At 40.3% G+C, this 111,989-nt stretch overlaps 2 protein-coding genes across 7 annotated transcripts; one reads left to right on the top strand and one right to left on the bottom strand.

Moving 5' to 3' along the window:
* Positions 1 to 15,425: 15,425 nt before the first annotated feature.
* On the bottom strand, positions 15,426 to 85,465 carry LOC132405730 (transcription factor SOX-30-like). The gene is made up of 6 exons (XM_059990766.1): positions 84,977 to 85,465; positions 59,296 to 59,710; positions 47,137 to 47,376; positions 35,888 to 36,076; positions 22,772 to 23,273; positions 15,426 to 16,367 (listed from the first exon to the last, which is right to left on the bottom strand). The coding sequence occupies exons 1-6, from the start codon at positions 85,463 to 85,465 to the stop codon at positions 15,992 to 15,994; spliced, it is 2,211 nt and encodes a 736-aa protein (XP_059846749.1). The 3' UTR covers positions 15,426 to 15,991.
* thg1l (tRNA-histidine guanylyltransferase 1-like) lies at positions 84,946 to 109,667 on the top strand. 6 transcript variants are annotated; one of them, XM_059989991.1, is made up of 8 exons: positions 84,946 to 85,082; positions 85,189 to 85,372; positions 98,672 to 98,915; positions 101,121 to 101,297; positions 102,687 to 102,856; positions 105,264 to 105,352; positions 106,867 to 106,974; positions 109,121 to 109,667. In XM_059989991.1, exons 3-8 carry the CDS (start codon positions 98,680 to 98,682, stop codon positions 109,280 to 109,282), a joined length of 942 nt encoding a protein of 313 aa, XP_059845974.1. In that variant the 5' UTR covers positions 84,946 to 85,082; positions 85,189 to 85,372; positions 98,672 to 98,679; the 3' UTR covers positions 109,283 to 109,667. The 6 variants fall into 6 exon arrangements, with proteins under 6 accessions (XP_059845974.1, XP_059845972.1, XP_059845973.1 ...); XM_059989990.1 differs by lacking the exon at positions 85,189 to 85,372 and adding an exon at positions 92,076 to 92,159 and having other exon boundaries at positions 85,029 to 85,146; XM_059989989.1 differs by lacking the exon at positions 85,189 to 85,372 and having other exon boundaries at positions 85,003 to 85,146.
* Positions 109,668 to 111,989: the final 2,322 nt, after the last annotated feature.

Here is a 111,989-nt window from a genome sequence, read left to right as displayed (position 1 = left end):
TTGGAAGAAGGTTGATGATATAGAGATTGCCTGTATTGTTTCCCAACTCTAGTTGCATGGGTTAGAGTCATTCATGGGTAGTACAGTCCCCTGCTTGTCTCAGTTCTTTATCAAACTAGAAAACAGAAACAAAAACAGTAAGGTTCCAAGTATAAGTTACATTGACACCCCACCTCCTGAATATTCACAGAAAAATATTAAGAATATTAGTATTCAGTATTTGTGCAGAAGCTGATGCACAGAATGCACAGACTATCCAAAACACATAAAGCACAATGATTACTTAAGGTTGCAAGCAGTGCTGATCAAGTCGTTCAGTCAGTCAGTCTTTGTCATCAGGGCCCTTCTGGCTATCGGTTCCAAGATCTGGAGGTACCACCAGCTTAATGTGCAATGCATGAACTCCAATTGGCTTCTCATGAATCTTCAGAGCAGTATTTGTGGCTAGCAGTACTTGGAATGGGCCTTCCCACCAGGAATTCTTAAGAGTTGTGTCAGTGCTGCACAATACTGCAACATGCTTTCACTCAAGGATGACCATTTATTTACCCAAAGGGGAGGAGTGTCTGGCAAGCTGCTGAGTCCCATCAATTAATCTAGTTTAGGCAATTCACAACATAAACTCTCAGCTAATCAAAGCCTGCACTTTATTGTCTCTGTGCTGATATCAATGTAACTGTGTTGACCCCAAGCCAACAAGTTAAAGCATGAATTTTAACATTTCAAGTCAAGTCACTTTTATTGTCATTTTGACCATAACTGATGGTACAGTACATAGTAAAAATGAGACAACGTTTTTCAGGACCATGGGACACAGTACAAAAACTAGACTGAACTACATAAAAAACAACACAGAAAGAAAAAAACAACAACTACACTAGACTACAGACCTACCCAGGACTGCATAAAGTGTACAAAACAGTGCAGGCAATACAATAAATAATAAACAAGACAATAGGGCAGTAACGTGTCAGTCCAGGCTCTGAGTATTGAGGAGTCTGATAGCTTGGGGGAAGAAGCTGTTACATAGTCTAATTGTGAGAGCCCAAATGCTTCTGTATTTCCTTTGTACTAATACTCACTCTGACCACTTCTCCAATTTAAAAGATTGAAATAGAGGATTTTCTATTGGCCAAGAGCACTTGCAGCCCTGTAAGTCACCCAGCTTCCCTTGGCTTGTGCCTGTTCTTCTGGCAATGCTGACTGTAACACAGAAGTTAGACACAGAAGGGTTGACTTCCGCTCCTCTGTTTCATCTAAACAATAAGTTATCCTATGCTGTTGAGTGCACGGGAAAAGTTCTCAAGGATCGTCACTTTGGTATATTCACAGCTATCGTACTCAACTGGGCTCTGTCAAAAGGGGTAGAATATCGTGTCACTACTGGTCCCCCTGGCTGTGGTGGCTGCTGAACTTTCTCTGTTACTGTAATCAGGGGGCGTTGAAGGTTCCATTCCCGTTGGAAAAGTCCAGAGGGAGACCGGCCACTTCCCCAAACATCCTGACTATTATGATGTGTTGTCTGATAAGCAAAATCACCCCAGTCTACATCACCATCATCGTTAGTCTTCATTCCAAATGCACACGTCACTCGGCTCTGAGCTGAGAGTTAACTTTGCAGATTTTTGATCTTTTGTAAACACTTGTTTGATCGGTGCTGCCTTTTTCCCAGCTGCTGATTTCTGCATGACTTTCATAGCTGTCAGTAAACGCTGATACTAACTTTTCCATTTTCTCTACTTCTGTATTTGCTGTTTTACATTTCTGTTCACTTTTCTCTTGTCATATGTTCACACTAAGACTAAAACTGACTCATGAGGATCAAATTCACCTGACCCCGTTCCCTGAGAATTTCATTTTCTTTCCTCTCTCTCTCCAGTTCCTCTCTCCCTCTCTCTAACTCTTCACTACACTTACACAATTTCTCTGCCAGTTTCTGCTTTTCTCTCTTCACATCAATTATATTTTCCAGCATACAGTACATCCCATTAGACAGATTTTAATCGCTTGTAATTTCCTTGATTTCTTTTCAAATAACTTCTATCCACAATACATCCCCAAAGGTCCCTGACCCTCCACTCTCAAGCTTTCATATTTACTCCTCATAGTCAAGCCATTTTCATTATATATAACTATGAACATAATTTCTCCCATTCTCTGAACCCCCAGGTTCTTCTTGTCCTTCTTTCCTTTTACCATTTTAATATCCTGACCCAGTGAGTGGGTGGTTCAACTGAAAACTAGGTTCCCTGACCTCTATTTTCCTTTTTGAGCCCACTCAGGGATGCCAATATTAGTTGAGTACCATCAACTTAATCTAGGTTAGTAAACTCACTATACAACTCTTAATTAATCAAAGCTTGCACTTTATTGTTGCTACACAAATGCCAATGTAACTATGTTGACCTTAGGCCAACAACTTAAAACATGATTTCTGTGGTTCCCTTTGTACAAATACTCACTCAGACCACTTCTCCAACTTATAATACTGAAATAGGAGATCTCCCATTGACCAAACAATTGATCCTTCTTCTCCCAGCCCCTGGCCAGGGGGTCTTCCTTGTGATAGCTAATCTCTGGAGTTCTCGCTGCTCTGCATTCGAAGCCTTTCATTCTTATACACTCCTTAACAGTTCAAATGTTGTGTTTCAATCTCACTGACTCTCATCTATCTGGCTAGTGTGTATTAGCTTCCCACTGGCTTTGGTCCAAGCCAACATCATTTTGTTTCCTCACAAGTCACAACTTATAATTGATGTCTCTTTGTTCTAAATCAGAGCAGATCAGCCAGTTGCTAGGCTCAAGTTACTCAGGACAGACATAGACTCTCTTATTCATAAACCTGCATGTTCTATCACAACAAGGAACACCTCACAAATAACTTCTTATTTGTAAATTATCTCTAGTTCAGCAGATTATCAGGAGCATCTCTGTGTTCACATTAAAGCACTTTGATACAGTTATTCCTGATGCTAGAACTGCATGGCTTTTATTAACTCCTGTATCAAAAAGTCACAAGTGAGGACCATCATCACTTGAGTTCTTCTCAGGGATTCCAAACTTAGAAATAAATCTCACAACAAAAGAGAGAGTTGAGTGTTGAAGGAAATTTAATATATGGATGAAACTTCTTAAATTTGTTATGTTGCTGGGCCAAAAGCCAGCACCCAAAGCACAAATAATGAAATGAATTTTTATAAATATTTATGCAGTATTTTTATATGAGACCAATCTTATATAGATGAAAGGCCTAGAACTTGAAATAAGGAAGCAGAAGTGAGCCAGAGTACTTCTGGCCTCAGTTGCTCTTTCCTGTTTTATCTCTACATATCCCAATTCACTTTAAGCAAAACAAATTTAACCATCAGGCTCCTGAACCAGAGTGGATAACTGCAGTCACCCAAACACTGAACTGACTGACCAACCTATGGACTCACTTTCAAGGAATCTGCAACTCAAGTTTTCAATATTATTTATTATTATTATTATTTCTAGTTTTTTTGTATTTACACAGTTTGTCTTCTTTGCACACTGGTTGTTTCGTGTCTTTATGTGTAGTTTCTCATGACTATTATATTTTTATATCTACTGTGAATGCCTGCAAGAAACTGAATATCAGAGTAGTGTATGGTGACATATACATACTTTGATAATAAATTTCCTTTGGACTTAGATATTGTCAATCCCTGGCCTCATCTCGTTCAATGGCTGAGGGCCCACTTGCTCATGCAGCAGAGAATTCCAAGAATTTCAGCTTTCATTGAGTCATAGAGACAAAGATTTAAGCAGCACAGAAATCTGAAATCTCTTCCTATGTAAGTGCAGTGTGCCCTCACCCTGAGTTGGTAACCTCCAGTTCAGAGTACAATAGATCATTTATGATAGAAAAGGAAGCTCTTGAACTCAATCCCACAACTAATGAAGGCCAATACATCATACACCCTATTAACCACTTTTGAGAGATCTACTACCATGGACCCCAAGAAAGCCACGCTACTAAGAATCCTGCCATCAACCCTGTATTCTGCCTTCAAATTCAACCTTCCAAGGTGAATCACTTCACACTTCTCTGGATTGAACTCCACCTGCCAGCTCTGCATCCTAACAATGCCCTGTTGTAATCTATGACAGCAATTTACACTACCCACAATACCACCAATCTTCATGTTACCTGCAAACTTACTAATCCACCCTTCCACTTCATAGAACCATAGAACATTACAGCACAGAAACAGGCGTTCTGACTCTTCTTGGCTGTGCTGAACCATTTTCCTGCCTAGTTCCACTGACCTGCACCTGGACCATATCCCTCCATACACTGCTCATCCATGTACCTGTCCAGATTTTCTTAAATGTTAAAAGTGAGCCCACATTCACCACTTCATCTGGCAGCTGATTCCACACTCCCACCACTCTCTGTGTAAAGAAGCCCCCCCACCATGTTCCCTTTAAACTTTTCTCCCTTCACCCTAAACCCATGTCCTCTGTTTTTTCCCTCCCCCTAGCCTCAGTGGGAAAAGCCTGTATGCATTCACTTATCTGTACCCATCATAATTTTATACACCTCTGTCAAATCTTCCCATCAACCAAGTCATTTATAAAAAAAATCACACAAACCGAGAGCCTCAGAACAGCATAACACCACTGGTCACCAAACTTTCCATCAAGTACCACCCTCTGCCTTCTGCAGGCAAACCATTTCAGAATCCACACAGCCATGTGTCTCTGGAATCAGGTTTATTAACACTGACATATGTTGTGAAATTTGTTGTTTTGGAGTAGCAGTACAGTGAAATACATATATAAATATACTATAAAATTTAATAAGAAGTATATATAAAGAATAATTAAGTAGACCAAAGGAGAGCAAAAGTAGTGAGGTAATTTTCATGGGTTCATTGACTATCAGAAATTTGATTGCAGAAGGGACAAGGCTATTCCTAAAATATTGAGAGGGTCTCTTTGGGGTCCCATACCTTCTTCCCAATAGTAGCAATGAGAAGAGGGCATGTCCTGGGTGCTGGTGGTCCTTAATGATGATGCCACCTTTTGGAGGCATTGCCTTCTGATTGTGGGTACGCTAGTACCCGTGATGGAGCTCTGCAGCCCCCTACAGCTTTTCCTGATCCTGTGCAGTGGTCCCTTTCATACCAGACTGTGGTGCAACCAGTTAAAATGCTCTCCGTCAGTAGGAATTTGCAGGAATCCTTGGTGGCATAGTAAAAGTCCTCAACCCCCTAATAAAATATAGTGCCAGGGTCCCTCCTTTGTCATTGCATCAATATGTTGTGCCCAGGATATATCTTCAGAGCTGTTGACACCCACAAATCTGAATCTGCCCACCCTTTCCACTGCTGATCCCTTGTTGAGGACTGGTGTGTGTTCCCTCAAATTCCCTGAAGGTTAATTTGCAGGTTGCATCTGTGGTAAGGAAGGCAAATGCAATGTTGGCATTCATTTCAAGAGGACTGGAATATAAAAGCAAAGATGTAATGTTGAAGTTTTATAAAGCACTGGTGAGGCCTCACTTGGAGAATTGTGAGCAGTTTTGGTCCCCCTCTCTAAGAAAGGAGACATTGGAGAGGGTTCCAATGAGGTTCAGAAAATGATTCCAGGATTGAGAGGCTTATCATATGAGAAGTGTTTGACGGCTCAGGGCCTCTACTCATTGGAATTCAGAAAAATGAGGAGTGACCTCACTGAAACCTAGCAAATGTTGAAACACCTTGATAGAGTGGATGTAGAGACGATGTTTCCTATGGTGGGAGAGTCTAAGACCAGAGGACTTTGCCTCAGAATAGAGTGGTATCCTTTTAGAATGGAGATAAGAGGAATTTCTTTAGCCAGAGAATTGTAAACCTATGGTAAATCTGTGGAAATCTTTGCCAAAGGCAGCTGTGGAGGCCAAGTCATTGGGTACATTTAAGGCAGATTGATAGATTCTTGGTTAGTCAGGGAATGAAGCGATAGGGGGAGAAGGCAGAAGATTGGGGCTGAGGGAAAATGGATCGGTCATGATGAAATGGCAGAGAAGACTTGATGGGGTAAATTGCCTAATTCTGTTCCTATACTTTATGTTCTTTTAGTCTACGACTTCCCCTTCCTGAAGTCCACAATCTTTTCTTTGATCTTACTGATGTTAATTGTAAGGCTGTTATTGCATCACCACACAAATGGCCAATCTATCTCACTCCTGTACACCTGCTTGTCACCATCTGAGATTCTGCCAACAGTTTTGTCATTGGTGAATTTATACACGATGTTTGCGCTGTGCCTAACCTTACAGTCGTGTGTAGAGAGACTAGTGCAGTGGGCTAGGCACACAACCTTATCAGCAAGGGGGAAATGTTATTTCTGACCTGCATTGACAAGGTCTCCCGATGAAGTAGTCAAGGGTCCAATTGCACAGGCAGGTACAGAGGGCCAGGTTTCGAAGCTTCCCATACATCCTGAGATTTTGAATGAGCTTGCCATTGAAAACCTTGTCGATGTCTTACAAACCGCCCCTCTCAGAGCCACGCTGACTATCACTGATCAGGCGATGCTTCTCCAAATGCCCATAACTGCTCTCCCTAAGAATCCACTCCAATCATTTGCCCACCATTGATATATAATTCACTGGTCTATATCCCAGGATTATCCCCATTAACTTTCTTGAACAAAGAAACAGTATTTGCCACCCTCCTGTGTTCTGCTGCTGCTCCTGTAGCCCGTGAGGATGTCAGCAATCTCTTCCATTGCTTCCTGTAGTCATCTGGGGTTTATCCCATCTGGCCCCAAGAACTTATCTCTCCCAATGTTTTTCAAAAGTTCCAGCACATCCTCATTCTTAATGATGACAGGTTCCAGCATGTCAGACTGTTTTACATTGTCCTCCCATGGAAACAGAAGAGTGCCCCAAAGAATGAATGACAGTTAAATGTTAGAGTCCCAAATTCCGCCCCCCAGCTCCCCACCCTCCTGTGCGTAAGTGGCAGCAAGCAACAATCCCCCACCCCCCACCGGCAAAAAAAAGCATCAGCATGTGCCACCGAGTACTCGAGTGTGCAGCAAAAGCTGCAGCAAAGACACAGACTTGCAGTACACAAAGACCACACGTTCACCCGGTATTCGACATACACAGGTTCTCTCTGTCCCCAATAAGGGAGAAAGGGATGTGTCCATTTCACAGTGAGAGGGGAGACACAACAAACAACTTGCTGGTTTACAATTTTAGAAGTCCGTTCTGTCACTTTTTCAGAGCTCTCAGGTCTCTGGGCACCCAGCCTAAGATCTTCCAGCTCCCACAACACACCTGTCCGGGACACCGACCTTCGATCTGCCCGTCTCCAGAGCCCCACGATCCAGGTCTCCAAAAGTGAGCCGAATGGAGCCCTTGGCATGTTGGATAACGGCCAGTCATGATACCCAAGAGCGGGTCCCATTCTGGCAAAGAACTAAATTCATCATGTAACTCCAGGTCAGGGTCTTCAAAAGAACCCTGAAAGGAAAAACTAGAGATATCAAAGATGGAAATAGAACTTCTTCCAAAGATGCAAGTAGAGGAGTCACCAACTAAGCGCCATCTTGACTAAGTACACCCAATGACCAAGACATCCTCCCTTTCTGCAACTGTGATACTATCCCAGATTAACAATAACACACCCCAACCTCTTTTAGCTCCCACCCTCCCTTTTGGAATCATCAAAACACTGGAATATTCAGCAGCCATTCCATAGGAAGTACTCTCAATTACTTGGATACTGGTGATCACAGGAAGTAAAGGAGGTCACCTGATGTTTGCATGAACTTTAATCTCTATTGATGTAGTATTTCACAGGCAATTATCAGTCACCAACAGTTAATTTTATACTTCTAAGAGGGTTCTGGAGATTAAGACAGAAGGAATATTCAGTAAGTGTTTCTGTGGTACAGATATATACACCTCACTAGCAGTTGCCTTCACGACAGTGAGCACAGAAAGTGAAATAAAATTATGTTGGAAAGGTCTCATTGAGCTCCTCAAGGATGTGTGAGTGTCCCACTGCTCTACGGTCCCTGTGTGGCTAGGCACAGCTCAAACAGCATCAATAGCAGTTATGCCATGGACCAGTACCTGTAAGCAAGGGGTCATGGACACCAGGTTGGGAATCCTTTCCATAGATTCACTGATGACAGAGCTATTGCTGGCACAGTCTCAGATGGTGGTGAGGAGGCGTAAAGGAATGAGACAGATCAGCTGGCTGAGTGGCATCACAACAACAATCGACAATTGACTATGGACTTCAGAAAGGGGAGGGAGGGAGGACGCACACCAGTTCTTATTGAGGGGGCAGCAGTGGAAAAGGAGAGCAGCTTCAAGCTCCTGAGTGTCAACATCGTTGAAAACTTATCCAGGGCACAATGTATTGATGCAATTATGCATGCTAGAAGCTCTACTTCATTGGGACTTCGGGGTACATCACCAAAGATTCTAGCAAATTTCTATAGATATACCATAGAGAGAATTCTGACCAGTTACATCACTGTCTGGTATGGAGGATCAATAAAAGCTACGAAGGGTTGTAGAGTTAGCAGTACCCCCCCCCCCCCCATCAAAGGTATCTTTAAAGTGGGTGCCTCAAGAAGATGTTATGAATCATTAAGGACCCTCACCTCCAGGACATGCACTATTCTCATTACTATCATCGAGGAGGAGGTACTGGAGCCTGAAGGCACATACTCAACATTTTAGGAATAGCTTCCTGCCCTTAGTCAGATTTCTGAATGGTCCATACATCCACACATACAATCTCACGATTTTGCTCTCTTTTTGCACTCTTTCTTTTAGTAAATTATAGTAATATTTTATACATTGCACTGTACTGCATAAAACAAACAAATTTCATGACATACATCAGTGATAATAAACCTGATTCTGATTGAAATTTTGTTCCCTTGCTGCTGTACTGCTCCTTCCCGGCCTAAATGTACCAGTGACGTCTGCGAACCAGGGCCCTGGGGGAATGGGACCTCTGCTGTTAGTTCCTCCGTGGGGAACCACAAGGTAGCCTGAGGCATTTCAAACGGTGACGTATCTGTGGCAGAAGAGGTGTGAAGATTGTGAGACAGCTCGACTTCTTCCTTGTTGAGGGGTTAGAGGCAGCGAAGCATCGCAGAAAGCTCCACTTGCTGATTGGCTCTTTGTGACTGACATTGGTCTGTGGATGATAGCCAGAGGACAAACTCACGGAGATGCGGAGAAGGGAGCAGAAGGCTCACCAGAAGTGGGAGATGAATTGTGGGCTCTGGTCTCACACAAGGCCCTGAGGGAAACCATAGAGGTAAACTACATGTTGGAGAACTGCTGTCTCAACAGCCGATGAAACTTTGAGGAGGGCAATGAAGTGAGCCACCTTGGAGAACCAGTCCAACACTGTCATGATCACAATGGCCCCATCAGAGAGTGAAAAACCCGTGATGAAATCCATGACAGTGTGATACTGCAGGTGTTGAAGGATTGGCATTGTCCACAGGGGCACAGAGGGCCACTGGTTGGAGGAATTGGAATGGTCAGATTGAGGACAGACAGTGACAAACTGCGATCATGGTGGGCCACCAGAACTGGTGTTGCAGAAATTTCAGATTCTGTCATGCACCTGGATGGCCAGAGAGAGGTCTGGAGTGGGCTCACTAGAGTGCCTCAGAGCGCACGACCGCTGGCATGTACATGTGATGACACATGTGTTGGCTGGAGCAGTTTTGTACTGTAGGGCCTGATGAATCTGGTTCTCAAAGCCCCAGATATTTGGGCCAAAGATCTGAGAGGATGGAATGATGGGCTGAGGGTCAACTCCATTTCAGCCGGATTGAACTGTCAAATGCATCCGCAGATCAGTAGTAGATGGTGAAGTTGAATTGCTCGAAGAAGAGGCCCAGTGAGGCTGACATGAGTTGACTTGGAGGGTCTGTTGTAAGGATATGAGGTTCAGTCCAGATCTGGAAGGGCTCAATGTTTTGCATCAGCCAATGTCTCCACTCCACCAAGGCTCATTTAATGGCAGATAGCTCCCTGTCTCCTACTCCAAAATGGCACTGTGTAGAGGTGAACTCCATAATAGCACTCTGCAGAGTCAGAGTCACATCAGCACAGGAGTCCCATGAAGTTCAGGGAGCGAGCAATTTAAATAAAGGAGTTTTAATGGGAATTCAGCAGCAGTCAAACTGGCATGGAAGATCACACGCACTAGCAAAGGCAAATAAAAATATTACAGAGACCAACGGAGCGGCCATTGTGTGAGTTAGAGTGCAGAGGCTTTGACTCATACAGCTTGGGCAAAGTAAGTATCTGATAAGTTTCTTCTTTCTCATTCTTCATTCTTTGTCTGTTAGTACTTGGTATTAGCAATGAGAATGGTTCCAGGGGCCATGTGAGATACGGAACTTCTGGAAGATATGCAGCCTCCTGGATAGTCACATTTGCACCAGGGGCACCAAGCTGCAGCTCCTCAGAGAATGTGTAGAGGAACTGGAGAGGCAACTTGATGACCTTCCACTCAAATGGTAAATTAAGGAGATGATAAATAAGAGCTACAGGGAGGTAGTCACCCCTAATTTGTAGGAGGCAGGGAAATGGGTGACTGTCAGCAGAGTGAAGGGAAATTGTCAACCAGTGCAGAGGATACCTGTGGCCATTCTCTTCAATAATGAGTATACCATTTTGGATACTGTTGAGGAAAATGGCCACGGGGAAGGGGGAAAGAAGAGGACTGTAATAGTGATTGTGGACTCCATAGTTAGAGGAATAGACATAAGATTCTGTGGGTGCAATAGAGACACCCAGATGGTATGTTGCCTCCCAGATGCCAGGGTCAGGGATGCCCTGGATTGGATCCACAACATTTTAAGGGGGAGGATAAGCAGCCAGAAGTCTTAGCACATATTGGAATCAATGACATAGGTAGAAAAAGCAAGGAGGTCCTAAAGAGAGAATCTAGGGAGCTGGGTAAAAAGCTGAAAAACAGGACCTCCAAGGTAGCATTCTCTAGATTGCTGCCTGTTCCATGCACCTGGGAAGGGAAGATTTGGCAGATGAATTATGGCTGAGAAACTGGGGGCAGGGTTTCAGGTTTCTGGATCATTGAGATCTCTGTCCTGTACAAACCTGGTGGGTTACACCTGAACCCAAGGGGGATCAATGTTCCTGTGGGCAGCTTTGCTAGAGCTGCTGGGGAGGGGTTAGACTGAAATGACTAGGGGGTAGGAACCAGACTGATAAGGCTGAGGATGGGGCAATTGATTTACCACTAGATGCAATGGGTAGTGAGACTGTGAGGAAGGACAGGCAGGTGACAGGGCAAAATTGCAGTCAGTGGGATGGGTTAAAGTGTAACAGGGCTAAAATCAAAAAGGGTGATGAATGGACTGAGGATGTTATATTTGAATGTACAAAGAATACAGAATACAGTAGATAATTTGTAGTGTAGTTAGAGATTGGCTGGTATGATGTGGACATCACTGAGTCATGGTTGAAAGAAGATTATAGCTGGGAGCGTAACATCCAAGGATACACATTTTTTACAAGAATTCCGCACCCACTGGGGACAAGGATAGTTTAGTAAAGCTGTGCTCTAGTGCTTTGGCGATGTAGTCATTCATGGATTTCGCCTCAGGAGGGGGAGAGGGATAACAGACAACCTTGAGGGGGGTGGTGCCTGGGAGGAGGTTAATAGGGCAGTTGCGTTGTCTGTCAGGTGGCAGGGTGCTGGCTTTTCCCTTACTGAAGGCGATGGCAAGGTTGTGCTACTAAAGTGCGAGTCGAGGATTTCTTCCGTCTCCAATTGCAGGCAGGTGGTCCAACAAGAGGATGCCCAACTCAGCAGTGAAGCGGATGACCAGGTGAAGTGAGGAGCGTGAGTGGAGAGCTGGGGTAACCCAGGATGAGAGGAGAGTTGGGTGAGTTGAGCAGGAGGAATTGAGTGCACTTGAGGCACTCTCCAATGCTCATGTGCACAAGCAATGTGTTTGACCATCCCACACCCCAAGGGATGCCCCACACTAGCCATGGAGCAGAACAGGTGAGTGATAGGTTAGGCAGGGAGTCCAAGCTGCACATGCAGAGTCCGGGAAGTTGCTTGCTGTGCCAAAATCCACCAGAACCTCCTGTGCACCTAGAGCTGTCGAGCCTGGGGGAGGACAGGGAGAGTGAGTTGGGCTATGGTGCTGGAATGAGGGGCCAGTGGGAGATTAGATTAGACCACTCTGCAGTAAGCACACAGCTGCTTCTCCCCCAGTGCTCATTCTTGGGGAGGGTGTTAAAGGAGCATCCTCTAACTGCATGGGTTCTGGAAACATGGCTGTGGAAATTCCTGCAAGCTGAAATAGTTCTGGGAACAGAACTGAGGTTCTAGCTGATGATCTGTAGGGTTATTCCATCAGACACTTGTCAATACAGAGGGTCACAATGATGAAGCTTTCATCTTCTGGGTAGATTGTCTTTTAAGCACTCTCAGAGGCCGTGATGGTAATTAGTCAGTAGTGCTTCCACGTTCTAGCCTCGTTCTGCTGCGAGGGTCCTGAATTCCATGGTGTAATCCAGCACCAAGCATGAGCCTTGACACAGCTGAAGTATCTGATCCACTACCTCACTAAGTGGGTGAAAACGTGGTGCACCTCAGCAGTGAAATCCTCATTTCTATTGTAAATGGGAATTTGATTGTCACAGCAGTGGTCCAGGTCAGTGCTCAGCCAGTCAAGAGAGAGATGATGAAGGTAATCTTGGCTCAGTCTGTAACATACAGAGATGACAGGAGCTCAGAGTGCAAGACACACTGGGACAGGAAGTTGTGGCATTGGGTTTGTGATCCGTCAATATGCTCCGGCACTGGAATCCAGGGCTCCGAGGGCGAGATTGTCCTGCACGGAGTTACTGTATCAAAACAGAGAGGTGAGCAGATGGCCAATCTACTCTTACTGCTTCTGGAATGTGTGCTCATGTCTATGGACGAGTTGCTTTAGACAAGCTGTGTCAATCACAGGTTCACTCATGTCAGAAAATGTAGAGGACACTTGACCCAAAAGCAAAGCAGCAAGACAATTTAACAGTGAACAATAACTTTAATAATAAACTGCAAAATAATAAGCCATAAGGGGCCACAGAACAAGAGGGATCAGGTACTAAACACAACAGGCTACAAGGTAATTGAATGCTGGGAGCAACTGGTTGAGGCTGGCTGGTTCAATGAGTGAACAATAATTGTGGATGAGAGCTGGTTTAAATAGGCTGTTGGTGATGAGTTGCAAACATGGCAGATGACTCCTGTTAGCTGAGGGGAGACTGGGAGGTGTCAGGCTATGCAGTGCCGATAATCGCCTTGTGAAAATCCCACGCACCCTGCTCATGAATTGTTCGTCCCACTCGCATCAGGAGAACCTATTTAGCATCCATGCCAGGACCACCAGACTCAAAAAGTTACTTTCCCCAAGTAGTAACACCCCTACCCACTAACTCCACCAATACTTTATTACTTCCTGTCAGTCACCCTATGTGCAGTCTAGTGTCACTTTATGGACATACTGTACAATCAATCTAGGTACAGTATAAGCTATCTTATGTACAGTATTTATATTTACTGTTTAGAAAATATTATTGTGTTCTTTATCTTTTGTGTGTGTGTTTTATGCTGCACTAGATTATTTCATTCTCCCTTACACTTGTGTACAGGAAATGACATTAAACGATCTTGAGAAATTGAGAACCTGAGTAGGACAGACACAGATTTATGTCCCTGCCCATTAAAAATCAGAATATTGATTTTGGTTTTAACTTGTACAAAGCAGAACTGCGTTGATTTTCACCTCCTCACTGACTAGCGTGTGTTGTCCTTTCACAGATCGTGGCACAAACGGTGGCTAGGCCTACTTTGGAATATTGTGTGCAGCTTTGGTCACCTTCCTGCAGGAAAGACGTAAATAAAGAGTACAGAGAAAATTTACAAGGATGTTGCCGGGTCTGGAGGACCTCAGCTATAAGAAAAGATTGAATAGGTTAGGACTTTATTCCTTGGATCGTAGAAGATTGAGAGGGGACTTGATGGAGGTATACAAAATTATGAGGGGTATAGATAGGGTAAATGCAACCAGTCTTTTTCCACTGAGGTTGGGCGAGTCTACAACCAGAGATTATGGCTTAGGGGTGAAAGATGAAAAGTTTAATAAGAGGACTATGAGGGGAAACTTCACTCAGAGGATTGTGAGAGTGTGGAATGAGCCAGTGCAAGTGGTGCATGTAAATTTGATTTCAACATTTAAGAGAATTTCGGATAGGTACATGTATAGTAGGGGTATGGAGGGCTGTGGACCTGGTACAGATCAATGAGAATAGGCAGTTTAAATGGTTCAGCATGGACTAGATGGACCAAATTGTCTGTTTCTGAGCTGTACTTTTCTATGACTCACTAAATAGCAATACCATAATGTCAGAGTGGCTAAAAGTGAGGCTCCCTCAATGTGAGATGCATGCCTGAGGAACACACACAGGAAACATTCTACCCATTATTTGTTTCATGATTAGTTGCCCAGCTTTTGCCCAAGCTCCGAGATGATTAAGTACAACTCATAGGAGGACATTTAATTCTTCAGACTGTCAAATGAATTTTTCAAAAAGATTTAAGACAGTGAAAATGTTACTTTCAGAAATAAAGGCAGTGGCTGAAAAAAAGTTACTAAATGTATTAAGTTTGAAAACGGTGTGGCAGATACAAACACAAAGGGGAAGCTGTAAGTTAGGTAGGAAGTAAAAACTATAATTGCAGAATTGCATGGTAAATTGGACAACACCCAGAAAGAGAACAGTTTAATGGTGAAATACAGAGAAAGCTAGCCAACTGCTTAGAATCCCAAATCATCTTTATTGAAGCAATAAAAAGGACACCAGAAATGGACTGCAATAAATATAAATATTTATTATAACAACATATATGAATATGTAATAATGTTACAAGTTAGGGATGGCAAATTATTGCCTTCCCCTTAATTATTATCAATTCAGGAATGTTCTGAATTATCACTACTGTTTTAAAAAGATTAATTAAAACTAATTGATTCACTAAATTTCTATGCAATATGCTGAATTAAGAAAGCTAACTATAATTAAAAATATAGGAATTTGAAGGCTAAACAGTTCTTGATGGCTTATAATAAATCATGCAACATTGAGAATTGCTGGGACTAAATGAATATAGAGATTAAAATCCTCTTTTGGAAGATTTGTTACCTCTTTTGAGTTCGTCTGTCAGCAACCAGTCTCCAGGCCCAATGAATATGGGCTCATCTCAGTACATGGGCACTGCACCATGGGCAATTTGTTGCTTGTGTTTCAGGAGAGACTGGCTTCAGACCTCCCATCTCTGCTTCTGCCAGCACTGCCTTTGGTTTAAAACTGGCCACACATGGAAATTGTGGGTCACTATCCCATACAGTCAAATTATTTTGTGGTATTGACACAACAGTCTCCTAGGCTGTGTTTTCAAGGTATATTAATAATAGATTTTCAAAATAAGCCATAATGAACTGCAACTTTATCATATATGACTAGGGAGCAATTAACAAAAACAATTGTTTTAAAAAATATACTGTAGGTTTAGTGTTAGTTTATTAAAACACAACTCAGAAAGAAACTATAACAATATGAACAACACTTACAGAAGCTGATGGACAAAGACTAGTATCAAGAGCACTAACTAGTGGTTAGGTTAGAATTTTGAAACTAAATCAGGTGGTTACTAAAAGCATTTTAAAATGAGTCAATAACAGCAGGTTACACCAACATTTTTTTCCATTTTATATTTTTTGTGTGTGAAAGTTATATTTTTCACTACTGATATTTTCATGCATAGATGTTATAAATATCAAATGCTCCCATGTGGAGACAAAGCTGTGAATTCTCAGTTTGGTTTATTATAAATAAAAGAATTATTATTCCACAGAGATACTTTTTATGATGGTATTTTTTAAACAAAATTGAATAGACTTGCTACAGGCTTTTTAAAATTTTTCCTTCTTGTTCATCATCACTGTGGGCCATCTCCACTCTCTGAGGCTGTGAGGGAGCAGACATTGGAGTTGTGAACACATTCTCCAATGCGCCCACATCCAGCTCTGGCATGGAGCTCAGGTACTCTTCTCCTCCCAAGTTATTAGGGTGGGGCCCTTCCTCAATGCTGCTATTGCTCCTGGAGTCTGCACTGCGTTGACAGTCGTCTGGGTACTCCCTGAAAGGGTAGTCTCTATTCAGCGCTGAGAACATAGCTTCGTGCTTCTGGTATCGATCCTCATAGTAGCCTAAGCATTCCGATATGCTGTTTGCAAAGTCTCCATAACCATAGGGTGGTCTGCTATAAGGACAAGTACTGTTGTGAAATAAGAAACAGAATCAGTTCAGTGATTGCTAATAATTTGAGGAGACTGAGTATTAGATGACAGTCATTAAATAGAGTTCAAAGAGCAATGAAGTTTTGAGTACTTTACAGAATAACAAGGGGAAACTTAGTAGCATCAATACAGTTAGCCCTCCTTATCCGAGAATGATTGGTTCCGGAACCTCTCGCGGATGCTCAAGTCCCTTATTTAACCTGTTTCAGTGGCGCTGGGCTTTAGGACCCAGCGGAACCCCTGACCTTATTTAACCTGTTTCAGAGCAGTGGTCTTTAGGACCCAGCAGAGCTCTGAATCTGCAGTGTTTCTGTTCATGAAAATAATCACGATCACAATTGAAAATAAAGTGGAAATAATAAAGCGATCGGAAAGAGGTGAAACACCATCAGTCATTGGAAAACCGTTAGGCTATAGTTGGTTAATAATCGGAACAATTTTAAAGTATAAAGTGAGAAAGGCCCTGCCCCGATGAAAGCTACAATTATTACTAATCAACGCAGTGGTTTAATTATTGAATACATATGTCTCTTAAGTGTTTTATATGCATAGAAAGGTTAAATATATACTATTTTCTAAGACAAACTGATGCTAAATATACTGGATGTAGCTGTTCCGTCTTACTTAGTAAGAGAACTTCTGATTTTTTTCAATCCTGATCCACGATAACCTACGCACATCCTCCCGTATACTTTAAATCATCTCTAGATTACTTATAGTACCTAATACAATGTAAATGCTATGTAAATAGTTGTTTTACTGAATTGTTTAGGGAATAATGACAAGAAAAAAAGTCTGTACATGCTCAAACGAGTGCTGGGAGAGCACTTCCAGGTTTCCTTGATTCACAGTTGGTTGAATTCGTGCATGCGGAACTTGCGGATAAGCAGGGCCGACTGTACATTGAATCATCAATTTATTTAGGCTTAAAGGCCTTTGAGATCTTTCAGTACAGGTCATATGTCTACATGTTGCTCTGCTCTAATCTGCTCATGACCCAGCTTAATACTCCCTGGTTTCTGCCTGATATGACTCCTAAAGCAGAGCTGAAAGGGATGCAGCTGGCTTCACACAGTTCAATGAAGCCAGTGGGCCCTTGAGCTGCACACGATTCTTTAAATATATTTGAAGTATTTTTAAATGCCTCTGATTATCAGAATTATTTATAAATTGTTGAAAGGCTTTTGACGGGTGGTAACTGCAGTGAACTTTCCAGTGTGGGCTTCAGGATCTGCCACCTAGTCACCGTTTGTGACTTGTTCCATTTACTGGGATTGGCCATGACACCCAGATATTCAAGTCAATCAATCTTCAAAAATTACAAAGGGGAAGTGTGGCCGCAGGAGAGCATGAGGGCGACAGATTAAATAAGTCCTGGATTGTAATATTATAACGGAGATGAGGAAGGATTTCCTTAACCAGGGGAAGTGAATCTACAGAATTCACTGCTACCGATGATTGTGGAGGCCATCTTTGGGTATATTTAAAGCAGAGGTTGACAGGTTCTTGATTAGTTATAGGACGAAGGCAAGGGATTGGGGTTGAGAGAGATAATAGATCAACCCTGACTGAATGGTGGAGCAGACTCAATGGGCTAGATGACCTAATTCTATGCCTGCGTCCTATGGTCTAATGGTCTTAATCTGTCCATGCTGACCAGTGGACACCCTTCTGTGTTAATCCCATCCTAAGTGTTCATCCAGACACTTCAATGCTGTCAGTAATCCAGCTTCACTCTCTCATCGGTGTATTTCAGGTCCCAACTGACCTCTGGATGAAGAAAGTTCCTCTCAAATCTGTGAATCTCATTCTCTTTACCCTAAATCTATGTGCTCTTCTCTTATTGATCTATGATACAGAGAACAGTTTCTTCAGTCTACCCTATACCCTCATAATATTACGTACATTATGCATGGCCCTTTTTAACCTCCCTCACGCTTGGGAGAACAGACCTAAGCTTCTCCTTATAAGTGCCGCATCCTAGGCAACATCCTGATAAATCTCCTCTGTACACTCTCCAGTGCTGTCACAACCTTCCTATGATTGGCGATGAGGAATACATACAGTATTCCAGCTGATGTTTGACCAAGGTTTTATATAGTTGGAGCATAACCTCCCTACTCCTGCATTCAGCACCTTGACTAATGAAGACTTACCTGTATGCCTTCCAAACCACCTATTGACATGTGTTGCTACCTCCAAACATCCTCTGCTTCTTAACGTTCCCTAATATCACCCCATTCATGGTGCTCCCAAGATGCATCACCTCACATTCATCCAGATTAAGCTCCATCTGTCATTTTTCAGACCATTTCACCAAACCATGTGCAGCCCAAGTTGTATCTTTCTACTCTTCTAAATGAGTCTCAAGTTCTATCTTTCAACTGTACTTTCTATTCATCTAGATGAGTATGGTGCAAACAAGACAAAATAGCCCATGTGATTGCTATCCTACAAACCATCTTAAACATTCATCTTCCAGCACAAAGTGGCTGGAATATACATTTTCTATGAAATGTACTGCAGATATTTGCCCAGACTACTCAAACAGCACCTTTCAAACTTGCAATCTCACAGTACCACCAGGGACAAGGGCAGCTGGTGCACAGGAACACCATCATTGTTAGTTTCCCTTCTAGTTGCACACCATCTTGATCACCAGCACTTCGTATTCACTGGGTTTAAATCCGGAACTCCTCACCAGTGGCACAGTGGAAACATTTTCATCAGCTATTAAAGAAAGTAGATCACCAGCACCTTCTGAAGGACAATTAGAGATGAGTGAGAAACATGGTCTTGCCAGCAACATCTGGGCTCCAAAATGCATTTTTTTTTGTTTAAAATCTTCAAAGCAAGGTACAATAACAAAACGCAAATTGAGGACCCCATAGTGAGTACTGGTTACTATCTGCAGAACAGGAAGGCGGGAGCTGCTACTCTCTGCTTTTCCCAGAGAGTAGTGAATCTGCAGATTCTCTGCCCAGAGAAGCAGTCCAGGCTGCCTCATCCTATATACTTGAGACACAGTTAAATAGATTTTTGCATATCAGGGGAATTAAGGGTTATAGAGAAAATCCTGGGGTAGGTAGAGCCGAATCCATTGCCAGGTCAGTCATGACCCTTTTGAATAGTGGAGCAGACTCAACGGACTGCATGCCTGACTTCTGCTCCTATTTCTAATGTTCAATTTGGTGACCTCCATGATGGAAAGTCTATTTAATTTTACAGTGCTTACTATATTTAAGTTTTACAATATACCATTTCACTTTTTTATAAGGAAACAATGTGAAAGGGTGTATGGCTTCACTGAACAGCACTGCTATGTTATTACGATGCATACCTGTTCTAGAAGGCCTGTGGTGAAGCTGCAGCAAGTTTGTGTCCCAGTATTTTCCATCAATTTAAATTTACGTCTCTTTTTAAATTAGGAATGTAATCAGTGCCTTCTACAGATAGCAGAAGGATGAACTTTGAAACGACTAATCTTACTTACTAGAAGTCTTGGTAGTTAACGTGTTGTTTAAAAGTTATTCAACAGGGACTTAAGTTCCCTCTCCCCTATATCCACTGTAATATAACATTATTGAAAGGGATAAAAAGTTTTCAGGAAGACCTAAAAATATACTAGAATCATGAAGCAAGAATAACCCAATCATTGGTGTGTCCTCTGAGCTGATCAGTCTTCAACACATTGGCTAACAGTTATGCATAATGAAGAAAATGTGGAAAAAGCTGAGAGAACATAAGGTAGATGAATATCCAAAGTGTAAGTAGAATGATTAAGATAATATCTGCAGTAACATGAATAAAAACTTTTACAAGTTCACAGTAGCAAATGGATTCCCATTGCAATGACAGTTCACCAAAATATTCAAAAACTTTATCTAAAAATAATAATATGAACATAAATTGCTGCGCAGAAAAACTATGGAGAACCATTAAAGACTTGCCAACTTTTTATGTCAGTGTATAATTTAAGAATGGTTAGCTTCTAAAACTAATAATGAGAGACCAATCTGTGGGCTGCTGGGGGCAACTATTTGCAGTTAACAGTCTACTTATTGCACAGAAGGAGGCTGTCAGCAGAGTAAATTTCTGGTAGTGGCCCCCTTTGGCATCCAAGTACTGATATTTTTTCCTTCTATAGATGGGAGCTTTATTTGCCATCTCAAACATGTAAGTGACTACATTTACAAGTCAGGCTTTTAAAGTGCTTGTATTAACTTGTTTGCAACATTTACTTACTTATACAACAGTTCTCCCGTGGTGCTACCGATTGCAGAAGATTTTCCTGTAAATTTGATTTGATTCTCCATTCTGGGACTGAAATTATGAGTCCAATGTGGCTAACTGAAAAAAAAAATCTTCCTCTACTGTTCTCCTTAAAATGATTAGGGATGGACACCAACATTATAACGTATGTTTATAATTGCATGTGGCTTCTTACAGAACCATCTGTTTTGAAACGAATCAACTCTGCTTTTATCCATGACCATCAGGAACTATCCTGAACTTAATTCGTGGAAACTCAACAGTTATTTTCAATTCATGTTATAGCACAGCCTACTGTGTAACCCAGTTCTCTTACAGCTAGTTTTGTGCAATGGGTTGGTAATGTGCACAGAGTACTGGCTCTATTCATTCTGAAAACTTTTACAACTCCTTCGCATGAGCTAACAAAATTTAAATATTTGGAGAGTGTGGATAGTTAGTTCATCATGCACTGGGGGAGAACTAGGAATATGAGGTGGAATCATCAAGCAGTTGTTAAAAGGGCACTGTCTGTCTTTAAAAATCTTAAAGTTCAGCTCCTCAATCTTAATTGTGACCTAGTTCCATACCAAAAGCACTTCCAAAGACATAATCTCAAAATTCATCTATACAATACTGAAATAACTGCTATTATGAAACTAAAAATCAGTAAAGCTGTATTAACTAATTATACAATGATAATAGCTGGAGGTGCAAGACTTTTTAATATTCTTGTTTGTTCCCAGGTATGTTTTCTTGTGTCCAATCAGCAGTTGTGCAATACATAAAATTAGTCTCCAGTGAAACTTTTAGCCAGGTTGGCCTTGTTCACCCACAGAAGAATCAGTTAGTACCAATTCCAAAGACTCAAACTGAATATTCTCAAAAGAGCCAATCATACCAGAGCTGCATTCACGATCAGTTCTCTACACAGTCACAGCTTACCCGGAATACTGCTCACCCTTCCTAGAATTTCCGATTATGTTGCTGCAAAGTGGTCTACATTGCTCATTTGTTCCTGGATGACATGAAGGCACAAGCCACATCTCCAAGACACCCACTGAATCCAGCTCGTTCTCATCTCAGTGTCCTGGCCTCACAGCATTTCAGCTCACATCTGCTGATACAAACCATATCTCAGGGTTTGGTAAAATAGGGGTGGCCACTGGCATTCACCTTTACCAGAACAGACTTCACCTATTTTCCCTTCATCTTCCAGGAGCAGTTAGAGCATGTGCTTGTACTGTAAGCTTTACTAAATTTCAAGCAATCAGACATTGCTCGTATAGGCTTGAACTGAAAAATGGTCAGCCCCTCACTATTCACTGCCTCTCCATTCCCTAACTCTTCCTCCAGCATCATGGCAGTCAATGGAACAGAATCTTGAATAAATGACCCACTCCCTTCCAACCTTTACCCTTTGCCCTCTAACCCACTTGCACCTTAACAACTAACTGTGCACAGAAATATTGCCTCCTGCTGCTAGATTTTCATGGTTCAGAGTTTATAAAGCCTGCACCAGTGTGACAAATGTCAGAGGGCCTGGGACTTCAAACCTTGCAGTACATGTAAGCATGAGTACAGTAGGGTTCTACCGGCATACAGCACTGCTTTCTGGTTGAAGGTTTCCTTTGAAGCGCATGTTGGAAACAAGCAGTAAAATCTCAGGTACAACTTGACTCCAAGTGTACCTGGGAAATTGTGGAATCAGTGAACATTGTGAGAAAAACAGCTCAAATGCGTAAGATCCATCAGCACACTTAGAGTAAAAGATACATACCTATATCTTGGCAATAACAGAAAGCAATAAAAACAGCAGAAGATAGAAATCTTAAATAAAAACAGAAAATGCTGGCAATACTCAGCTGGTCAGGGAGCATCTGTTGAAAGAATAATGGGGTTGATATTTCAAGTTGAAAGTTAATTAACCTGAAACGTTAACACTGCTTCCTTCTCCACATATGTTGCATGACACGCTGAGTACTTCCAGCATTATGCATATTTATTTCAAACAATCTGGGACTGTGACACACTACATTATTGCTGACAACAAAATTAAGCAAATATTTCAGACTTCACAGTGCAAAAGGGCCGCAAGTACAAATAAAGCTTTAGCTCTGATCCTACGTACCTTGAAGGAAAGTAGGGCGGTCCAGGCAAAAAGTATGGGTGGTGGAAAGGAAACCGAGCTGCAGCTCCGAACAGATTGGCAGCGTGTCCCATTGGTGGGTGTTGGTAAGCATGCGGATGCGGGAGAGTTGCCGAAGGTAGTGCTGCTGGATTTCTGGGGCAGTTGTTCACAGCGGGTATCTCCTTTTGTGTTGGGACTTCAGGCATTGCATCTCTGTTGTGGGTATTATTCGTTTCACCGGAAGAATTTCGTTTGCCAACATTCACCAACATTGTAGATATCCTCTGCTCGGTACAATTAGATACTGCGCTTGGACTAGATACCTTGTGATGCACCTCACTCCTACTGTGTCCTGGAGGACAAGTGACTGGCACAGCAGGGTGGCTGGAAATGTTTTGTGCAGGCAGACCAACCTGGACAGGACTTGTTTGTGGATAAAGTATAATTGAACTGGGACGAGGACCTTGAGTAACAGGCACGCGCAGAGACTGGTTTTGACCTGCTGGAAAACCAGGATATCACTATTATAGGACAATGCATTAAGTTCTAAATAATATTAAGCAATACTCTTTTAATCAACAAGGATGTGAAATATTTTTAAACAATTTCTATAAATAATTCCTTGACTTGAATATTTTCACTTCTCTGTACCATTTCATTCATTCATTCCTTCATTCTGTGTGTGTCTGGTAAAAGGATTTTGAAGTTTTATTTTTGAGGGAATTTTTCTAAAGTCCAAGTTTATACTTAAAGGAAGTGAGTGGGTTAGCCAATCTGATCATAAAACATCTCAATATTACATTGGTATAGTCAAAAACAAAATGCAAAAGTCAGAGGTAACAGAAGAGCACTCATCAACATATCATGAACCTTAATGTAAAGCCAACACTTCATTATACTCTAGCAAAACATCCACAAAACCTTGCATTTAGCAGCTATGATTGAATGGCAGCGCAGACACAATGGGTCAACTGGCCTACTTCTGCTCCTATGTCTTATGGTCTTATTATGGTCTATTATACCCATATATGCATGTGCATAAAATTTACACCTATTTCACTGGTCCCCACCTGAACACCTACTTGCTGTTTTCATCCATTTCAAAGTTTCATTTACATATATACATAGTTCTCTTTCCTGTATTTTAAGGTCCATTGGCATGAATATCCAACAGAACTATAAATGTGTTGAAAGTAAATATTCCACCAAACTGCAGAATCAGTGGCAGGAAAACAGCTTCACAGTATTTGAAATTAGTTTGCAAATTTGAATACAATATAATGTGTTTGCTCAGTGAGAGGCTTCAATATTGCACTTAAATGGAGGATGGAAAATTAAATTTAATTTGGCTTTTCTCTTTAAGGTGCTAACCCAGTTATAGTAAAACCCAAACATTTTTTAAAAATATATTTCAAATTCTTATCATTTGTGACTTTTAATTTAATCACAGCAACTGATGTCTTGGAATTTCAAGCAGCCTTTAGAAAGGACAGTGCTTGCAAACTGTATTTGCCTTAAACCATGAACGGGTACGTACAGGAAATGTTCTAACGATAATTCTTGGTTTGAAAATTATTTTGTACCTTCTTCCACAGATGCTACCTGATCAACCGACAGTTTTCAGCATTTTATTTTATTTCTGATTTGCAGCATCTGCAGTTTTTTTAAAATCTTGATTTACTGCAGGAATTTTACTTTGACCATAGTCGGAGATGTATAATTAACACCAATTACATATGCTGGTGGTTCTGTTATACAATACCAATGCCCTGTATAAAAAAATCTACAGAACCATGCTCAAATGCCAAATTTAGAACTGCCAAAGTTAGATTCAGTGAGTAATTGGAATTTTTATAAAATGTCATTATAGTATCAATCACAAAACTACTGAACTAACACCAAAATAGACCAAGCTCACTAATACACCACAATGATGATGATGAAGTCGACTCAGGCCTGAGAGGCCGGCATCAGGCACTTCCATGCCTTACAAGGCGCAGAACGAAAGACTGTTTGGCGTGCCACAACTCACACAGACATGTCACAATATATTTCTTTATTTTACACTCAACACGCAACCCAGCATGGATGGAAAGCGTACTCAGGATGGTTTCGAACCCAGGAACCTCCGTTCTGGAGTCTGGCGCTGATATCACTGCGCCACCAGCCGGCAATGACCTATATATAACACTGGACTTATCATTTTGAATAACTCACAAATGACCAAGCAAGACCCTTGCTATTTTGAAACAGAGAAAGGATACAAGGGAGTCAATTTTGGCACTAAATTCAGGCAATGGCAAAGTTGCTCCTGTCCCAATTGACATTTCAAAGATGTCCTTGCAAATACTCAGGCTTGGTATCCAAGATTAAAAAGCTGGCATATAGGCAGTTCAAGCAATGCTCAGTCATAGTCATTAAATGACACCTTACTGGCAACATGCCAGGCTTTTCCATCATGGACTTTGTCTGCATACATTGTCTCCTGTGAACATTCTTTCAGTGGGAGCTATGCGCTGACATTATAGGAGGGAATAGCATTCAGTGTTGACTCCATGTCCATGAGGTTTCATGACATCAGGCTAAATATTGGCAGAGAAATCTCCTATTGACCACTGTCCTCCCTCAACAGATAAATTTTTGTTGAATAACATGTGGAAGAAGCACATAATGTTCTCTAGGTGCGGACTTCGATGCGTATCACTGAGGGCAGTTTGAAATAGCTGGCTGATTGTGTTTGTGACAGAGTGAGTTACACAACATAAAGAGTATAACTACTTGACTTTGTCCTCACCAGCTGACACACAGCATGAGTTCATGACAGTCAAGGCTGGTGAACACCACAGCACCCATGTGTGAATGAAGTCTTGTCTTCATGCCCATGGACACAATGCATTGTGTTTACGGCAATACAGCTGTGCTACATCAGAGATCAATCTGACAGCTCAAAACTGGACAACCATGAGGTACAATCAGCAGCAGCACATCGCTGATAACCTAAAGTAGCACTTCCAGTAGGTAATCGTTATATTGAATCCAGACGATGAACCTTGGTTTAAATAAGTCCACAGAGAGGCTTGGCAGGCAGCAAGACATAAACCCAGTGGAAATGCAGTACAGGACTGTATGATCATGAAACAGCAAAAACAGCATGCCATTGACCAAGCCAATTAATCTCACAACCAGTGCATTGGATCAATCCTCAGCTTTTGTGCTCCATCCATTCGTGAGCAAGGATATAGAACTAAAGGAAGGAGGAGACTCAAGAACTTCTCCATCCTGATCCTCAGTGGCAGAGGAGCCCAGTATGAGAGTCCATTCGTACCTTTGCTTAGCCAAAACAGCTGATTTGAAGTTGCTAGCCTTCAGCCAACTTGAGTTACTCCTTAAGATATGAAAAAAAAAGACTGTTTGTGCAGGATATGGCAAATGTGGGACCCATCAACATCCTGGCTGTGGCGCACAGAGCTGTGCTCCAAAACCAGCCACAGCTCTTAGCCAAGCTATTCCAGTTTAACTGCTGCACCAGTATCTACCAAACTGTGTGAAAAATGCTAGGTAGTCCCTATCACAAAAAGAAATACCAGAACAAATCCTATCCAGCTATTACCACCCAGTTAGTCTACTGACAAGCATTAACCAGGGAAAATATCAAGATGTCCATCAACATACTAATGCCAAACTTTGAAGAAATAATAAGATTAAACGTGAATCAAAGAGATGAGACTGACTGTCCGTGACAGTCTGATGGAGTGTGGGATAAAGGAGCTCTGACAAAACTGAGGTCAATAGATAAACATTTCATCAATGCTGTACTTCACCATGCGTGGTCCACCTCCCCAGGTACAGACGGTTACTGGAGTTCTCAGCTTCTTTGTGCATAGCCTTCCTTCTGCCATAAGGTCTGAAATGGGGATGTCTGATTGTCTTGGTACAACATACAACTCAACTAATGAAGCAGTCAATACATGCATGAAGCTTGGCCTGGACCGTATTCAGTTGTGGCATGGAATAACCATCTCTAATAACGGTGAGTCTCATACCTACACTTGACATTCAATAGCAATGTCAGTCACCCATTTTGACGGCTCCAACAGCACGTTCCAAGTTCTTATTCTCTACCACAGAGAAGGATGAGTGTTTCCTTTATTGTTAGTACTTCCAAATCCTGGAATTCCCTATCCAACTGAACTTTGGAACATCTTTCACACAGTTCAAGGGAAGTTAAGGATGTACAATAACTGCTGATCTTGCCTAGATTCCAAATACTAACAAAAGGAAAGCATCATGTACAGTACACGGGTGTGCATGTGTGTGCTGAAACTACCTAACGATTATTGAGAGCCTAGACTCCTATTGTTCCACAGTCTCAATCACATTTGTTTACTTCTGTGTGGATATTCTGTAATAGCTACAAAGGAGGTACTGACTTTATAATATGAACACAATTCTCATTGTTGAGACAGAATATTAATATATTTACACCAAGTTTCCATATGACAAAATATTCTTTGAAATATTGCAACTTGCTCCACAAAATTATATCTCTCATCAATAAACGTTTTGATGATATGAAGTGGCATCAGCATTAAGAGGTTACATGAGGCAAGACTGAACGTGCTGAGGAACTTCTCTTAAAGTGGACATTGGGATCCTGAAGATTGTGGAAGAGTTTGATGCGTTGATAAGAGCAAAGATAAATCTAGATGTGAGGAACCCTAAACTTAAAGCTAGTCACTTCCAAAATGGAATGCATGGAAAAATATGTATTATTCATAAGAATTATTTCAACAGTGCCTCTTAAAGCTGCAAGCTCAATGGCCTAGCAGCTCAAAGGCAGCACAGGAAACCTGCAGGTCCCCGACTTGGAAACGTTGTCATTGCTTCATCACTGCTGTGGCTACAGCCTGGAATTCTCTTCCCATATCAATGCAGACGTTTCACAAAATAACTCATCACCACCTTTTCAAGGGGCATACATGGATGAGCAATATCTGCTGGCCTGACCTGTGACTCCTTCATCTTGTAAAATAATTAACAAAAGCACAGAACAAAATATGACAAAATATAATTTAGGCAGCAGATAAGAAAAGTGGGCAAGAGGAGTTGCCAGGCTTTCTTCCCATCAACACAGAATGGCTACTTTTGCCTCAAGTTAAGAGATCGGTACAATAATGGTTTTGTAGGTCAGTGGTGATCTGCTGCACTGGAAATAAGAGAAAAAGAAAAGAATGAAAGGAGGGTTAGAGGGAATACTAGCAGGATATAGGTGAAGATTTGGGACAGGAGTGGTGAATTTTGATTCAGTGTCACAGTAACTTAGTGGCTTATTTATTGGTAATTCAAGATTCAAGATTGTTTAATGTCATTTCCTGCAAACAGGTGTAAGGAGAAATAATTTTTACTGCAGATCTGATGTAGCACCAAAAAAACTACAAAAGACCCAGGGGGACCAATATTCTGGCGGGGAGGTTTGCTAAGGCTACTGAGGCGAGTTGGAACTAGAATTGTTTTGGTGGGGGGGGGGGATGTCTGGGAACCAAACTGAAGAGACTGGGGAACAGGTTAGCTCACAAATAGAGAAAGCTTGTAGACCGTGCGAGAGGGAGGATCAGTGCTTGGAGATACAATGTGGTGGCCATTACAGAGACTTGAATGGCTCAGGGACAGGAATGGTTACTTCAAGTGCTGGGTTTTAGATGTTTCAGAAAGGACAGGGAAAGAGGCAAAAGAGGTGGGGGTGTGGCACTATTGATCAGAGATAGTGTCACGGCTGCAGAAAAAGTGGACACCATGGAGTGATTGTCTACGGAGTCCCTGTGGGTGGAGGTTAGGAACAGGAAGGGGCCAATAACTTTACTGGGTGTTTTTTATAGGCCGCCCAATAGTAACAGTGATATCGAGGAGCAGATAGGGATACAAATCCTGGAAAGGTGTAATAATAACAGAGTTGTGATGGGAGATTTTAATTTCCCAAATATCAATTGGCATCTCACTAGAGCGAGGGGTTTAGTTGGGGGTGGAGTTTGTTAGGTGTGTTCAGGAAGGTTTCTTGACACAGTATGTAGATAAGCCTACAAGAGGAGAGGCTGTACTTGATCTGGTATTGGGAAATGAACCTGGTCAGGTGTCAGATCTCTCAGTGTGGGAGCATTTTGGAGATAGTAATCATAATTCTATCTCCTTTACAATAGCATTGGACAGAGACAGGAACAGACGTTAGAAAAGCGTTTAATTGGAGTAAGGGAAATTATGAGGCTATCAGGCAGGAAGTTAGAGGCTTAAATTGGAAACAGATGTTGTCTGGGAAAAGTACAAAAGAAATGTGGCAAATATTCAGGGGATATTTGTGTGGAGTTCGTTATAGGTACGTTCCAATGAGACAGGGAAGTTATGGTAGGTTACAGGAACCGTGGTGTACAAAGGCTGTAATAAATCAAGTCAAGAAGAAAAGGAAAGCTTACAAAAGATTCAGAGAGCTAGGTAATGTTAGAGATCTAGAAGATTATAAGGCTAACAGGAAGGAGCTTAAGAAGGAAATTAGGAGAGCCAGAAGGGGCCATGAGAAGGTCTTGGCGTACAGAATTAAGGAAAACCCCAAGGCATTTTACAAGTATGTGAAGAGCAAGATAAGACGTGAAAGAGTAGGACCTATCAAGTGTGACAGTAGGAAAGTGTGTGTGGAACCAGAGGAAATAGCAGAGGTACTAAATGAACACTTTACTTTAGTATTCACTATGGAAAAGGATCTTGACGATTGTAGTGATGACTTGCAGCGAACTGAAAAGCTTGATCATGTAGATATTAAGAAAGAGGATGTGCTGGAGCTTTTGGAAAGTATAAAGTTGACTAAGTTCAAACAACACACTCAAAATGCTGGTGGAACACAGCAGGCCAGGCAGCATCTATAAGGAGAAGCACTGTTGACGTTTCGGGCCGAGACTCTTCGTCAGGACTAACTGAAAGGAAAGCTAGTAAGAGATTCGAAAGTATTGAGGGGAGGGGGAAATGTGAAATGATAGGAGAAGACCGGAGGGTTTGGGATGAAGCTAAGAGCTGGAAAGATGATTAGCCTCCAACCTGATGGCATGAATATTGACTTCTCTAACTTCCGTTAATGCCCCTCCTCCACTTCTTACCCCATCCCTGACATATTTAATTGTTTGCCTGTTCTCCATCTCTCTCTGGTGCTTCCCCCACCCCCCCACCTTCGTTCTCCCGAGGCCTCCCGTCCCATGATCCTTTCCCTTCTCCAGCTCTGTATCACTTTTGCCAATCACCTTTCCAGCACTTAGCTTCATCCCACCCCCTCCGGTTTTCTCCTATCATTTCGCATTTCCCCCTCCCCCCACTACTTTCAAATCTCTTACTGTCTTTCCTTTCAGTTAGTCCTGACGAAGGGTCTCGGCCCCAAATGTCGACAGTGCTTCTCCCTATAGATGCTGTCTGGCCTGCTGTGTTCCACCAGCATTTTGTGAGTGTTGTTTGAATTTCCAGCATCTGCAGATTTCCTCAAAGTTGGATAAGTTGCTGGGACTGGACGAAATGTACCTCAGGCTACTGCAGGAGGTGAAGGAAGAGATTGCTGAGCCTCTAGCAGTGATCTTTGCATCATCAATGGGGACGGGAGAGGTTCTGGAGGATTGGAGGGTTGCGGATGTTGTTTCTTTGTTCAAGAAAAGGAGTAGAGACAGCCCAGGAAATTATAGACCAGTGAGTCTTACCTCAGTGGTTGGTAAGTTGATGGAGACCATCCTGAGAGGCAGGATTAATGTACATTTGGAGAGGTATAATATGATTAGGAATAGTCAGCATGGCTTTGTCAAGGGCAGGTCATGCCTTACGAGCCTGGTTGAATTTTTTGAGGATGTGACTAAACACATTGATGAAGGAAGAACAGTAAATATAGTGTATATGGATTTCAGCAAGGCATTTGATAAGGTACCCCGTGCAAGGCTTATTGATAAAGTAAGGAGGCATGGGATCCAAGGGGACATTGCTTTGTGGATCCAGAACTGGCTTGCCCACAGAAGGCATAGAGTGGTTGTAGACAGGTCATATTCTGCATGAAGGTCGGTCACCAATGGTGTGCCTCAGGGATCTGTTCTGGGACCCTTACTCTTCGTGATTTTTATAAATGACCTGGATGAGGAAGTGGAGGAATCAGTTAATAAGTTTGCTGATGACACAAAGGTTGGAGGTGTTGTGGACAGTGTGGATGGCTGTTAGAGGTTACAGTGGGATAGGATACAAAACTGGGCTGAGAAGTGGCAGATGGAGTTCAACCCAGATAATTGTGAAGTGATTCATTTTGATAGGTCAAACATGATGGCAGAATATAGTATAAATGGTAAGACTCTTGGCAGAGTGGATCAGAGGGATCTTGGGGTCCGGGTCCATAGAATCCTCAAAGCAGCTGTGCAGGTTGACTCTGTGGTTAAGAAGGTGTACGGTGTATTGGCCTTCATCAGTTGTGGAATTGAATTTAGGAGCCAGGAGGTAATGTTGCAGCTATATAGGACCCTAGTCAGACCCACTTGGAGTACTGTGCTCAGTTCTGGTCGCCTCACTACAGGAAGGATGTGGAAGCCTTAGAAAGGGTGCAGAGGAAATTTACAAGGATATTGCCTGGATTGGGGAGAATGCCTTATGAGAATAGTTTGAGTGAACTCGGCCTTTTCTCCTGGGAGCAACAGAGGATGAGAGGTGACCTGATAGAGGTGTATAAGATGATGAGAGGCATTGATCGTGTGGATAGTCAGAGGCTTTTTCCCAGGGCTGAAATGGTTGCCACAAGAGAACACAGGTTTAAGGTGCTGGGGAGTAGGTACAGAGGAGATGTCAGGGGTAAGTTTTTTACTCAGAGCGGTGAGTGTGTGGAATGGGCTGCAGATGGCAGTGGTGGAGGCGGGTATGATCGGGTCTTTTAAAAGACTATTGGACAGGTACATGGAGCTTAGAAAAATACAGGGCTATGGGTAAGCCTAGTAATTTCTAAGATAGGGACATGTTTGGCACAGCTTTGTGGGCCAAAGGGCCTGTATTGGGCTGTAGGTTTTCTATATTTCTATAAAGAACACAGTAATAATAAGAATGCTTATATACATAGATCCTATGCCATAAAGTGGCACTAGGCTTTACATAAGGTGACTGACAGGAAATAATAAAGTGGTGGTGGAGTTAGTGGGTGGAGTTGTTGATCAGCATTACTACTAAGGGAAAGTAACTGTTTTTGAGTCTGATGTTCCTGGTGTAGATGCTACATAACCTCCTCCCGGATCGGAGTGAGACAAGCAGTCCATGTGCAGGGTGTATGGGATCCTTCAAGATGTTACTGGCTCTTTTCCAGCACCTTTCTGTATATGTATATATATGTATGTCTTTGACGATGGGTAGGCTGGTGCCAGTGACACTCTGGGCAGTTTTGACTGCCTGTCAGCTGCAGTGCCATTTCCATCCCAGCAGTGATGCAGCTCGTCAGGAAGCTCTCTACTGTACATCTGTAGAATGATGTGAGTATGGATGTGCAAAATCCAGCACTCTTCAGTCTCCTCAGAAAGTAGAGGCATTGGTGAGCTTTCTTGACTGTGTAGGATCTGTTCTGGGACCATGAGAGGTTGTGTGAGATGTGCACTCCCAGGAATTTGCAACTGCTTGCATTTTTCACTACTATGCCACTCACGTAAAGAAGGGAGTATGTGGTGGGAGTTCTCCTTAAGTCAATAACCACCTCCTTTGTCTTGTTGCCATTAATGTTAATTGCCTGACACCAGGCCTCGATCTCTTCCACTACCTCTCTGTAAACTGAGTGATGAGCCACTGGTGAGTGATGAGCCACTGTCCAGTGGCTGGTGATGAGCCACTGTCACGTCATTGTGAACTTGGCAGGTGCTGGGCTGTAAAGTAGCAAAGCATACAGCTCAGCACACAACCCGGGTGGGGGAGTTGTCACCCATGTTGAAGATGATGGGGAGGGTGGAGTGGCTGTGAATCCTCGATACCTGAATTCTGTTCGCTAGGAAGTCTAACACTCCATTGCACAGTGATGTATTTAGACGGAATTTGTTCATCAAGGTGTGTGGGACTATAGTGTTGAATGCTGATCTGAAATCCAGAAACAGCATTCTGACATAAGTGTCCTTGTTTCCTAGGTGTGTCTGGGCCAGGTGCATGACAGATCCTATGACATCTGTTGTAGAACGGTTCTGTGAGAGCCCAGGAGAAGAGATTCATTTTCTTTCTGTGCTTATCCTACCAATTAAATAGTATTCCTGTCCTGTTTAACACAAATATGGCTAATGTATCTATGTTTCCTCAACTGCGGCTTTACTGACGTCCTATACCATGTTTTGCAAGTCTCTTAGAGGATGCTTTGTAACATAAGGTGACTTAATTTGGCTGCATTGCATTTAGAATACCTTTTGCTGGTGTGGAACTAGTTAACAGAAACTAGGAAGTACTATTATATATTAGATCTGTTGAAGTATACTATTTAACACTCTATCATGAATTTTTTTATTAGTTTTTTATACATTTTCTACATAGCTACAGATAAAAAAAACCCAGACCAAAATGAAGAACATTGATACAGTGCAAAAACAAACATACAATAATAATATAATACAAAGAAGATAATTGAGAAAGCACCCAAATTGAAGACATGTAAAATTAGTATCCTCCCCAAGCCCCACAACAAAAAAACTCCAGACCAACCACAACACAATATAGAGAATATAAATCAGGACAATCAAACCCCCAAAACTGTAAATACACTTAGCAACAGAAGATATTAATGCCTACTACCAAAAAAAAAGGAGCTGAAAGCAAGGGACCAAAAAAAAACCTTAGTCAAGAGGAAGGTTATGAAAGTACTCAATAAAAGGTCCCCAGACCTTATGGAACTTTAAATCCGAATTAAGAACAGAATAATGAATTTTTTCAAGGTCTAAGCAGGCCATAATATCGTTAAGCCATTGAGCATGCGTGGGCGGGGCAACATCCCTCCATCTAAGGAGGATTAAACGTCTAGCCAGGAGAGAGGCAAAAGATAATATTCGACACTTAATCGAACTCAGACGTAAATCTGTCTCACCCCAGAAACCGAACAAAGCAATTAAAGGGTTAGGTTCTAGGTGGTGATTCAGAACATACGATAACGTTATGAAGACATCTTTCCAGAATTTCTCCGCTAGGACAAAACCAGTACATATGAATGAGAGAGGCCTTGCCCCCTTGCATTTATCACAAAGCGGACTAATGTTAGAGTAAAATAGAGATAATTTAGATTTAGACATGTGGGCTCTATGAACAATCTTAAACTGTAAAAGGCAATGGCGAGCACAAAGAGAGGTTGAATTAACCGATTTGAGAATCGAGTCCCAAGTCTCATCAGATAAGGAGGTATTTAAATCATGCTTCCATGCCATTTTAATTTTATCCACAGGGGCATGTCGTAAGGCTGCTAATTTATCACAAATAAATGATATTAAACCTTTACCTAGTGGATTAATAGAAAGAAATAAGTCCATAACATTTTTCTCAGGCATTTCAGGGAAGTTAGGAATTAAAGGTGTAATAAAGTGTCTAATTTGGAGATATCTAAAAAAATGAGTATTGGGCAGATTGAACTTAGCAGAGAGCTGTTGAAAAGAAGTGAAGCGATTATCAATAAAAAGATCTTCAAAGTGTCTAATGCCCTTCCTATACCAATAATGGAATGCTGAGTCATACGTAGTGATTATGTAAGATAGGGCTAGAAAAGGAAAAACCATGTAATCCCAAGATAAGTAAATTGATTATGAACTACTTCTAAAGGGAGATCACGAAATGTTAATTCTTGTGCTTCTTTATTAATTGGGAAAAGTTCGCTCTTATGTAAATTAAGTTGATATCCAGAGAACTGGCTAAACTTGTCAAGAAGTGAAAACATTGGAGGTAAGGATGTAGACGGATTTGAAAGAAAAAGTAATAAGTCATCAGCATAGAGAGAAACTTTATGCTCAACACCCCCTCTCCAAATCCCGGTCAATTCAGGACAATTTTGAAATGCTATCGCCAAAGGTTCCATAGCCAAGTCAAAGAGAAAGGGACTTAAAGGGCATCCCTGACAGGTGCCATGTTTGAGGTTAAATAACTGGGATTTCTGAAAATTAGTTAGAACAGAGGCAGTAGGACACAAATACAGCAATTTGATCCAAGAGATAAAACTTTGACCAAAGTCAAATTTTTCTAAAACTGCAAAAAGGTAGTTCCACTCTCTAGGATCAAATGCATTGAGGGAAATAACACATTCAGGAATCCCAGTTGGAGGTGAGTATAAAATGTTGAATAAACGCCGAATGTTAAAAAAAGGAAGACGGTTTTTAATAAAACCAGTTTGATCATCAGAAATAATAGAAGGAATAACAGTTTCTAATCTATAAGCCAAAACTTTGGCCAAGATTTTAACATCAACATTAAGCAAAGAAATCGGCCTATACGAGGAACACTCTGTTGGGTCTTTACCCTTTTTTAATAAAAGAATAATAGATGCCTCACTAAAAGAGGGTGGCAATTTGCCGTAATCAAACGAGTCAGATAATACTGAGAGTAACTGAGGAGAAAGAAGTGAAGAGAATGATTTATAAAATTCTACGGGGAACCCATCAGGTCCAGGAGATTTCCCTGAAGACAATGCAGAAATTGCAAAAGATATTTCTTCTGATGATATAGGCACATTAAGCTTGGCTTTAGAATCAGGTGAAAGCGAAGGAATATTCAGATTATTTAAAAAATGATCAACAGAGATATTGTCATTCAAAGATTCAGAGGAATAAAGTCGAGAATAGAAATTTTTAAATGTGTCATTGATTTCTAAATGATCCGATGTAAAGTCTCCATTCTCCTTCCGGATCTTTGTAATATGTTGTTTGACTTTGGAACGCCTCAGCTGATTGGCTAGAAATTTACCAGATTTGTCACCATGAATATAAAAGCGACTCTTACTTTCAAGAAGTTGGCGTTCGACAGGTTGAGTAGACAGAAGATTAAATTTAGTTTGGAGTTCTACACGCCTCTTGTATAGTTCAGGATTCTTAGTTTGAGCATACAGTTGATATCATGAATTTTAAAACTTACCAATAACTGATGGTCGATTAACATTTGCCTGTAAATTTGGAACTACTACTGAGTAGGTGGCTGGTCGATAAGGATAAATTGTTGCTGGAGCTGTAGAGACAATGCTTTGACCACTACCAGGAAAGGCATTTGAAGGAACACCCAATGCAAATCGTTTCTTTTTCCCTGGTCGTGGCTGGTACACCCAACCTATGGAACCAAATTAACATTGTTAAGTGACGATTCACTGTCAAACTTCCACTAATTTAAACCTTAAAAAAGTTGCTTCAGCACTGAAAGTAGGTAAAATTAAATGCCAACATAAGCAAGTAGCAGAAATGTATGGACTATTTGGCAAACTACCGCAAGGACCCTCACTCTTGCCAGAAATAAAGTTCTGCTCTGATTCCCGCAGACCAGGTGAGTTTCTCTTTTAATTTTCTTTTACACATTCTTGGTTTATTTAATACATTGGCAACACTTCTTTGACAAGTCCCATTAGAACACCAACTCAGTTTCAGAATTCAAATGGCCTGAGCTGCACTATACTGCCATCTAGTGGTTGCCCGTGGAACTACCACCAGGAGAAACATAATCGGCCCAGTAACATAAAAATTACATTAAAAGAAATTAAGCCAATGTGCAAAGCAATGCATCATTAATGAATCAGAGAGAGAGAGAGAGAGAGACACTTGTCTATACACTGCAACATGGAGCTTAGGAGTGAGCTGGGAACGACCTATGAATCCAAATGAAATGAAAAAGTAAATGCAGATAAATGGACTGGCTCCTTTAATTTTAATTAATTTACTTAATATAGATGTTTTAGATAAATTTATAACTTATTTTTTGTTTTAAAATTAATTTCAATCCTCATTAACATTACATAAAACAGTTCAAAAGCCTATGACAGCTGTGAACTATCAAAATGCTATAGTACATATTCAAGGTCACAGCAGTAAGGTCTCAAAGAAAATTGAATACACTGGGCTGCAAGTGGTAAGTGTGGCTACCAGAATAGGGTAAGAAACAAGCCAGGCAAGTGAATGGATCAAGCACGATGCGGTCCAATATAGTGAAATTGTTCCAACCTAGAACTTCTCATTTTGACACTTGAGAGTAATTGTCCATTTTGTATATTTGTCCAATTGTATATTTTTAATAGTTTTGGGAAAAGACTCACTTTAATAGCTTGTCTGAATGGCATCTGCAATATTAACAATTACTTATCCTTAATGCAGTAAGTGACGGAACCAGGCAGAACCTCGTGAACACTGAGCTGCAGACTTGGGGATGGATAATATACAAAAATCTTTCTTTTACTGGCAGCTTTAATGGAGACCATCTTCAATCTTGTTAATATTTGGCTGCGGAAATGTTTTTGACTGTATGTTGTTGTGTTTTGTAAGTCCAAAACATAAAACTTATTGCAAGGAAAAGACAGGAGGCCTGGAGAACGGTGTCAGCTTGCTCTTTAGTGAAATGTGACGTATCATACAGTAGCATCATGACATAAGCAATTCATGTAACCTGTAATGAACACTTAATCAAACAATATATCAAATATTTAAACTCTTAATCAAACAAGCAAACACAGTATACTATATAATACAATTATTATTCAGATACCACAGCACAGTAAATGTTAAGTTGTCCCGTTCTTGTCTAAAGATTTAATCGAGGTTTTCTTACTCTGTGGGATGATATTTTTCCTGACAAGTCAGATCACTCGGCCTGTCAGCTGAGATCTGTGGTTGTGAAACAATCTCAGGTTCTGGGATTTACTCCCTGGGGCTGTAGGAGTTGACTCTGAGACGGCAGAAAGTGGTTCTGACAGCAGCTGCCTTTCTTCTTTTTCCCCTGGCTGTTCTCTCTGGATCTCCTTCAATCCTTGTTTCTCTCCCTTTCAACTGCTTGCCCTTCCTTTTTCTTCCAGTTTCCCTGCATTCGTGAATTTATCAAGAAATTAGGTCTCATTTATCCTCTTCCATTTCCATAGCATTTAAGTTATCGTCCTCTTTCTTTTCCTTTTGCTCCTTTCTAATCTGTGCACCTTGATCTTGGGAAAGTGCATTTAGTTCACTGGAATATTCACTTATTAATCCTCCTATCGCTCTCTTTATAATCTGATTCCTCCTCTTGGTTTCCTCATCCACATAATCATCTGACGAATCCTCTGTTTTCGTATCTCCATTGACTCTCCTTTCGACCTTCCATTCATCCAGCTGGACTTTGGTCTTTGCATCTACTTTTACAAGCAGCTTTTTCTCTCCCAGTTGAAGTTCATGCAGTAACCCTAATGCACACAGAGTAGATTCTGGTTCTTTATACTCACACAAGCCGAATGCTTGCAACTTTCCTGAAGCTCCTTGAACTCTCTTCCAGCTTAAAGCCCAAGCCACATTTTGTTACTAACTGCCTGATTAACATGTTAGAAGCTTTCTCAGAAACTAGATCTGTTATTAGGGAATGAGATAGGGTTTGTGACAGAAGTTTGTGTAGGGAAACACTTTGTATCTAGTGATCACAATGCCATTAGCTTCAAAATAAATATGCAAAAGAACAGAAACACAAAATGTGTCTGGCCTGTTGAGTTCTACCAGCATTTTGTGTTTTTATTTATTTCCAGCATCTGCAGATTCACTCATGTTGCATGCAAAAGAATAGGTCTGGTCCATGGGTTAAGACTCGAAAGCAGAAAATGGCCAATTTTGATGGTATCAGAAGGATCTGGCACATGTGGATTGGGACAGGCAGTTTTCTGGCAAAGGTTGAGAGGCCTTCAACAGTGAAATTTTGAGAGTTCAAAGCTTGTATGTGCCTGTCAGAATAAAAGGTATAGATTACAAGTGTAAGGAACTTCGATTTTCTGGAGATATTGAGGCCCTGTTTAAGTGAAAAAAGAGGTGCGTAGCAGGTCAATGCTATGAGGTGCTTATGACGTATAAAAATAGACAATAGACGATAGACAATAGGTGCAGAAGTAGACCATTCGGCCCTTCGAGCCTGCACCACCATTTTGAGATCATGTCTGATCAACTACTATCAATGTAAGAGAGCACCTAAGAAAGATATCAGGAGGGCTTAAAGAAGGCATGATTTTGCTCTAGCAGAAAAGGTGAAGAAGAATCCTGAGGGATGCTACAGATATATTAAGAGCAAAGGGACAAAATCGGTCCCCTGGACAATCAGAATGGTCATCTGCGTATGGAGCCAAAAGAGATGGGGGGATCTGAAATAAATTTTTTGCATCTGTGTTTACTCAGAAAACGGCCACTGAGTCTTTAGAAGTGAGGCAAATGGACCCTATACAGATGACAGAGGAGGGCGGGTTTCCTGTCCTGAGGCTAATTAGAATGGATAAATCCCCAGGGCCTGACAAGGTGTTCCCTCAGACCCTGTGGGAGGCAAGTGCAGAAATTGCAGGCATCCTAGAAGAGATATTTAAATCATCCTCGGCGAAAGGTGAGGTACCAGAGGATTGGAAGATAATTAATATTGTTCTGCTGTTTAGGAAAGGCTGTACAAATAAACAAGGAAACTATAGGTTGCTGAGCCTGACATCAGTAGTGGGAAAGTTATTGGAAGGTACCCTAAGGGACAGATGATTTAAGTATTTGGATAAACATAAACTAATTAAGGATAGTCAGCATGGCTTTGTGCACAGTAGGTCATGACTAACAAATCTTAGAGTTTTTTGAAAATGTTACTAGAAAGGTGTTGAAGGCAAAGCAGTAGATGTTGTCTACATGGACTTCAGTAAGGCATTTGACAAGATCCCGCATGGGAGATTGGTCAAGAAAGCTTAGTCGGTCGGTATACAACATGAGGTAGTAAATTGCTTCAGACATTGGCTTTGTGAGAGAAGTTAAAGAATGGTAATAGATGGTTGCCTCTCTGACCAGAGGCTTGTAACTACCGAGGAGCTGCTGGGATTGATGCGGAGTCCATTGTTGTTTGTCCTCTATATCAATGATCTGGATGACAACGTGGTTAACTGGACCGGTAAATTTGAGGATGACACCAAGATTGGGGGACTAGTGGACAGTGAGGAAGGCTATCATGGCTTGCAGTGGGATCTGGACTAGCTGGAAAAATGAGCTGAACAATGGCATTTAATGCAGACAAGTATGAGGTGTTGCACCAACTGGGGTAGGTTTTAAACAGTGAATGTAGGCAATGAGGATTGTGGTACATCAAATGGTTCTGGGAATACAGGTCCTCAATTCAGTGAAAGTGGTGTCATAGGTAGATAAGGCTGTGAAGCAGGCTTTTGGCATATTAACCTTCATAAATCAAAATACTGCGTATAGGAGTTGGGATGTTATGAGGAAGTTGTATAAGATATTGGTGAGGCCTAATTTGGAGTATTGTGTGCAGTTTTGCTCACCTACCTATAGAAAAGATGCAAATAAAGTTGAAAGAGTACAGAGCAAATTTACAAGGATGTTGCCAGGACTGAAGGACTGAGTTTAAACAAAAGACTGAATAGGTTAGGACTTTATACCTTGGAACATACAAGATTGAGAGACTCCATAGAGGTATACAAAATTGAGAGCAATAGATAGAGGAAATGCAAGCTAAACTAGAGGTCACGGGATAGTGATAAAGGTGAAAAGTTTAAGGGGAAATGAAGGGAAACCATCACTCAGAGGGTCATGAGTGTGTGGAATGAGCTGCCAGCACAAGTGGTGCATGTGAGCTCGATTTCAACATTCAACAGTAATTTGGCTAGGTACATGGATGGTAGGGGTATGGAAGGCCATGGTGCTGGTGCAGACTGATGGCAGCAGGCGGTATTAAATAGACTAGATGGAATAAAGGGCTTATTTGTCGCCTTTTTGAGGGAAGTGGGAACTTCCGCCCATAGCAATGAGAGGTTGAAAATGACTTTGAATGCTCCTGCCAATTAGTGGCACATTTTTCAGAGCCTGCCAGGTACTCCACCGGGACCTTCCACCTCGAGAGGGTTCACTCTCTTTAAAGACAGTCTAACATTGTCATCAGGTGTAGCAAGGGATCTTCACAGCTGTAATCATATTCTCCCTTTCAAAGCGGGCATAGAAGGCGTTGAGTTCATCTGGTAGTGAAGCATCACTGCCGTTCATGCCATTGGATTTAGCTTTGTAGAAAGTAACGTCTTGCAGACCCTGCCAGAGTTCTTGAACATCCAATGTCACCTCCAACCTCGTTCTCTCGGGTTCGTTTAAAATTTTCCTGTCACCACTGTTGTGTTTTGTAACATCAAAACATAAAACTAATTGAAAAGGAAAGATGGGAGTCCGGGAGAGCATGTCTTAGTTTGTTCTTTACTTTAGTGAGCAATGCAGGTATGATGTGGTAACCTCATGACATATGTCATTCATGTATTTTCACAGATAACCTGTAACGATTCATTTAAATGCACAAGAATGCTTAATTAAATAATTTCAATATTACTCAAATATTACTGAAATATGTCAACCTAAGAAATAATAGAGAAGTCAAGCTAGTTAGTGCAAAATAGAGTCCATTCATGTGAAAACTGACAAAACTGTCTCAGATGGCTGAGTATGAATGTATGAATGAGATACTGGAAGAGCAAAGGAGAAATCTTGGGACTCACTGGAGGTAATGGTGTAAATAAGAGAAAAGAAGCCACTACATTTATTTTTTAAATAGTTATTGTTAGAGGTTATATTAAGTCAGATCGTAGAACATAAAACCATGTACAGAAATTTCCAAGTGGTTGTGACAGCTTGCAGATTGAAAGATTGAAATCCAACATGTTAACATGAGGAAATGCTGCGTTCCACCAGCATTTTGTGTGTGTGTGTGTTGCTTGAATTTCCAGCATCTGCAGATTTCCTTGTAAAATTACTCTCAATAATTTCTTTGGCTCCTCCTACTTCCTCCAAAACAAAGGTCTAGCCACGGGGATCCGTATGGGTCCCAGCTATGCCTGCCTTTCTGTTGGCTTTCTGTAACAGCCTGTGGCTACATTTCCTTCGCTACATCGACGACTGCAATGGCGCTGCCTCCTGCACGTATGCTGAGCTCGTTGACTTCATTAACTTTGCCTCCAACTTTCACCCTGCCCTCAAATTTACCTGATCCGTTTCCGACACCTCCCTCCCCTTTCTAGATCTTTCTGTCTCCATCTCTGGAGTCGGCTGATCTACGGATGTCGACTATAAACCTATATAACCATATAACCATATAACAATTACAGCATGGAAACAGGCCATCTTGGCGCTTCTAGTCCATGCCGAACGCTTACTCTCACCTAGTCCCACTGACCCATATAACCATATAACAATTACAGCACGGAAACAGGCCATCTCGGCCCTTCTAGTCCGTGCCGAACACTTACTCTCACCTAGTCCCACTGACCCACACTCAGCCCATAACCCTCCATTCCTTTCCTGTCCATATACCTATCCAATTTTACTTTAAATGACAATAACAAATCTGCCTCTACCACTTCTACTGGAAGCTCGTTCCATACAGCTACCACTCTCTGAGTAAAGAAATTCCCCCTCATGTTACCCCTAAACTTTTACCCCCTAACTTTTAACTCACGTCCTCTTGTTTGAATCTCCCCTACTCTCAATGGAAAAAGCCTATCCACGTCAACTCTATCTATCCCCCTCATAATTTTAAATACCTCCATCAAGTCCCCCCTCAACCTTCTACGCTCCAAAGAATAAAGATCTAAATTGTTCAATCTTTCCCTGTAACTTAGGTGCTGAAACCCAGGTAACATACTAGTAAATCTTCTCTGTACTCTCTTTATTTTGTTGACATCTTTCCTATAATTCGGTGACCAGAACTGTACACAATACTCCAAATTCGGCCTTACCAATGCCTTGTACAATTTTAACATTATATCCCAACTCCTATACTCAATGCTCTGATTTATAAAGGCCAGTATACCAAAAGCTTTCTTCACCACCCTATCCACATGAGATTCCACCTTCAGGGAACTATGCACTACTATTCCTCGATCACTCTGTTCTACTGCATTCTTCAATGCCCTAACATTTACCATGTATGTCCTATTTTGATTATTCCTACCAAAATATAGCACATCACACTTATCAGTATTAAACTCCATCTGCCATCTTTCAGCCCACTCTTCTAATTGGCCTAAATCTCTCTGCAAGCTTTGAAAACCTACTTCATTATCCACAACACCACCTACCTTAGTATCATCTGCATACTTACTAATCTAATTTACCAACCCATCATCCAGATCATTAATGTATATGACAAACAACATTGGACCCAGTACAGATCCCTGAGGCACACCACTAGTCACCGGCCTCCAACCTGACAAACAGTTATCCACCACTACTCTCTGGTATCTCCCATTCAGCCACTGTTGAATCCATTTTACTACTTCAATATTAATACCTAACGATTGGACCTTCCTAACTAACCTTCCATGCGGAACCTTGTCAAAAGCCTTACTGAAGTCCATATAGACAACATCCACTGCTTTTCCCTCGTCAACTTTACTCGTAACCTCTTCAAAACATTCAATAAGATTTGTCAAACATGACCTTCCACACACAAATCCATGTTGACTGTTCCTAATCAGACCCTGTCTATCCATATAATTATATATACCATCTCTAAGAATACTTTCCATTAATTTACCCACCACTGACACCAAACTGACTGGCCTATAATTGCTATGTTTACTCTTAGAACCCTTTTTAAACAATGGAACCACATGAGCAATATACCAATCTTCCGGCACCATCCCTGTTTCTAATGACACTTGAAATATTTCTGTCAGAGCCCCTGCTATTTCTACACTAACCTCCAAGGTCCTAGGGAATATTCTGTCAGGATCCGGAGATTTATCCACTTTTATATTCCTTAAAAGTGCCAGTACTTCCTCCTCTTTAATCGTCATAGTTTCCATAACTTCCCTACTTGTTTCCCTTACCTTACACAATTCAATATCCTTCTCCAAGAGCTGGAAAGGTGATTGGCGAAAGTGATACAGAGCTGGAGAAGGGAAAGGATCATGGGACAGGAGGCCTCAGGAGAAAGAAAGGAGGGGGAGGGAGCACCAGAGGAAGATGGAGAACAAGCAAACAACTAAATATGTCAGGGATGGGGTAAGAAGGGGAGAAGGGGCATTAACAGAAGTTAGAGAAGTCAATGTTCATGCCATCAGGTTGGAGGCTACCCAGCCGGCATACAAGGTGCCGTTCCTCCAACCTAAGTTTGGATTCATCTTGACAGTAGAGGAGGCCATGGATAGACACACCAGAATGGGAATGGGACGTGGAATTAAAATGTGTGGCCACTGGGAGATCCTGCTTTTTCTGGCAGACCAAGCATAGGTGTTCCACGAAATGGTCTCCCAGTCTGCGTCGGGTCTCACCAATATATAAAAGGCCACACCGGGAGCACAAGGAGTAGTATACCACACCAGCCAACTCACAGGTGAAGTGTCGCCTCACCTGGAAGGACTGTCTGGGGCCCTGAATGGTGATGAGGGAGGAAGTGTAAGGGCAGGTGTAGCACTTGTTCCGTTTACAAGGATAAGTGCCAGGAGGGAGATCGGTGGGAAGGGATGGGGGGATGAGTGGACAAAGGAGTCACGTAGGGAGCGATTCCTGTGAAAAGCAGAAAGGGGGGAGGGAAAAATGTGTTCGGTAGTGGGATCCCGTTGGAGGTGGCGTAAGTTACGGAGAATTATATGTTGGATTTATTTTCACCTTACTTGCCAACGCAACCTCGTATCTTCTTTTAGCTTTTCTAATTTCTTTCTTAAGGTTCTTCTTACATTCTTTATATTCCTCGAGCACCTCATTTACTCCATGCTGCCTATATTTATTGTAGATATCTCTCTTTTTCCTAACCAAGTTTCCAATATCCCTTGAAAACCATGGCTCTCTCAAACTTTTAACCTTTCCTTTCAACCTAACAGGAACATAAAGATTCTGTACCCTCAAAATTTCACCTTTAAGTGACCGCCATTTCTCTATTACATCCTTCCCATAAAACAAATTGTCCCAATCCACTCCTTCTAAATCCTTTCGCATCTCCTCAAAAATCTCAACCCTGTGTCCAGTCCTATCCTTCTCCATAATTATATTGAAACTAATGGCATTGTGATCACTGGACCCAAAGTGCTCCCCAACACATACCTCCGTCACCTGACCTACTTCATTCCCTAACAGAAGATCCAACACTGCCCCTTCTCTAGCTGGTACCTCTATGTATTGCTGCAAAAAACTACCCTGCACACATTTTACAAACTCCAACCCATCCATCCCTTTTACAGTATGGGCTTCCCAGTCTATGTGTGGAAAATTAAAATCTCCCACAATCACAACCCTGTGCTTACTACAAATATCTGCTATCTCCTTGCAAATTTGCTCCTCCAATTCTCGCTTCCCATTTGGTGGTCTATAATACACCCCTATAAGTGTTACTACACCTTTCCCATTCCTCAATTCCACCCAAATCGTCTCCCTGGACAAGCCCTCTAATCTATCCTGCCAGAGCACCGCTGTAATATTTTCTCTGACAAGCAACGCAACACCTCCCACTCTTGTCCCTCTGATTCTATCACAACTGAAGCATCGAAATCCAGGAATATTTAGTTGCCAATCACACTCCCCTGCAACCATGTTTCACGAATAGCTACAACATCATATTTCCATGTATCAATCCATGCTCTAAGCGCATCCACCTTTCTTACAATACTCCTAGAATTAAAATAAATGCATTTAAGAAATTCTTCACCCCTTCCTCTCTGTTTATCTCTAACAGTACAAAGAACTTTACTGTCTTCTTTTTCTTCCTTCTCCCATCCATCTGTTCCTACACTGTGAGCCTACTGACTCTCACAGCTACCTGGACTATTCCTCTTCCCATCCTGTCTCTTGCAAAATTGCCATCCCCTTCTCGCAATTCCTCTGTCGCCATCGCATCTGCTCTCAGGATGAGGCTTTTCATTCCAAGATGAAGGAGGTGTCTTCCTTTAAACAAAGGGGCTTCCCTTCCTCCACCATCAACTCTGCTCTCAAACGCATCTCTCCCATTTCCCGCACATCTGCCTTCACCCCATCTTGTCCTCGCCTACCACCCCACCAGCGTCCGGGTCCAGCATATAATTCTCTGTAACTTCTGTCACCTCCAACTGGATCCCACCACCAAGCACATCTTTCTCTCCCCCCACTTTCTGCTTTCCTCAGGGATCGTTCCCTATGTGACTCCCTTGTCCATTCATTCCCCCCCCCCCATCCCATCCCTTCCCACTGATCTCCCTCCAGGCACTTATCCTTGTAAGCGGAACAAGTGCCACACCTGCCCCTACACTTACTCCCTCACCACCATTCAGGGCCCCAGACAGTTCTTTCAGGTGAGGCGACACTTCACCTATGAGTCAGCTGGTGTGGTATACTGCGTCCGGTGCTCCCGGTGTGGCCTTTTATATATTGGTGAGACCCGACGCAGACTGGGAGACCGTTTCACTGAACGCCTATGCTCTGTCCGCCAGAGAAAGCAGGATCTCCCAGTGGCCACACATTTTAATTCCACATCCCATTCCCATTCTGATATGTCTATCCATGACCTCCTCTACTATCAAGATGAAGCCACACTCAGGTTGGAGGAACAACACCTTATATTCCGTCTGGGTAGCCTCCAACCTGACGGCATGAACATTGATTTCTCTAGCTTCCGTTAATGTCCCTCCTCCCCTTCTTAATGCTTCCCTAATTTATTATCCTCTCCCCGTCCTTTTTTTTCTCTCTTTTTTCTCACAATCACTCTTTGCCTGCTCTCCATCTCCCTCTGGTGCTCCCCTCCCCCTTTCTTTCTCCCTATGCCTCCCGTCCCATGATCCTCTCTCTCCCTTCTGCCAATCACCTTTCCAGCTCTTAGCTTTATCCCTCCCCCTCTTGTCTTCTCCTATCATTTCGCATTTCCTCCTCCCCCTCCCACTTTCAAATCTCTTACTATCTTTTCTTTCAGTTAGTCCTGAAGAAAGGTCTCGGCCCGAATGGTCGACTGTACTTCTTCCTATAAATGCTGCCTGGCCTGCTGCGCCCCACCAGCATTTTTTGTGTGTGTTGCTTGAGTCCAACATGTTGATTCTTTATTGAATAGAACTTCAGAAACTTAGCAAATGCATTCCAGTTGTATTTTATATAAATATTGGCAGAAGTTATTTTTACGATGAATACTTCTAGACTTCTACTTTAGGTTTTTGATATTAAGGAAAGCTAATTGACTGTCATCCTTAAAAGCATTTAACTTACCAGGAAATTCTTCCCTGTGCTTTTCTTTTATCTTTTGAGCCTCATCATAATAAGGTTTCTTCTGTTCTTCAGTTAACTTATTCCACTCCAGGCCAAGCTGGACACTAATTTCAGCATTATTAGCATTTGGGTTTGCCTTGGCTAACTGTGGTCTGTGAATCCGTGCCCAAACCATAAAAGCATTCATTGGGCGTTTTATGTGGCCACTTCTGTCTTTGGAAGGAGGCATATCATTGATTTCTAAAATCACAACAAAAGAACAAAATTGGGTGAATATGTAATGGTAAAGAAAATTGAATAAAATGGTAGCTTTAGAGTAATGCAATATATTGAAGAGCTATGAAAAGTTCTACAGATTGAAGATGTTAAATTGAGATAAATTTTAACTTTAGGTTTTGAAACCATTACATTGAAATAGAAGTGGAAATTATGAGCTAATATCCCAGCAGATCCATGGTATTGACATAAAATGTAATGCACAATATTAGAGAAGTCTTCCATTTTAAGTTATTGTAATGATTATAAATAGTTTATAATGAAATCTGTCTTTGCATCTCAGCCAAATGTGAATGGATAAATATAACCTTTGTGCGATATTGTGCTTTATAAACAATGTTTCTCTCCCAAATGTTCCCGTCTCCGTTTATCAAATTCCTGTAAGAATCCAGATGCACAGACCGGCTGCAATATCTTGCCCAAACATATCATCATCAAATAAAAATCTAATTGTTAAACAATGAACATTAATTTATTGTTGGAACAATGAACTCAACAAAGTCCAAAATAATGCTATATTCTTGCAATATCCAAAGAGATGGTGTAATTTCTAACGAGATACTGATGAAAAGTAGGGATTTGGGTATCTCTTTCCAAAACCTACTGTAACCAAATATGATCAACATTCTCATCAAAGGTGAGATGCATCAAATATGTTTGTTAGTTTTGGAAAGATTATGGTCTCTAAATGACTTCTTCAACAGGTTACAGGAATGTAAAATCAACTTATTTGATACAGGATAAAGAGAAGCGGAAAGAATATTATAAGCTTAGCTACTAAAACTTCCATTATGTGGAAACGTACAAACTCTACCTTGCCCTCAGCATTGTTGAAAGCCTCACACTCACACCTAGTAACCAACATAGGCTGCTGGCTATTCAGCCATGATCAACACATCATATCCAAAAAGACTGCATGATGTTTTTCTCTCTCTTGCAGGACAATCTAGAAGTAAGTGGTGCAAATGTAGTTTCTAATTCCTGGAGACATTGCTGACTGTCTGTTGGATGGGCTGCCCTAGAGAACTTGGCTTCCCCCTTCCCCTTTATATGTAACTCTTTAAAAGCTGCATAGGGCATAGGCATTTACTAGTTCCTCCTTGCACTACAACTTCAACCCATGTACCTTTATCATTTCAGATAAGCAAAAACTTTAACCTGATCACCAAATTGTGAGTATGCAGTAAGATAGTGAAGCTCTCACATTCACAAACTTCAGCTTTCTTACACCTACAGTCTTACTTCTGAGGGCAGCACAGGAGAAAACTGTATATATTGAGGTGTCTGGCAGAGCGGTCTTCACCCAGCAACGTGGGACACTAAGAGTAAATATACCATTTCATTAGAATGCAAAATAATACTTCATTAGTGCTGCAAACAAGTAAGATATTACAATGAGCTAAGCTACAGATAAAGGTCTGTACTGTACTTTCTTAAAAGGTTGGTGGATTGGGAAAGCTGGCAGAAGCCTCTGTGCAATAAGGGTGAAGGAGTCTCACGCTGACTTGGGAAAGAGGAAAGCCATTTGAGCCACTAAGTCTGCAGTAATTCCCGGTCTTTCATTCCCTGTGATCTCGCTTATCATCAACTCCATATGATTGTCTTGCCACCCACCTACCCTTAGGGTGCCAGGGCATATTAACCCAATTACCTCTGAATGGGAAAGAGAACAGAACACTCACAGGAAAATGATGTGTTCGCTGGAACAATGTAGAATTGAACTTTGATTGGTGGAGCTCTGTGACACCCTACACTAACTCCTGTACCACTTTGCTATTCATAAAAAATTAAACATAGAAAGTGCAGCATAGGAACAGGGATTTCAGACCACAACATTGTTCCTAGCTAACTAAATAGTAATGAAATACCTAAATAAACTAATCCTTTCTACCAACAGAACGTCCATCCTCTGCACATTCAAGTGCCTATCTACAAGCCTCTTAGTTACATCGTCATATCTGCAAAAAAAACCACCTCTGTCAGCACATTCCAGGCACCCACCACTCTGTGAGTAAAATCTTGCCATTCGCATCTCCTTTGAACTCACCCCTCTTACCTTAAATATATGAGCCCTGTATTAGATGCAGTGTTTTGGTTTATTACTATCATGCGTACCAAGGTACAATGAAAAATTAGTTTTTCAAGCCATCTAGACAGGTCACATCAAAACTCTGAGGTAGGACAAAGGGTAAAGGAATAACAGGTTGCAGAATATAGTGTTACAATTACCAAGAAAGAGCAATCAGACTATAATTACACAAGGTCCATGACAAATGGTAAAGGGTTAATCTAAAATGTCCCAGAGGTCCATTGAAGCATTGTAACAGTGGGATAGAGATGCCCCTTCAGTATGGTGGTGCAGATTTTTAGGTTCTGCATAAGTGAGAGAATACTGGGGGTGGGGTATCTGATTATGCTGACTGCTTTACTGATGGAGCAAGATGAGTAGATAGAGCCCATGGAGGTGAGACTAGTTTTCCTGATGGACTGAGCTGTGTCCACAACTCCCTGCAATTTCTTGCAGTCCTGATCACAGCAGCTGACATAGCCAGTTGTGAAGCATTCAGATAAGATGCTTTATAACCATATAACAATTACAGCATGGAAACAGGCCATCCCAGCCCTTTTAGTCCGTGCCAACGTTTACACTCACCTAGTTCCACTGGCCCGCACTCAGCCCATAACCCTCCATTCCTTTCCTGTCCATGTACCTATCCAATTTTACTTTAAATGACAATACCGAACCTGCCTCTACCACTTCTACTGGAAGCTCGTTCCACACAGCTACCACTCTCTGAGTAAAGAAATTCCCCCTCGTGTTACCCTTAAATTTTTGCCCCCTAACTCTCAAATCATGTCCTCTTCTTTGAATCTCCCCTACTCTCAATGGAAAAAGCCTATCCACGTCAACTCGATCTATCCCCCTCATTATTTTAAATACCTCCATCAAGTCCCCCCCCCCCCCCAACCTTCTACACTCCAAAGAATAAAGACCTAACTTGTTCAACCTCTTCCTGTAACGTGGGTGCTGAAACCCAGGTAACATTCTAGTAAATCTCCTCTGTACTCTCTCTATTTTGTTGACATCTTTCCTATAATTTGGTGACCAGAACTGTACACAATACTCCAAATTCAGCCTTACCAATGCCTTGAACAAGTTTAACATTACATTCCAACTCCTATACTCAATGCTCTGATTTATAAAGGCCAGCATACCAAAAGCTTTCTTTACCACCCTATCCACATGAGATTCCACCTTCAGGGAATCCCTTATTATTAGATTCTCAAAACTTTCATCCTGTGCACATGCCAAAGTCAGAAAAGTCTTCTTTGCTTGATGAATATTGCAAAGCTTGGTAACTACACATGTATTGGAAACCTTTTCCTATTATGAAATGCCAACAACATACCACAAAAATAGAATGTGGATGTTATTGTGTCCTCTTTCTTGGTGGGTTTATATATCTTAATGGATCAACATTATATTAAGTCTGTTGCACTTCCATGTCCATCTTGGTAATGACAATGTTGGTTCTTTTTCCAATGGAAGAGCGGAAAAGGCTAGCTGGAAGGTGTTAGCAGAAGCCAGGTGGGTGGGAAGGGTCAACGGCCGGAGAAGGAATATGATTGGAGAAAAGAGTAAACCATAGTAGAAAGGAAAGGAGGAAGTAACCTAGGGAAAAGTAAGGTGAGAAGAAGTAAAAGTTCAGAGTGGGGATTAAATGGGGGGGGGGGGGGATTTGTTTACTGGAAGGAGAAATCAATGGGAAGTAAATGCTCATTGACTTCCCTGCTGCTGCAATTAGATAATCATGAAATTCCAGAGTAAGTCAGCCATAAAAATTCAGTATGCAAATAATAACATTTATAATAGATCACTGGTATTATCAGTGCAGGAAATTATGTGCCTATATGTCAAAATGTTTTGTGACTTTAAGTTAATATATACTTAATATGTTATCTATAGATTCAGACAGAAGCTTCTCAGAAGATCAGGTCCTTGCAGATCCTTGTGAAGCAATTCCATTAATTCCCCTGAATTTTTCCACATAGTTCTGAAAACTATTTCTTTTCAAACGCTGACCCTTTTTTTTTTTTGGCTGTTGATTAATTTTGTTTCCAACCAATTCAAAGTCATTTATAGTTTGAGGAAAAATGGTTTTCCTCAACTTTATACCTTTTGCTCTGAATTATAAATATATGTTTATATTTAAAGCCACCTGTAGATTAGATTTACTTTATTTACCCTCTCCAAGCCATAACCTTGTATGGAGTGTATCTGTGAAATCTTCCATCAACATTCTTTGTTTGATGGAGAACATCATTAACTTTTCGTATCTAACTTTATAGCTGAAATCTCTCATCTCTGAAGTCATTCAATTGATTTTTTTTTGTGCAGTCTTTTTATGCAATACTCCAGTGTGTTGAACCACCTTTCATTCAGATTCAACAAAACTTCCTGCTATAGTTCTCAGTAGCTTTATTCCTAGAATCCCATATGCTTTACTAATCAATTTCTCAACATGCCCTGCCAGTTTGTTGAATTCTCTCATTGATCCACCTGCTCACTAAGTTGTAACCAAGTACAGCAAGGAAGATTGAGCATTGTAATGATTGTGTTGTGTTCAGTGGAAACCATAAGGTTATGGAAGGTCAGAGATAATGATTTCCCAGCTTTAAAAGAATCAGCAGAAAAATGAAAAATCCAGAGGCCACATGAAGCTAGTAAGAGATGTGACATGTCAGAACACGTGTGAAGGCAAAAAGATGGAAAACAGAAAAAAATTAAATTAGATATTTTCATTATTGGTCTGTGATATTTGGAAGCATTTTGAAACCAATGTATAATTGTAATTACTGTGTCGGCTAATGGCTGAATTAGTGGAGATTAAAATTGATGTTTAGAGATTCAAGTGACGTACCTATTGTCACATATTGTCCAAGTGAAATTTCAGCATGGTATCTGAGATTTGCTATAACTGAAGTCTATTGGAGATGTCATTCACTGCACTTATCAGTCATTACTGTGTTATCATGTTGATTTATTATTGTGTACTGTACTTGAGAGCATTAGAAAGTGAACAGATTTTTATTTCTATTATAGTTGATCGTGCATATACATTTGTTTGTATATTTTTATTCTACATGTAAATAATTGGCTGAAAGATTTAATAATAAACATTATACAGATTATTATTGTTACAGGTTTGTTTTTTAAGAGAAAATAATGTTAATATTGGGTGTATATTTATGTGCACAGTATGGCAATGGTATTGGTTTTGGTGTATTATTGTCACAAGTCCAAATACAGAGTGAAAAGTTTGTCTTGAATACTGTTCATACAGAACAAATCATTGCTCACTGCATTGCGGCACAACAATGTAAAACAATAACAATGTTAAATGAAGTTTTAAAGCTACAAAAAAGTTCTATGCAGTGAAATGATAAAGTGCAAAATCTTAAGGAGCTACACTCAATGGCCACTTTATTGGGTACCTGCCCCTAATAAAGTGACCACTGAGTGTACGTTCAAACTCTTCTGCTGCTGTAGCCCATTCAAGGTTAGAGTTGCTCTTCTGCAAACCACTGTTGTAACGTGTTCCTGTCAGCTTGAACCAGTCTGGCCATTCTCCTCTGACTTCTCTCATTAACAACGTGTTTACGCCCATAGAACTACTGGATTTGTTTTTGTGTTTTGAACCATTCTTTGTAGTCTAGAGACTGCTATGCATGAAAATGCCAGGAGGTCATTAGTTTCTGAGATGCTAAAACCACCCCTTCCACACAGTTAAAGTCACTTCCGTGACATTTCTTCCCCATTCTGGTGCCGGTCTGAACCACAACGGAACCTCTTGACCATGTTGGGATGTTTTTACGCATTGGATTGCTGCCATGTGATTGGCTGATTAGATAGTTGCATTAACAAGTAGGTGTACATGTAACAAGGTGGTCATTGAGGGTAGACTGTGAGTCCAAGAGTCCATTTTAACATACATTCAACAGTCCGTTAACAGTGGGATAGAAGCTGTCCTTGAGCCTGGTGGTACATGCTTTCCGGTCAGATTCAAGTTTGCTGTCGTTGGTCAAATCAAAGGTGGTGACGAATCGACATACAGGAGGGAGTTTGAAAATCCAGCTGAGTGGTGTCATAACAACAGCCTCTTGCTCAAGACCAAGAAGCTGTTTAGTGACTTCAGGAGGAGGAAAGCATAGATCCATGAGCCAGTTCTCATTGGGGTATCAGAGCTGGAGAGGGTCAGCAACTTTAAATTCATCAGTGTTTTCATTTCAAAGGGCCAGTCCTGGGCCCAGCACATAAATGCAATTACAATGAAAGCACGGCAGTAGCTCCACTTTCTTAGAAATATGTGATGATTCGACACAACATCTAAAATTTTCAAAAACCTCTTTAGACGTGTGGTGGAGAGTATGTTGACTGGCTGCATTATAGCCTGGTGTGGAAACACCAATGCCCTTCAGTGGAAAAGCCTACAAAAAGTAGATATGGCCTAGTCCATCACGGGTAAAGCCCTCCCTACCACTCACCACATCTACATGGAATGCTGTCCCAGAAAAGCAGCATCTATCATCAGGGCCCCTCTCCACTCAGATCATGCTCTCTTCTCATTGTTGCCATCAGGAAGAAGGTACAAGAGCCTCAGGACTTACACCACCAATTCAGAAGCAATTATTACCCCTCAACCAGCAGGCTCTTTAAACAGAGGGGATAACTTCACTGAACTGTTCCCACAACCTAACAACTCACTTTCAAACACTTTTCATCTTATGTTCTCAATATTTATTGCTCATTTATTTATTATTTCTTTCTATTCTTTCATTTTGTGTTTGCAGTTATTGATTTTTGCACCCTGGTTATCTGAGCTCTTGGTTCTGTCTTTCATTGATTCTGTTATGGTTATGGGATTTACTGAGGATGCCTGCATGAAAATTAATCTCAGGGTGTATACTGTTACATACAGTGTATGTATTTTGAAGATAAATTTATTTTGAACTTTGAAATTAACCCAAATGTAAGCCCATACTTGCAATGGAACAGAAGTGATGTATGTACTCATTGCATATCAATGCAAGAATCACAGGAAGTGAAAATGACGTAGCACTTAATTACCAAGATCATTGCTGTAGAGATGAGGGATTAAAGTGCTCAAAGCTTTTAGTGAAAAGCAACCTGATTTGCAAAATGCCTGTTATAGTGCTTTCCCATCCTGAGTAATGAGTTGGGTCTTTGTCCTACAAGTGAAGTAGAATTAAGTCATAACAATTGTTTAAAATTCCTAGGGAGAATGAATCACAAACAGAATCCATGGTGTGAGTCGAACCATTGAGCAAAATCTGGGATGTAGCAGGTTAACTTTGCAAAAAAGATATTCTTTAAAGGTGGTCTTCCTTTACATTATCTATAAACATTCTTCAAATACTGCTGAATTTAGAAGGATCCATAATAAAAATCTAGATGTGATATTAGTGGCAAAACTCACTTCCTAGCATCATTCAGCATGGACACAGGCACCTCAGCCCACCACATTCATGCTGATCATCAAGCACCCATTTATTCATTCTATGTTTATTCGCTTCAATTCCCCTCAGATTACTACACATCAGTAGTAATTTACAGGAAATGATTAATCAATCAATCGTCACAACTTTGGAATGGAAAATGAAGCACTTGGTAGACAGGGAGAACATACAAACACTGGAGGTTAAGATTGAGGCATAATTACTGGAGCTACGGAGAGCAGCTCGACTGGATCAGCCACTGGGTCCTCCACTTACTTGGAGTAAACTGAATAGAAACTTATCTGCATATCTACAGTCAAATGCAGAATTCTAGAACTTGCTGTAAAGTATGTCATATTTCTTCTCTGAAACAACAGTTATACTGAAAACAAAACAAAACAATACTATTACCCCAATAAACATATCAGAAAATCTTAAGGAAGTTGAATTTTTTAATATAAAGAGTGATGATTACAAAGAACTTCACTCTAAGTGCGGATTCAGTTAATGAATGCCAAAGATTTAAAATAATGCACACATTTGACATACCGTCCTTTAATTATACCTAACTTTTTATCTCACTCTCTTAATTCTGGCCTTTACCTCAAACGTTGGTTCAGTTTCCTCGACGAGATTTATTGTAATTTACTCTTCCTGGTTGAGACTCTAAGCACTTGAATGAAGAGTCATCATTCCCATTGGTTAAGAGTCTTGCCGTTCTTGTTTGGCTCACACTCATTACAAATATTCTGAATAAGGCACTTAAAGACCAATAAAAAACTTAAAGGCACAAATACAGAGTACCACTACCACTTCACTGAGAGTGGAAATATTCATACTTTGAAAATGGTTGAGAAGATTCCTCCTGATATGAGGACTGAGCTGCCGGTTTCAGTGAAAGGACCTGGAGATGCAGGTATCCAATAATAGGAATATTGGGAAGCTATTAAGAATCTGGGCTAAGTGAACTTGCTATTGAATTTGTTCTTTTCCTCCAACTCTTCACAGATGAGCTGATGTGCATACTGCTGTCTTGCATATTGCTCTCCCTTTATTTCATTTTGACCAACTATAATGCATACTGTAAAGCAGCATACTCTGGTGTCAAATACTGAAAGGTAGGCAGAGAAAACTCATTTATAGCAAAGCTAATGTGGTTTCCTCATAGAGGCAATAAAACGAGAAAAGATTAAATACGAAGGTAAGCTAGCCAATAATATAAACGAGGATACCAAAAGTTTTTCCATACAAATAAACAGTAAAAGAGAGACAAGAGTGGCTTGGGAAGCTGAAAAGTCTGAAGGCAGGTAAGTCGCCTAGACTAGAACTTCACCCTGGAGTTCTGAAAGAGATTGTGCAGGCACTTGTAATGATCTTTCAAGAATCACCAGATTCTAGAATGGTTCTTATAGAATGGAAAATTGTAACTGTCACTTCGCTCTTTAAGAAGGGAGAGAGGCAAAAGACAGGAAATTATAGGCCAGTTAGCCTGACTGGCAAGATGTCAGAGTCCATTTCTTAAAGGATGAGGTTTTGGGGTACTTGGGAGACACACAATAGAACAGACAGAAGTCAGTATTATTTCCTTAAGGGGAAATTTTGACTGACAAATATGTTAGAACTCCTTGAGGAAATAACAGACAGAATAGACAAAGGAGAGTTAGTGGATGTTGTTTACTTGGATTTCCAGAAGGCCTTTGACAAAGTGCTGCACATGAGACTGCTAAACAAGAGTTCATGGTACTTTAGTAATGATACTAGCATGGACAGAAGATTGGCTGTATGGCAGAAGGCAAAAGAGTGGCTTTTCGGGTTGGCTGTCGATGACTAGTGGTGTTCTGCAAGAGCTGTTGTTGGGTTCACTACTTTTCACATTATATGCTAATGATTTGAGTGATGGAATTGGTGGCTTTGTGGCTCAATTTGCAGATGATAGGTGGAGGGGGAGGTAGTATTAAGGAAGCAGGGAGTCTGCAGAAGGACTTGGACAGAACCAGAAAATAGGCAAAGAAATGGCAGGCGGAATACAGTGCAGGGAAGTGTATGGTCTTGCGCATTGGTGGAAGGAATAAATGCGTAGACTATTTTGTAAATATGGAACAAATTCAGAAATCAGACTTGGGAGTCCTATTGCAGGATTCCCTAAATTTTAACTTGCAGGTTGAATTAGTAGAAAAGAAGGCGAATGCAATGCCTTCTTTTCAAGAGGCATTCATTTCAAGAACTAGAATATAAAAGCAGGAAATGCTGAGACTTTACAAGGCATTGGTCAGAATACATTTGGAGCATTGTGAACAGTTTGGGCCTTTTATCTAAGGAAGGAGGTGCTGGCATTGGAGAGGGTCCAGACGAGATTTATGAAATGATCCCAAGGATTAAAGGGTTAATGTACGAAGAGTGTTTGATGGCTCTGAGCCTGTACTTGCTAGAGTTTGGAGGGCTGGGGAGGGAGAGAAGGGGATCTAAATGAAGGCTACTTAATATCGAAAGGCTTAGATAGAGTGGATGTAGAAAGGATGTTTCCCATAGTGGTGGAATCTAGGACCAGAGGGCACAGCCTCAGAATAAAAATAAATCCTTTTAGAACAGAGGTGAGGAAGAATTTCTTTATCCATAGGGTGGTGAATCTGTGGAAATCATTGCCAGAGATGGCTGTGGAAGCCAAGTCATTGGGTATATTTAAATTGTACTCCAAATGTTTTGGAAAGACAGCAGGAGAATGGAGTTCAGGTAAACTAATTGTCATGGCAGAACAGACCTGATGAGCTGATGGTCTAATTCTGCTCAGGACTTATCAATTTAGACCTCTGATCAGAGTGAGCAGTCATTTAAACACACTATCCTCAATGGTAGTGTGGCTCATGAAAGGACAGGGATTCACCCTTAATTCGGTGATCTTGGGTGATACACTCATTTTTCCTAATTGTTCAACAGCGGTCATAATTGTATCCAAACACGTGATGCCATTAGGTTTGCGAATAAACCCAAGAAAATGACGTGCACAAGTGGCTGATCTATACATGGAAGTTCCCACTGGACATGATGTCACCTTGAATTATTCAGTTGTGTAATCTACACAGCCAAATTGTTTCCATGTGCATTTGCTTGTGAAAAATGGGTGCTACTGGAACCAGTTCCTAAGCTTGTATTCTTCCAACATGTTTAGAATCCATATATTATCCAGAAAATAATCTGGTTCTTAAATATAACATATAACCATATATAACCATATAACAATCACAGCACGGAAACAGGCCATCTTGGCCCTCCTAGTCCGTGCCGAACCCTTAATCTCACCTAGTCCCACCTACCCGCACTCAGCCCATAACCCTCCACTCCTTTCCTGTCCATATACCTATCCAATTTTACCTTAAATGACACAACTGAACTGGCCTCTACTACTTCTACAGGAAGCTCATTCCACACAGCTATCACTCTTTGAGTAAAGAAATACCCCCTCGTGTTTCCCTTAAACTTCTGCCCCCTAACTCTCAAATCATGTCCTCTAGTTTGAATCTCCCCTACTCTCAATGGAAACAGCCTGTTCACGTCAACTCTATCTATCCCTCCCAAAATTTTAAGTACCTCGATCAAATCCCCCCTCAACCTTCTACGCTCCAATGAATAGAGACCTAACTTGTTCAACCTTTCTCTGTAACTTAATTGCTGAAACTCAGGTAACATCCTAGTAAATCGTCTCTGCACTCTCTCTAATTTATTGATATCTTTCCTATAATTCGGTGACCAGAACTGCACACAATATTCCAAATTTGGCCTTACCAATGCCTTGTACAACTTTAGCATTACATCCCAACTTCTGTACTCAATGCTTTGATTTATAAAGGCCAGTGTTCCAAAAGCCCTCTTCACCACCCTATCTACATGAGACTCCACTTTCAGGGAACTATGCACAGTTATTCCTAGATCTCTCTGTTCCTCTGCATTCCTCAATGCCCTACCATTTACTCTGTATGTTCTATTTGGATTATTCCTGCCAAAATGTAGAACCTCACACTTCTCAGCATTAAACTCCATCTTCTCAGCATTAAACTCCATTTTGTTCATCATTATCTAAATAAATATCAAAAGATCACCATCAAACAAATCTTTAAAATGCCTTTAACACGGCCCTTAGTGCAAATATTGCCCATGTTCTTACGAGAAAGGTAGGAACCCAGCACATTCACGCTGCTTGGCTTTAAACTGCTACACAATAACCACAAATACAGGGCTCCTGGATATTTATTGCTGAAAGTAGGATGCTGAGCAAACTCCTGTCTTTGTAAAATGACTAACATCAGGACTATACTGAGTTCATATAAGGCTTGTGAACAATACATTCTATTTAATTAATACAGATAGTACCTGCTTCAGTAGGAGGCACGGTAAGAGGAACATTTATAGTGTTGATCTTCAAGGATGGGTCCACTTGTGTCTGTAATCTAATGTCACTTATATTGTTTGTTGCTAGTGGTCCGGGTAATTTGGTGAATTTGACCACTTCACAGGTTGAAGGCGAGCCTTGAAGCTGCAGTTTGATTCCAGGTGGAAGTGTGTGCAAAGTTATCGGAAGTTTCAGATCCGTTTGTTGTGACCTATCTGTTCCATTCAGATCCTTCAGGAATAATAAATCTTTAGTCTGCTGAGTTCCCCTGTTGGAACTAGAAAGTTTATAATGCTCATCTTCTATTTTTATCTTTTCAGTCATGTGTTGGTCAGCAATATTTTGATTGCTAAACTCCTTTCTTGAGCTTAACCCTGAAACAAATTTATTTTCACTCTGAAAAACAAATGGAACATGTTAAGGAGAAAATCAGAATTGTTATAATTATTTTAATGTTTAACCTATCTTATGCTTTCAGAGACTGAAACTGTTCCACCAGAGCAGAGAACATTAATGATTTCCCCAAAAAGATTCCAGATTCTATTCCTTGACTGCAATGTGTAGGCTAAGCCCTCAGCGAATAATAAGCGGTTAATAACAAAATCTCAGGCTTACAGCTGGGAAAAATAAAATCAGTCAGAATTTTTCCTACAGTTGCCCTTGTTAGAAATTGCATGTGTACAAATGTTTTGAGAAGAACACAATGAGAGTCAGCGTTAAAAAGATTCACAGCTGATATCCATGCAACTGCTGAGTAGTAAAAGCTGAAACAACCAGGATTGGAAGAGACACAAAAGCTTTGCTTTGGTTTACAGAAGTTTGCAAGACATCATAGAACAGGAAGCTACACACACAAAATGCTGGAGGAACTGAGCACATCTGACAGCATCTACAGTATGGAGGGGAACAGGAAGTATCTCACTGTTGACATCCAAAACAATCAGCCTCATATTGGAGACAATACAATAGCAGTAGGACCAGTAGATGCTAACAGATGTTGTGAATTTTGTATGTAGTCGAGTTTGGTGTCATATGCATATATACATGTGTGCACAGAAACACTGAAAACTTAATTGCAGCAGCATCACTGGTAGTTTGCATAATATAATCATAATAAAGGCAAACGGTAAAACAGCAACCAAATGTCTAAATCCTAACCCTAACCCTAGTTTTCAGGGCTTATTCACCCAATTGTTCAACATAATCATAAATATAAATACCCAGAGATATTTCTAGGAATGCTAATATGCTAAGTGTCAATACAATTTTTTGTGATAAACTTTACCATATGGTTCCAATGAAGGAGGTAACAAAGGTTCATCAGCTTGACTCCTTGGTAGGGAAGAGATCGTTGTATATTTAAGTAATATTTGAGTTATTTTGTAAATATATTGATTGATTAAGTATTTTTGTTCTTTAAATAATTCATTACGGTTTATATGTATAAATATATGAATTGCATGTATTATCACATGACTACGTGATATGTGAGCACCTCACTTAAACATGAAGTTAGATCTATATTTCTGGATCTTGTGAAACTTGCAGAAAATGCAACAAAGAAAGCACATACAAAGAGCATGTTGGGCAGACAAAAATAAATGGACTGCATAGGGAAGAGAAAAAGAGCTAACAGTTTCAGAAAGAACACTAATATGCATGCTGTTGATGAAAAACCTGATAATGAGAGTGAGACAGGATTGAGTAGCCTGGAGACTTATAATATAAAAACTAGCAATAGACAAGCAATATGGTTTACACCAGAAGTGAATGGCAAATTGATTAAAATGAACTCAGCACTGGTTCAGCTGTTTCAGTTACTCCACAAAATGAGCTTGAATGGCATTTCACTGATATCAAACTGATGCCTGCAGATATTCAACTAAGAACTTATATTGGAGGAAAGATAACTCCTGTGGGAATGACATTTGCCACCACGAAATACAACAGCCAAGAAGCCACATTGTGGTAAAATCAGGATGACCAGTGTTGTGGGGACATGAGTGGCTGAGGCAACAACAACATAATTGGAGATCCATCCACTATTTGCATGCCACAACTGTCTCCATGCTGTACACTGTGAACTGTTGCCCAACAGAGAACAAATAGGCATTAGTGCCAACCTCCGTGCCTCTGGTTGTAAAGCATATTGGACGAGGAAAGGAGACTGCTGACCAGAAAAACTGTGGAAGTGATGAAAGCCCTGGTCTGACTACATCAGTTTTTGTAGGCAAGATATCTGAGAAAGCTTCTGATATGTTAATCAGGCAGTTACCTGTGAAATGTGGCTTGGTTTTAGGCTGGAAGACAGTTCAAGGAGATTCAGGAAAGTTGCAAGTACTTGGCTTTTGTGAGTATAAAGAATCAGGATCTACTCTACATGCATTAAGGTTATTGCATGAACTTCAAGTGGGAGACAAAAAGCTTCTTGTAAAAGTAGATGCAAAGACCAAAACCCAACTGGATGAATGGAAGGCCAAAATAAAGGAATCAATGGAAATGCAAAAACAGAGGATTCATTGGATGACATTGCGAATAGGGAACCAAGAGGAGAGATCAGATTGTAAAGGGAGTAATAGAAGGATTAATAAGAGAATATTCCAGTGAACTAAATGCACCTTGCCAAGATGAAGATACACCAACTAGAAGTAGAAAAAGGAAGAAGATGAAAGCTTGTTACCGTTGTCAGAACCACTTCCTGCAGTCTCAGAGTCAACTCCTACAACTACCAAGGAGGAGGCTGAAGAAGCCAAGATTGTTTTCACAACCACAAATCTCATCTGCCAAGCAGAGTGATCTCCCTCGTTAGGAAAGGTATTATCCCACAAGAGTAAGAAAGCCTCCACAGCGATTAAATCTTTCAGCCTGAATGGGACAATTTAAAATATACAACGCTGTGGATATCGGTACATAGTAGTTGCATTATATAATAATAATACAATTCTATTGAGTTGGAGTGTATCGCTATGAAGGAAGGACTGTTGTGTATTTAATATTTAAGTAATATTTGAGTAATCTTGTAAATATATTGTTTGATTAAGCATTCATGTTCTATTTTATGTTTGGAACTTATAATGCCAATTTTCAAATAAAATAATGTGGTTGAAGTTCTGGTTCTGGTTTCTGTTCCTGATAACTTTTCGGCAGAAAGCATTGTAATTGGAGAATGCAAGTGTAAAAATACAATTAGTAATTTAGTAAGTATTACATCTGTCCTGTGTGACAAATAGAATCAAAGTGGATTATTTTTGATAGATATACACATACTGTAGACAGTTAACAATGCTTTTAAATATAAAATCCTTCCATTGCTTGTCAAATATAGCTACAATTACCAAAATTTCTTTAAGGGCCTTCAAAATAATAAATTTTAACATCTAAAAAACAAATAAAAACAAATTAAATGCATGGCAAACCCATCATCTTGAGCTTTGGTGTCAAGTAACACACCATCAAAATGTGGGTTTACATCATTCCACTCTTAATGGGACCAAATTTTTAAATTCCAAATCTATGAACATTGTGGGAGTACCTTCACCATCTGAAATGCAACACTCAAGATGACTTATATCACTTTCTGAAAAGTAGGAAGGAATGCTAAACTTCATGGTGATCCATTATTAGAGAATGATAAAAAGGACAAATAGAAATTTATCATGGATTATTTTGCATGGTTAATGGGAGATGCAACAGGACTTTGCTCAGGATTCCTGTTGAGTTGATAGTAAGAAAGACAGATACAATGTTAAGATTTATTTTGAGGGGTACAATAGAAAAGCAAGGATGTAGTACTAAGATTTTACAAGGCATTGGTCAGACTGCATTTAGAATATCGTGAGCAATTTTGGGCCACTAATTGAAGAAAAAAAATGTGCTGGCCCTGGAGAAGATCTAGAGGAGGTTTACAAGCATGATACAAGGAATGAAAGGTTTAACTATGAGAAGTGTTTGATGATTCTGGGCCTACACTCAATGGTATTGACAAATGAGGGTGAATCTCACGGAGATCTACTGAATACCTTGATAGAGGTCATGTTTCCATTAATGCAGAGTCTAGGGAGAAGGTGGGAGAAAGGGGTTAAAAAATCAATTACTATTGGCAGAGCAGGCTTGATGGGCTGAATGGCCTAATTCTGCTCCTATATCTAATGTATCTTACAGATATTACATTTCAGATCCACTTTTGGAGCTTTTTTATGCATCAAGATTATTTCAATACAACCTATATTTATGTATTTGTGATTATCGATGAGCTGTTGGCAGTATGCAACACGTCAGTTTGGTTTTCTGACTCAAAGTTTTGGCTCTGTCCCATTAATGATGTAAGGTTTAAATGGTCATTTGTGACTATTACGTACAACTAAAGAACTTGAAGCAATAAGCCAGTTTAATTTACTGTTCTGATCTCACTTATCTTGATTAAAAGTGAGCAAGGTAGTCTTAAACTTTATATTTAAAGCAGTTATCCACTAGATGCATGGGGTGATTAAATTAATTTTATACTATTAAAATGAAGTTTTTTACCAAATCTGAACCAGCTCAAAGGATGTATGTCTATTTCTAGAAAACTTATGCTCAAGAAGGTAGAATATAAATTAGCTCAATACAGGAATACATAGACATGCATTAAGCCTTCTGAGGTTGCGTCATTTTTGAGACTATATCTAAATTTCAACTCCATTGACTTAGCTTTTCTCTATCTCTGAACAAAAAATAGCCCAATTCAAATAACTGAAAGCATCCACATTGAATTCTACAATCAAGTTGTTTGAGGTAACAGCTGTCAAAAGAAACCTTGTAGTAGGTTCTTTGCAAGTAAGAAACATTTAAGACTATCTATTGTTCAACCTTACTAGAGTTACAAAAATCCATTCATAGGCTTACTCTTTACAGTAATGGATGGAAGATATACAAAAAGCTAATTTTATTCTAATTACTGAACGAATGTTAAATCTGTCATTTGAACTGCGCATGCTGCTATTTTATAAACAAGCAGGCCAGTCAGCATCTATGGAAAAAGTACAGTCAATGTTTTGGGCCGAGACCCTTCAGCAGGACCTGCTGAGTTCCTCAGGCATTTTGTGTATGATGCTCTTTTATTCTCACTTGTTATTGGCTGTAATTAGTGAAATGGTTGCTATTTTACTAATAAGAAACATAGCCCAGAAATCTTCATCCAACACCCCCCCATCCCATTTGCACCTTCTCACCCAAATATTTCTACCAATGTTGAAAATCATCTCTATAATTATATTTTCTATGTGATAGTGAGACTGATTTCTGGTGGTTTGCCATGGATCTGTATAAGGAAGAATGTTTACATGATTAAAGAAATAATTTCAACGTTATGGAACTTCACATAAATTTGATCATTCAAGATTCCATTTCTTCACAGTCTCACTGCACAGGATCAAACTCAGAGCTGCAGAGATAAACTCAGTCATATCCATCATGGGCACTAGCCTTCCCAGTATCCAGAATATCTTTAAGGAGCGATGCCTCAAAAAGACAGCATCCATTGTTAATGACCTCCATCACCCAGGACATATCCTCTTCTCATTGCAACTATCAGGGAAGAGGCACAGGAGCCTGAAAGCACACACTCAATGCAGGAACAGTTCTTCCCCTCTGCCATCTGATTTCTGAATGGACATTGAACCCGTGAAGACTATCTCACCAGTTACTCTGCACTACTTATTTAACATAACTTTTTAATACATATATATTTTTTCTTATTGTAATTCAGTTTTTATTATTTTATATTCCAATCTACTGCTGCCACATAACAACAAATTTCACGACATATGCCAGTGATAATAAACCTGAATTTGATTCTGATTCAAGTACTTCTGCCGCACGTATACAATATCCATTCCAATATTTAAACCCATAAACACAGGCAAATGTAAAATCCATATTTTCATAGATTCAACGTTCATACTGATCCAAATTCCTAAAACTATTTAAGTAGATTTAAGCAAAATTTCATTTATCTGCATGGACGATTTGTACACTTGTTCATTTTCAGTAACAGGATTCTATTGTGTTCTTGGGGGAAGGGCTTGTGGGAATAACTGATATTGTTATGTCCAAGTAGATAGTCAAAACCTAAGCAAGAAATAAATTAAGTTTCAGTTCAAACTCAAGTCTGCAGAGAAAATCACTTGAATGGAGTAACTGTCCATAGGATGGAATGGGTCCCATGTACCATAATAGTTAACAGAGGAAACCATGTCGCATAGACCAAACAACAAGCATTGACAGGAGAAAACCACAATTTTGTTTGCAACAAATCCACCATTTCTCCTGTATATTGTGCCAAGATGTTGCTATTTCTATCCCAATATAGCCAGCTGAAGGTCACCTTCACAGAAATGTAGGGGAACCGTCCTCTGGTACTGTGATTGTTGTGCCATTCATTCTGAAAATGATCCTATGGAGGGTATATCTAATGATGATTTCTCCCAAAGTTCACAGACTGGTGCATACGTAATCTGTAAATAAAGAAGCATGGAATAAGAAAAGGCCCTTCTGGCCATCAATACTGTTTCCACAAGCCTTGTGCATTGTTCTATCATGGGTTTCCCACATGCAATTGCTTCAGGGAGTGCTCTGCAGATCTTTCTCTGGCCTTCAACACCAATCGAGAAACCCTATAGATAATATGATTCTGTCCACATATCTACACATTTCAAACCTTGGTCTGACCAGACATTATTCCAGCATGGTTTGAAGTTCATTACTATAATATAAACAAATTGAATTACAATTTTGTTCCACATATCCTTTAATGTTTGATAAACAATTTTCCTTTAATTCTGCACTTGTTACTCTAGTTCCAGGTTAGATAGCCTGACTACGTATTTTTGCCAACATTCTGAGTGCCACACTTCATTCAGCTATAAAGGTTCTAAGTGTTGCAATCATTTTTGCTGCTCTATTCCCTAGAATTCTTCCCAGTGTATCAATGAAGAAATTCCTTGATTTCATAAGAGCTGTTCTGGGTCCAGCACGTAAATGCCATTACCAAGAAAGCACAGCAGTACCTCTACTTTCTTAGAAGTTTGCAAAGATACAGCATGTCATCTTAAACTTTGACAAACTTCTATAGATGTGTGGTGGAAAGTATATTGACTGGTTGCACCACAGGCTGGTATGGACACCCCAATGTCCTTATATAGAAAAGCCTTCAAAAAGTAGTGGATACAGCCCAGACTATTTCATTAAAAGTCCTCCCCATCGTTGAGCACATCTACAAGCAGTGCTATCACAAGAAAGCTACATCTACCAACAAGGACCCCCACCATCCAGACTCTGCTCTCTTCTCGCTACTGTCATCAGGAAGAAGACACAGGGACTTCAGGAGCCACATCACCAGGATAGAAACAGCTTTACCCCTCAACCATCAGGGTCTTGAACCAAAGGGAATGACTTCACTCAACTTCACTTGCTCCATCACTGAACTATTCCCACGACCATTGAATTCATTTTCAAGGACTCTACACCTGATGTTCTCAAATTTAGTGCTTGATTATGTATTATTATTATTTAAATTTTTCTTACTTTCTATATTTACTGTTTGTTGATAATTTGCATGTTGGTTGTTTGTGGTTCCACGGTTGTCAAGCCGAGGAGTGGTAGTGGGGACAAGCACCCACTAGCTAAAAGTACTCCTCACGGCATGTGCCTCAAATAGCCTCTGACAACCAAGTCCAACTCCCGGCCTTCTCGCGTGGCTTAGCCTCTAAGCCCGGCGGAACTGTTTCTACTGACAGGAGAAGGGATGAAGGTGGGTCCTGGTGCCTTAAAACCAGTGCTTCAGGCAGATGGAGCTCGTCAGCCTGGGAAGGCAGTCCATCTAGGAGAGGGAAAACTTTGATTTCAAACCTCCGCTGTCTTGCTGCCATACCCACTTATGGGAAAGGCTTCAGGAGCAAACCCTGAGGACAAATCTGGAACTGGAGTCCCTAAGGCAGTCCGACGTTGCCTTCAACTCGTTCTGGCAACTCCTGTGACGTCACTGGTGCCAAGCGGTATCAGCCCTTGTGATAACATTGGTGGCATTGGACAACATTGGTGGCATTGGACAACATTGGTGGCGTGGAGAAGGAGACTTGCTGCTTGGGCAACCGCCTGTCTTCCATAAAACCTTCCCCAGGCCTGGGCCCTTGAAAGGCTGAAACAAGACTTTCCAGGAGCAGATCCATGGTCTCGCGAGGCTAACGGATGCCATCCACAAGGTTGTTTGTCCACCCTGTCTTTCACTGATTCTACTGTATTTCTAGTATTTACTGTGATTGCCCTAAAAAAAACTGAATCTGATATGTCATATATATACTTTGATAATAAATTTACTTTGAACACAGTATGAAGTTCCCACTACATCCTAATAGTAGATTTGGTGAATGACTAAAGGGTTAAATAATCTAATAATCAATATATGCCTGCAAGTACTTGAAGGTTTTCTGTTGGTAACAATCTGACATTGACTAGGTATGTGCATAAAATGATTATTAACCCAACCTAAGTGCCACCAATCTTGCGTCTCTTATGGAAACCAATTTCTGATCTCTTTCATGTTTCTTGTTTTCAATTGCTTGTCTAATCATGTAAAACTTATGAACCATTCACTTAGCTAATTCTAGTTGCACAGTTATCTATTATTTACTTCAGTTTAAAAAAAATTCCTTTACAAATATTGACCAAGTTGCATTTGGATTACTTTGTACAGTTCTGCCATAGAAACAATTCATTAAACTGGAAAGACTACAAAAAAGATTTGCATGGAGTGTAAGAGGCTAAGGGGTAACTGGACAGAGGCTTATAAAGTCATGAGGAACATCGATAAGGTGAAAGTCACAGTACTTTCCCCAGGTTAAGTGAGCCCAAAAATAAAAGGCATGGGCTTAAAGTAAAAAGTCAAAGATTTAAAAGAGCACAAGAGATTCTGCAGGTGCTGGAAATTTTGAACAAGACACACAAAATGCTAGAGAAACTCAGTAAATCAGGCAGAATCTTTGGAGAGGAATAAACAGTCAATGGTTCAGTCCAAGACACTTCATCAGGGTTTAGATTTAAGGATTTAGATTATGATCAAGATTGAAAAGAAACCTGAAGGGCAACTTCCTCAAAGAGGCAGATGAATATCTGGAACAAGCTGCCAGAGGAAATGATAGAGGCCTCATGCAGACTAATGGGACTAAGTCAGCTAGGCAACTTGGTAAGCGTGAACAAATTGGGCCAAGATGACTGTTTTCTGTGCTGTATAGCAGTGGTTTTCAAAGTGGGCCAGATTTCGTAGGGGCCACAAGTGAAAAACAAGAAGCTGGGGGCCACAGGAGTTTTTGAATGGGCCGTGATAGGTTTACTATTTTAGTGAAATAATACTGAAATAGATAAATATAAAAGAAATGAATGTATGTAATTTAATTGGAACCCTGAATGAAATGAACAGGAAAATATGCTAGATGATGCAAATGAGGCAGCAAAATAGCCTAGCCTATGTATGCAGATCGTTATCTCTGCTCCTGCTTGACCATGCAGAAATCACCGTTCACACCCTGCTGAGCTCCATACCACATCCAGCCCCAAATCACTGGTTATACAGCGAGCAGGTGGGTGTGACACATAGGATATCCTGCAATATGCTCCACTGGCTAGTGATTGTGATTACAGTACTTTGTTGTATAATTATATGTTAATGGGGAACCATTAGGTACCTAATTCCAATTGAAGGACTGTCAGAGGTTGCCAGGTTTTCCATATCTAATACTTATCAGAAGGGTTTGTATTTGAAAACCTTAATTTATTAAACAGTTACAAGGAAAAAACTACAATCGCATATCATGCACAGAGACTATTACCATCTTCCTTGGAAAACTGAAACTTTACAGCAGTACTATTGGACAAAGTGAGTTTATGCTATTTCCTTCACTGGCCACTCTTAAAATTGCAATATGAAGATCTAATGGTATGTCTCCTGATGAAGGGTTTCGGCCTGAAACGTCGTCACTACCTCCTCCCATAGATGCTGTCCGGCCTGCTGAGTTCTGCCAGCATTTTGTGTTTTTATTGATGGTATATCTTGATCATTTGAAACAACTGCACACTAATATGGAATTTTGATTTGTAGCAAACACAATATGTCACAATAAAAAGGTCTATTTCATTGGCACTGTAGATATCATCTGCACAAAATTTTTGAAGCAAGTCAGGGAGTTTTGGAGATTTCCATGTCTCTGCACTTATAGCACTACCTTCCTCGCCGCATGCTTCCTTGAATTTAATGTTGTGTCTACATTTCCATTGAGTCAACCAACCACCTGTTGCTTTAACACCTTTATGACCCAGCTTCTTAGCTATCTCATCAGATTTACTTTTTAACACTGGTCCACTGACATGTACACCTCGTCCATTTACAATGGAAAACCACTGATTATGGGCCACTTCAACATCTGGATCATATAACCATATAACAACTACAGCAGGAAAACAAGCCATCTTGGCCCTTCTAGTCCATGCTGAATGCTTACTCTCACCTAGTCCCACTGACCCACACTCAACCCATAACCATCCATTCCTTTCCTGTCCATATACCTATCCAATTTTACTTTAAATGACAATATCGAACCTGCCTCTACCACTTCTACTGGAAGCTCGTTCCACACAGCTGCCACTCTCTGAGTAAAGAAATTCCGCCTCACAATACCCCTAAACTTTTGCCCCCAACTCTCAACTCATGTCCTCTTGTTTGAATCTCCCCTACTCTCAATGGAAAACACCTATCCATGTCGACTCTATCTATCCCCCTCATAATTTTAAATTAGTCCCCCCTCAACCTTCTACGCTCCAAGGAATAAGGACCTAACTTCTTCAACCTTTCTCTGTAACTTAGGTGCTGAAACCCAGGTAACATTCTAGTAAATCTCCTCTGTACTTTCTCTATTTTGTTGACATCTTCCCTATAATTCGCTGACCAGAACAGTACACAATATTCCAAATTTGGCCTCAGCATTGCCTTGTACAATTTTAACATTACATCCCAACTCCTATACTCAATGCTCTGATTTATAAAGGCCAGCATACCAAAAGCTTTCTTCACCACCCTATCCACATGAGATTCCACCTTCTGGGAACTATGCACCATTATTTCTCGATCACTCTGTTCCACTGCATTCTTCAATGCCCTACCATTTACCATGTATGTCCTATTTTGTTTTATTCCTACCAAAATGTAGCACCTCACACTTATCAGCATTAAACTCCATCTGCCATCCTTCAGCCCACTCTTCTAACTGGCCTAAATCTCTCTGCAAGTTTTGAAAACCTACTTCATTATCTTCATTATCCACAACGCCACCTACCTACCAACATACTGACTAATCCAATTTACCAACCCATCATCCAGATCATTAATGTACATGACAAACAACATTGGACCCAGTACAGATCCTTGAGGCATACCACTAGTCATCGGCCTCCAACCCGACAAACAGTTATCCACTACTACTCTCTGGCATCCCCCATCCAGCCACTGTCGAATCCATTTTACTACTTCAATATTAATACCTAAAGATTGAATCTTCCATCATGCTGTCATTCTGGGACCTAATGCCCTTTCTTCTCTGTTTATCTTGCCGATGTATCAAGCATACAGTTGTAGATTTTGGCACTCCAGTTATCTCTGCCAGCTGTCGGTGAGTGGTGTTAGGCAGACAGTTTTTAATTTGGTACAAGAAGGGTAATTGTTTTGGCTAGTATCAAATCTTTTTGTGGCAAAATTATCAAACATAACTTCTTTTTGAATTGGCAGCTATTGGCCCAAATGGATAACATAGCACAAGCACATGATGCAACAGTTCACTCCTGGCACAGTGTAGTGTCTAACAGCCACAGAAATGCACATGACTGACCCATCTGCTGACCCAATTAAGCTATTTTCTCAATTTGTTTTTTGTTCTTTAACAGTCGTCCCAAATAAGCATGCATCTGATTTTATCACTAATTTCAATCTTAGAATTACCTTCCATAGGTCATCTGTGGACTTCTTGTTCAGTTCCGGGTCACTAGACTTGAATGTCACAGATCTACCCCTCAGCAGACTGTGAATCTCCTGGTTCATCCACAGCTTTTGGTTTGGGTAAGTTTGGTACCAACTGTAGCATATTTATTCAATTTGAATAACTACTAACTACTAAATATTGTCTGGCCCACCAACTCAAAAGTCGTTCTGTAAGTGTTTCTCTGCCTCCCTTGACCTTGGTCCTCATTACTGATGCTGCCTATACACCTGGAGTAGAAATACAACCAGGTGATCAGACTTTTCAAATTGCGGGCATGGTATAGCACGATAAGTGTTCTTGATAATGGTGTAACAGTTGTCAAGTGCATTGGTTTCTCTGGTTCCACAGGGGATATGTTGGTGGTAGCTGGTGAGAGACTTGGTCTGGTTGAAATCCGCACAATGATAGGGAAGGAACCAGGGTGTGCTGTTTCATGACTGTTGATCACGGTGCTCAGTTCCTTCAGTGCTTGCCTGACATTCGCCAGGCTAGAATGTACATCACTACCAGGATGACAACAGAAAATTCCCTGGCAGATAAACTGGATGACATTTGCTGCTGGATGTTCCATGTCAGGTAAGCAGGACTGATACAGTTCTTGTCCGTGCACCTCAAAGAGTTAATCATGAAACATGCTCTGTCTCTTCTACCTTTAAAAGACTCCGCTGTTCTGTCTTTGCAATGGTAGGGGAAGACCTCGGTCTGCAACTTGGCTTCTGGAATGGCGGGGGGGGGGGGGGGTGGGGTACCATGTTACCATGTTTGCATGTACACAGCAGTCCCTGATGTCCTTCTGGTACTGCAACCTTGCTCTGAGGTCTTCAATTTTTATTTTCCACAGACTGTATTTTCGCCAGCATGAGTGGTGGTCTAATTGCTCTGCATTTTAATCATATTTGCAGACCAGCACATTTTCCTCATTTCCTTTTTCTTAAAGGGAAATTACAATCATGACCCGAATCTGCAGTCCTCCAGCATCTGCTAATTTTGAGAATTGATAGATTTTTTTTTACGTCTTAAAATGATGCTGCTTACTGAAATAGTCACAGCTGTGACTGTGGATTTCTGCTGTAGCAGTCCTAAACGGGAATAATTGGAAGATACATAATATTTGCTTAATAAGAATGTAATACGAGGTTAAAAGAAGTAAAGGAGAAAATAGGTTGGAGTACAGATGCACAAATTCTAAAAACAATGTGTTACTGCCTTTGCTAAAGATAAACTGTAGGGCCTCATAAATAGCATGATTTATGATCCAGATGTTACACCCAATCTTGGAGGTCTTTGAAAAACAAGGTATGTGGCGGAGCATAGCACCAGCTCACATGAATTGCTCCAAGAGGTTTTAATTAAACATCTTGAAACAACTGATGACATCCAAATCATTACTAGTTTAATAAACTAAATCTAAGTTTATATATGAAAAATGCAAATAATATAACACACTTGGAAATTAAAAGCAGACAGACTATTGACGTGGTTCTCCAGACTCTCCATTACAATAGACAATAGGTGCAGAAGTAGACCATTCGGCCCTTTGAGCCTGCACCGCCATTTTGAGATCATGGCTGATCATCTACTATCAATACCCAGTTCCTGCCTTGTCCCCATATCCCTTGATTTCCTTATCCATAAGATACCTATCTAGCTCTTTCTTGAAAGCATCCAGAGAATTGGCCTCCACTGCCTTCTGAGGCAGTGCATTCCAGACCCCCACAACTCTCTGGGAGAAGTTTTTCCTCAACTCTGTCCTAAATGACCTACCCCTTATTCTCAAACCATGCCCTCTGGTACTGGACTCTCCCAGCATCTGGAACATATTTCCTGCCTCTATCTTGTCCAATCCCTTAATAATCTTATATGTTGCAATCAGATCCCCTCTCAATCTCCTTAATTCCAGTGTGTACAAGCCCAGTCTCTCTAACCGCTCTGCGTAAGACAGTCCTGACATCCCAGGAATTAACTTTGTGAATCTACGCTGCACCTCCTCTACAGCCAGGATGTCCTTCCTTAACCCTGGAGACCAAAACTGTACACAATACTCCAGGTGTGGTCTCACCAGGGCCCTGTACAAATACAAGAGGATTTCCTTGCTCTTGTACTCAATTCCCTTTGTAATAAAGGCCAACATTCCATTAGCTTTCTTCACTGCCTGCTGCACTTGCTCATTCACCTTCAGTGACTGATGAGGGGTTTTCCTCATTTATTTCTCAATATCGTGTGGATAAGCTAATAGAGATTAATTGCTATGATTAGTCAATTGCTCCTTTATTATGAATTCAATCCAGATGAGTCACTGTCATGTTTAAAAGACAATTCCCATATTCCTGTGAAAGTAATGACATGCCCACCAGATGAATCGCTGCCCCTCCCCATAATGTCAGGACTGCTGATTTATACTTCCTAAGCCAAAGAAGTTTGTACATTTCATATGTATGTATTGTCTTCAAATGTCCAGCCAGTAAGGTGTGTAGTCACCATCTTCAACTGTTTGTGATGGGAGAAGCTGAAGAAACTATTTCTCTTGGTAGATACCTCAATAATGGGGTCTGGGAGGGAGTGAGCACACTCTTTCAATTAATATCTTCTTGGACTGAGCCATCTGAATATAAAACATCCTCAGTATTCTGCTAATTACTGTTAAATGTTACTTAAAATTTAGGTGAATGAAATGAATAGCTGTATAGTTACAGCATGCTGGTGACATTATATAACTTCTTTACCATCATCTACTGGGAATGATTTTCTTGGTAAATGTTCTCCATCTTTGTACTGTCCAACAAATTACAGAAATATATATTTACTTTATTGTAGTAAATATGCTCTACAACACTTGAAAATTTTGCTTGACTTTAACATTGTTGAATGATCATTACAATGTCATTTTAATAATGTTATAACTTAGAAGGAATTCTGTTTCTATGTTAAAATCATAGAACCTGGAAAGTGCAACTGAATACTTTATAAAACAAATTATTTCTACACAGCAGTAACAGAAATTGGCAAACTTTTGCCAAGTCAGCAGAAGGATGAAACTTCTTGTGGACATCAGCTCAAATATAAATGATAATTGGCACATATCAGAAAACAAAGTTGCTAATGCACATTAAGCCAAGAGGCAGCGAGCTTGCTTAAGCAAATTTTTTCCTCATGCACTGTATGAACATTCTAAAGCCAATTGATAAAGTACTTTCAATAATGGAAGCTTGTGGAACAAAAATATGGAGCTGGACTTGGTGCAGACTGTCCTGCTCCCTGCTACCTGTATTAGAGTTGGTGCATGAAGACGGTGTGCCGACTAATAGCGAGTAACTTGTCTTAGTCGTGATTCTTGTTACTGGTTTATTGGCGAATGGTGGGTGCAGGTGGTGGGGAACTTGCGTGGTCTCGGTAGTAGCAAAGTCTAGGCCTCAAGCTGCAGTGTTGCCTGTTTGCAACCATCCAAGGGAGAAGAATCAGAATCGGTGCCAGAGGTGTAGGTGCTGCCTCCAGTGTTCATTCGCATTAGACAAGCTTAATTTGACTGCAGACTGCTGCAACATTCATGGACTTGGGGACGTGGATTTTATTTTTTGTGTATGTGATTCTGTTTTGCTGCTATCTTATATGTTCTATATGTGCCTTGCATTGTGCAGGCAGCAGGGGATGCTGCATGGCCTCATTTGTAGCGAGGAATAGGCCTTAAACCTCAATATCATCTGTTTGCAGTTGTCCTGGAGCAAGGTGTAGTGCACCTTTCCATTGTGCACTCAGCAGAAGACAAGCTGTATAGTGTTCCATTACAGACGACTGCAACATTCATGGACTTCATACTTCTTTATGCGACTGTATCTATCTTATACTATCTTATATGTGCTGTGTGTGACTGGTGGTACTGTGTTTTGTACCTTGGCCCTGGAGTAACTCTGTTTCGTTTGGTTGTATTCATAGGTATCCATGTATGGTTGAATGATAATTAAACTTGAACTTGAAAAGCTGGCTGTGACTTGGGTAATAGGAGACATCGTGGTGAATGAACATTTATTCAACTGGAAAGAAGCAGCATTAATATCAGTAACCTGAACATAGACAGTGTGAATAGTTATGAAGCTTACCAATGATACAAGATTCAGCAACATAGTAAATAATGAATTGAGTGATAAGTAGATACGATAACCTGGTGAAATGTACAGAGAGTAGCAGAAGGAAATTCATTTAGATTAACGTGAAATTTAGTACTGTAGGATTACAACACGGAAAGGCAGTACAACCAAAGCCAAACTATTATAAGAATCTAATGAAGGTTTACCTGAAGAATGCGGTGAGAATGGAAATACTGAAATTGTCCTCCATCCAGCAGAGAATATTAAAGTTGATTTTAAAGCATTCAAAATTATGAGGTTTCCAATGAAAGAGATAGAGAGAATTTGTTTCCACCACCAATTGAGTTGGTAACAGATTTAAATAATGGGCAAAACAAAACACAGTAGAAGTAAGGGATAATACATAAAATTACTAAGATTTGGAAGGGTGGTGTAAGCAGAATCCATCTGAACTTCCGAAATACAAAGTACAACCTCATATAAAAAGATCATTTTTGTGGTCATGGAAAAAGACTGGAGCAGAATCACACAGTTCTTTCATTCCCATTTCCAGTAGGCCTGAAAGTTGCTTCCCTTAGTGCACATCTACTTTTCTTTCAAAACTTTAATTGATTCTGTCATGTTTGTAACTCCAAAAACATAAAACTAATTGAAAGAGCAACATGAAACTGAAATATTAAGTACACAACATTCCTCCCTGCCTAACTATGGTGGGAAGAGGATATTGATCTGCTCTCTGTACTGGGTTGATAGTGACCTTAAATCACAGATCCTGACAGACCCATTTTTATTGGCTACTAGGACCACTGGAGTTGCCCATAGGCTCCACTCAACTTTGGAAAGAATTCCTTCAGCTTCCATGTAATCTAGCTTACTGGCTATTTTGTCATAGATATGTAAGGAACTGGATGGGCTTTGTAAAACTTGTGTGTTGCATTTTCCTTTAACACTTTTACCTTTGATGTAATTCGAGTTGTCCAAAGCCATCCTTGAACACTGCTGTGGCATCATCCAGTACCTTTCTTAATTTGCTTTCAGTTGACTGTATTGCAGGGAATACAGCATGCAATTGGTGAATGGATCTGTCTCAGCCAATCGTGTCATCACAATGCTGGTCCACCTTTTGTTACTACATACACGCCCAAGGTGGCTTGTTGGTTGTTGTCTTTCACTGATACAAATATCGTTTCCACCATTTCCACAGGAGTTATCTTTTTCCAGTGTAAGCTGTTAGTTGGATATCTTTGAAATTTCATTCAAACTCATTTTGTGGAATGACTGAAACAGCCAAACAGCCATACCACTGTCCAATTCCATTTTAATTAATTTGCCGTTCACTTTTGATGTAAGTCATATTGCTTGTCTCATTAACTTTTGCATTGTAAATCTCAAGGCTACTCATTCCTGTGTCACTCTTATCATTCTCAGATTTTTCATCAACAGCATGCCGCTACTGGTATATGAGCTTTTTGAAATTGCAACTTGACTGTTTATCTTTTTTGCTTTACTGCATAGTCCATTTATTTTTGTCAGCCCACCATGCTCTTTCTATGTCCTGTCTTGTTGCATTTTCTGCAAGTTTCAACTTCAAGCCTGCATTTTTCTGGTGTATGTGAGCCCCTCCCACAACAGTAACACAATTTGTTTGGCCAGGCCAGGTTCTGTCAGGGTTCTACAATTTTGTTTATGCTCCCCTACCATTCCCCTGTCCTAGGTAGGAAGGGAAGGTTGTGCCCATGATGGAGTTGGCTAAGTCTACAAACCTCTGTGGCCTCTTTTGATCCTGCACCTTGGAATCTCTATACCAGGCAGATGCACTATATAGTGGAGAGCACTCTGACAGGTAATGGAGCCTTTAATGTCCAGGATTGTGAGAGACTACAGAGGGTGGTAGACTCAAACAGATCCATCACAGAGGAATCTTCCCTGCTATCAAGCACATCCTCAAGAGGCAATACCTCAAGAAGGCGACATGCAATGTTAAAGTCCTCTTTGAGTTAGTACCTTTGAGGAAGAGTTATAGGAGTCTGAAGACCTATGCTTAATGCTTTAAAAGTAATTTTTCCTCCTCAAACAGATTTCTGAACACTCCATAAACCTATAAACCACCTCATTATTTGTTTTTTTACACTATTTATTTTTGTAACAGTAATTTTATGTCTTGGACCGTACTGCTGCCACAAAACAACAAATTTGTTGACATTTTTCAGTGATAATAAACATGATTTTGATTTGCCACAAACATATTAATGTGCTGCAATTAGCTTCAGTGCCTCCCTTTCCTGTGCTGGGTGGCCTTGGACAAGGTAAAGTGTTCTTACTGGCTAGTTTGCGAAGGAGGCAAACTATGAAACATGGTATGATCTCATTTTAAGAAATCGATTGGTCCTGTACACTAGTCTCCTTGTGGTACCATGCCTCTATGTAACGGTGTTCTGAATTCACTGAATTGTGGAGAAATTTAAAGTCATGGAAGGGAGGGGCCACCACTATCCTTAATGACCCAGCCCTCGAACTTGCCCTGTGTATGAAATATGGGTTTTTCAGCCACGCAGTTTGCTGAAAAAAGAAAGAGGTGTGAATTCTTCACATGGGTAGGTTTATGTATGCAGCAGTGGTTCCCCTTGTGTTTCATGAAGCGAACAAGTGGAGTTGATCACCATGAGGATCTCATAATGCTCTGAAAGCTCAGCCCTCACTAAGCCTGATTGCCATTAGCAGCAAAAATGTGGACTTTTACTTTTCAATAGAGAGAGCATCAATGGTTCCATCCCTAATACTAGAGTGAGTGACAAACAAAAAAGAGCACAGACCAGCCAAAGCCATCTTATAAGTTCAAAGATCAAATTTCATCTTCCTGCAGGCAGACAAGAAACAAAGAAACACTATGGAACCTTTTCCTAGAAAACATCAAACACCCAACGTACGAAAAAAGAACAAATTGTGCAAACGGCAAAGAGCAAAGGAACGACACTTTGAGTATCAAACATCAAACCAGAAGTCCAGGAATATCCAGGTTAGTTCAGCTCAGTTCAGTGTCAGTAATCGAGCGCAGGCCACAGAGCCAGTCTTCACCAAAGCACCTCAAGTCTCACCAATCTTCCTGACCGCTCAAACCGCTCAAAACCAGCAAAAGGTAGTAACAACCAGAATCCAGAAATATATGCACATTGTCAAGTCAAGTCAAGTCATGTCACTTTTATTGTCATTTCAACCATAACTGCTGGTACAGTACATAGTAAAAATAAGACAACGTTTCATGACACAGTACAAAAACTAGACTGAACTACGTAAAAAAAAACAACACAGAGAAAGCTACACTAGACTACAGACCTATACAGGACTGCATGAAGTGCACAAAAACAGTGCAGGCATTACAATAAATAATAAACAGGACAATAGGGCAAGGTGTCAGTCCAGGCTTCGGGTATTGAGAAGTCTGATAGCTTGGAGGAAGGAACTGTTACATAGTTTGGTCATGAGAGCCCGAATGCTTTGGAGACTTTTCCCAGATGGCAGGAGGGAGAAGAGATTGTATGAGGGGTGCATGGGGTCCTTCATAATGCTGTTTCCTTTGCGGATGTAGAGTGTAGTGTAAATGTCCGTAATGGTGGGAAGAGAGACCCCGATGATCTTCTCAGCTGACCTCACTATCCGCTGCAGGGTCTTACGATCCAAGATGGTGCGATTATCGAACCAGGCAGTGACGCAGCTGCTCAGAATGCTCTCAATAAAACCTCTGCAGAACGTGAAGAGGATGGGGGATGGGAGATGCACTTTCCTCAGCCTTTGCAGAAAGTAGAGCCGCTGCTGGGCTTTCTTTGCTATGGAGCTGGTGTTGAGCCACCAGGTGAGATTCTCCATCAGGTGAACACCAAGAAACTTGGTGCTCTTTACGATCTCTACCAAGAAGCCGTCGATATTCAGCAAGGAATGGTCGCTCCGTGCCCTCCTGAAGTCAACAATCATCTCTTTTGTTTTGTTCACATTCAGAGACAGGTTGTTGGCTCTGCACCAGTCCGTTAGCCGCTGCACCTCCTCTCTGTAAGCTGACTCATCGTTCTTGCTGATGAGACCCACCACGGTCGTGTCATTGGTGAACTTGATGATATGGTTCGAGCTGTGTGTTGCAGCACAGTTGGGGGTCAGCAGAGTGAACAGCAGTGGACTGAGCACGCAGCCCTGGGGAGCCTCCGTGCTCAGTGTGATGGTGTTGGAGATGCTGCTGCTGATCCGGACTGACTGAGGTCTCCCAGTCAGGAAGTCTAGGATCCAGTTGCAGAGGGAGGTGTTCAGGCCCAGTAGGCTCAGCTTTCCAATCAGTTTCTGAGGGACGATGGTGTTGAATGCTGAACTGAAGTCTATGAACAGCATCCGAACGTATGTGTCTTTTTTGTCCAGTTGGGTTAGGGCCAGGTGGAGGGTGGTGGCAATGGCGTCATCTGTTGAGCGGTTGGGACGGTACGCAAACTGCAGTGGATCCAGTGAGGGGGGCAGCAGGGTCTTGATATGCCTCATGACGAGCCTCTCGAAACACTTCATGATGATGGATGTGAGTGCAACGGGACAGTAGTCATTTAGGCAGGACACTGAAGACTTCTTCGGCATGGGGACAATCATGGCGGCCTTGAAGCACGTTGGAATAGTGACACTGCTCAGGGAGATGTTGAAGATGTCAGTGAGAACATCTGCTAGTTGGTCTGCACATCCTCTGAGCACTCTACCAGTTGTCTGGTCCAGCAGCCTTCCGTGGGTTGACCCTGCACAGGGTTCTTCTCATGTCGGCCACGGTGAGACACAGCACCTCGTCATTTGTAAGAGGGGCGGACTTCCTCGCCGCCACGTCACTTTATGCCTCAAATCAGGCGTAGAAGTTATTCAGTGCATCTAGGAGGGAGGCATCACCCGCACAGTCAGGTGATGTTGTCCTGTAATTGGTGATGTCCTGGATGTCCTTCCACATGCGCCGCGTGTCGCCGCTGTCCTGGAAGTGGCTGTGGATTAGCTGGGCAAGTGCACGCTTTGCCCCTCTGATGGCTCAGGACAGTTTGGCCCTTGCTGTTGTTAGAGCTGCCTTGTCTCTTGCTCTGAAGGCAGAGTTGCGGGACCTCAGCAGCGCACGTGCCTCTGCGGTCATCCATGGCTTCTGGTTGGCGCGTATAGTGACGGTCTTGGACAGAGTAACATCATCAATGCACTTGCTGATGTAGCTGGTCACTGATGCTGTGTACTGCTCTAAGTTGGTAGAGTCACCATTGGTTGCAGCCTCCCTGGACATGTGCCAGTCAGTGTGCTCAAAGAGGTCTTGAAGAGCAGAGATGGCTCCTGCTGGCCAGGTATCACCTGCTTCTGAACTGGTCTGGAGCACCTGACGAGCGGTCTATATGCTGGGATTAGCATAACAGAGATGTGGTCTGAGTATCCGAGGTGGGGGCAGGGCTCTGCTCAGTACGTGTCGGGGATGTTTGTGTAAACCAGGTCCAACACGTTCTCCCCCTTGTTGCAAAGTCCACATTCTGATGGAATTTGGGGAGCACTGAATTAAGGTTTGCATGATTAAAATCACCGGCGACAATAAACAGACCATCAGGGTGTGCGTTCTGCAGTTCGCTAATAGCCCTGTACAGTTCACAGAGCGCCTCCTTAGCTTTAGCGCTGGGGGGGAATGTAGACACCGAATATAAGGACAGAGGTGAATTCCCGTGGCAAATAAAATGGTTTGCATCGAACTCCAAAGTCCCCCCAAAAAAGAGTCCAAAACCTCACCAATCAATCCTTGCATCTTGGAACCCAAGACTTCCATACAACAGCAGCTAGCAAGAGGGGGAAGAAGACCGGTCAAACGTAGCCAAGCCATCCTCTGTGCTTGCCTTTGTCAGTTTCAACCTTACTTGACCCCTCAATTGGAGGAAAGCGATGGAATGAATCATGAGCTCACACCTTTAACCCCTCAAATGGAGAGAAGCAATGGAGTCAATCATGGGCTCTCACCCTCGACCCCTCAATTGGAGAGAGGTAATGGAGTAGATCATGGGCTCTCACCCTCGACCCCTCAATTGGAGAGAGGTAATGGAGTAGATCATGGGCTCTCACCCTCGACCCCTCAATTGGAGAGAGGTAATGGAGTAGATCATGAGCCCACACCCTCGACCCCTCAATTGGAGAGAAGTAATGGAGTAGATCATGGGCTCTCACCCTTGACCCCTCAATTGGAGAGAAGCAATGGAGTAGATCATGAGCTCACACCCTCGACCCCTCAATTGGAGAGAAGCAATGGAGTAGATCATGAGCTCACACCCTCAACCCCTCAATTGGAGGGGAGCAATGGAGTCAATCTTAGGCTCACACCCTCGACCCCTCAATTGGAGAGAAGCAATGGAGTAGATCATGGGCTTGAGCCCCATCTCACACTGCACACTCTGCTCCCAGCCTCACCAAACTCCCTCAGAGAAAGCAAAGTGCCAGATCGCTCAATCGGCCCAAAAACACACCATCACAGGTAAATCAGAGGTTCCAATCACATGCAGCTTGTAAGTAGAATTGTATTTAAAAGAAGTAGTAAAGAAATAGTTTTGTGTACTGTCTGCAGGATGTCGCCCTTGGTCGCATTGTTCATTGGCACTATCTAGAAGTGATCCAGGGGCTGGAAATTTTACGATGAGAGTGTTCTTTACTTTCTTGGGCAGAAGAATCCAGACACAGGTATATGGTTGAAACAGTCCATGAAGAATTGTCTGCACAGGCATCGAAAGCTTTATATCTTGGGGACACAGCTCCTCAGAGATTCAACTTGGCAACATGACTCCCTTTTCACTCAGAGTCAGGGTCTACAGATGGGAGCCCATATTAATTTCCTCCTTTGGGGCATACTGACATATCTACCCTGCTCTGTTGTCAATGTATGTAGAACATATGATGGACCCATTACAGAGGCACCACAGTGAGATTTAAAATGTAGTAATGGGAATGGATGCTTCAGTCAACTGGAGAAGGATTCAGAATTAATGTCCAATGTGTCTGGCTACAGACTAAAGAAGTTTTGTAAATTCATTGGGAGGTTATTTGAACCATATTCCTCCATAGAATACAATGCTATGAAAAAATGCTTCTGTTATGACTGACCAAAGCCTGGTTTAAATTAGTGTCCAACATATTAAGGGTACACGCCATGAAATATGCTTTCCATGTGATAAATGCTTCTTGCACAAATGTCTTCATAGCTGGAAGTGCCTGCTCTAATTTTCCTGTAAGCACATTTTTCACGGAAGCCAACTCATCTGAGAAGTTTTTTTTCCCATGTACAAGACTGAAAAATATGGTACTAAATGAAAACATCTATAAGCAAGTTTTACTGGCACTTATTTCAGGATTAAATCGATAATAAAGTACAAAACCCTTAAGATTCTTGAACCTGCAAATGCCAGAAGCAAGGGTGCCACAATTAAGAAAAACAGATTAAGATGTTTGCATTTCAAAAGCAGCATGCTTTTGAGAAAAGAAAAAATGTGAAAGAAATTAAAAACCTAAATACTACCCAAAGTATGGTATTGATTTCAAATTTTCAATGTGATCTGAATTACACTAGAATATGAATCATATAACTTTACCTTGACAGTTCTTACGTGAGCTTGTCCTAGGTTCATCTGCACTTCTTTTCCACATAAAACATAAGAATGTCAGCAATATGAAATGCCAAATTGCCACTAACTGTCTGATCTTCTGGTAATCAAATGCAGATTATCACTCAATAAATTTGCAATGCTTACATCACAATTGATTATCCCTCATGAGCATGTCGTCCCACCTTAAATGTACGGAGCATCCTGACAATGCCTGTAGGATATCCAGAGCAGAGAAAAGCAGTAATACTGCTGACATTCATTGAATTATACTCTTTCCACTCAGGGTTCAGATACCAGATAAATCAATTAAATCTGTTAATGCATTAATACTTTTTAAATGGGACTAAAGTTTAGCACAAACATTCATAAGTGAGTTATTATTCTCGTGAAGACACAGGGAGCTGCAGATGCTGGAACCTGGAGAAAATAAACAACTGGTGGAACTCAACAAGTCCAGAAACATTGCTGAGGAATGTCACCATGCAGGTTTTAGCTGAAACGTCAACAACCCCTCCCCTCCCCCAATGATGCTGCTTCACCTGCTGAGTTCCTCCAATAGTTTGGGTTTTTTTTGCTCCATTATCCTCTATAGAAACATAACATGATACATGGCTCTCCCAGCCCACTGAGCTCGTGCTGCCCAATTAACCTACTAACCCATAAGTCTTTGGAGTATGGGAAGAAACCAGAACACTCAGAGGATATCATGAGGTCTTGGGGGGAACATACAAACTCCTTACAGATAACAGTGGGAATTGAACCCAGGCCGTTGGCAGTGTAATAGCTCTCAGTTCTCTACATTATAATTTGTTAATATAGACTCAGGTTTAACACCTGCCAACACTTACCACTATCCAAACATTGCACACGTTTTCTAATGTAATTTCCACGAAACACTGCAAAAATTTTCTTTTCTCTATTAACATTAAAGAATCCCTATAGCCTGTATAAAAGTGCACACCGTGCAGCAACCCAAATGCACTTTGTATCTACAGCCTTGGTACATAATTGATTTACTTTTTCTATTGTCCTGGGACAAGGGTATATAAAAATAAAACGTGTTAAATCCTAGTGCACAAAATCTAAAAAATAACTATTCTGTAATAACGTATGACTGAAATGCAAAATATAAAGTGGCCACTTGACTTAAAAAAATGGGTTGAGACCATCCACCAAGTCTTGACAACTTTTCAGGTGACTCTCATCCCCTGATGACACCATCAAATATTAAGTTTACAGATTATTATTTCATATAATAGCAGAAGAAAGGCCAAATGTTGTATTGGGCACCAAAGGATTGAGGTGAGATGGCTGGAGCAAAATTGCCCCATTTTACCCTCATTTCTTTTTAAAGGATTAAGTTTTGTGTTTGCCAAGTTTGTCAGTGCTATTTCACCTGCAATGTCTTTTCTCTGCCACCCCTTTTACCTGGATTGCTTTATTCGGAGATGCCTCCATTGTGATCATTATTTTATTGTGATCTCAGTCAATGGGATCCTTCTTCACTCAACACTCACTCGCCCTTTTATTAAAGTTTGTTTCGTTAGTAACAAACGGATCGAACTTTTTTGAAAAATCATTGGCCCAGCACGTGTCTCGCAGCAGCGTCACAGTCCGGAGGGCGAGTGACGTTGCGATGAGGGGGCGGGGCCCCTGCCGATTACGCAACAAAGAGGTTGGGCCACCGGGTGGTGGGCGTCACCGCCTGGGTTACTGGGTTCTGCGAGCTCGAGGGAGAAAATTAATATTATTGACGGAATGGAGCGAAAAGACACGGTTTTAAACAGCATATGGAAGAAAAATAAATAATTATTAAATAATTCAATTTTACGAGTTAATTTATTGGTGTTTGCGCCTATATAATTTGTTTGCGTATGTTTCGTGGGATGATTGTACCCTCTGTGAGCGTGGTTCCGCCCATAGCGGCCGCGCGCTGCGTGGGGCCTGCGCGTGATTCCGATCGCGGCGCACGGAGCTCGCGTCCTGCCGCGTCCCGGGGGAGGTGAGAGCGGCGCCGGGAGCGGGAGGGCCGCGGTAAGCCGGGATACGGAGAGTTGTGCTGTCAGGTAAATCCGCGCTGATCTGATCAGCTTTCCCTCTCCATGCAGGGTCTCGCCCCGAAACTTTGAAAGCTGTTACCCACCCAATGGATGCAGTTCGGCCCACTGAGTTACTCCGGCAGGTTTCGGTCCCCCGCTGGCAGAGGCGATACAAAATGAAACCAACCCTCCAGGCGTTCCCACTAGAGATGGTTTCAGGACACCTTGTTTTGTTTACAGTTGTAAATACCTGGTGGGCACTGGTTCCTGTTTGCCAATTTGTTACATTCTTACAGTGGGTCAAAAGAATAAAGTGTTTTTGTTGCCGTAGTGTTACTATTCTCATCTTGACTGGTGTCGTGCAGAATTTCCGTCAGTTTTATTCCCTGCGGCCTCGTTCAGCCATCACACTTACGGATATCACAGTGTATTGAGGTCGGAGTAGCTAACAGTAGAAGTGAGCTGTATGTGTAAGGGAACTGAGTTTGGTGACAGTGGATGGGAGTTCTCCAGAGTTGATGAGGTCAGTGAGGTCAAAATTTTTATACCGTGCGTCGGGCTAGAATAAGGGAGTGCAGAATAAAGTGTAAAAGCTACCGAGAGAAGTGCAATGTAGGTAAAAGGTGAAGTGTAAGATCATAACGAGGGTCAAGAGATCTTATTGCACAAAAGCTCCATTCAAGAGTCTGGCAACAGTGCCCTTGAGCTTGGTGGTACGTGCTTTCAGGCTTTTGTATAAATAGTTATTTGCATAGGCCTGCTTCTGTATTGTATAACTACACTGCCCATACAAAGGACTCTTCTTCCCCCCCCCCCTCCGAAGTTCGTTTTATTGTTTTACAATATTGAATCACAGTGGATTTAATTTGTCTTTTTTGACACTGATCAACAGAAAAAGACTGGTGTTAAAGTGATCTAAATTAATTACTGATATAAAGCACAAATTAATTGATTGCGTAAGTATTCACCCCTTTCAAGTCTGTCTTTAGTGGATTTATTGTGGCAGCAATTACAGCCTTGAGTCTGTGTGGATAGGTATCTATCAGCCCTGTGCAGATCTGGACATTTGCTATTTTTATCTATTTGTCTTTACAAAACTACTCAAGCTCCATTAGGTTGCATGAGAACCATGAGTGAACAGCTTTTTTCAAGTCCAGCCATAAATTCTCAATTGGATTGAGGTCTAGACTCTGACTTAGCAACTACAGGACATTAACTTTGTTGCTTTAAGCCATTCCTGGATAGCTTTGGCTTTATGTTTAGGGTCATTGTCTTGTTGGAAAACAAATCTCCCAAGTTGCAGCCCTCTTGCAGAATGAATCAGGATTTCCCTGTATTTTGCTGCATTCATTTTACCTTCTACCGTCACAAGCCTGCTGCACTGAAGCATCCCCATAGCATGATGGTGTGTTTTTGATGTGTGGTGTTTGGCTTGTGTTAAACATCTGATGACCAAAAAGCTCAATTTTGGTTTTATCGTCCCCAGACCCTCCTTCCAGCTGACTTCAGAGTCTCCCATGTGCCTGCTGGCAAACTCTAGCTGAGATTTCATGTGCATTTTCTTCAACAGTGGCTCTCCTGTAAAGCTACAACTGGTGAACTACCTGAGCAACAGTTGTATGTGCAGTGTCTCCCATCTCAGCCACTGAAGCTTGTAATTCCTCCAGAGTTGTTATAGGTCTCTTTCCCTCTTGCATGGTCACTCAGTTTTTGAGGATGACCTGTTCTAGATGGATTTACAGCTGTGCCATATTCTTTCCATTCCTTAATAATTGACTTAACTGTACTCCAAGGGATATTCAGTGTCTTCAAAGATTTTTTTGCATCCATCTCCTGACTTTTCAGAGTTGCTTGGCGATATAACTCCCAGAAATTTAAATGATCCAACCCTTTCTAATTCAATCCCATACATCCTTAACTTCTTCCCTACTTCAATTCTTTTCCTAGTGGAAAAATACAGTTTGAGTTTTTTCCATTGAAAATCTACATCCCCAATCAGAACCCCACTCTACCACTTCATCAATTGCTCCTTGTAGTTTCCTGATTATATGCTCCATGGTCCTGCCTCTTTTCCACAAGGCCCCATCATCTGCAAACAGTGACCTACCTATAGCCACTGGTACCTTTGTGAAGACATCATTGATCATAATGATAAAAAGTAACGGGCTAATCTCACTACCCTGAGGTGTGCCATTTCCTACTATGTACTGTTTTGATAATTCTGATCCAATCCGAACTTGAATTTTTCTACCAAACAAAAAATCTTTAATCCAATTAAAAACTCTCCCCCCAAACCCCATCTTGTGCAGTTTAATAATCCTTCCTTCCACATCATAACACAGGCTTTTTCAATGTCAAAAAACACTGCAGCTACTGATTCTTTATTTGTCTGGACCTTTCTTATTTCAGTCTCTAACCTTATCACTGAGTCCATGGAATTCCTTCTCTTCCTAAAACCACTGATAACTTGCCAGCATTCCTCTCTTCTCAAGATCATATGATAACCTTTCAGTTATCATCCTTTCCATTACCTTACATATATTTGATGTTAGTGCTATTGGCCTGTAGCTAGTAGGTTTTGACGGATCCTTGCTGGGTTTCCTTATTGGAATTACTACTGCTTCTTTCCATGCACTTGGTAATCTTCCCTCCTCCCACACTCTGTTATAAAAATGCAATAACTTCAAGAGCACTCCTTCTCCTAGATTTTTTAGCATAACATAGCATATTAGATCTTTCCCTGGGGAGGTTGGTCTTGATCTCTTTATTGCTCTCACCATTTCTGCCAAGTAAATGGATCATCAATTATATCATCTGTTTCTTTCCTCCTGTTTAACACACCTGGGTATTGACTCATTGTTCTTTCCCTTCTCCTTCTCCCTTCTTCAGACAAATTTTCTGAACTATGTATCTTCACAAATGACTTGGCCATGATCTCAGCCTTATCCCTGCTGGAGACTGCTGTTTCCTCCTCAGATATCATTACTGGATACTCCCAATCCCTTCTATCTCCCCCCATCTTCTTAATCATTCCCCATACCTCTCCCACAGGCATTGTTCTTCCTATTTTGTTGCAAAAACTCCTCCAACTTGCCCTTTTAGCGACTTTTCTCACTACTGCCTGTGCCTTCTTATATTGAATCAAATGCTGCATATTATGAGTTCTTTTAACTAGCCTGAATGCTCTATTTCTGTTTTATACTGGCTGACAACATTCCTCTGTCCACCATGGCAGTAGTTTTCTATTCATCCTATTTTTACTCCTGGGTATAGATCCTTCTGCTACCATAATAATTGCTGAAGTCACCTGACTGTTTAATTCATCTATATCTCCAGAAATGTCAATCTTTGTCAATGCTTCTTCACTTAACTTCTGGAACTTACCCCAATCTGCTTTTCCAAACACCCACTTTGGGACTCCCCCACCTGGTCTTATTTCAACTCTTTCACCCACTGAACATAAAACTGGGTAGTGATCACTGCCTACTGTTGAAGCAGTCCAAACTCCCCAGTTAATGATGCCAGCCAAGACATTAGACACTAACGTAATATCTAATACCGACTCAGTTCCTGTTATGTTTATCCTTGTTCCTCTACCATCATTCATACATACCAAATCCCTTTCTTCCATCAAATTTTCAATTACCGTTCCATTTGAATCTAATCGGATCCCCCCATATTGTGCTGTGAGCATTGAAATAGGCACACCACACTACTTTGACTGTTTTGTCCTTGTATCCTTAATAGGCTGTCCAAATCCAACCTTTTACATGGATTGTAGTAGTTAATTATAACCACTCCCTCCCCTCTCTCCCATATTTCCACCACTATGTATTCCTGATTGTCTCCTTTTTCCAGTACTCTATACGGTATTCCTTGCTTGATTAACATAGCACAACGTCCTCCTCCCCCTAGATTTCTATCTTTCCTTATTGTATACCCATGTACCACAAAGTCTAAAGCTGGTTTCAACCAAGTTTCCTGAATACACACTACATCCGGTTTTACAACCATTTCCTTAATAAAGTCCTTAAATTCCTGGCCATTGGCCAGTAAACTCCTTGCGTTCCATCACAAAAGAATGACCATAATGAGTACTAACCAACCTATGACACTTCCTGGCTTAACTGATTAGTGAGGTTCTCCTTCAGTTCTTCCCATGTCAGTCCTACTAACCCTAAATGGTTTACTGCTGCTTTGACCACCAGCTGAATTTTGTCACTTTTTGACTTTATCTCTGCCGTACTATTAATGACTCCTGCAATGAATGTTACTAGAGCTTTTTTTCCCACATAAATCCTGTCATTTACTCTTCGCTGCATCTCTTGCATCCCTATTGCTCTCTATTATTAGGAGCATCATTCTGTTCTCTTGACATTCTTACAGCTTCTGCTTAAGTGCTCTTTCTTTTCACTCTTATTTCTTGAATTTTATTCTCCCATCTCATAACCTCACACCCACTATATGCCACATTATGAGCTCCTCCACAATTACAGCATTTTGGTTGCACTCCTGTTCCACAACATCTAGCACATCTCCTCTGCCTTTTACAGTTTTTAGCTATGTGTCCAAACCTTTGACAATTATAGCACCTCAGTGGCTTTGGCACATATACCCTTACTGGGTAACTCATGAAACCCAGGAACACTTTCCTTAGAACTCTTTCTTCTTCAAATTCAATCAATACTGTTTCACTTTCCTTTTTCATTCCCTCCTTGGTTATTTTCAGTCTTAGAACATTAATTACTTTTCCCCCTTTGATATTCCTCTTCAACTCTTCCATGTTTATACTCATTGGTACACCCGTGATCACTCCTTTACAACCACCATTTCGTGCTCCCACCCTCCCTGTATATTCCACCTTGCATTTTCCTATCTCTTTTAGCTTGAGTGCTTTCTCAAGTTGTTCCTCATTCGCACATCTTACCAATAGATTGCCATCATTAAGGACTTTTGCAAATACTATTTCCCCTATCTTATTTGCTAGAGTTGTTGTTAGCACAAACAGGTTAATTTTCTTCATGTGTCCTTGTGCCTTCTCATTAAACCTAATTCTGACAATACCTCCTCTCTGAACTTGTTCATCTTCCTCACTTCCCTTTGTCTCAGTTTTCATTCATCCATCCCCTCACTATTTCCTTATTCCCTTTATTTCTCCCTTCACAATAATCCATTTCTCCCCAGCTGCCTACCTCTGATCCCAAATCCCTATCCTTCTCCACTCTCTTTCCCTCAGCCCCTCCTCTTGCCTTGTCTGCCATTACCAGACCCAGGCAACCCCCTCCCAGCAATTCCCACTCCTTCCCCACTCTCTTTCCCTCAACAAGTTCCAAATCACTTTCACACATGCACCAACTCCGAACCCAGCTCCAGCCAGACCCACCGCAGCAGCAGTTGGACCTGCTAGCTACTGGTGTATTTTTACTCCAATCAATTGAAACATCTTTATTGCACACAGGTGATCCCCATTTAACTAATTGTGTGATTTCTAAAACCGGCTGGCTGCGCCAGTGATGATTGTGTATGTCATATTAAAGGGGTGCAATCAATTTTTTTTGTTTTATATTTGTAATTAATTTAGATCACTTTGTATAGATCTGTTTTCACTTTGACAGAAAAGAGTCTTTTTCTGTTGATTAGTGTTAAAAAAAGCCAAATTAAATCCACTGTGATTCAATGTTGTAAAACTATAAAACTTGAAAACTTCCAAAAGGGGGAGGGTTGAATACGTTTCCTGGGCACTGTATATAATACTATGAGTGGAAAACTGCTTTGACCCTTCTGCACCTTGCCCTCCCCCCTACTGAGCTACTTATTCATCTGGCTAATGTCAAACCCCAGCTGATTTATTTTAATGAACAACAGACAACGCTGAAGTGAAAAAATCATCCACTCCTTTGCTGTCCAGAAGCCACTCCTAACACCATATCAGCACATCATTGTACCAAGTACTGTCTATTGTCTGTGCTTCTTCCTGTAGATGCTGCCTGGCCTGCTGCGTTCCACCAGCATTTTGTGTGGGTTGCTTGAATTTCCAGCATCTGCAGATTTCCTCGTGACAGCGAGTCAAAATCGATTGGGAGGGGGAAAAATCTTGTACACGCCTACGCACTTACGCGCTTATGTACACGCATGCACACAACTGCCTGCACAAGGCTTCACGGTCATGGTAGTCTTTCTCGGGGTAAACACACGTATAAAGTGGATGTCTTTTTTTCGTAAAACCTCTTTGGTGAGCAAAAACAGATACTAAAATAGGTTTTTTATAACAGCGAGCTGTCATAAAGCAAACGTTTGAAAAATGGTGGCCACCTGTATCTCAGACTGCCAAGGCAATAGGTTAAAGATATCGGTGAACATTCCAGCCAGTTGACAGCACAGGTCTTTAGTACTCAGCCAGGTACCTCATCTGGGGTGGATGCTTTCTGTGGGTTCATTCTCCTGAACAATGCTCTGGCATGGGCTTCGGAGACTAAAATCACAGGGTTATTGGGGGCTGTGGGAGTTTGTCCATGTTTTGACAAGTGTTGAGCTCATCTGGAGTGAAGTCTTGTCGTCACTAATGTCACTTGTTTCACTTAGTAAGAGATAATATTCGTCTTGTTGAGTGTTTCCAGCATTTTCTTTTATTTTGTATTTCCATAATCTGTAGGTTTTTTTTTTGTTTTTATTGCTTGATTTGCGACAAAGAATCTTTCAGTGATTGTTTTTCATTTTTATTCGTGGCATGGTTTCCAGTCTTCATGTTTGGTATAAAAGAAATTACATCTTGTAATCAATTTATTCCACAAATAATGATTGGCCAGTAAATGAGTCATCATCTTCCTTTGAAATAAGGGTTTGTCAGTCTAATTTTTCATGGGTGGAAGCATGTTTAAGAGGGTCCATGATTGCATCTCATCTGTTGTCCCTGAAGAAATTACTGTTCCAGTTTACTCTGTTCTCTTTATATGTAGATCACTTTCGTTTCCTGTTCAATGACATTAAACAAAACTGTGTGTTTTAAGAAATTAGCGGGGGTGGAGTTTCAAGATGGCGATGTAAGCATCTGCCTTTTAGGCGCTCTTTATTTTTTCAACTATAATCACCCTTTAATTAGATCTTTTCGAACTTAATCATATGAGTTGCTACCTTTGATTAACCCTTTTTTCCTAAAATAATATTTGATCTAATCTTGTCGAACCTAAAATGGCTACAAGTAAGAAATCGGCTAAGGATCCTGTATCCATCGACGCAATTTCTGGTCTTTTGGACACTAAACTGGATGCTAAACTGGATACTAAACTGGCGGGTCTGGAAGGCAGACTAGAAGGTAAATTGGACAGTAAACTGTTAAATTTGGAAAGGAGGATTACTTCGAAAATATCCGATCTTGAAGGAGTTGTTAAATCGCTTGAAACTAAGTTTCAGTCGCAGGCGTTAGAGGTTCAGCAGCTTGGAAATAAGATCACGACTCTTGAACAATCAATTTGTGAAAAAGCACGTACAATTGAAGTGTTAGAGAAGAAGATAGAGTCGACTGCTAAAACTTTAGATCAGTATAAGTTTAAAATTACTGATCTTGAAAATCGTTCTCGCAGACAGAATTTGCGCATCATCGGAATTCCCGAAAAAGTTGAGTCCGGTGATTTAACTGAATTTTTCTCTAAATTACTGTGGGAAATTTTCGGTGGTGAAGGTTTGAAAAATGAACCTGTTATCGACCGCGCTCATAGAGTTGCGAGGTTTTCGTCTGTGCCTGATAAACCACGAGCGGTGATTGTTCGCCTTCATTATCCTCGTGAGAAAGAGCTTCTAATTCGGTTAGCTCGTAAAAAAGGTATGATCTCCTACAAAAATTACTCATTTCGAATTGTTGAGGACTATTCGTATGAAGTAATGAAAGCCAGGATCGCTTTTAAACCAGTGATGGCAGAGATTCATTCGATTGGATTTAAACAAGCTTTAATGTATCCAGCGAAGCTTAGAATTGTGCTGCCCGACAACAGTCTACACTTTTTTAACACTCCTGAAGAAGCGAAGAAATTTGTTGAAGAATATCGATCCTCTAGTGCAACTTGAACTATGAGTTACATTGAAGATTTTTTTTTGGAGAGAGGATGCCATTTCATTTTAAGTTTTAACCCTGGAAGTTGGGTTATAACTTTTTATTTTGGGTTATAGGTCTGGGTTTTTTTTTTACTACTATTATTATTGCTTATAGATGCTGTTTTAATTTTTATAATATCCTTTTTTATACACGTTTGTATTTTGTAATCATGAATTATTTTTTTAAAATGTCGTTTCTTCTTCCCATAAGTCTTTACTTTTTATAAGCGTTTATTTGCTTGCCTGTATTTAGAAATGGAACAAAGGTTTTGAATTCTTTTTTTTTAGTCTTTTTTTTTATATATGTTATAGTGTCTATTAAATCTTTTTTTTAAAAAAAAATTCTATTTTGATAACTTTTTTGATTGCTGAATTTATATTCATATTTTGTAATATGGCTTTCTCAAAATGTCGTTTCTTCTTCCCATAAGTCTTGGCTTGTGAAACGTCATCTTTGTATCTGAACATGGAATTTCTTTTTTAAAGGTGTATTACATTTTTAAACTTTAATGTTCATTTTTTTTTATTAATGATTTTTCTGGTTTTACTATTTTGGTTTTTTTTCTTGACTTGACTGATGTGTGTGTGTATGTGTATGTATGTATATATATGTAGGTATATATATATTTTTTTGCAACTCTATATTTTAATTAGGGTGTTATATAGTTTTTTCTTAAAAAAATTTTCTTATGGAGCTGCCATCTTGAAATGGGGGTAATATTAGTATTAGTTTATGTGCCTGCCGCTTGGCTTTCTTTCAAAGGGTGGGGGGAGGGGGGAGGGATCTTTTTTCACGCTTTTGCTTTTTATTTTTTTGCTTTTAGTTTATGGGCTGACTTTAAATTGTTAATATTGTTGAGGTGTCAGGATCTCCGGTTGCTCCTGAATCAATTTTCCTTCTTCCTAAATTGTGGGTTATGTGTCTTTTTAACCTTTTATGATACACACAATTAATATTGGTATGATGGATAAATCTATTAACTTTATCTCGTGGAATACTAATGGTTTAAATCATCCGATTAAACGTAAAAAAATATTTAAAGTATTCCATAGATTGAACGCTAATATTATTTTTGCACAGGAGACCCATATTAGGAGGGAGGATAATCAACGTTTTTTTAGGTTCTGGAAAGGACAACAATTTCACTCAAATTGTACCGCTAAAATTAGGGGTGTGTCTATTTTTATAGACGCCTCAATTTCGTTTACACATTATGAAATTATTTCGGATCCACAGGGTAGATTTTTGTTGATAACTGGTTCACTTTTTAATCGGAAAGTTGTTTTAGTTAATATTTATGCTCCAAACTTTGATTGTCCTGAATTTTTTAAACGTTTATTTACTTCTCTTCCTAACTTGAATGAATATATGTTGATTATGGGTGGAGACTTTAATTGTTGTTTGAATCCTTCGATGGATAGATCTAAACCTATTCGAACTCTTCCGAATAGATCAGCTTTACTTATTGATTCTTTTATGGTTGATTCTGGAATTACTGAAATATGGCGGTTTTTGAACCCTAAAGATAAAGAATTTTCATTTTTTTCACATGTTTATCATAGTTATTCTAGAATTGATTATTTCCTTATTGATCATCGTTTATTAACAGATGTTATTGATTGTAAATACGATTCTATTGCTATTTCGGATCATGCGCCTTTGAAGTTATCTATCAAGATTCCGGACTCTTCTTTCAATACTAGATCTTGGAGACTTAATGCTACTTTGCTTCAAGATCCAGAATTTATTACCTTCATAAAACAACAAATTGACTTATTTTTTTCAACAAACTATAATGAAGAGATTGATAAAGGAATACTTTGGGACTCTTTCAAGGCTTTTATTCGTGGACAAATTATTTCATATTCCGCTGGTAAAAGAAAACAAAGATATTCAGATATAGCTTTATTGGTGGATAAAATTAAAGAAATTGATAAGATTTATTCCGTTACTCCTACCAAAGAACTTTATAAGAAGAGAGTTGAGCTTCAAATGGAACATAGTTTATTATTATCTTCTTCAATTGAGAATCAATTAATTAAGACTAGGGCTCAATTTTATATTCGTAGTGATCGAACTGGTAAATTGTTAGCTAATCAATTAAAAGCTATTTCGACTAAGCGACAAATTATTAAAATTCGTAAACAAGACGGTAATTTAACTACTGATTATAAAGAAATCAATAACACTTTTCAAGATTTTTATAAATCTTTATATCAATCAGAATTTGACGGTGACCGGTTTACGATGGATAATTTTTTTAATAACTTGAATATTCCTAAACTGATAGATGAAGATTGTAGCTTGCTTGATGCTCCTATTTCTATGGATGAAATAAGAGAGGTTATCTCATCAATGAATTCAGGGAAAGCTCCTGGTCCCGATGGTTTTATTGTAGAATTTTTTAAAACTTTTTCTTTATTGCTTTCTCCTTGGCTATGTGAAATCTTTAATGATGCGTTTGTTAAGAAGAGACTACCTCAATCGTTTTATGAAGCTACTATCTCTCTAATTCTTAAAAAAGATAAAGATCCTACTTTATGTGCATCTTATCGCCCTATTTCATTATTAAATGTAGACTCTAAGATTCTTACAAAAATTTTAGCCATTAGATTAGAAAAGGTATTACCACAGATTATTTCAGAAGATCAAACTGGTTTTATTAGGAATCGGTATTCCTTTTTTAATATTAGAAAATTGATTAACATAATTTATACTTCATCACCTACAACCCCAGAATGTGTTATCTCATTAGATGCTGAAAAAGCCTTTGATAGAGTGGAATGGACATATTTATTTAATGCATTGAGAAACTTTAATTTTAGTCTTAATTTTATATCATGGATTAAATTAATATATTATAAACCTGTTGCTTCTGTTCTTACAAATAATTATAGATCCTCTTTTTTTCAATTATCTCGTGGTACGAGACAAGGTTGTCCTTTAAGTCCTTTATTATTTAATATTGCATTAGAACCTTTAGCTATTGCTATTCGTGAGTCTCCTAATATTTTTGGTATTACCCGTAATGAGAAGTTATACAAATTATCGCTTTATGCTGATGATTTGTTGTTATATATTTCTAATCCTAGTAGGTCTATTCCTGCTATTTTATCCTTGTTGGCTCAATTTGGTAGCTTTTCCGGTTATAAGCTAAACTTAGATAAGAGTGAGTTATTCCCTTTAAACGCGCAAACCTTATTGAGTGATAGGATGCCATTTAAAGTTGTTACTGATAACTTTATCTATTTAGGTATAAAAATCACCAAGAAATATAAAGATTTATTTGCACTGAATTTTTTACCTATGCTTCATCAAATTCAACAACTTACTACAAGATGGTCTCCCTTATTTTTATCATTAGTTGGTCGGATTAATGCTATTAAAATGATGATTTTACCGAAATTTTTATATTTATTCCAAGCTTTACCAATTTTTATTCCTAAATCTTTTTTTGATAATATTGATTCAAAAATTTCCTCATTTGTGTGGTAAAATAAAAATCCTAGGTTAAGCAAACGGCAATTACAAAAGTCTAAAAAAGATGGTGGTCTAGCTTTACCTAACTTTAGATTTTATTATTGGGCGAATAATATTCGTAACCTAATGTACTGGAAACTAGATTTGGATTCACCTGTGTGCCCACAGTGGGTAAATTTGGAATGTAGTGAGGTTAAGGGATATTCTATATTTTCCGTTCTTGGTTCTCTTCTTCCTATTGATTTAGTCAAATTCAATAAACAGATATCTAACCCTGTTGTTAAACATACACTACGAATTTGGTTTCAATTTCGTAAATTCTTTAATCTGAAAAACTTTGCTCTGGACAGCCCTATTTTATGTAATTTTTTTTTCAAACCTTCATTGACAGATCAAGCTTTTAGTATATGGAAAAGGAAAGGTATAAAATGTTTTCGTGATCTTTTTTTTGAAGGTACTTTGATGTCTTTTGATCAACTATCCAACAAATTTGAATTACCTAAATCTAATTTTTTTAGATACTTACAAATTAGAAATTTCTTACATAAAATTCTTCCGTCTTTTCCTAATTCAACTCCATCGGATTTTTCAGATTTGATTTTTACTTTTAATCCTTGTCAGAAGGGATTAGTAGCTTTTATTTATAACATGATTATGAAGATACAGCCAGAAATATCGGATAGAATTAGACAAGAATGGGAAAAAGAACTTCGATGTAATATATCAACAGATAAATGGGAAAAAATTTTACAAATGGTTAATTCCTCTTCTATTTGTGCTAAACATGCTTTAATACAATTTAAAATTGTACATAGAGCTTATATGTCTAAAGATAAGCTTGCCCGATTTTACTCGCATATTAATCCTCAATGTGACAGATGTCACTTAGAAGTGGCTTCATTGACTCACATGTTTTGGACATGTCCCACTTCACATAACTATTGGAAGGACATTTTTGATGTCATTTCCTCAGTATGGAATATCGATTTACAACCCCATTTTATTACTGCTATTTTCGGTATACCAAATGAAGATGGCAATCAGCTTTCCCCTTCAATCAGACGAATGATTGCCTTTGTAACATTAATTGCCAGAAGGTCTATATTACAAAACTGGAAAGAAGTAAATCCTCCTACTACATTTCAGTGGTTCTCCCAAACCATTTCTTATTTGAGTTTGGAAAAAATCAGAAGCACTATCTTTGATTCTTCAATTAAATTTGAAGAAACCTGGGGACCATTTATTCGACACTTTCATATGAATTAATTTGGCCTATTTCAGATCCTTTTCTCTACTTATCCTTGTTCAGGTATGGAGTTCCGGAGTTCTTTTCTTGACACCTTTATATATTTATAAAGTGCTATTATTGCCCATGTTAGTTTAGTTTAGTATTTTTTTTTCAATATATATTTTTTCTCATATATAATTTCAATTTTTTTTTCTTTTTTCGATGATTATTTTTGTTTTTTTTTCATATATATTTATATAGACTTGATTGATTTATGTACCTTTTGTCGATTGATGTTTAATAGGATATTATTATCCTATTACTAATGTAATTTCAAGTTTATTGAATTTGTAATCTGTTCATTATTATGTGTTGTTTTTTTTATATATGAAATTTAATAAAAAGATTGAAAAAGAAAGAAAGAAGAAATTAGCATGTCTCACCTCTATGTGTAAAGGAAAGGGTTTGGTATTCCAAATAAGATGCATAGTTTACATTCCACTCCCCCCCCTCCCCCCGCCCCCCAACCCCAATTTGGAGAAAGTGTCAGCTTGTCAAAATAACTAAATTGGAATGTAGGACTTGATGCACATGCAATTATAGACCCAGACATGCAGGCTGTTATTTTAGGTGAAACATTAGGTATGTTGTTTATTGTTGTGGAAAGCACTGTATACAAATTGCTTGGTGTTGCAACTGAACAAAATTAAACTTGAAACTTTGTCTCAGAGACTGACAATAACTTTGTTATTCAGGATGCCTAATGCTGTATAGTTCATCCGTGGGTCGACTATCAAGAGCTGCTGTTCAAGTTGGTCTTTCCAGGTGTTGTAGGAGAACCAGCGAAGTTAAACATTTTTTCCTTAAGGTTATTCCTCCAACTACATGCAGAACAATGGCTAAAAGTAAATTTGAATATGTTCGTAACTTTGAAGCAGATGATACTTGTCTACAAAACTGTTGGGTTGTGGTTCGACTAGATGGCCGAAATTTTCACAAGTGAGTAGACAGCAAATATTTGTACAATAGATGTTGCTAAACTGTAGTTAAAATCCTCAAATGCATTTAGGATTTGTGTAATCCATGAATTCAACTGTTTTAGTAAACTGTTGTTTATAACCTATCTTGCATCTAGTCCTGTCAGCCATCAATGCGTGCTGGCATTGACTCTTGGTTATTTAGCCTTTGGGACTGTCCCACTATTCCATGCCAGCATCTGTACTAGGTTTTAAACCACAAGAATTATTATGGAATACAGGGAAGTGTGGAAATTTGTCTCTGAATACTTGTAGTAAACCATTAAGATGTAGGGCATCAGGTCAAAGGATTTATTACACAGAAATGGATCATTCTGTCCATGTGAATGTGTATGCTCATTCATCCCTATACAACTATTCTTACCTAAATTTTTCAGTGTAACCCCATTTCCCCTTCTACCTCTTATAATTGTTCAGCTTTTTCTTAAATGGATTTATGCTATTCCCTTCAACCACTCCATGTTCCCAAGTTATTTATTTCCAATACTTTTTGGGTAAAGTTTCTCCTGAATTCCCTATTGATGGAATTCTTCTCCACGTTCAAATAATCTCTCTGTATCTACTCTATATGAATATTTCATAATTTTAAAGACCTTCACTTGGTCACTCTCCAGCTTTTTCTCAGGATGAATGGCTCAATCTGTTCATTCCTTCTGGCTACGTATTGCCATCATTTCTGTTATCACCTCTGCACACTCCACAGAGCCTCTGTAGTCTTTATATAACATTGCACTGCATATACTGCACAGTACATTTCATTGACTAACCCAAGTTCATGATGGGTTTAACACAAGTTCAATTTGCTGGGATTAACTTATTAATCCCTCATTAATTTTCTCATTTTCATTAGACCGTTTTGGTTATCTATAATTTATTTTGTTTCTCTTGTCTTCTGAACAGCAGGTGTAAAATTTAACTTTTTGTCATTTGTGTTTCCCATAATTCCCACCTGTATCTGCCTGTAAACAGTAGACTTCTGTTGTTCTTTTTCTGTGATACCAACGTGTAAAATTCTTGCATTTTGTTTAATTTTTCATGCCAATTTCTATTTTTTCCTTTATTAATCTCTTAGTCATCTGCGAATAAAAGAAAATTTATCCTGACATCCAGGCTAATGACTCTTCGGAATATATAATTTTCTTTTAAGCTGAAGCAATACTTCTCTAATAATTCCTAGACATTTCTGGTGGAGTTCTTGTTTCTTAAAAATGCTTGAACTATTCTCAATGTATGCAGTTACTTATTTCCCAGTCTAGTCCAGTCAATCTGATTGGCTCTGTTTAATTTTAAGACTCAAGACATAACCACATCGCTCTCAGTCAACATTGGTAAACTGGTTTATAATTGTCACAGGCATTGAAATACAGTGGAAAAACATTAATCAGCTTGCTATTTTATACAGTTCATTTAATCACCTCAGTGCATTGAGGTAGTACAAAGGGAAATGGTAATAGAATGCAGAATAAAATGATACAGAAAAAGTGCTGTGTTAGCAAGTAAGTAATAAGGTGCCATAGTGAGGTAGTTTGAGGTTTGAGGGGACAAGGCAACTGTTCAATAGTCTGATAACAGTAGGTTAGAAGCTTTCCTTGAGCCTGTTGTTTCTATCATATTTGGATCACTCTTCCCCAGAGAATATTTTAACATAAGATTACCAATTAATTCTTATTGCACAATACTGACATCTAAATAAGATGTCACCTAGCTTGTTCTCTTTAAGTTGCTATCCCCATTTACTTGCTGTGGCATGGTAGCATAGTCATTAGCACAATGCTTTACAGTACCAGTGACCTGGGTTCATTTCCTGCCACTGCCTTTAAGAAGTTTGTATGTTCTTTCTGTGGCTGCTTGGGTTTCCTCCAGGTGCTTCAGTTTCCTCCCATGGTCCCAAGATATACCGGTTGGTAGGTTGATTGGTCATTGTAAATTGTCCTGTGACAATTTGGTCAGCACTCCAAACCTCGAGCAATTATTTTGGTAACCCATCTTTGAGATTATTTTGTTCCCGAATTAGTGCTTCTCTTTTTGTGCTTGGAATAGTTCCAAACATTTTGCAGCCTTAATAAATGTGTTTACATTGTATATTCATTCTAGTGTGTGAACAGGGTTATCGCGGTTTCAAGAACCCAGTATTTTAGCAGTTCTTGTATTTATTTTATGATTACAGATTTGCAGATCGGCATGGTTTTAAAAAGCCCAATGATGAGCGAGCCCTTCATTTGATGACAAAGTGCGCAACGACTGTCATGGAAGAACTGAATGACATTGTAATTGCATATGGCCAAAGTGATGAATATAGCTTTGTCTTCAAAAAGAGAAGTAACTGGTTCAAGAGAAGAGCAAGGTGCAATTTGCAGAGAGGCTGGGAGCTAACCTGGCTTTGTTCACAGCATCAAAAAAAGTTAATCGGATCCCAAGTGTTAAAAGTGAAAAATAATACATCTTTATCAAATCCAAGTTCCAAAAACAGGAGGGGAAACTTGAGAGATGAGAGCTTTTTCTAGGGAGATTAAAGGGATCTGATGGTATTCATTATTAAGTTTTTGATGAACTCGGTGAGGAAAAGTTTCTATGAGTTAACAACTTAGTAAGTAGAAGACACAACTTTTAAGATTTTCCTGTTGAAAAGCAGGAATTATAAGAAGTGGGATAAGCAAACCTCTTAGGTTGTTTGCCATTCAGTTAGTTCATTACTGGTTCATTTGTTAATTCCATTGACCTACCTTAGATCTGTATTCCTTTTAGTCCCCAGTAATGAATTTATTTTCAATATACCTTGAACTTCAACAGTATTTTTGAAGGATGGAGTTCAGTATATCTGAACTGTTATCTATGTACAAATGCATCCATGAACAGCTATCTTAAATTTTATCTGTTTTCATCTTCCCTGATCAAGATTATAGAGTAGAACAAGAGAAACTGAAATCATTTAATCATCCTTTTTAAAACCTAATCTCATCCCTTCACCTGTTTAGGGATATGAGGCTGATTTGTTTTATAACTTCACCTTTCCGGCTCCTCTGTTGCCACCAAATACTTTGACAGTTGAGATAAAATTAATGGACTGATGGGTTGTTTCCCTTATACTAAAATTACCTCTTTGAAGTTATTTTAGAATGCTTGATGGACAATGCTATGTGAATTGGGTTGTGATAGGACATGCACTTCATGATGCAGGATTAAATGAATTAGACTTTTACTAATTACTATGTTACCCTGATCCTCATTCAAGTGATTCTGAACCATTGAACCAAGCCAACCACCCTTAATAATTAGGCATCCTGTTTCCTAGCACAAATTACTGTGCTCCCTAGCAACTGGTTTCTCTCTCAACTTTGAGAGAAACTGAACCCACAAAAACAGGATGTAGATAACTCTGCATAAGGCAGGCATCTAACTCGGGATCTGTTTGATTCAATTTGCGTTGTATCTGAACCATGGACTGATTGGCTTAGTGATTCAAGGAGATGCTTATAGTCCACAAATCTCCTCCCAGAAGCTCCATATCTTCTGTACCTTTGTCTCTCATTTACTTCTCTAAGTACCTCTAATTCATCAGTGTGTGGCACGTTTCACATGCTAATCACATTTGATTACTAAGGCTATATATTAGGTTACTGAAACCCTAGGTCTATCTATTCATTTTAAAGAACTTAATGTTAACTAAAAATGGTCATACAGTGACTAAAAGTTATTTATGTGTGATTAATTTACCTCTCCTCTCTTCCAACAGCAAATACATAAGCCACGTGGTCTCCCAGTTTTCTTCCAGCTTTGTTTTCTACTGGAAAGATTTCTTTAAAGATGAGCCTCTCTTATTTCCACCTGGGTTTGATGGGAGAGTTGTTCTGTATCCCAGCAACCAGAATCTCCGCGACTACCTAAGCTGGAGACAGGCTGACTGTAAGAAACAGACTGTTTTCTATTTGTAGTTTAATGTGTATTTTTTTTAATGCTTCTCAATCTCTGGTTCAACAATTTAAGGCTAAATATATTTTGGACCATTCTAAAATACTGTCACTCCCTAGTGTCTGAAAGGACCTTACAAAATATATTCTCTTCCTTTTCTTTCCAGTCCTGATGAAGGGTCTCAGTCAGAAATGTTGATGGGTTACTCTTTTTCATAGATGCTGTCTGGCCTGCTGGGCTCTGCCATCATTTTGTATGTGTGTTACTTTGTAAATATATAGCACAGCAGTGAGACAAACCCTCTGGGTTGCCATTGTTCATGTGAGCCATGAATAGAGCTTGTGAATGAATTAACTGGCATAGTAGTTCTATTTTATGGTGAGTGGGGACATTGACTTGTGCATATGGCTGTGTGTGTGTGTGTGTGTGTGATGAATACAGGATGTCTGAGACAACTTGCCTTTACAATAATGCTGTGTTGCATTTGGAGTTGGCCAGTTTAGTCCCCTAATTGCAGGCCCAACAGACAAGACATGACAGTAGGAGACTTTTTTTGTTTTGTTTTTAAGATCATGTGTCAGTTTCAGCAAGACCAAGGAATTGATTTTGGAATTCAGGAAGGGGAAGTCAAGAGAACATGCTCCAGTTTTCATTGAGTAGTTAACATGGAAAGCATGAGCAGCTTTAAGCTCTGGATATCAGCATCACAGAGGATCTGTCCTGGTCTCAACACATTGATGCAATCATGAAGGGATGCCGTTTGCTGTACTTTGTTAGGAGTTTGAGGAGATTTATTATGTCCATAAGACAGAGATGCACAATTAGGCCATTTGACCATTGAGTTTGCTGCACCATTGAATCGTATCTGATCCTCTTTTTGCCTCGTCAATCCCACTCCCTGTAACCTTTGATGCTGTGTCCAATCAAGAACCTATCAAGCACCCAGTACACTCAACAACCCAGCCTCCACAGTTGCCGATGGTAATAAATACCACAACTTCACCACCCTCTGGCGAAAGAAATTTCTCTGTATCTGTTTTATTTGGAAACCCCTCAATCCTGAGGCTGTGCTCTCTTGTCCTAGACTTTCCCACCATGGGAAACATCCTTTCCACAACTGTAGTGTAGGCCTTTCAACATTCGAAAGGTTTCAATGAGATACTCTCTCATCCTTCTAAATTCCAGTGAGTACAGATCCAGAGCCATCAAGCATTCCTCGTATGATAACCCTTTCATTCCCGGAATCATCCTTATAAACCACCTGTGAACCCTCCCCAATGACAGCACATGTCTTCTTAGGTGAGGAGCCCAGAACTGTTCACAATACTCAAATGTGAGCCCTCACCAGTGCCTTGTAAAGCCTCAGCATCAGATCCCTGCTCTTGTATTCTAGACCTCTTGAAATGAATACAAATAATTGCATTTGTCTCCTCACCAATGACTCTACCTGCAAGTCCCAAGTCCATTTGCATCTCAGATTTTTGAATTTTCTCCCCATTTAGAAAATAGACTGCACATTTGTTTCTACTAACAAAGTGCATGACCATGCATTTTCCAACGTTGTATTTTATTTGCCACTCTCAACTTAATGTAAGGCCTTCTGCAGTCTATCTGTTTCCTCAACACTACCTGCCCCTCCACCAATCTTCATATCATCTGCAAACGTCAACAAAGCCATCTATTCCATCATCTAAATCATTGATATACAGCATAAAAAGAAGTGGTCCCTACACCAAAGCCTGTGGAACACTACTAGTCACAGGCAGCCAACCAGAAATTATTCCCAGTCGCTGTCTCCTACCAGTCAACCACCATGGACTGGCAGATTTCTCAAGATGTGTGGTGGAAAGCACTCTGGTTACATTACACCCTGGTATGGGGGCTCCAATGCACAGAATTGCAAGAAGCTTCAGTTCATCACAGGCACAGCACTCCCCACCCACCATCAGGACATCTTCAAGAGGTGGTGCCTCGAGAAGGTGGTGTCCATCATTTAACACCTTCAGCATTCTCGTTACTGCCATCAGTGAGGAAGACCCACACTTAGCTATTCAGAAACGGCTTTTTCTCCTCTGCCATCAGATTTTAGAACAGTCAACAAACACTACCTCATTATTTTTTTTTGCACTGTTTATTCATAGCAATTTTATGTCTCTGCATTATATCGATGCTGCAAAACAATAAATTTCACATCATGTAGGACATATAAATTTAATGCTGAAGTGAACTTAATTGTAAAATTGTTAAATTTGCTTCCAGTTGGTAGGATTTTGGTCCCTTAGCACTATTCAGTGGAGAGCTTGTAGGTTCCTTAGTTGAACTTTTTGCTATGTGTTCTTTGCAAAGCTGCATAATTTCTGTTTTTACATAGAATTCAATTAATACTCACTTTCATTAATAGGTCACATCAATAATCTTTATAACACAACGTTCTGGGCCCTTGTGCAGCAAGGTGGTTTGTCTAATAGTGAAGCTGAAGTGAGGCTGAAGGTATGTATTCTAACTCGTGCCGTCATTTGGCTATACATTTATGTATACATTTCAAATTCTGGGCTTGATAATTTCCTGCAAGTTTGCTTATTTGGCAAAGTTCTTTCCATTGTTATTAGCTCCAGGATTAAATGGTCCTACTTGGTTGGTTCTGAGCTTCTGATTGCAACTCCAATACCTTGATAGCCATTTAAGCTATGGACCTGTTGGTTCAAAGTTCCTCCCAGCACCTATTTGGCGCATCAAGTAGTGACCTTGCCATTTCTTTAGCGTTTGTCTGTTTTACAAGGCGGAGTTGTAGCTCGATGCTCAGCCTAGCACAGATGTTAAGCATACAAGGAGCCAGCTGGATTCAAACCCAGGATCTCCTGTGCCGAAGTCCATTTGCCATACCACCAGCATAGACACAGGACCTGCTGGACTGGAATTAAATAGTTCAAGTATTTGTGAATCTCTGACATTAACAAATATTCAAAATACTTGAAAAATTGCATTATCAAATCCTTTTCAGAACTAATTTCTCTAGAATAAATACACTTAGCTTAAAGCAGGTAAATTATTTGAATCTGTCCCTCCCCATTGAACTGTTGCTAAGCCTCCACCAGATCTAAATCAGTCCAGTCTTAGCAGGCAGATTCCTCACCCTTTTCTATCCAAACAATCTTGCCAATGAAGACCCAATCTATCATACTGTGGTGCTTCCACACCATCAGAGTGACTCACTGGCATTTGCTTTGTGGAGCAAAATCTTATGACATGGAGCTTTGGATCATCTGTCAGTTTAAGTCTTTGTTCCACTTGTACTCTAACTTCTCGGTCCTTGGTTTCATGGGAATAGTTGTAGAGTCATTGTTAGCTTGAACAATAGTGGCCCATCTTTTCATTAGGAATGTTGCTTTGAGCATAATTTCAGATAATGAACCTGTTAATCACCCTTGTACTTTCCCTTTATCAGCCTTTTGTAAACTTGTTTCATAACTCTTCCCTTTATTCTTGAACCAAAATTTTAAAATAGTCTTATCCTTCTATTTCCTGTGCATGTAAAATATTATAAATATATTTTCAGTTGTGATGAATGGCCTGAATTGTTAACTTCCCTCTTCCTCCATGTTGCTGCCTGGCCTGCTGTGTAGATGGGATATTTTCTTTCTAATTTTCCATTTGTAGTATTTTACTTTGGTACGATCTTGTTTTCAGAGCAAAATAATATGTTCCCTTGGTGTTGCAAAAGACTGCAAATGTTGGAATCTGGAGAGAGACAGGAAACACAGAAATGGTTCAGAAACATCAACTGCCCATTTCTCTTAGATCCTGCCTGATCTACTGAGTTCTTTAAGCAGTTTTTTTTGTTGCCCTTCCCTCTTTGACAGCACCTTGCTCTTTATTTATCATGACCAAAAGCAGCTTGTTTTCATTTGTAGGATTCAGTTCTGCAAAAGGATTGTTACCAGAAGTAATTGATATGTATGAAGTTTTTTTTTAAATGTAATGTGAACTTTTTTTTCTGTGTACAGGGCACTGTTGCAGGAGACAAAAATGAGATTTTGTTTTCGGAGTTCAGTATTAATTATAATACCGAGCCTGAAATGTTTAGGAAAGGAACTGTACTGATATGGCAAAAGGTGAGGACTGTAGTATAAACTTGGAATATCAACCATATTGCCATTCCAACATTGGCTGTTGGCTGTTTATCCTATTTGTAAGATCAAAGAAATTGGTGAAATTTATTTTTTTGTTTGTTAATCACTTGTAAGGCTCTGGGTTTAGAATATTTGAAACTTTCCATTGCACTCCTAACAAAAAAAAAAATCTACTTCTGCTACTGTGAATATCATTCTACAGCCTTTAAAGTTCACTGCTAACTGTTCTGGCTTCTTGCATTGGATTATGTACTGGAGCTCCATAAATCCAGCAGAGGAAATGTGCAAAAGGTGAATGGACATGCTCTGTATAATTTGTTTCTTTAAAACAAACGTCATTGGCAGAGAACATATTGCACCACTGGATAAGAGCATGGATAATCTTTGTTTAACTCTGCTTTCCCCAAAACCTTGTGATTCTCCTTTCAGAAGCTACAACTCTAGGCTGTGAATGATAGAGACTTGGAGACCTTGAATCAAGAAGAAATTTCTTCTCAAATTGGGCAACTCCTTATGTTGAGCTATATTGCCCCATTGCCCACCCACCCCAACTCCCCCTACCTCAATTCCTAGATTCTCGTTTATAGTCCCATTTTAAAAAAAATAAATCTAAATTACCTCACGTTAATGTTCCACAATCAGTCTGATATTGTATACAAATTACTTGTGTATATGGTGCCAAAACTTGCACAGAAAAATTTTGAATTACCTTGAGGACAGAAGACATGTCACAAACACCAATGTGTTGTTTTATTTTCTTGCGTAAGCTCTAACTTTTACAATATAGGTGGGGATTTGCTGTATGGAAATGGGCTGCAGCATTTCATACTTTAAAATAGTGATTTTGCTTCTAAGATAGTCAATTAAACTATAAAATTGAAGAATTCTAATCATTGTGAGGGTCTTCTCTTTAAGTTACCAGTGTAAGAAATAGTCTACCAAGGCTGTAGGTTGAGTATCAGAGTTTTCCTTCCAGACAGTTTGTCTGGCAAGGCTAACTAGATCCATCTACCCGAGTTTGGAATCAAGAGTCGGCCTTCTCCTTGGCATGCTGCCAGCCTAGACTATTGAACCCAACCTGCCCATCCAGTTATAATGCTGGACACAGACGCCTCATGAAGGCATTGCTATCACAGGAGAGGCCATATGTGAATAACCTCCAGCCTGGTCTTGTGGCAATCACTACACCTGGAAAGGAGAGGCTATGGGAGGCGCTTCGCCTTTCTTAAGTGAGCAGGACGTCCAGCCCAGGAGTCCATCGCCCCCATGTAAGATAGCAAGCACATACAAATGATCAGTCTCACAAATAAATACGTCCAAAACCCTGAGATCATAAATGTTGTAGCAAGCACGTACAAAATATTAGTCGCACAAAAAAATATACATAGTCCAAGACTGAGTCCATTAACATAGCAATCTGCTGTCGAACACAATACAGCTTGTCTTCTGCCGAACGAACACTGGGGGCAGCACTGACTGCAGCATGGATGCTGTGAAGAGGTGACATCACTGCTTGAGGCCTCATCCTTGATATGACCGAGGCCATGCAGCCCCCCTGCCACCCACCAATAAACCAGTGAATCAGACTTGCAGCATTCCACATTAACAATTTCCAGCAGGGTCTTGTGAACACAACAAAATTGACCAAGATGATCACTTGCTATTAGACTGCCCACCACCTTCACACACTGACTCATCTGCTTCTGTTGCAGGCAGCAGCGCAATTTGTATAAAATCCAGATCCTTCAGTTTCTCCACCATCAAGCAACTTGCTTAATGTCCAGCAGGGTCCTGTGATCATAGATGTATTTTAAAAAGGGCAATAATACTTCTGTTTGACCCACTATTGCCACACTCTTACCAGCTGCTTTCAGTTGTTGGAAGTTGCAAATTGACAGTCCTTACAGTGAATTCATAAAGTGAAATTTATCTTTATGTAGGACAATCTTGTTGGATATAAATAATCTTTGTTTGTGTTACATATTAAACATTGTATTACATATTTGGGATGAAATTCAGACATTATATGTTTGCAAAACTAAAAGTTTTACCATTGCTAAAGAAAATGCATGTTTTTTCCCCAACTTAATTTTATTTTGATGTTTTTCTTCCCCTCCCCCCCCCCAAGGTTGAAGAAGCTACTGATAAACTGATCATAACTCCTGCTACACCTGAGGGGAGAAATGTCGTGGTTAAAAGGACTCGCAATAAAGTTCTCCCGTTACATGTAGATATCATTGGAGATGGATTTTGGGAAGAACATTTGGAGATCCTTGCTGAGAATAGCTAGACTGAAAGCTTTGCTTCCCATAACTCTTGAAGTTTATTCACAAGTACTGTACTGATGCCATGGGTATCTTGCGCAGGTGGTCATTTTTAGTATTAATCTGCTACATTTTTGGAAAGGAGGGTGCATCCTAACACAGCCTGCTTCCAACATTGACATGTGGAACTTCAATGAAGTACACTGGGTGGTATGCAAGCAGAAATAGGAATCCCTCTTTGGCTAATAAATGAATGCTAAGCATAAGTATTTTTGGAAGAGACTGCAAAATGTGGGATGGTATCCTGATTTCAGTTACAGTTGAATGTATAGATATCCTCTTAATGTTTTACCATTTCACTGCAGATGTTTTGACAATTTTCATTAAAATAAGTCGTTTTGTATCGTGAAAGTTGGTTAACTATTTTAAGTATGATTTTTAGTATGCAGAATTAGTTAAAACTGTCTGATCTCAAACTGGACATTTGGAGCTGGCTTATCTATTTCACAGTTTAAAAAATGACAGGGCCTTGTTTTAACATTTTGCAAAGATCAATTTAAACCATTCTCTCCTGTACAGCCCTCCATTTTTCTATCATTCATGCGCTTATTTAAGTGTTTCTTAAATGCTCCTAATGTATCTAGCTCTGCTAACAACCATGTTAGAGCATTCCACACACACAGCACTCTGTGTATTTAAAAAGAAATTACTTCTGACATTTCCCCCCCCCCCCCCCACCTTACTTTCCTTCCATCAGCCTTAAAATTATGTTCCTTTGTATTAGTAATTTCCACCCTGGCTATCCACTAACTATCTTATTATATGTTCACCTCTATCAAGCCAACTTCCCCCTGCCCCTCTCCAAATAGAAAAGCCCTAGCCCATTCAACCCATCTTCATAAGACATGCCCTCTAGTCCAGATAGGAATCCTGGTGAGGCCACAGATTCGGGCCTCTGTCATTTCATCCTTCACTGGATCTATGCCTTCAACCACTAGATTTTCTCCTTTGTCCAGGAAGGATCAGAAGATTAGGCATCTCCAGACTGTGACCCCTACGCCCTCCCACTCAGCCATCAACTCCTAATCTTGGATCTCACTGACTCCAAATCTGGTTCTGATGAACCTGGATATCTCTGGAACCTATTTGTAGCAGCAATTATTGATCCAAATCAAAACAAAGAAATTGCTGCCAGCCTGTGACTCCAGATGGAGTTGTTATACATGTATGACTCACTCTAAGCTCCAATGATCATTCCAAAGAGTCAAATCCTTTATCCTTCATTAACAAATATACAACCTTGAAGTGGTCAGCAGATATGACTTCCATGGTTCCAAGCCTCAAAATGCTAAGAAATAAGCAAGAATACAAAACTTAATTCCCTTTTGTTTTACCACACCCCCACTAATGTGACTAGTTACCATAATAGACACAATAAATGCAGTACAGGATATGTGGCTCCTACACCACTGTTGCTAACTCCAGTTCCAATGACCCGGGTCATCTCCCAAACACTATTATGTGGCCTCAACTGCCTTCAGTTCCAGGCCAAAAGCTTTCACACTGCCACTGAGTTCCTAGTCTCTACTCCCCAAACCAGGGCTCTCAGGCTCCCCCATCAATTCAGTCCTCAGACTCCATCTTCCTCCCTAACTTCCCTGTACAATGGTAATGTTGCAGCTTTGCAGGATCCTGGTCAGACCCACTTGGAGTACTGTGCTCAGTTCTGGTCACCTCACTACAGGAAGGATGTGGAAACTTTAGAAAGGGTTCAGAAGAGATCTACAAGGATGTTGCCTGGATTGGGGAGCATGCTTTACGAGAATAGGTTGAGTGAACCCGGCCCACAGAGGATGCGAGGTGACCTGATAGGTGTTTAAGATGATGAGAGGCGTTGATCGTGTGGATCAGAGGCTTTTTCCCAGGGCTGAAACAGCTAACACAAGAGGGCACAATTTTAAGGTGCTTGGAAGTAGGTTCGGAGGAGATGTCAGGGGCAAGTTTTTTCTTAATATACAGAAGGTGGTGAGTGCACGGAATGGGCTGCCAGCGACGGTGGTGGAGGCGGATACCATAGGGTGTTTTAAGAGTCTGCTGGATAGGTACACGGAACTTAGAAAAATAGAGGACTTTGAGCAACCCTAGGTAATTTTTAAAGTAAGTACATGTTTGGCACAGCATCGTGGGCCGACAGGCCTGTATTGTGTAGGTTTTCTATGTAACCCAACCCTCCCTCTTCCCTGAAGCCTCCAACACTCTTCTCTTCCTCGCTTTCCCCCGCCCCCAATCCCAGCAGTAATCCCTGCTGCATCTTCACCGTTCTCTCTGACTTTCACTTTCCCCTCTTTGAGTGGAGTGTTCTGTCCTCAGCAAGGGCCTTACCTTTTTTCAGCTTTACCTACATCTCAGTGAGTTCAGCACCCACCACAATGCAGAACTCTTCTGTTGCCTGCTTCTCCTAGCCTACTTCTTTGGCAAGAATTCTCCAACCCATACCAATGACCCCTTCTTCCATCTCCAATCCCTTCCTCTTCTTTGACACCTGGCTCTGGTCTTCTACCTGCTGCAGATCTTTTAATCTCTAATTACCAACAAGGCATCAACTGTCTTGACTTCAGCATTCCTCTTTCCGCATCAAAACTAAGCTCCCCATCGAACCTGCACACAGAGAAGTTGTTTTGACCCCTACTTTGCTGAGGCCAGATAGCAACTCTCAGGCTACGTCCACACTAC

The sequence above is a fragment of the Hypanus sabinus genome, chromosome 15 (assembly GCF_030144855.1).
Source record: "Hypanus sabinus isolate sHypSab1 chromosome 15, sHypSab1.hap1, whole genome shotgun sequence".
NCBI classification, from domain to species: Eukaryota; Metazoa; Chordata; class Chondrichthyes; order Myliobatiformes; family Dasyatidae; genus Hypanus; species Hypanus sabinus.
The sequence above is the reverse complement of the archived record's forward strand: the minus strand, read 5'-3'. Positions and strand labels throughout refer to the sequence as shown.

What these genes read in the sequence shown, in the direction of transcription:
- LOC132405730 (XM_059990766.1), bottom strand. Translation starts at nt 85,465, where the DNA reads ATGAGAATAGTAACACTACGGCAACAAAAACACTTTATTCTTTTGACC. An exon ending in CGGAACCACGCTCACAGAGG is followed by an intron (nt 59,711 to 84,976) that starts GTACAATCATCC and finishes TTTGTTTTTCAG; the next exon opens with AGTGAAAATAAATTTGTTTC. An exon ending in CCGCCCTACTTTCCTTCAAG is followed by an intron (nt 16,368 to 22,771) that starts GTACGTAGGATC and finishes ATTTCACAACAG; the next exon opens with TACTTGTCCTTATAGCAGAC.
- thg1l (XM_059989988.1), top strand. Translation starts at nt 94,145, where the DNA reads ATGATACACACAATTAATATTGGTATGATGGATAAATCTATTAACTTT. An exon ending in TGGTTCAAGAGAAGAGCAAG is followed by an intron (nt 101,298 to 102,686) that starts GTGCAATTTGCA and finishes CTCTTCCAACAG; the next exon opens with CAAATACATAAGCCACGTGG. An exon ending in AAGCTGGAGACAGGCTGACT is followed by an intron (nt 102,857 to 105,263) that starts GTAAGAAACAGA and finishes TTTCATTAATAG; the next exon opens with GTCACATCAATAATCTTTAT.